Here is a 144,179-nt window from a genome sequence, read left to right as displayed (position 1 = left end):
AATATTTTCATACAATTTATTCCAACCAGGATAGCCCCATTTATTATATTTGTCTATTCTCTTTTTAACTAATAGTTCTTGGATGAATGGATGGATGGATAGATGAATGAGTAAATGAGTTCTCCCTACTTTCTCTTACCCACTTCTTCCATCATTAATTTTACAAAGACCCATCCATCAGATATTAGAACCTGTTCAAACTCGTCTCTGATACTCCAGATAACAGTAATATCTCCCTTTTTCCACAGCATTTTTCATAAATGTCTATAAGATTATATTTAATCATATAGTAAAGATTTTGTGAAGATGGCTTATCTCTCCTATAAATTTTCAAGTTACTTGAAAGTAAGTAAAATGTTTTACTCATTTGTGTGTACCTATTGGCCCCAAGCAGAAGATCTTTCTCATATAACAGAAACAAATAATTTATTTCTAAGATAAATGGAGTTGATTATTAAAACTCACATCCATAGGGGCTGGAGTTGTGGCTCAGTGGTAGAGCACTTGCCTGGCATGTGTGAGGCACTGGGTTCAATCCTCAGCCCTGCATATAAATAAATAGGTGAATAAAATTTCACAAAAAGATCCATTGACAACTAAAGAATATTAAAAAAAAAAAAAAAAAAAAAAAAAAAAAAAAAAAAAAAAACCTCAGTTCCATAGACTCCTCCGGTATGGTTGAAGAGCCTGTGTAGACATGTTTCCATTCTGATCTTAGCCTCCTGTTGGTTGTATGGCCCAGGGAAAGTTATAAACTCAGGTTGTCTTCAAATGTAAGTGTTCACATGCTCCCTAAAGTAATTTTGAAAACCTGTGTACCTTTCCCCACATATTCTAAGTTGATACCTTAACTTTTTTCATGTCATGTTCAAATAGTTACAAAAAGGAAGCTATTTTTTATAGTAAATATTGACAGTAAATGGTTGCATCACCTTTTTGAGTATGTCCAATTGACTCTAAATACAATAACCTATACCCATTATCAATCATTCAAATATACACGATTAACCCAGAAAAATGGCACACACTTATTATCCCAGCTACTCAAGAGACTGAGGCAGAAACATCTCAAGTTCCAGGCCAGCCTCAGCAACTTAGCAGGACCCTGTCTCACAATAACAATTTTAAAAGGACTGGGGATGTAAGTCAGTGGTAGAGCACCCCTGGGTTCAATCTCCAATCCGCAGAAAAAGGAAACAATTCAAAAATTTGCATTGTTCCCTTTTTCTCCTTAAACTCATATCTCTATTCATTCCTTCCACAGAATTTTGTCCTAAAGTAATATATTTTATGCATGTAAATCTGTTTTTTAAATCTGTTTTTGATCATTCTATCTATGTCTCATGAACAAATACACACACACATAAACATATATTATTTAGATTATAGAAGGAGAATTTTTAGAGATGAAAGAAATATTTTTAATCTGCTCACAAATTTTTGAATAAATATTGCTTATTGTTAAAATAATTCAGTTAAGTATCAATTTTATTTTGGTTCTTTATTTTTTTAAAAAATGCAAACACTAAGAAACTTTGTTCACCTAAATAAGTAGAAGGAAGTGAAGAGTTTTTTTCTCATAACATTGTCACACAAACCTTTGTGTTTCTTCTTGAGTTATATACCCCAAATCCCAATGTACTCTATCATCAAAAAATAATTTTAATGATTTATTATCTGACAATGCCATTAGATCCTTCAGCAATTTTGTTGAAGACAAAGAATTGGAATCCACCTGTGTTGCAAAAGGTCTTGTTATGCAGTGATTGGGGTCATTTATTTTTCCACACCAACACCCTTATTTTGGCTTTTGGCTTTGTTTGACACCAGGAGGTTTCTTATCCCGGGGCAACACATCAAAGTCAGATTAGCAGTGGAGGGATGCTTGGGAGGATTGGCTTTCTTTTGTAAAATGTGAGGAAGGTTTTTGAGAAAGAGGATGAAGGCAAGGAGAATGCACCTGCCTGAGAGAGTGTTCCCGGACAGATCAATTTTTTAAAGTTGAGTGAGTGTCTAGTAATTGATTTCTTGACAACTGAATGTGTCCACAGCGTCTTGGCACTTCTTCATGTATCCCCAAAGATATGTGTACTCTAATGTGACTCAATTTACCTTTTCCCAGTTTTGACATCTGCAGTTAAGGGCTAGCATTAACTAAATCACAAGATTATTGGGAAGATGGAATTAAATTATATATCACATGTAATGCACCTAGTAGAACATCAGACATATAGTAGATGCTCAGAAAATGTTATATTCCTTCTGCACCTTTCCATCTTGACATTCCTATTTTTATAAAAGTATGATTGATTATCTTTTTTTTTCTTTTTGTACAGCCTAAAAGGGATGTTTGAAAAAAGGTTGACATGGCCCAAATTGTACATGAAATCAATAAAAGGGGGCTGAAAATTTAATCAGGACATTTTGCCATGTATTTTTTTAACTTTCAGACATTTTTTAGAAAGAAAAATACAAAGAATAATATAATGACCACCCATACTCCCCCCTCCCAGAATTAACAACTGTTAAACAGTTTATACTGTCTTTCAGTCTCTCTTTTGAGAAATGAAAGAATGAAACACTACCGGTAAGTACTTAATAATGGCTACTATCTTTTTTTTTTTAACTTGGTTCTTCTTAGTTATGCATGACAGCAAAATTCCTTTTTGACATAATTATAAAGGCAGAGAATATGTCTTGTTCTACTTCAGTTCCCAGTCCCTCTTCTTCCCCTTCCCTTTCCCTACCCCAAGGTCCTTTCCCTCTATTGATCTTTCTACCATTTACCCATAGTTGACTTTTTAAATTAATTTCTTGTGGATGTACACAATGGTGAGATTCACTGTGATATATTCACATATGTACATAGAAAAGTTAGGTCAGATTGGTCAACAAAAACATGAAAAGATTTTCAACATCTCTAGCAATTAGAGAAATACAAATTAAAACTCCACTGAGATTTTACCTCATTTCAGTCAGAATGGCAATTATCAGGAATATAAGCAATGATAAATGTTGGTGAGAATGTGGGGAAAGAGGTACACTCATATATTGCTGGTGGGACTGCAAATTGGTGCATACACTCTGGAAAGCAGTATGGAGATTCCTAAGAAAACTTGGAATGGAACCACCATTTGACCCAGTTATCCCACTTCTCAGTTTATATCAAAAGGAGTTAAAATCAGCATACTACAGTGATACAGCCACATAAATGTTTATAGCAGCTCAATTTATAATAGCTAAACTATGGAACCAACTTAGATGCCCTTCAACAGATGAATGAATAAAGAAAATGTACATATACACAATGGAATATTACTCAGCCTTCAAGAAGAATGAAATTATGACATTTATGGGTAAATGAATGGAGCTGAAGACTATCATGCCAAGTGAAATAAGCCAATCCCCAAAATACCAAAGGTCAAATGTTTTCTCTGATATGTGGAAGCTAATCCACAATAAAGGGAGGAGAGTTTAAAGATTAAAAAAGAAGCTCAGTGGAATGAACAAGGAGGAATGATGGGAAGGGTGGGGCAATGGGAAAAGGAAAGAGTGGAATGAATGGCTACTATCTCTAATCCTAGACCCCTATCTCTCTCCTGAGTCAACCACTATTCTGAGTTGGTTTGCTTTACAACATTATGTTTAATGTACATTTGTGTTATTGTTAGTCTATATCATTCTACAACTTAACTTTTATTTGTCTATTTGACTCAATATTATGGCTTTATTCTTTATTCCTTCTTACCTCCTCACCTCCAGTCATTTTAGAACACAGTTCTCTCTTGGTGTCCAAATGGAAATGACTGGTTCTAGGTATCCCCTCAGATACCAAAATCCAAGGATGCTCAAGTCATCTTTATAAAATGGTGTTGTTTTCACATGTAATCTACAACACATCCTCCTTTTTATTTTATTTATTTTTTAAGAATATTTTAGTTGTAGATAGACACTATACCTTTATTTTGTTTATTTAGGTTTTTTTAATATGGTGCTGGGGAATAAAAAAAACCCAGTGCCTCACACATGCTAGGCAAGCATTCTACCACTGAGCCACAACCCCAACCCTCTCCCTTTTATTTGAAATGAACTCTAGATAACTTATGATACTTAGTACAATGTAAATTCCATGTAAATAGTTGATATACTGTATTGTTTAGGGAAAAAGAGCAAGGAAAAAATCTCCATACACACTCCATACTGATGTAATTCCCCCCCCCCAATATTTTTTATCTACATTAGCTGACTCCTCTGATGTGGAACATGCAGACACAGAGGGCAGACTGTGCATTCTATTTCTATTGTTTAGTCCAAATGTATTTAACACTTCCATCCTTCTCCTAAACGAGGCAACTTTCCACCCCACCTTGACTCAGTATTTCTATCCCTTGACATTTTTATTTCACTATGTTTGTTTTTGAGATAAAGTTCAAGTGCCATAATATTTACCTATTTCATGTGCACAATTCATTGGGTTTTAGTATATTCACAAAGTTGTGCAATCAGTTCTGCAATCTAATTCTAGGATATTTTCATCACCCCAAAAGAAATCTCCTTACTATTCATTCTCCCAATCTTTCCCTATTGCCCCCTCTCCCAAGCTCCTTGCAGCCACAAATCTATTCTCTATCTTTCTGTATGTGCCTATTTTGGGTATTCCACATAAATCAGATAATATGTGCCTTTTTGTATTTGTCTTCTTTCCTTTAGCAACATGTTTTCAAGATTCATCCTTTTATTGCTGAATAATATACCATTATGTGGATATTTTGCTTATCCATTAATCAATTGAATGACATTTGGGTTGTTTCCACTTTGAACTGCTACGAATAATGCTACTATGAATATTTGTGTAAGAATTTTTTAATGGGCATAGGTTTTCATTTCTCTAACATCTATACACCTAGTAGTGGAATTGCCAGATGAAGTGGTAAAGCTAAACTTTGGGGGAACTGCAAAACTTACATAAAATGAGTACACATTTTACACACTCAACAGTTTCAATTTCACTACATCCTCTCCAAAACTTGTTATTGTCTATGATTTTTTTCATTTTAGCCATGCTAACATGTATGAAATAATATTTCATTGTGATTTTGATTTGGGTTTCCCCAATGACTAATGGTATTGAACATTTTTGTATGCTTCTTGACCACTCATATATCTTACAGACATGTGTACTTAAGTCCTTTAACCATTTTTAACTGAGTTATTTATCTTTATATCATTGAGTTGTAAGAATTCTTCATATATTCCAAATTCAAATGTCCTCTTGCATATTTTATTTTGAAATGTTTTCTCACAATTGAATTGTTATCTTTTTCTTTAAAGCCTGTATTAGTCAGCTGTGGCTGATGTAACAAAATACCCCAGATTGAGTGGATTACACTACAAAAATGTATTGTCTCACAGTGGTGGAGGTTAGACATTCAGGATCAAGGTGCCATCAGGGATAAATTTCTTTTGAAGCCTCTTTTCATAGTATGTAGACAGCCACATTCTTACCATGTCTTCATGTCTTTTCTTCTTTGTGGAGGGGGGGAGTGGAAATGCACATGAATCACTGTCTGGTGTCTTGTTTTCTTCTTATAAGGATGCTAGTCCTGTTGGATTAGGGCCCCACCTTTATGATTTCATTTAACTTTAATTGCCTCCCTAAAGGCCCTATCTCCACATTATGGTCACATTGCAAGTTAGGATATTAGGGAGGGGGAGGCACCATTCAGTCCCTAATAAAGCAGAAAGTTTTAATTTTAACAAGACTTCATCAAAATTTAACTCTTTTTTCCTTTTGTTTGTATTTTTGATGACCTAGCTAAGAATGCCTTGCATAAGGCAAGGTCATCAGGATTCACTCCTATTATATTTTAAGAGTTTTGTAGTTTCAAGACTTACACTTATGTCTTCAATAAACTTTGAGTTAATTTATGTGCATGCTGAGAGAAAGGCTTCCAATTTCATTATCACTTATGTGGGTGGCCAGTTATTCTAGCACAATTTGTCGTTCCCTTATTGAATTGTCTTGGAACCCTATTGAAAATAAATTTGCCATACATGTAAGGGTTAATATCTAGAGTCTCTATTTTAATTCCACAGATGTATGTGTATCCCTATGCCTACAACACACTCTCTTGATTAATGCAGCATTATATTAAGTTTTGAAATTGGGAAATGTGAGTCCCCAAACTTTGTTCTTCATTTTTAAGACTGCTTTCATTATTTGGGGTCCCTTGAGTGCCCGTACGTATTTGAGGATGAGCTTATCAATTTCTGAAAAAAAAAAGACAGCTGGGATTTTGATAGGGTTTGTTTTGAATATATAGATCAATTTGGGAAGTATTACCATCTTCACTGTATTGTCTTCTAATTTATGAACATAGGATGTCTTCTATTTAGGTCTTCTTTAATTTCTTTGAATGATACAATTTTAAGGCTATTAATTCGACACTTTTTCAAAATTTATTCCAAAGTGTTTTATTCTTTTGATGCTATTATAAATTGAATTGTTTTCTTAATTTTATTTTTGGATTGTTCATTTGTAAAGTATAGAATTACAATCAGTCTTCACATATTGATATTATTCCATGAAACCTGCTAAACTCTTTTATTAGTTCTAATAGGTTTTGTTGTGTGTGTACTCAGTAAGAACGTCTGTATCCAAGATTGTGTCATATGAAGATAGAGATAGTTTCATTTCTTTCATTCCAACTTGATGCCTCCTATTTTTTTCTTGACTGATTACATCAACTAGAACCTATAGTACAAATGTTGAGTAGAAGTGATGAAAATAGGGGCTGGGGTTGTGGCTCAGTGGTGGAATGCTTGTCTAGCACGTGCGGGGCACTGAGTTCGATCCTCAGCACATAAAGATAAATAAATAAAAGAAAGGTATTGTGTCCAACTATTTCTAAAAAAATAAATAAATGATTAAAAAAAGAAGTGATGGGGGCTGGGGATGTGGCTCAAGTGGTAGAGTACTCGCCTGGCATGCGTGGGACGCTGGGTTCAATCCTCAGGACCACATAAAAATAAAATACAGATGTTGTGTCCACCAAAAACTAAAAAATAAATATTAAAATGTTCCCTCTCCCTCTCCCTCTCCCTCTCCCTCTCCCTCTCTAAATAAAAAAGAAGTGATGAAAATGACTTATCTTAAAGAGAAAGCTTTCAGGTTTTCTCCATGATGTATAATGTTAGCTGTGTTTTTTTAAAGTTTTTTTCCTTAGAGGAAATTCATCTCTACTGATAGTTTGATGAGTATTTTTATCATGAAGGGATGTTGGCTTTTCTCAAATGTATTTTCTGTGTGTATTGAGATGCTTAGGTGTCTTTTATTATATATCAATTTTATTTTTATTGATATGTGATTTCCACCAGACTTCTACTTTATAAGGGTTCCCACCTTATAATAAGTAATCTAGGAAGTGATATTTGGGGACTGTGTGAATATCTTATTTCTTTTTCATTATTATTTTAAAAATTTCCATGTTGCCTTTAAGAAATAAACAAAAACTTACTTATTCTCTGGAAAATGAAAAACGGCACACATTTTTCTTAGATTATATCCACATCTATAGAACTTTAGGTTAATGGCCTTAAGAGATTAAGTAAAGCCATGTGTTTTAGGAGATGAAAGTCTAATTTTAGTCTCTGGAATAAGTAACCAAGAAAATCAGGAAATTTTCACTCTAATTACTTTCTGACAATCTATTATGTCCTTTCTTTCTTTCTTTCTTTCTTTTTTTTTTTTTTGGAGCGGGAATTGAACTCAGGAGCACTCTACACTGAGCCACCTCCCCAGCCCTATTTTGTATTTTATTTAGAGACAGGGTCTCTCTGAGTTGCTTAGGGCCTTACTTTTGCTGAGACTGGCTTTCAGTTCGCAATCCTCCTGCCTCAGCCTCTCCAGCCACTGGGATTACAAGCGTGTGTCACCACACCAGCTATTACATTCTCCTTTTGATGAATACTCTATTTCTGAACATATTTTCATCTGATTGCTTTAGCACTTATTGATAGTTTTTGCTTGAATAAGTTATTACTATAGCAGTTATAAAAATGATGATTTGGGTTGGGGTTGAGGTTCAGTGGTAGAGCGCTTGCCTAGCACGTGTGAGGCACTGGGTTCGATCCTCAGGACCACATTAAAAAACATAATAAGCTAATGTGTCCAACTACAAATAAAAATATATTTTTTAAAATGATGATTTTCTATATCTGCCATTTTTTTCTACATTTATTAGTTGGAATTTCCTACAAAGAAGAGCCATGCTTTCTTTCTTTTTTGAGTTTTCATTTTTAATATCATTATGGACTTTCTTTCTTATTGTTCAATGTGGTATAATCAATTGCTGTCCTTATTTGTTTCATTGCTCAAATTGTCCTAAATTTGTCTGGGATTCCTTATAATAGGATCCCAATTTTTAAATGAATCCATTAATTTTTGACCATTTTCTTGTTTTCTCACATTATAAAATGTTCCAGGCTCACTTTCTTCTTCCCTTTCCCTGGACATAAAATCAGCCACTTGTCTGAGGAAATATAGTTCCTTTTATTGTGGAACAACATGGTAGACATGAAGAGGTGCCATCTAGGTCAATCATCAAGAACAGAGTCACTGCCTAGCTGTGGAAAGTATGGTCATTGGGCAGCCTGAAGTTACCAGCTCCTTCAGGTCTATTTTATTTGAAAAACCCCTTTAAGTGCCTTTTCCAGGGCTACCCACATCCAGTGATGGAGTTAAACATGGGTATAAAGTCCTGGCTTTTCAACCTGATATGGGGCACTATGTTGGGGAAAAATATTAGCTTCACAGCTCCTTGCTCCACACCTGGCTGAGGCTTACAATGCAGTTAATTTCTTTCTTTTCTTAATCCTACTTCCTTCCTCCATCCTTATATACTTGTTGATCTCTGGTAAACATCTTGTACTTTTTTGTTTTGATACTGGGGATCAAACCCAGGAGTGCTATACCACTGACTTATGTTGCAGTCCTTTTATTTTATTATTATTATTATTATTATTATTATTATTTTGAGATAGGTTTTTTCTAAGTTGCTGTGGTTCATCTTAAACTTGCAATCCTCCTGCCCCAGTCTCTCAAATTGCTGGAATTACAGGAATGTGCCACCATGGCCCATGATTGAGAATATTTTGTGTTTTAAACTCCATCACAGCATGTTTCAGAGAACCCAACATGAGCCATATGGTATTTAGAATATGATTCTAGGTACTGTGTGCTAATATTTCTAGAACGCCATTGCTTCTATGCTCTTTTAGTAGACAGATACACATTTTAAAATAATTTCCAATCCAATGCCACATGGTACTTCTATGCCTTCTTCGAAAAAATAATTTGTATTTCCTTCTTCCCACAGTGAGAATCCTGACTCCTGATCTATTTATGCATTTTCACTGTATTTATTCATTTTCTCAATCCAATGATGCACACAAAAAAACTTCAGTATTGCTACATAAATAGTGTTACCAATAATAAACCACTAAGAAATGTTCAAGGTTTCTTTGCCACATTTTGTGTTTGCTTTTTCAGAGACAGGAATCTCATTATGTTGCCCTGGCAGGCTTCAAACTCCTTGCTCAAGTATTCTTCTTGCCTTGGCCTCCCAAGTAACTAGGACTACAGGTATGTGCCACTGTGCTCAACATATTTTTATCTATATGATACATCCCACTGAGATTGCACAGATTATTGTGTCAAAAGTTATTAATCTAATCATCCTTATTCTGTCACATAGTTACATTTTCAGTGTGATGTGCAGTTAGTTTAATTTCTTTGTTTATATGGAATTGAATTTTTCTCATATGAATTCAATTTTATTTATTGAATATTTAAAATACTAATGTAATTAAAAGACAAAGCATACAAAATATTCTCAGAGAATTCCCATTGCCCTCCCTAGTATCCCATTCATACCCGCTCCCTTTAGATCATCAATTTCCTTAATTTCTGGTTTATCTTTCCTGCAAGATGTATTTTGCAGATATTAGCAGATATGTACATATATATTTCCCCTTCTTTCTTACACAAAGGTAGTGTACTACAGATAATATTCTGCATTTTACAAGCATGAGATTTAAATTAAAACTAAATTAAGATCATAATTTCAAATTTGGAGATTTTTAAGCATGCTTCCTTGAATGTATTTAGGTCATTCTATTATCTTCATTTCCTCAGATATTGGATGTGTTTGCCACTTTTCATAGAACCCATCTTCCCCAGGAATGGTATAGTCCTGCTGAGAACTGATTTTCTGTGGGGATTTTCTTCTTTATGCTTATGTTGCTAGTTTTTCAGTTCCCTCAGTCCTGGCCCCTCAAATTATCAAAAGTTCATACCAGGGCTTTTCCTGCAAAGTTTAGCAATTCTAATACCTACACTCACATGACACAAATGCAGGTATAGGTCTCATATTAGCTAGAGTTTTCTGCCTCAGGTAAGCAGGTGATTCTAGCCCAATTCTGGTGGGTAGGCAGGATAGGCAGGAAGGCCTGGTTTCACACAGATCCTGGATCCTGGCTCCAGTCTCCTACCACATTCTGGGAAAGGTTGGCCACAGTTTTCCATGGATTTGAAGTCCTATCCCCAACTGCTTCTGACTTAACTGCCATAGTTTCTGTTTGCTTTGGTCTGTCATGATTTTCCTATCATATTTGATAGTTATGTACTTATTTTTTGGGGTAATGGGGATTGAACCTAGGGGCACTTTACCACTGTGCAACATCCCCAGTCCTTTTTAAATTAATTTGTTATTTTAGTTTTGAGACAGGTTTTCCCTAAGTCATTGTTATTGTCTTGCCTCAGCCTGCCAAGTTGCTGGGATTATAGGCATATGCTACCGTACCTGGCTGATGGTTATGTACTTTCAAGTGTATTTTAAACAACCTTATAGATCTTTGCTGTGTTTGAAATAATGTCAGGAGAATTATGCATATGCTTACTTTACCATCTTGACATGAAACCATTTATTCAACCCTTTTTATATATACTGGGGATTGACTACATCAATCCACTGGACTACATCCCCAGTCCTTTTTTACATAAAAAAATATAGATATTGAGAGAGGATTTCACTAAGTTGCTTAAAGTCTGGCTAAGTTGCTGAGACTGGCCTTAAACTGGTGATCCTCCTATCTCAGCCTCCTGAGTTGCTGGGATTATAGAAGTGTGCCACCATAGCTCAGTCTCAACAAATTATTTTTGCAGTGCTGGGGATCAAACCCAGAGCCTTGTGATTGCTAGGCAAACATTCTACTGCTGAGCTACACTGCCAGCCCCTATTCAATAAATATTTATCGAGACCTACTGGGTGCCAAACACCAATCTAAATTTGTGGGATACTGAACTAGATTAAAGAAATTTTAAACAGCTGATCAGAGCTCAAGCTCCTTTGTCTTTATGCTTTGTTTATTAAGAAAGTGCAGTTCACTTTCATAATATAATAAAATATTTCAAATATATTAGGATGGTCAGGTTATCTTGAAGGGGTTCCCATCTTGCCTACTTCTTCCTCCCCTCCACCTATATCCATCTGGTTATACACTCTGAAAATGAAAGAACCTGAAGAAACTAAAAGCTCACCCCAAAAAGAAAACTTCTCTTTTAATCCTTCAATCCTTCCCTTCATTGCATTGATGATGCCCTTAAGTGCTAAAGTAGACCACAGGAAACCATTTCTAGAAAAAGACCTTTCCACCTACTCAGTACTCTGTATTACTCCCTAGGACCTTTTCTTTTGTGGATGGAAGTCTTGGCTTTTTTAATGTTAAATTATTTTAAAGCATTCCCTTGGATATGAACTGTAGCTTCCAGACACACCTCTTACATATGCCGCCTGCTGCCCTCCCGGCATTTTTCCTCTGACGAATGTGTACTTAGACTGTGCGTGACATTTCTCCTGATTATTGTGTTTTACATCTTTTTATTCTCCTCTGGAAATGCTAAAATTAGATGCATTTTCAGTGTCTGGCTCAATGCTGAGACAAAAGACCTCCTCTGCTCTTTGATATTTAACAGGCTGATGTGCTGACTAATTCTGCAGCAGCTTTGTCTATTAGTTCAGTTGCTAAATATAGCAGTGGACACAGTGTCTGATAAAAGTGAGTTAATCAAACATACTTTTCATCCATTAATATTTCAGTTGTTCACTGTTTAAGCACAAACAGTGTTGCTCTAGAAAAAGCAATTCAAAACAAAAGACATATACATACTTAGAATATATAAAGCAATATTCAGCCATTTTCTGTTACTTCATTTTCTGCTATAGCTGTTGTTCCAAATGAAGTCATAAGCTAACATTTCCGTTTTAGAATTATGGGAGCTGAGGGAGGCCAAAAAGACCAATTGAGGAAGAACCAGATTAAGCTTTGGAGGTTTGTTCTGGTTGGGGTTAAATCATGTTAATGTAATGTAATGTAATGTAATGTTAATGTAATTTTCTTAGTCCATATTGGCACATTCAGAACTCTACCATATATGTTCGTGGTACAAATATGCATGGCTTCTCTCAGCCTGGGATTAAATTGTACTTAGAGTCAGCCGAATATTAACAGCAGTTGTATTCTGAATCATTAGATAATTTATATTGTTCATTGATTAATGGTTTTGGCAAAATTGAACATAAATGGAGAGAAATTAATTATTGAAATTAGGCTGGAATGATTTAGGATTGAGAGCCATTTTTTGGTCAGGATTAGGCCTATATTTGGGAATCAAATGAGAGGTGCTTCTCTACAAAGCTTGTTAAGAATATAGCCATGAAGACAGAAATTACCTTCCATTTAAGTCACTTTTTCTGTTCTGTTTCCTCCCTCCAAAATCCCTCAGTTCAGATAGCACACTGTTAATTTCTGTGAATGCAATACAAAAATGCAAATTGCCTTAATTCTGTGTTTTTTCAAACAAAGCAGGAATTAACAAATAAATAACAATAGCTTCAGTAATGAGACTGGCATTATTTTATGTAATATGAATATATGATCTCCTTTACTTTTTACAGTAACCTTATAAAGGAGGTAGTCTGTAATCCCATTTTATGGATGAGGCAACTGAAGGCTTAGAGAGGTTAAGCAACTTGCCAAAGGTCATGCAGTTATTTAAAGGGGCTATTGGCAACTGACACTAGGATTTCTGTACATATACACATGGATGTATAACTAATGTGATCCTGCAATTTGTACACATGGAAAAATGAGAATTCATACCCTATTTGAATCAAATGTATGATATGTCAAGATCATTGTATTGTCTTGAGCAACTAATAAAATAAAGGGGCTATTGGAACCAGGAGTGGTGGCTCATGTCTGTAATTCCAGCTACTATAGAGGCTGAAGCAGGAGGATTGTGAATTTGAGGTCAGCCTGGGCAACTTAGCAAGACCCTATCCAAAATTAAAAATACAAAGGGATGGGGATCTAGCTTAGTGATAGAGTGCTACTGGGTTTGATCCCCAGTACCCAATAAGGGAACGGGATGCATTTACTGGCATTTAGGCCCAGGTACTCTGACTCCTCTATGACTGAACAGGCCATACACCCTCATATGGCTTCTTTCTTCAAGTTTCTCTCACCATCCTAACTAAATAGCACCCAGTCCCTAGCTATGGTCACATTAACCTGTCTTTATGTCTTCACAATGCATGTAACTGTCAGAACTATCTATTTGTCTCTTTTATCATCTATTTCCCACACTAGCATTGTAGCAGTGCAAGGAATTTCTGTCCCTTTGTCCACTATGCTAACACAGGCCCCCATGGTATCTAGTAAATGCTGAAGTTCATCTTTCTTCCTTCCTTTCCTCCCCACTTCCCCTCCTTTTCTCTTCCTCCTCCTTCATTTTCTCTTCTTCCTCCTCCTCCTCCTCCTTCTCCATCTCCAATTCCTTCCCCTTCTTCTCATTCTTCCCCTTCCTTTCTCTTTCTCCTTTCTTTTTTCTTAGTGCTGGGGATGAAATCCAGGGCCTAACACATGGTAGGCAAGTGCTATACCACTTAGTTATATTCCCAGAGCCATCAAATATGTATTTATTGAATGGATGAATGATTAATTACTAACTTGTTACCTGGACATATAAGAAAATCATAGGGGTTTAGAAGAAGAGGAGAGAAATGAAAAAGTTCTTAAAGAGGAGGTAAGACCTAAGCTGGGAGATATGGGTTAAAATAAACATGATTCTTTTTTTTTTCTAGTGTTTCTTTGGACCAATTTTTGATGAGCTGTGGCTTCCTTAGATCCTTGTCAGTTAATTATATTTAAAAAGCCAAAATACATCAATGGGGATGCCATTCAAGCAAGAAAATCCTTTGAAAATGTAGAATAATTAGCCCTTCCCTAACTTTATCCATTTTACAAATAACACTCTTGACATTAGAGTCCAAACAACTATTGAGAAATTGATAATTAATTAGCTGCTGACTAACTTTGGCAGTAATGATTTCTCCAATCCTGTCTCAAAACCTCAGGAGGGGATTAATGAATTAGCTCAGGATTCATAGTCTCAAAGGCCTCCTGGGGCCAGTAGTTAATGCTACTGAAGGGAGTGGACCAGAGGAGGACCTTGACACATGCCCCCAGTATACTCTGTGCTGCAGTGTGGGCCTGAGATAGCCACATTTGCCCACTTTTTCAAAAAAGTCAGAAATCCAAAATTTTATGTGAAACTGGCTGATTTTTAAATGTTGGCAACTAATTTAAATAGTTTTAAAATACCACAGGGGCCAAATAAAACATGTCTACAGGCAGAACTTGGCTCATAAACCCACACCCCCAGTTTCTAAGCTTCCTTCCAACTTCTTAAATGCCTCCAGTCTATGAAATTTCTTGTAAAAGATTGACACAAAATCTGGGTAAACATTTTAAAACCTCTGATTATCATAGAAGCATTTTTTAAAATCAAAAAACAATATTGTTTCAAGTAAAATAAATTAATATTCACTGCATATCTGAAGTGCTTTGTTTGTTTGTTTGGCTTGGTTGCGTTTATTTGCAATGCTGGGAATCAAACCCAGGACCTCACGCATTCTAGGCATGTAGTTGAGTTTTGACCAACAACTTTATTAAAATATGTAGTGTATTGGTCAAAACTCACAGCTAGTGTACTCCTCTCTTTTAAATTTCTGGCTGTGATGTCTTAAGGCCAGGATAAAGAAAAAACAGGGAGCAACCTTTCTAGGTGAGAGGTTGTGTGAATTTATGTCTAGCGCAAAACCCCAAATTCATCCAGAACATTAACAGAGTCCTGATCTTGGCTCTTGAGAAAATTTTAATCTCATTGTATCCAATTTCCAGTTCGTTAAAGAAAGGGAGAGATTAATACCAGCACCCAGGAATTTTCCATGTCCTTCAGAGAAAGAATTGTAATTAGAGAAATACCCACTCACCCAAGAAGCATATTAAATACTTTTAACTATTAGCAGACAAGTTTCTGGGACAACCAAAGTAAGAAGTTTCATATTAACTTTCTTCTGATAGGATGAGGTTGGTTTGGAATTTTTATGATAATGTTAAATCCATTAGTGAAGCCAATTGTTTCCACATTACCAAAACATTCTAATGAGATAATTTTTAAGCTTTATTACTGTGTAGCCCATTGTAAAAACATTGGAATCCTTGAAAACAACAACCTAAAAATAGTAACAACCTTTGATTTTAAACTTAAAGATTGGTTGTGGTGATGTGGTTTTTTAAATTCTTATTTAAAATGTTGCAGTAACAAACTGAAAATAGAAATAAGAAAACAATGCTATTTATAATAGCATCAAAAAGAATAAAATATTTATTCTTTGTATTTTTTCTAAGGAAAAAATTTAACAAAGTAGTATAAAACTTGTACTCTGAAATGTATAAAAACTCACAAACAAGTTAAAGAAGACCTAAATAAATGTAAAGGCATCTGTATTCATGGAGAAGAAGATTTAACATTGTTAAGATGGAAATAACTGCAAATTGACCTGCAATTTAATGCAATCCATATCAAAATCTCAACAAATTTTTGTGGAAAGTCAAAGTCAATCCTCAAATTCATATGGAATTGCATGATACCTTGAATAGCCAAAACTATTTTAAAAAAGCAAAATAAATTTGGAGGACTCACATGTCCTAATATAAAACTTTAATACAAAGCTAGAGCAATAAAAAGTGTCCTGAGATAAACATAGACGTGTAGACCAATGGAATAGAACTGAGAGTCAAGAAATGAACCTATCTACATATAACATCAATTGACTTTCAACATAGATGCCAAGACCATTCAATGGGGAAAGAACAGTCTCTTCAACAAATGGTGCTCAGACAATTGGGTATCTATATCCAAAATGAAGTTGGACCTCTACTTCACACCATGTACAAAAATAAACTGAAAATGGATCAAAAACATAAATTTAAGAGCAAAGTATAAAACTCAAAAGAAAACAAGAATCAATTTAAAAATTTTTTTGTTAATTGTCAATGGACAAAATTTATTGATACGTGGTGCTAAGAATCGAACCCAGTGCCTCACACATGCTAGGCAAACACTCTGCCACTGAGCCACAACCCCAGCCCAGGAATCAATCTTAATATCCTTGGATTAAACAAAGCTTTCTTAGACATGATACCATAGACACCAGTGACAAAAGAAAATGATGAATTGTACTTTATCAAAATTAATAGCCTGCCAGGCGTGGTAGCATACACCTGTAATCCCAGTAGCTCAGGAAGCGGAGGCAGGTGAATGGCGAGTTCAAATCCAGCCTCAGCAGCTTGGTGAAGCCCTAAGCAACTCAGGGAGACCCTGTCTCTATGCATAAAAAGAGCTAGGGATGTGGCTCAGTGGTTAAGTGCCCCTGGTTTTAATCTCTGGTACAAAAATAAAAAACAACAACAACAAAAAAAAAAAACTACTAACAGCCTTTTTGTGGTACTGAGAATTAAACAAAGGAGTACTCTACCACTGAGCAACATTTTCAGCTCTTATTTATTTTGAGATGGGGTCTTCCTAAGTTGCTGAGACTAGCCTTGAACTTGCCATCCTCCTGCCTCAGCCTCCCAATTGTCTACTAATGGCTATAGGGTTTCTTTGGGGGTAATGAAAATGCTTTAAAATTGTGGTGATGGTTGCATAATTTTATGAATGTATTAAAAACCACTGAATGATACACTTGAAAAGAATAAATCACCTGGGGATGTGAATATCTCAATAAAGCTGTTAAAATGTGATGGAAGCTGGGCACAGTGGCTCATGCCTTTAATCCCAGTGACTCAGGAAGCTGAGGCAGGAGGATCGCAAGTTCAAGGACAGCCTCAACAACTTATTGAGACCCTGTATCAAAATGAAAAATAAAAGGACTGGGGATGTAGCTCAGTGGGAAAGCACCCCTGGACAATGGAAGTGAGAAACATCTATTGTGTTTGGGCAATGTCAAGTATGTCATTTAGCATGGAGGTCAGAACTGAGGTGTAATGACTCCCTAAGGAAGTGAAGGTAGGTTAGGGCACTGAATACCATGACAAAGAGTTTGGATTTGCCTCATGAGGTAAAGAGGAACACAAAAGCTTTGGAGCAGGGTCATCACACAATCAAAGCTATGCTTTAAATGATAACCTTCATTCTCCCATGCTACCTCCAATACCATCCTCACTCTGAATCACACAGTGCCCACTAACACATTTCCTTAAGCAAGACATCTGAGCAAATAGGCTCAAGAAGCTCAGGACTTCAAGACACCAGGCACAGAAAATGCTGAAATGTCAGTATAATGGGGATGGCAAGAATTGAAAACTCTCCATAAAGTCAGTAACATAAGGTATAAAGAAGAATCCAGTCTCAGGCTTCTCAAGAGCAATACTACATGCTCCGAGATAATTGAGCAATGCCATAAAAATGTGAAGGAAAATAATATTTGATCCAGAATTCTATCCCCAGCTGCAGGACTAATCAAATGGGAGGTTAAAGATCTTTTCAGAAATGCAAGGGCTTAGAAACTTTCTCATGCACCTTTTTTTTAAGGTCTCACATATTTATTACTGAAACAACTTACCAGTATGGAGGATAGAAACAAAGAGAAAAACATTTTCCCAATAAGACACGCCCCACTGTCCAAATAGTGGCAACATTTTCTGCTTGATACTGTACAATGCTAATGACCTTGACACAGCATAAATATGTTTGCTCACATACAATCCTTATAGGTTATTCTCCAGTGCCTCCTCTTGGATTCATACCTGATTTTATTGTCATTTCTTGTCTAAATCCAGTGAGGATTGGGATGATTTTGCTTATTTCTTGGACAGGAATTGTTTGATCCTGAAAGTCTTATGAAAAGACATGGTGTGTTAGTTTTTCATTGTAATCAAAATGTCTGACAACAGGAACGTAGAGGAGGAACTTCATTTGGGGTTCATGGTTTCAGAGGTCCATGGTGGACTAATTGCATTGCTCTGGGCTCAAAATGAGACAGAACATCAAGGCAGAAGGGTGTGGTAGAGGAAAGCAGCTCAGGATATGGCAACCAGGAAGCAGAGAGAGACCAACAGACAGAGACAGAGAGGGAGAGCTCTGCTCACAAGGGACAAAATGTATACCCCAAAGGCACACTCCCCCAGTGACTTATTTCCTCCAGTCACACCCTACCTTCCTATAGTTACCATCTAGTACAGCAGTCCTTCCAAATTAGTAATCCATTAAATGGATTGATTCCCATTTCATCAAATCCATCAAACAGATTATGTCACTGTTCTCATAATCTAATCATTTCACTTTCAAACATTCCTGTATTATCTCACACATGAACTTTTATGGGACACCTCATATCCAAACCACCACACATGGCGAGGAATGGAGTCAACCACACACACCACAATGGCGGACAAATGGAAAGGGGACTCAAACATATTTCTTAGAGACTTCTGGAGGATATGCTGTAGAAAAAAGAGGGAATATAATAAGACTAGGGAAGAAACAGGATCTGAGAAACTGGATCCAATCTAGAAGAGTAACACAGGAAAGGCTCAGGATGACAAGCATGCAGCAGGCCTGAAGAGCAAGCAGTCTAGATTGGTGCAGGAAGGTGGTAGGCTTCAGGAGGGCCATGCCCAAAAAAGACAAAGGGGAGGACTTGATAGAATATCAACATTATAGAGAAGCTAGAAAGAATTTAGGATGTGCAGATGACAGGAGAAAAGAAAACAAAACAAATAATATTCCATGATTCCAGGAAAGATATATTACAAGAAAAGAAAAATCATCATATTATCTTGTTTGACTCCATGATGAATGAGATTAACATAGTTTCAATAGTATAAATACTTGTTTTATTTTAAAATACAATTAGAAACCATACAACCATATTATATGAGATTGGTAGATTTTTCTTCTCTTTAGTGGTCTTCAAGAAGAACAAGAAGTCAAAAGATGATGTTTGGGGCTGACAAGTCTAGAAATGCCAAATAACAAAATCAAACTACAATGGAACATGGTCATAAATATTAGAAGAAAACAGCTAGTAGCATTTAAACAACTACTTCTTTGAAGCAGAACTAGGGTGCGGTAAATAGTCAGGAGAAGAACTGTGGTTTTTTTTTTATTATATGACTTTCAATTATAATTTTCTTATAATATTAATATATCCTATTACTATGTATCTTTATTGTTCAATTTAAAAAATAAGGACTCTAATTCTGTGCATGCTGTGACCTGGAATGGATAGAAACTTAATTGGAAGTATAGTGTCATAGTCCTAACCACAAATAATAAGATTCTGAATGAGGCTAATAAGCAAACAAATATCCCAGATTTATTCAACTCAAGTTCATGAAGACCTTTGTTCTTTTAGAAGTCTCATTAGAATGTAGTCTCCTTTAGAGTAGGGACTTGCATGTTTTTTTCACTGCTGTATCTCCAGCATCTAGCAGTGTCTGGCACCTATAGAAGCTCAATCAATATTTGTCAACTGAATAAGTGAACAAATCTTAACACATTTCTGCAAGTCCAAATTGTATTCTTCCTGATGCCTAAAGTTTTTCTGTTTTTGTTAGTTTTTCAAGAAAGGAGAGTTAACATCAGCATGGTTGTTATTTTGTTGCCATCTAAGAAAGAATTTGTGTTTATTTATAATAATAGCCATTCCTCTGTTAACTCTCCTTTCTTGGAAAACAAACAAAAACAGAAAAACAGAGCAAGGTGCATTGTTATGAAATGCAGGGCAATATTTATCACTGAAGCACAGGAAATATCTGTAACAATAATGTACATATTTCCAGGTAAATGGTTAGATGGAATTGTGAGTTGGGCTTGCTTCATGGACCTTAGAGTTTAGAGTTTCCAGAGTCTGTTGTCTTTATCTTTAATAAATAGACCTGGATCAAATGCATAATTGAAAATCTCTTGTCTGAATATTTTCACACAAGGTATTTTAACAGAATTTTGTGCCCAGTTTTGGAATTTGAGAAGATAATATTTCAAGAGTTAAAGTGCCTACAAAGTAGTATATCAAGTTATACAACCATCTGTAAGCAGTGCCAAAGGAGTTCTGCAACAATATATTAGAAACTAAGAAAGAGATGTTGGTTACCCTCTAACTGAAAACCACTGAACATGTATTTTAGTCTGCAAGCCCACTTACTGAATCCTCTTAAAACACTGAAGATTGAATTTTAAGCATATGTTCTAGTGGTGAAAAGGACACAAGAAAGGCTAGGTTTTCAAATAATCCCCATCATCTCAGCAAGTGCTAGGTAGACTATAGAAAAAAATTACTTACGCATCCATGTGTGGTGGTTGCACTTCCTACACATTTAAGAATCTTATTACTTTAGTATGACATGATATTGTAGCCTTAAAATTAAAAAAAAATGTCTGCTAACTGCATGAAGGCAAATTTCCAAGGTTAGAAGTCAGCTGCACAGGAAGAAGGCAAGAATCACACCAGTGGAATTGGGGTGTGAGGTGAAGACTCGAGTGTCCCCACTCACCCACATCAATTTCACTATATCCCCAGCCATGTCTATTTCACAACTCTCAGTGTTGCCCCAACTCCAAGAATATGTCCTTCAAAATTTTCAACTCTCCATTTTGTTTTAACTTGTAGTTAAACAAGTTAACTACAAGTTAAACAAGCAGTTAACACTATTAACTCCTGTTAACTACTGGAATTTTTGAGCCAGTCAATGTAGCCTGTGTTATATGGTTTGGTTTTATTGCTCTTTTTTATAATATGAAAAAGTGTTTTTTTTTTTTAAATTAAGAGTTGGGAGAGTGCTCAGAAATGAGAGACCATTTGTATTTTCACAGAGCACACAAGGCAAAAAATATGTTTCTCAACATTGCAGCTGCTAAGTAACACAAATAGTTTTCCAATCTCCTAAACATTTGCTTATGTACTTCTGCATTCCTCTGATACCATCGAAAAGTTGTGCTTAAATTCTCTGTGATTTAGGTACACCACAGGAATAGGAAACATCATTTCTTGTTTATTCTTATTTCTTTGGAATCAGCAGCCAAATGCCATCACAATTCTAAACACTTAAAAAGCAAAAAGTGCTTGCTTAGGAAGAGGTGAGGGAGACATCTTGTCCTAAATGTCATTCACCCAGTGTTGGGGCACATGCTAGGTAGAGGAGACAAAGTGAATCAGACAGACCTATTCCCTGTCCTCATGGAGCTCATAGTCTAATAGGCAGAGTCAGATCAAAACCAAGAATACAAAAGAAGAGCATTTGAGGGTTGAGCTATGGAAATAAATAGTACGGTATGGTAAGAGTCACTGGAGGGTCCTACTATAGAAACTGAACATTTTTTCATGTAAATAAGACAGCCCTTGTCTTGAGTAATCTGTACTCTAATGAAGGACACAGACTAACTGCAAGTAGATAGATAAATAACCTAATCGTAGGTTATGATAAAAGGAACAAACAAAGGAACAAAGGGTTAGCAGAGAAGGCCTCCCCCAGGAGTTGCAATTTAAGCTGAGGTTTTCAGGGTGAGAAGGGACTGGTCAAGGCCAGAGCTGGGGAAACAGCCTTTCAAACAGTAGGAACAAAACTTCTAAAGTCCCTAAGATGGGAAAAAGCCAGTTATTTCCAGAAAGTAGGAAGATGTGGCCTATAAAATAAAAGGGAGAATGAAGGGAATGAGGTTGGAGAGACAGACAAGGTCTGGATTCTTTGGGGCCTTCCTATCCATGGTGAGACCTGGGATTCTTATCTCAAGGGCACTAAAAAATGCAAATGTTGCATTCCTCTGAAACCATTGAAAAGTTATTATATTCTATTTTTGGCCTTCTGTTCTACAGTGGCTCTTCTCTGTAAACCTGCACTGGGCAGATGGACATAGGGTGTTAGTGAGAAATAAGAAATGTCTGAAAGCATAATACACTAACTTTGGCTTTAAAAATTTCAAAGATATTCAGCTGGATATTTGAATACAGTGGTTGAATGAAGGCCTATTCTTGTAGCTTGTTATAGCCAAGCAACCAATGAAGCCAACTGGAGCCCAAGTCTATTATTCCTTCAATCTCCCTAAAATGGCTAACAGGAATGATGTTCCCATTCATTATGTTCATACTGCCTTCCTCTGTTAGTTGATAAAGTAACTAAGGTAGTAATTTGGTCCTTCCGAAGAAGGTATGTAGTGGGTCACACAACCTATGTAAGATAACAGGATAAAAAGTAATCAACAGATAAAATTCATAATCAAGGGGAAAATGGATGGGAAAATTAAATGAAACTGAGAGTAAAATTAAAACTAAGCTGAAATGCCACAACATGGCTTAGAGTTTCCTGGTGGATGAAGGAAAAAAGGAAGCAAGACCAAGTTCATATTGTCTATAAGATAACCCATAGTTTTACTGAAGATAAGTGTAGATTTTCCTGGTAAAGGATCCTGAAAGAAATTTCTCTCATCGTTCTATTAGATATGGGTCATTGTAGTCAGTGAACCTATGTCTTTTGTTAAAAAGCAGTTTGATTGAGATATGCTCACATACCATAAAATCCACCTGTTATAAATATACAATTCCCTTTGTCTTCTTAATGACATACCTAACAACACCCAAAAAGTTTTTGTAATTGGAGGACACAATTATCCCCTTTCTTTCAGATAGAGGTATTCATGGGCTGGGGCATAGCTCAGTGGCAGAGCACTTGCCTGTTATGTACAAGGTCCTAGGTTCCATCCACAGTACTGGGGGAAAAAAGCAAATAAAGTGATTCATATGGACAATCACACTTTCTCTTAGCAAAAAAGTTCTACAGTTGTTACCCTGTTCCTTCTAATTATTGATCTTAAAGATTAAAGTTTTAGTTCCATTTTATAAGATGCAGAGCCTAAGGATCAGGGAAGTTGAGCAATTTAGCTGAAGTCAGACATATAGCTAAAGCTAGACTTCAAAACTGGAATGCTACACAAGCCATATCCTGATTCCAATTGCTTAATATGGGTTGATTTTCCCTGTTTACAGATCACTTCTCTTGTAGTGTGTTCATCTCACTCAATTGAAGTCCAGAAATGTTAAAGGGATCCAAGAATTCAAACATTCTTAAGGCCCTTTTTCAGATTGTTAAACACAGATTAAGTGTAAGTAATACACTGCAATGCTATAAATGAAGAAATAAGATGTTTGCTTTGTTATTTTTAGATCAACATATGAAAAAAATTCTTTCAACCCTTAAAAAAGTAGGTAGAACATTCCAGTGCATTGGTCCAAAGATCAGTTTTTCAGAATTTGCTGATTTTTGGTTAATGGCATGTGGCCCAATAGAAATATATAGATAATAGCTCACAAGCAGAATGTGGAAATATGCGGATATTATTGCAAAAGAACTTGCTATTTTCCAGAAGTAGGCTAACAGAAGGATAGTATGAAGTCCAAAAGATTTGTAAATCCATCCTCTTTGTTTATCCAGGATGTTTGAGCTCCTTGTAAATTATTCTACAGAGCCAAGCAAGGAATTGACCATTCTGGAGCCCACAGTCCTGGAGCTGGGTTTTGTTCTGATATCACCAGACTAAAGCCAGCTTAGATTAAGAGATGAAGAGAGATAATGAGGCCAAAAGGTGCTTACTTTGATCATCTAAGAACTAGCACAGTGCTGGAAACAGTAGGTGCTAAGAATTTGGATTTTCAATCTGAGGACAATGAGATGGGAAATTAATTTTTTAAACAATTTTTCTTATTGTTTTGTACATTAAAAAACTTTTTGCTGAGTGTACCTGTAGAACTTGGTGAATTTTCACAATATCACTCTACCTGTGTTGCCAGTTAGCTAGTTACAAAAGAGGATATTTAACAAGAAAATGATCAAAAATGACTTAAACATGCCCTTGGCCCTGGAGGAAGACATAATCTGGTAGAGAAGATGAAAGATAAGACAATTACATTATAGACGATACACTAAGTGCTGTAATAGAAGTATGAACATGGTATGCAGGAAGATGGTAGAAGAAATGGTTCATTTTGCCTTGATTATTAGTGAAGTCATTACAGAGGAAGGAAATTTGAGGTAGGTCTTAAAGAATAAGAGATTTTCAAGTGGAGAAGGGTAGAGATAGAACTTTGCTCATGGAAAGGAAAGTATGAACAAGACAATTTAAGAGAGCTAAGGATAGTATGGTAGAAACACTGGAGATATGAACATTTCTCCATTGACCTCATACCCTTCTCCACCTGATACTCTTTTTCCTGTTCCCTTCTTGACCCAACTTCTCCAAATAATCATCTACTTACAGAGCATCTTCCTCCTCACCTCCCATCCACTCTTTAACCCACTTCCATCTATCTTCCAGATTCTCCACTTTACTGAAACTGTTCTTGGCTTCAGTGTTGGTAAAACCAAGGGAATTCTCTCATTTCTGCATATTATTTAGTTTCTCATAAATATATAAAAGTCAGTCATTCTTTCATTCTTAGAACAGCTTTGTTTCTTGGTTTCTGTGATATTCTACATTCTTCAAGCTTCTCCTTCAGTGTCTTTTGCTGGATCCCCTGTCCCTCTTCTTATGCAAAGAGTAAATAAAATAATAAATGAAAAAAGGTTCAAATAGTCATGATAAATAATAAACACTCAATAAATGCTATCTGTTGGTGGCATCTTTTTCATTTTTCAAGTCCTGCTATCAGTTTATTCTTATTTTAAGTTATTTTTATTTTTTTTAGTTGTAGGTGAACACAATATCTTTATTTTATTTATTTTATTTTTATGTGGTGCTGAGGATTGAACACAATGCCTCACATGTGTGAGGCAAGTGCTCTACCACTGAGCTACGACTGCAGCCCTTATTTTGAGTTATCACCTGACCTCTAATGTTGTTATTCACCAGGACTCAGGTTTTAAACACCTCCTATGTATTGTTACTTATCCACTGAACACATTTTTTCACAGATGCCAGACTATTCTTTTTGAGACTTATATGCCATTACATTTACTGGTGAAATATTGAGCACTTTTCTTCAAAGATTGATGACAAGGCAAGGATGTCCATTCTCATTACTTTTTTTCAATACTGCAATGAAGATCCTAGCCATTACAATAAGGCAAGAAAAAAGAAGTAAAAGACATACAGATTGTGAAGGAAGAAGTAAAGTGTTTCATTGAGACAACATAATGGCATGTAGAAAAATGTAGGAAATCTACAAAAAAACCCACTAGAGCTTATAAGAAGGTCTATATGCAAAGTTAATTATATTTCTATATATTGGCGATGACAATTTTGAAAATGAAACTTTGAAATACATTATTTATGGTAGCATAAAATGTTCCCTTAGAAAATTTTTGAAAGATGGTCATGGTCTCTAGATTAAGAAATAAAACAGTTCTGAAAAATATTACAGGTCTGAATAAATTGAAAGCTACATCATGTTAATGATTGGAAGAATCAGTATTGTTAGTCTTCTTGAATTTATCTATGAATTTAATACAGTCTGATTTATAATCTCAATAACATTCTTTTGTATAAATTGACCAGCATATTCTAAAATTTATATGAAAATGAAGAGGACTTAGACAAAACAGCTTATAAAAGAAAAACATTGGAAGACTCACACTACCTGAATTCAATATTGACTCTAAAAATACTATGTGATACTAGCGTGAAAACAGACAAAGAGATTTTGCAGGACAGAATAGTGGGTCCAGCGAGAACCATATACATGTATTGCAATTAAATCATCTTTGTACAAAGATGATTTAATGGTGAGAGGATAGTCTGTTCAACAAATGAAGCTAGGAACAACTCAATATTTTTATGGAAAAACATGAACCTTGGTCCTGTAACTCACTACTTACCTAAAAATTAGTTTGAGTTTCATCCTACTCCTAAGTGCAAAAGCAAAACTCTAAAGCTTCTACAAGAATTTGAGGTCAAATATCTTTATGATCTGGGGATATAAAACAGTTTGTTAGATAAGTCAGAAAAAGTACTGTTGATAAATTTTTAAAAATTATCAATGAAACAATTAAAATGTAAAACTACTCCTCATCAAATGACACCATTAAGAAAATGAACAGTTCAGCAACTTAGTGAGACCCTGTCTTAAAGTAAAAAATGAAAGGGGCTGGAAATACAGATCAATGGTATAGCACCCCTGAGTTCAATCCCCAGTACTCCCCTCCCCCTAAGAAAGAAAGAAAATGAACAGTGAAGGCACACTCTGGAATAATTTATTCACAATACATGTAACTAGCAAAGGACAAAAGACAAAAATGGACAAAAGACTCAAACCGACACTTTACAAAAGAAGATATGTGAAGGGTCAATAAACACATTAAAAAGGTTCTCAACATTATTAATCATCAGGAAACTGCAAACTAAAACTGAAATAAAATACCATTCCATATGCTCTGGAATGGCTAAAATAAAAGGACTGACAGCATAAAATATTAGCAAGGATGTGGAGTTATGGGAAACTTCACACATTGCTGGTAGAAAAGTAAAATGGTTAAAATGCTTTGGGAAACTGTTTAATAGATCCTTATATAGTTAAACACTTATCTACCTTATGATCTAACAATTCTATTCATAGACATTTATCTAAGATAAATGTAAGTATATGTCCATGAAGATAAACATATAAGAATACTCATCACAGTCTTATTCATATAGTCAAAAATAGAGATGGGGAACCAAAACATTACAAGAGAATAGGGAAAATGGTGGCAAATTAATACAGTGGAATATTATTCATCTATAAAAGGAACCAACTACTGATTCATGCAACAATGTGGATGATGTTGAATCAAAAGTTAGTCATAGAAGTGAATAATGATCCTCAATAGGACACCCATAGCACAAGAGTTAATAACTAGAATCAACAAATGGGACTTACTCAAAATAAAAAGTTTTTTCTCAGCAAAAGAAACAATAAGAGAGGTAAATAGGGAGCCTACATCCTGGGAACAAATATTTACTCCTCACACTTCAGACAGAGCCCTAATATCCAGAGTATACAAAGAACTCAAAAAATTAGACAATAAGATAACAAATAACCCAATCAACAAATGGGCCAAGGACCTGAACAGACACTTCTCAGAGGAGGACATACAATCAATCAACAAGTACATGAAAAAATGCTCACCATCTCTAGCAGTCAGAGAAATGCAAATCAAAACCACCCTAAGATACCATCTCACTCCAGTAAGATTGGCAGCCATTAGGAAGTCAAACAAAAACAGGTGCTGGCGAGGATGTGGGGAAAAGGGTACTCTTGTACATTGCTGGTGGGACTGCAAATTGGTGCGGCCAATTTGGAAAGCAGTATGGAGATTCCTGGGAAAGCTGGGAATGGAACCACCATTTGACCCAGCTATTCCCCTTCTCAGTCTATTCCCTAAAGACCTAAAAAGAGCATGCTACAGGGACACTGCTACATCGATGTTCATAGCAGCACAATTCACAATAGCAAGACTGTGGAACCAATCTAGATGCCCTTCAATAGACGAATGGATAAAAAAAATGTGGCATTTATACACAATGGAGTATTACTCTGCATTAAGAAATGACAAAATCATAGAATTTGCAGGGAAATGGATGGCATTAGAGCAGATTATGCTAAGTAAAGCTAGCCAATCCCTTAAAAATAAATGCCAAATGTCTTCTTTGATATAATGAGAGTAACTAAGAACAGAGTAGGGAGGAAGAGCATGAGAAGAAGATTAACATTAAGCAGGGATGAGAGGTGGGAGGGAAAGGGAGAGAGAAGGGAAATTGCATGGAAATGGAAGGAGACCCTCAGGGGTATACAAAATTACATGCAAGAGGAAGTGAGGGGAAAGGGTAAAAAATACAAGGGGGAGAAATGAATTGCAGTAGAGGGGGTAGAGAGAGAAGAGGGGAGGGGAGGGGGGGAGGGGGGATAGTAGAGGATAGGAAAGGCAGCAGAATACAACAGACACTAGTATGGCAATATGTAAATCAATGGATGTGCAACTGATGTGATTCTGCAATCTGTATACGGGGTAAAAATGGGAGTTCATAACCCACTTGAATCAAAGTGTGAAATATGATATATCAAAAACTATGAAACTATGTAATGTTTTGAACAACCAACAATAAAAATTTTAAAAAATTTAAAAAATAAAAAATAAATAAAAATTTCAGAACTAAAAAAAAAAAAGAAGTGTACAATGAGAGCTAGGTGTAGTGATGCACATCTAAAATCCTAGCAACTTGGGAGGTTGAGGCTGGAGGATGGCAATTTTAAGGCTAGCCTGGGCAAACAAGCAAGACCCGATTTCAAAATAAAAATAAAAAGGGCTGGGGATATAGAGCACACTTGGGTTCAATTCCTAGTACCAAAAAAAGAATGTAATATATGATTCCATTCATATGAAGTTCAAGAACAAAAAAAAAATACACCTAATCTGTATGATAGAAATCAGATCCCCTAGTAGGGGTAATTGCCTGTAAAGGTACATAAAATAACTTTATGGGGTGTTAGAAAAGCTTTATGGCTTGCTTGGGATATTGGTTACACAGGGATACATAATTGTCTAAACTCATTGAGATGAACATTTAAAATTTGTGAATTTCTTTTTTTGGTACTGGGTATTGAAAAAAGGGGTGATCTACCACTGAACTGTATCCCCAGCCCTTTTAATTTTATTTATTTATTTATTTATCTATCTATTTATTTATTTATTTTTAGAGATGGTATCACTAAGTTGCCCAGGCTGGTTTTGAACTTATGATCTCCCTGCATCAGCTTCCCAAGGTGCTGGGATGACAGGTGTGTGCCAGTGCACACAGCTAAGACATAGAATTTTATTGTGCATAAATTAAAGCTCATTTAAAATATTTTTAAAATAAGTCTCCAAAATCTGAAACAATAACAAAGGAGCACCAACTATTTAGTTGGCGCTGCTACTTGGATGATTAGTCGTCTAGAATAGAAATCAGGTGTTGAGTGGCAGTCTCAAAATCCTTTGACATGATAAGAAAAGAAAATAAGGCCATATGATAGTGACACAGAACTGATTTAGATAGGGTAATTAACAAGCCATGTAGTGAGCTGTGGGAAGACTATTCCAGACAGGAAAAGCAATGGCAAAGACTAAGATAAGAATGAGAGACTACTGGAAGTTGGTGAGCAAGGGAAAATAGTGGGAGATGATATCAAATAGGTAGGGCTAAATCATGAGGGTCATATAGGCCGTGGTGAGGCACATTGATTTTGAGTGTGATTTAGTCAGCTTTTTTACCTGTGTGACTAAATGACCTGACCAGAACAATTTTCGGGCATGAAAAGTTTATTTGGGGGCTCATGGTTTTAGAGGTCCCAGTCCATGGACAGCAGGCTCCATTCCTTGGAGCTTGAAGTGAGGCAGGGCATCATGGTGGAAGAGTGTGACAGAAGGAAGCAGCTCACATTATGATCAGAAAGCTGAGAAAGAGAGACTCCACTTGACAGATACAAAATATATACCGCAAAGGCACGTCTCCAATGGCCCACCTCCTCCAGCCACAGGATACCTGCCTACATTTACCACCCAGTTAATCCTGTCAGGGGATTAATTCACTGATTGGGTTAAGACTTTCACAATCCAATCATTTCTCCTGTAAACCTTCTTCACTGTCTCACACATGAGCTTTTGGAAGACACCTCACATCCAAACTATAACAGAGTGTGATAAGAAGCTACTAGAGGCGAACTCCTCCAAGTACATGACATGACATGATTTGCATTATGAAGGATTACTCTTAATGTTTTGTGGAGAATAGACTTGAGATTTGGAGGATGGGGAAGAATGGAAGCAAAGTGGCCAATCAGATGTTGGGATACTTCTTTCCCATAACTTTCTTTGCCCTTCTATGACCCCGAGGCTGACTCTTACACACAGCATCTCCAAAGCTGGTTTCTGGTTGAATTTAGCTAATGGAAGCACTGACAGGAGATAGAAAAGTGGGAGAAGAGAGGTCAGGATACTTATTACCATCTCTCTTACCCCATTTCCTTCCTTCCTCCACCAGATCCTGGCTTTGGCTGATGTTGCTACACTACAATCCTTATGCTTGTTCCTGGTATTGCAACATCTTTTGATTGTTTCATTAGCCCTGTCCACATCTTGGGTAATGGGCACATCATTAAACTCTCTTTAGTTAATCTCTTTCGAATGTGTCTATTTTCCTTCTGGTACTCTCAATGGCACAGGTGGCTATTACAGGTGAAAGGATGATTATGGCTTGGACTACACTGGTAGTGCTAGAGGTAGAAAAGAGGGCAAATTCAAGATGAGAGAAGATTTTCTGGAGGTGGAAACCACAGAACATCCTATGGACTGGATATAGAGGATGAGGGAAAGAGAAATAGAGGGCCATCCCTGAGATTCTGTTCAAGTGATTGATGGCACTTGCTATTCACTAAAACAGGAAGTCTGAAGGAGATGTAGACTTGTAAAGGTGGAGATGGGTAATCAAGAATTTGTTGTCAGCCATGATAAGTACAAGCTATCAGGTGTCCAAATGAAAGTGTTTCATGGGCTTGTAAAAGAGCAGTCTGAAGCTTAGGAGACAAGTTGGACTAGAGATAGAAATTTGGGGGTTATCAGTATATCCTAGAATTTAAAGTCATGGAGCAGATGAGGCAACTTAGGTAGAGAGTATGTTAGGGAATCCTCGTTGTGTTATCCTGATGGGAGGCAGGGCACACCTTCTATTGAGGAAATTGAAAAGTCCAGATACTCACTGTCCCTGACATCTAGCAGCCAAGGTAAGGGTGTGTAACCCAGTTTCAGCCAACCTAGGACTCCAATCCAGGACTTAGGACTTTGTATCTGGAACCAGTGTTGCAATGAAGCAAGGGATAATTCTGAATATATTTTGGATTCAGCAGCAATAGAATCTAGTGGCCATTGGCAGTGGTTATGGGTACGATATCCACAATCAGTGCTGCTGATGCCAGTATCAGCATTCAGTGTCCAACAGCAATGGCAGAGACATATAACTGTTGCTTCCCTGTGATATGAGGTTGCCTGAGACTGATCCCTGAATTTACCTCAGTCTCCAGACTGTTCTTTAAGCCTGGTCCACCAGAATTCCTACAATTCTGTATGCAACCTAATTTCTTGCCTTCTTTCTGCTTTTTTTTCTCTATTCTGGGTTGTTTCCTGTTGATTTCAACTAAGAACCTTGTTAGTACAATGCCTTGAACTTAGTAAGTACACAACAAATATCTGCTGGTAAGCATCTAATCCCTTTCTCCCTAACTTGAAATTACTCAGTAAGAAATCCCATGAATTTCCACCATGGCTGAAGTAGTCTAATGGCAAGTACTATTTTTGTTGTTGTTAGTTGACAGCTTTCCTTAGAATTTTGGCAGGGAAAAGAAACAAGAGGTCAGCAGCTGAAGTGACTGTCGTTCCAATATAACAAAAATGAACATATTGACTCAAGGATGAAGTCAGTTTCCTTCTAAAAATGGCATATGGGAATCATTATTCACCGGAAGGGATTCTTCTTAGATTCTCTGGTATTTAATGATGTTCTACATCAACCCACCCACCATTTCCCATTTTTTTTAAAGAGCAATTATAGAAACCCATAATCTCCTGGTTTTAAGATGAGTATCCACAATAAAATAAGGACACCTTTCGTCCTTTGCAACTAGAATAAAGAGCTTACGTTTCACTTTTCAAAACTTTGCAAGATAATTCAATTCCTCCCTACCCTCCAGTGCTTTTAAATGAAAGTCAACTGTTGTCTTTGAAGAGACTTAAAGAAATTATTGGAACAGCTGGAGTCTCAATCTACTTTGGCAAAAACAAAAACTATGTGGAATTATCCTACACTGTTTTATTTTACATTTTATTGATTTTGAACTGCTTAAGGGACCATCTGCTGGGGCTTCTGAAAAGAAATCAACTTTCTGTCTACACACAGCTCCGACCAAAAGAGAAGGTCAGATCCTTAACTGTGGTGTGAGCCCAGTCCAGGAGAGTGTGAGGTCAGTGCGAATGCTGGTTGATAAAATATGGAGAAGTCAGCAAATGGAGAAATAAAGTAATTTTAAAAGAACCAATATATCTGAGGGTAAATTGTATTAGTTCCTTTTAATGACCCTTCATATCTATACCCTCCTCTCTATCCCCATTTGGTATTGACCAATTCTCCTCAAACTTGAATATGGACATCAGTCACCATATTATAATGCAGATTCTGATTAAACAAGTGTTTGGTGGGGCCTGAGATTCTGCATGCTTAACAAGTTCCTGCTGGTTTGGACAACATTTTGAGTAGTCAGGATCTAGGTCACCATGACATCACTACCTAGATATTTACAGTAGCTTTCTAACTGATTTCTCTGATTCCAGGCTTGATCTCCTTTTCCGTTAATTATTTAGAGAGAAGATAGAAATGTTTGATTGAGAAGCTAATCCTGACTCTGTAACATCTCCCCTCACCCCCTCTACTTAAAGTTCCCAGTGGCCCCCAATGTTGTTAGAATACAATTCAGACACCCAACCCTTACCCCAAAGACCTCTATGCTAAGGAGCTTCTTGACTCTACTCTTTATGACCCCTGCAGTCCAGCCCTTCCACGCTGCTGTGCTCTCTCACAGCTTGATATCTTTGCCAATCTTATTCCTGCTTCTTCTGTTGGGCCTACTCCCCTCTGCCTGTTAAATGAATCAGGTCTGCAGTACTCTCTGGTAAGCCTTCCTTTTCCCTCCATAGCTCCTGCCCCCTTCTTTCTTGTGTGTTTCCACTTTATCCTGAAAATAGCCCCACCATCAACTTTATCAAATTAAGTTTTAATTATTTACATGACTGTTCCCTAGTACTACATTATGAGATTCTTGAGAGCATTATTTTCTTCCTCCCTTCATCTTTCTCTCCTCTCCCTCCTGCCCTCTTCTTCCTCTTTCCCTCACTTCCTTCTTCTTTAATTACTCCCTCCTTTCCTTTGTTCTTTTCTCTTTTTCATTCCTTCCTTCCCCACCTTCTTCAACTTCTTTCTTCTTCCTTCCTATGTCTTCCCTCCTTTCTCCCATCCCCCTTTCTCTCTGTCATCTTCCTCCTTCCTTCCCTCGCTCCTTTTCTTTCCTTCCCTCCTTCCCTCTTTCTTTTCCTTCTTTACCTCTTTTCTTCTTTTCTGTTACAACAAACTGTTATGGATTAGATATAAGGTGTCCCCCAAAAAGCTTATGTTGAGACAATGCAAGAGGGTTCAGAGGTGAAATAATTGGGTTGTTAGATCCTTAACCCAATCAGTGAATTAATCTCCTGATGAGATTGAGTGGTAACTGAAGGCAGGTGGGGGGGGGTGGCTGGAGAAGGTGGGACATTGGGGTCGTGGCTTTGGGGTATATATTTGTCTCTGGTAAGTGGAGTCTCTCTCTCTATCTGATTCCTGATGGTTACATGAGCTATTTCCCTCTGCCACTCTCTTTCACCATTATGTTCTGCCTCACCTCAAGCTCCAAGGAATGGAGCCCTGAGAAATGGAGCTGGTTGTCCTATGGATTCAGACCTCTAAATGGAGCTGGTTGTCTTCTCTCTGTGACTTCTCATCTGTCTTATATAAGAATGTTTGTAATTAGATTTAGAGCCCACTCAGATAATATAGAATAATTTTATCTTGAGACCTTTAATATAATCATATCTGCAAAAACTTTGCTACGGTTTGTATGTGATTTGAGTATGTCCCATAATTGTTTATGTGTTGGGAGCTTGGTCCTCAGTGTGTTGACTTTAATATCTGGAGAGACCTTTAAGAGCGGGTGCCTAGTGGGAGATCATTACTGGCCTCTCCTTAGTCTGGTTTCCCTTCTCACAATATAACCTCTTCCTCTTACATGCAGTCCTAACAGGACACCATCTTCTCTGTTATGACCAGCCAAGGAGGCTCTCCCCATAGACTGAATTAATGGGACCACTCAATATTGGACTTTCATCTGCAAAACTGTGAGCTAAGTAAACCATCTCTTTACAAAGTACTCAGCCACAGGCACTTTTTATAATAATAAAAGGGCCCTTTTCCAAATAAAATCATACTCTCATATTCTAGAGTCTAGGAGATAGACCTATTTGGAGGGTGGGACCATCCAGCTCATTAAAATTGGTGACATGAAATTTAGAGGTTCATAGGCCTCCCATGACCATTGTATCAAGGACATTTGGGTCCCAACTCTTTTCCTGAATCCTGGGCTTCTCAAATACCTCAGATCCTATAATGAAGATGTAGAAAGTCAATTTTGTATTTATAAATCCTTGCTCTGAGATATTATAAAACATATTGAGCACATTCATTTTAGACAACTGCACATTTTCTCTCACTCCAAATAGTCAGTGGCATAATAATAAAGATATTTTAACAACTGATCTGGTACAGATACCAACCCTCTAGAATGGACACTGAAACTCATCACATGACTGTGTTTCTGGATGAGATTATATTTGAGTCAGTAGATTGAATAAAGCACAGTGCATCACTCATATAGGGTAACCCAACAAGAAGGGCAGTCTGCAACTTTCAGGTGTGAGCTGAATCAGCTACCTGCAGACAGAATTCCTCCTTCTCCTTTTCCTTCACCTCTTCCTTCTCCTTCTTGTCCTCCTTTCCCTTCTCTCTCCTTCCCCCCTCCTCCTTTCCCTCCTCCTCCTCTTTCTCCTCTTCCTCCTTCTTTTTCTTTCGAGAAATTTCACTTCTGCTCCTAAGACTTTTCTTTGGATTGAATCAGGGCTACTTAGATTATTCAGTAAAGTATAATCTCCCTTGCTTAAAGTTAATTGATTATAGACTTACATCACATCTATAAAATAACATAACAATGTAGAAATTAATATTTGAACAACTGGGGACTATAGCCTAACCAAGAACACATAAAAGTGACCATCACAGAACATAAATTGCCACATTTTTAAAAACATTTGCAATAGATACTAAAACTCAATATATACATATACTCTATGATCTAACAAGTGTCTTTCCAGGTTTATATCTGTTATAAATGCATGTATCTCCAAAAGCCATATACAAGAATGTTCATTATAGCATTAATTGTATTAATTGGAAACAACCAGAATTTCTATCAACAGGAGAACAGATAAAGAAATCATGTTACATTCATTTAATAGACTATTACTTGATAATAAAAAATAATTTACTACCATAGGCAACAGTATGGATGAATCTCACAGACATAATGATGTGCTGAAAAAGTCCTTCATGGCAGAAGCTATGGCTCAGTGGTTGAGTACTTGCATAGCATGCTTGAGCCAGAGGTTTGAACACCAGCACTGCAAAATAAAGAAATAGCCACTCTCAAATGAATATATCTTGTATTATTCCATTTATGTAAAGGTCAAAAACAGAAAAGATTAATCTATGATGTTAGAAATCAGAATAGTAGTTACCTTGTGGTGGAAGTTATTAAGAGGCACATGAGAGCTTCCTGGATACTGGTAATGTTATGTTTCTTGATCTCAGTGGTGGTTACAGGTGTGTGTGTGTGTGTGTGTGTGTGTGTGTGTGTGTGTGTGAAGTCATACACTTAAAACATATGCTCTTTATATTAAATTATACTTTAATGAATTTTTAGAAATAATAAAAAAGATTCAGACAGGTAGGAAGAATAAGTCGAAACCAACAAGATGATTTTTTAAAAACTTTTTTAGTTGTAATTGAACACAATATCTTTATTTTATTTTATTTTATTTTATGTGGTGCTGAGGAACAAAACCAGCACCTACTACATGCTAGGCAAGCACTCTACTGCTGAGCCACAACCCCAGCCCAAAAAGATGATTTTTAATATCTAAAAATTTTAAAGTAGACCATGAGAAAGACTTGATTTGGCCGCATGGAGAAAGACTTGGGGGTTTTAGTTGACCACAAGTTCTATGTGACCTAGCCACGTGCCATGGCAATTTTAGAAGTGTGTGTGATTTAAGCTGCTTTAGCAGAGGCAAAGTATCTGTTATATTTCACTTAGCTGGCTCTCTTTGAATCTTAATTCTGTCATGTGGGACAGAATGGGGTTGTAGGAAGAATTCCTAACTAGGAAATTAAAGTAGAGCCTTGGAACTATCTTTATAGTGAAGACAATAATTTTTAATGCTTAACAAAAGTCCAATACATTGCTTTCATTGTAACTGGATGTAGGTCTAGAGACTAGACACAACACTCTCCAAAAATTGTTGACAAATTTAACAGGATCCTTAGGCTGAGTTATGATGGGAATGAGAAAATAACCTTGCCATATATGGAGGAAATTCAGACAAAAACTAAGGAGGAACGTGAAATATTTTTTTAAAAAAACTTTTGATTGGATGAGTTGGCATGTCCAAAATCAGAGCTAAACCCATAGTTAGGTGTGATGGGAAGCCAACTTGAGTTCTTTATTAACAAAGAGGGAAACTCCTAATGCCCCACCAACCTGCAACCTCAGGAGAAGAGTTTAAGGAGTTGCTGAACAGTGCTTGAAAGATTCCTGTCATGAGGAAGTAAAGAAGGGGAAAACAGGTGGAGTCTCAATGAGAAAGGAAACACACTAAAGTTTATGTTCCATCATTCCTATTCATTGCAATCTCTTAAATGTGCTCAATGAAGATGCTTGAAAATATCTTTTCTCCATATTGAGGACTGAACCCCGGGGCAGTCCACCACTGAGCTGGAACCCTAGCCATTTTCTTTCTTTCTTTTTTTTTTAATTTTTAATGTTTTATATTTTAGTTTTCAGCGGACACAACATCTTTGTTTGTACGTGGTGCTGAGGATTGAACCCGGGCCGCACGCATGCCAGGCGAGCGCGCTACCGCTTGAGCCACATCCCCAGCCTGCCATTTTCGTTTTTTATTTTAAAACAAGGTTTTAGGGCTGGGGTTGTGGTTCAGTGGTAGAGTGCTTGCCTAGCATGTGTGAGGTACCACATAAAAATAAATAAATAAGATAAAGGTCCATCGACATCTAAAAAACATTTTTAAAAAACCAAGGTTTTACTAAATCACTAAGAGTGGCCTTCAACTTGCAATCCTCCTGCTTCAGTCTCTGGAGTAGCCACCAACCTATCTACTTGTAAACATTTTAAACTAGAAATGGAAAGAAATAGAAGGCAAGGTTGTTACAATTTCCCTGAGGTGCCTCTGTCAAATGGAGCTCATACCCTCTTCCAAGTTTATGTTTTTAGAAGAGAGACCAGTTCCAAATGCTGTCTGGGCTCTCTAGTCCTTTTATGGGGTTGCACATTTCAAAATCTTGGTTCAGTCAAGAAGTATAAAAAAGGCACAGTATAACCCTTAAACAAACAAACATCCTTTTTGCTGGAAATGGTGGTGGTACATGTGTGCCTGTAATCCCAGAAACTTGAGAGTCTGAGTCAGGAGGATCACAAGTTCGAGGCCAGCTTCAGCAACTTAGTCAGACCCTGGGCAACTTAGCAAGACCCTGTGTCATAATAAAAAGAAAATTAAAAGGTTGTGGATGTAGCTCAGTGGTAAATACCTCTGTGTTCAATTCCCAGTACCAAACTAACAAATGAACATCCTTTCAACTGCATTCCCCCTAACCCCGGTCAAACTAAAGTCTAGGTATGTGGAAAACCCACCAAATCTTTATTCTCACAATAAAGCTTTTGCTTTAACTGTGTCAAATTTAGTAGAATTGACATCAAATATAAAAGATTATGTAAGCACACGTTGGTCAATCTGACCCTGCACAGAATGCAATGCTTATTTTATTCTGTGACTACAAAAAATATTGTCACAAATATCTATGACTATTAAGTACATAAGGTTATTAAAATACATTCTCTTACTGAAGCAGCACAAAATATTACATAAACAAATAAAACAAGCATATTTAATTTGCTTAAATAACACTGAGGAAGCCACTGAAGGTTCTGGTGGTTGGCAGGCAGCATGGAGATAATTTTGGTGATGATATGACATGATAAATTGCCTCTGCTGTACACAATTTTCACTCCAGAAAACAATTCATCTCCTACTCCCATCACGTTGTTCTTTCCTACTGATGTGTATGTTAGTTCCCTTATCGCTGCAGTCTGAGCAGGACCAAGTTTGTCCTTTGTGGCTGTTGCTCCAAAGATGTAAAACCACTAACGAAAAATAAACCAGAGAACAATGCCTGTTTTGGGATGACTGCTCAAATAGAAATGTCATTGGTTTAGTCCCATGGACATGTTTGCATGGAGAGTTCAGAGATACCAATAGTATAATAATCAAGACACCTCAAGAAGAGGCAAAGTCACTGTACTGTGACCCTATGGAAGTTTGGAGCTCTAGTACTTAGAAGATGTATGAATTTGGAAATTGACAAAAGTCTTCAGTTCTCTTATCTGTAAGATGTGGATAGGAATGTGCCTTCCTAGGGTTTTTAATGCAAACTAAGTAATATCATGAGTGCTAATTTACATCTGTTACTTGGTATTATTATACAGTCATTCAACCAGTATTTATTTAGTGAGCATTGATTTGCCAAGCACTGTTCTAGGTGCTGGGAACACAGCAGTGAATGAAGTCACTGAAATCCTGAAACTAATAGACCTTAAATCTGCCTAGTGGAAACAAAAAAATAATTAAAGCATGCAATTTGTCAGAAGATGATGATTTCTATGGAGAACAATGTAACAGGGAAAGCAAATAGGTAGTGCTAAAAATGGGGATGGGATGGCAGTTTTTGATGGGGTATCACCTAAGATGGTGACATGTGAGCAGACCTAAAGGAAGTGAGTGAGCAAGGAGCCAGGAGGCTATCTGGGGGAAATGTGTTTCAGGCAGAGAGCATAGACCCCAGAACTTTAAAGTAGAAGCATGCAGGAGCAGGGAGGGTTCAGAACAGCAGAGAGGCAGATATGGAATGGGAAAGTAACAGAATGAGGTCAGAGAAGTAATGGTGGCCAGACCATGTAAAACATATAGTTCCTGGCATGTAGCAAGTGCTGTATATGTAATAGGTATTATTGTAACATCATCATCACCACTCAAATATTTAAAGGATCACCCATTGCCAGGTTGAAAGTAAACTATAGAAGGGATAAGGGTGGTAACAGAGAAATAATTGAAGCAAGCATATGAGACATAATGAAGGCTTGGGCAAGAGCAATAGCAGTGGAAGTTACGAGATGTGTTCAGATTCTGGATATATCTTGAAGTTAGAGTCAACAAGATTTTCCAATGTATTACATGTGGCATGTGAGTGAAATAGAGGATGCAAAGATAACTCTAAAGTTTTGGTGTCTGAGCATTGGAAGGATAAGTTTCTCATAGTCCAAGATGAAGACTATAAAGGTCTAGGACACCAGCAGCTGGCTTTGAAATGTTACATTTGACATATCTATTACACATGCATGTGGACTGGTGGAGTAGGCAGTTGAATATCTAAGTTTAGAATTCAGGGAGAGATCCATGCTGATGTTGTAACTGTATGGAGTGTACATAAACCACTGAACTGGATAAGATCATTAAGCAATAAAGACAGCTAAAGAGGAAATCGAATTGGGCTCTGGTGCACTCCAATGTTAAGGATTCAGAGAGAAAAATTGGCAGTCTGTACAGATGCAAAGTAGATTTATGTTTGTGACTACTAATGGGTGAGGGGGTTACATTTTGGGGAGGTTCTGGAATTAGTGGTGGTGGTTGTACAACTGTTGAATATTCAAGAAAAACTACTAAACTGCCAGGTGCGGTGGCACACGCCTGTAATCCCAGTGGTTTGGGAGGCTGAGGTAGGAGGATCACGAGTTCAAAACCAGCCTCAGCAAAAGCGAGGCCCTAGGCAACTCAGTGAGACCCTATCTCTAAATAAAATACAAAAAAAGGGCTGGGGATGTGGTTCAGTGGTTGAGAGCCCCTGAGTTCAATCCCTGGTACCAAAAAAAAAAAAAAAAAAAAAAAACTACTCAACTGTCACAATGAAGCAGTAACTTTTATGGTATGCGAATCACCTCTCAAAAAAAAAAAGTCAGGGACAAGAGGAGGAAATAACAAAGGAGATTCAGAAGTAGTGGTCAGGGAAGTGGGAAGAAAACCATGAGTGGATTACTCTGAAAGGAAAGTTTAAAAAAAAATGTTTCAATAAGCATATACCAAATGCTGCTGAGGCTTCACCTAAGTTGATGATGGAAGTTGTATCATTGGATATAGCATCATGAAGATCACAGATATCTTGACAAGAGCCATTTAGGTAGAATGATGGGAGCAAAACCCTGACTGGAAGATTTTTAGGAAACCTCATTAGTGATTGGCCTGGTGGTACACACCTGTAATCTCAGCTTTTGGGGAGGTTGAGACAGGAGGATCCCAAGTTCAAGGCCAGCCCATGCAATTTAGCAAGACTTTGTCTCAGGATAAAATAGAAAATGCCTGGGGATGTAATCCAGTGCTAGAGCACTTGTCCAGCATATGTAAGGCCCTGAGTTCCATCCTCAGTAACACACACACACACATACACACACACACACACGAAAACTCATTGGTAACTGTTGGAGAATGTTAGGGAATCAACTCCTTATTTTGAAAACTGGTATATAAAGGGAAAGAATCAGGTGCCTCTCCTTTCTACAGAAAATAGTTCTACTATAAAACCATAAAGTCAGTGAGGGGCTATTTCTCTTTATAGAAGTATATCAACTAATAAAATAAGATGGGATAATGTGATTTAAATATCACCACGTTTCAACCCCCCATGGAGCACCAGCAGCTGCTAACATCACAAAAAGACACATTATCACAATTCCATACCTCTCAATGGAAGTATGCATAGCCATCAAAGAAATGGTCTTGCAAAACAAACAAAAACAAACAAACAAACCAAATCTGATCAGGCTTATAGTTACAGTTCACAATGTACAGGAAACAGAGAAGAAAGAAGAAGACAATTACAGTGATACACAACAAGAATACAGTCAGTAAACTCCAGCCTGTGGGAAATTTTTTGGATAAGCAAGCAGGTTTTCCAACAAATAAATTTTAAGGGAAAGAAGAGATAGAGGCAGAACTTATATAAGAAAGTTGTATCAATTGCAATGGGAGGCCTTATTTGGATCATAATTTAAACAAATTTTCCTCAAAGTTAAGACATTCTAAGACAATCATAAATGTGAATACTGAAAGGATATTAAGAATGTGTGTTTACACAATAGCAAGACTGTGGAACCAACCTAGATGCCCTTCAATAGACGAATGGATAAAAAAAATGTGGCATTTATACACAATGGAGTATTACTCTGCATTTAAAAATGACAAAATCATAGAATTTGCAGGGAAATGGATGGCATTAGAGCAGATTATGCTAAGTGAAGCCAGCCAATCCCTTAAAAAAAATGCCAAATGTCTTCTTTGATATAAGGAGAATAACTAAGAACATAGTAGGGACGAAGAGCATGAGAAGAAGATTAACATTAAACAGGGATGAGAGGTGGGAGGGAAAGGGAGAGAGAAGGGAAATTGCATGTAAATGGAAGGAGACCCTCAGGGGTATACAAAATTACATGCAAGAGGAAGTGAGGGGAAAGGGTAAAAAATACAAGGGGGAGAAATGAATTGCAGTAGAGGGGGTAGAGAGAGAAGAGGGGAGGGGAGGGGAGGGGAGGGGGATAGTAGAGGATAGGAAAGGCAGCAGAATACAACAGACACCAGTATGGCAATATGTAAATCAATGGATATGCAACTGATGTGATTCTGCAATCTGTATACAGGGTAAAAATGGGAGTTCATATCCCACTTGAATCAAAGTGTGAAATATGATATATCAAGAACTATGTAATGTTTTGAACAACCAACAATAAAAATTAATTAAAAAAAAGAATGTGTGTTTACAGATATATACTGAATGATGGTGTAGTTTAAATTATAAAATGTATGAGACTTGCTTCAAAATAATTTGGGAGTGAAATGGGTGAGGAGAAAAATGTTAGTCATAAATGGAGAATTTTTTAAGTTGGGTGATAGGTATATGGGGGTTGATTATGCTATTCTTTCTCCTTTCTATTATACTAAACATTCTACTTTTACATATGTTTGAAAATCCCCACATTAAAAATTTTAAGTATGTGATGCAAATATGCCAAAATATTAATAGTTATTAATTCTGGATAATGGGAAAATGAATATTTATTGTATTACTTTCAGTGGTTTTCTATATTTTTCCAATTTCTCACAAAACCCAAACAACTATGAATTTTAAAAATGTAACAGAACAATCTTAATGTATTGGCTTATATTTTCTATCTATATTAGAATTTTTTATATATTTTTTGTTATGGGTGGACACAATATCTTTATTTTATTTTTATGTGGTGCTGTGGATCGAACCCAGTGTCTCATGCATGCTAGGCAAGTGCTCTACCTCTGAGCCACAATCCCAACCCATATGGTAGAATTTTTGCTGTCACAACTAGAATTTTTATTGTAGTTCTTCTTCCTCCTCTTCCTCTTCCCCTTTTCCTCCTCCCCTCCTCCTCTTCCTCCTCCTCCTCTTCCTCCTCCTCCTCTTCCTCCTCCTCTTCTTCCTCCTCCTCCTTCACACTGGACTGAATCCAGGGGCCCTCTAGCACTTAAGTCCCTAGCCCTTTAAGTTTTGCTTTTAAGACAGAGTGTTGCCAAGTTGCCCAGGCTGGCCTTGAACTCTCCATCCTCCTGCCTCCACTTACCAAGTTGCTTGGATTACAGGTGTATGCCACGGCACCAAGTGGCTTTGATGTAAAAGGAAAGAGAAAGTGGGGCAGTCGTTAGAGAAGTGGCTCAAGAGACATGTCTGTTCACAATTGGAATGATCTAATAGATCAGGAAAAAGTGATGATTTAGAAGGAAAAGGGGAGAATTTTTTTTTTATAGTCATTTGCTTGAGTAGGTGAAAGGCATTGGGAATCCAGTGAACATGTGGGGGAACTACTCTTGGATAGGAGACAGACAATTCTTCCACAGAAACATACCTGGTGGGAGCTTTGGGAAGTTTTTTATCTTCTGATTGCATCTATATTTTTAATAAAATACGAAACAAGATTCCCTACTGAGCATGAAGATGTGGAGGAGTGTTGGAAGTTTGAGGACAGATGAATTGACATGACATTGTCCTCAAGGAGATTCAGAGAGTCGATATGTAGGGTAAGCTGTTGCCAGGCAGTTCTAAGGACCCACTTGTAGGTGATGGTCATAAATTTAAAGTGAGACTATCATTAGTCATCCTGGTTATGCTTTTTCCCTCAGTTGCATTTCAGCTGCAAGAAAAGAATCAAAGTTAATCAGGTTCCATGTTTTGCCAAGTGAGTCCACAGATGCAAGAAGGGCAAAGGAGGGGGAGTGTATGCAAGGGAGTGATTACAGCGATGGAGCATGGAAGGGCATCAAGGCAGTGAGGAAGAATGAAAAAGCAGTAGAGTGAATAGATTGGAAGTCCCTTACAGTCAAAAGATGGAGTCACTAATGGGAGTGAGCTGGAAAGTAGAAGATGCTAGTCACCTATCTAGCGTCCCAAGGAGACATTGAACATTTGGTAGAAAAATCTGTAATGACCACGTCTAGGGTACAATCATGAAAGTGAGTGGCTGAGGTTGGGGCTGAGGACAGAGAAGACCACTGCAAGGATCCTCCTCAAGTACAGTGAAGTGGCAGTGGTGATGGTTACAGTGGCAGAGGTTGTGGTTACAGTGGCAGATGGAGTTGTTTGTATTATAATTAATTGTAAGGAAGGAGATGAATGCATCTCTATAGAGGGGTTGAATGTCTTCCTTTCAGAGAGGTCTTCTATGACCATCATGATTAAGAGCCATTTTCACACTGTCTTTCCCTGCCCTATTACTGTGCATCAATTACCCTATTTTATTTTCTTTAATGCATGCAGTACTGTCTAAAAAAACAACACCATGCTTATTTAGTTATTGTCTTCCTTATTGTCCTTCTCTTCCACTGGAACATAGACTCCATGAATTTTTCTTCTCCAATACTTTATTCTCAGGGCCCCTACAATGCATTTAATATCAAGCAGTTTTAAAAAGATGAAAAAAAATGAATGACTTTTATCATGTGTGTGTGCTACATCCATAGTGTACAGGACTACTATGGTTTGAGTATGGTTTGTCTACTCTGAAACTCAAATTTTGACAATTGATCCCCACTAGGAAGTGGAGATAGAACCAGGTGCAAATTGTAAGAGATAATTAAGGATCTGCCCTCATGGTTGCATTAGTCATGAATTAATGAATAATAGATTATCTGAAGAGTGAGTCTGTTAGGCTGGGCACGGTGGCCCACCCCTACAATCCCAACAGTTCTGGAGGCTGACACAGGAGGATTGCAAGTTCAAAGCCAGTCTCAGCAACTTAGCAAGGCCCTAAGCAACTCAGTGAGACCCTGTCTCTAAATGAAATACAAAATAGGGCTGGGGATGTGGCTCAGTGGTTGAGTGCCCCTGAGTTCAATCCCCAGTACCAAAAGAAAAAAAAAGAGCAGGTCTGTTAGGCTTCTCACACATTTTCCCTATTTCTTGCCATTGATGCCTGCACCACCTCAGGATTCTGCCAGCAAGGAAGCCATTACCAGATATATTTCCTCAACCTTGGACAACATTCATGAGCCAAAAAAAAACCTCTTTTCCTTGTAATTTACCCCATCCATGGTGTTGTGTTATTAGTAATAGAAAGTGGACTAATGTAAGGACCCTTTATGAGAACTTTGGAAAGTTGAAAAAACAGAAGGCATTCAGGAGAGGGTGGGCCTGGGTCAAGTGAGGATGAGAGGCTCTGTAAGGAGGGTTTTATGAACTCTGGGGCATCCAGTTGTGAGTCTTCAGTTTCTGTAAGTTGTGGCATATTTTCCTTCAAAAGAGTGTTAGGTGTTCCATTTTGAATGAGTATAGAATTCACCTGGATGTCTTTCCTGTACTGCCACTGAGAATTTAATCTTAAGATTCCAGTAAAAGAAATTGTAGCAGTGGAGGTATCTTGGGCTGCACTCCAACCTAAAAAATGTCATCTTCTTCTGAGGCTCTATCTCCACCTTTTCACATCCTATTCTCTTCTCTGCTGGCTCCAATTAGGTTTCCATGTCTCACTTCTGCTGAAATTGCCTTTGTCAAGTACACTAATGGCCTCCCTGTACCCAATTCAGTAGTGATTCTATTGTCTGTCTCAATACTTAGCAGTAGCAGTAGACTTGTCCCCCTTCCTAAAGTACTTTCTTCTCTTGGCTGCTTCAAAGAAACAGCAGGATTTCCCCTTGTCTTACTGCACTCCTCCTCCTCCACTTGCCCTCCACATGCATGATCAGGGGCCTCAGAGCTCAGTCCTTGGTCCTCTCCTTTCTTTTCCTTTCTTCTCTTTTTGCCTGTTTCCCTTAGCACTGTGTCTCCACTCCCTCAGCCTCAACCACCACAGCTCAACTCTGTGCTGAGAGCTCTTCCTAGGTCGGAAATCTCCCCTGGGCTCTAAACTCCCATATTTCCATCTGCCTGCTGGATATCTCTTCCAACTCACAATGTCTACAACACAACTCTATCTTGCCTCCATGCTATCACCAAATCTCATGTTCTGTCTGCCCTCTCTTTAAATGTCACTGGCATATATCCAGTTGCTCAGGTAAAAAAACTAGAAGACTTCATTGACTTCTTCTCTCCACTTCATTCACCTCCGTATATAAAACCCTCATCAAGCCTGTCAGTTTTACCTTTTAAACATCTCGTTAACCTGTCCTCTTATCCTTATCTTTTTCTCTATCTACCACCCTGGTCCAAGATAACAATTCCTTTCCACCTGGGTAACTGGACTCATCTCCTAATTGATCTTCCTGCTTCTACTGTTGCTCCTTTACAGTCCATTGTCCCCATAGTGGCCAGAGAAATGTTTTCCTTTTTGAGATGGGGTCTCGTCTTGCCATATTGCCTAGAACAGTATTAAAATCATGGGCTCAAATAATCCTTCTGCCTAGGTCTCCCAAATACCTGGGATTAAAGGTGTGCACCACTGTGCCCAGCTGAGAACTGGACTTTTCAAAACAAAAATTGGATTATGTTTCTGCCCTCTTTAACATTATTTAGCGGTTCCTCCACTGTCAGAATTCAAACTCCAAACCCATAGGATGTCTCTGTTTACCTCTTCAGTCTTGTCTCCCATAGCCCCCGCCTCTTTCTCAATGGACCATGAACATTTCTTGGTCATTCAGATATGCTTATGCACTGTGAACAATAGCCCTTCACATTTGTTGTTGCCTTCGCTTAGAGCAGGGAGCACTCTTTTCTCCAACCCCTCACCCTGTTGACCTGGCTAATTTCTACTCAGCTTAATGCCACTTCCTCCAGGAAACCTTTGACCTCTGCCAGTAAGCCATGTTTCCATAGCTCTGTGTATGCTCTTCCTGTTTTAGTATTGATCTATTATAACTCTTATCCACTTGTGCATCTTTGTACTTAGATTCTTGGATTTAGAGGGAAGGACCTCTTTTTTTATTCCTCTTTGCATATCAAGTGTGTAGCTTATAGTAGGTTCACTGCATTAGCTCACCTTAATATCCAGAATACTCCTCACCCTGATCTTTAAGAGTCTGCCTTCAGATCTTGGGTTAAAGGTCATTCTCCTCATGGAACCCGTTCCTGACCATGCAATCTGAGCTAGCCACCCATTCACTCTATCATGTCATCTTACTGTGCTACATTTGCCACTCATGGATGTTTTCCTTATTTGTTTATTTCTTTTGTTTGTTTGTTTGCATATTGTCTACCTTCCCAGCAGAAATGTACATTCTATAGATATAGCACCCTTGTTTGGGTTTTGCCCCACACTGTAACAAAGCATCTAGATCTTGGCTCATGAATGTTGAATGAATACGTGTTGGATGAGTTGAATGAATGAACTATTGAATAATGAATCAATCAATCAGCCAAAGGTCACCCTCAGAGGAAAGAAGCAGTCTTCATGCAGAAGTGGTAAACCTATTGAGGAGCCTGTGAAGCTCAACTGGGGCCAAAGATGGGTCAAAGGGCTGTGGCCTATATTCTTCTCATATGAATCCCTTTGGGCACTCATTAAAAGAGGAAGTTTCTTTTAAAAAATGGCCAAATGGGGCAGACTCTTGATATGAAAATAGGCTCTCCCAATGGTAGCAGAGGATAACTTCTCAGAACTTTTGGCGTGTGCTGGAAACTGACTTATCAGTGACAGATAGGATATAGGACACAAATGTCACATGAACACTCAAAAATCAGCATATCATTGGCTAATGACAAGGCCTAGGGAAGAACTGAGCTATCCAGATGTCTAGGACCTTTTCAACTAGTCTCAGCTTTGCTGGAGGGCACTTAAGAGGAATATTGGCTAACAGTGCCCACATTCCTTTGCTACCTTCCCTTTAGCTGTTTTCAACCCCACCTACCTCTCTACTCCTCATGTCCCCACCCCCACACTACCAGTGGCAAGAACAGAGAGTCATCATTCCACCTCCAGAAGCTCTGCCCACAAGAACGTGTCCAACCTATTAAACAGAGCTCCTTGCTCGTATGAATACTAAGAAGCGAACCTACATGGAGTCCTTGCCAAGACAACTTCTCTCTTTCTCAGCATCAAAATTGAGGTACTGAGCTTTCCAGCAAACATTTCTGAAGCCACCCCTTTCTTTTTTAAAAACTTCAAACTAAAGAGCTGTCTAGCAAGGAGCCCCCCTTCCCACCCCTTCCTTTGGTGCCGAGCCATGCCAGTTTGGAAATCTCCCAAAGTCCAATGATGCCAGACTTTTCATGAACAAAGCCCAAGTTCCTTCACATGCTGCCTGATTGATGGAAGTCCTGTGGGATTCAACAGTTGGAGGATTCACACCCGAAAGCCACTTGATTTTTAAGTACTACCAGAATAGACAGTAAGCTCAAAATATAAAACCACACACCCCAAAGTCCTATTGCTTGCTAGTTCCCATATTGTTGTGGTGTGCTGTATAAACAATAAAAACATCATTCGTACCCTTGGAAGGATCCAATGGGACCAGGCCACCATGTGTGCAAAAAAATGTGTAGTACAGATGAATGGCGTGACCAGAGCCTCTCTGAACCTCCTCTGGGAATGGTGTGAGGCTCTCAGCTCTCCTTTGGGCACCAAGACATGATGACCTGGCTCTATAACATCAGGGTAGGTTCCACTCCTCATCCAGGGCTAGAGATAGCAGTTCTAGTTTAACTTCTGGTGCCTAAGCAAGAAAATCTCAGAAAAACAACAACAACAAAAAGAACTTTCCCACCCAAACTACCTCTTAATTGATTCAGAACTGGGAGGAGGAATTTACACTTGTGGCTCCAGCCCTAATCCTATTCACTTCTTGGTAATTCATTTGATCATTCTCAACCATGCAAGGACATTTATTTTAATGGGCAGTATATATTACAAATGTAGGTCTGAGTGACTTTTGCCTAGTCTTGTGTCTGAGACTCTGGGAGAACAGAAATCAGTGAAGCAATATGAGCACATGAAATATAGACATGTCATGTGAGGAGAAAATGGCTCTCAATGAAGAAAGGAAAGGGGAAAAAAAGGAAAGGAGAAAGAAGGAACAATTTTAAAAAGCAACTTGCTTAAGTGGTTATCTTTTTGCTTCAGGACTGGCCACACAATACCTCCTTTGCAAAATAAGATTAAGGAAAATGAGAAAGCAGAAATGTAGAGGAATAAGTAGGCATTTCATGGTTTTCTGAAACCACTAAACTCCACACTCCCTTCAACACAGCAGTCCAGCGCACACAACAGTCCCTGAGACGAGAGGGATCACCAAATGCTGACATGCCCATTGCCTCCGTTCTTTCCCAATAATGCCAGGCCCACCCACAGCATACCACATTCTGGCCTCCAAGGGACTCTTATCCATCCAAACCTGGCTGTGAGAAATGGAACTGAAGGACTAGGGTTTCCTCATCTCAGTCCATGCCATTTTTAGCCAAATGGGTACAATGCACCAAGCCTCAGCAAAATCTACTGACAGCAGCTGGAAAGAGATGGGGAAATACAGGACAGATGGTAAAGTCATTTGAAGTATGGATAGATGTCCCTAAATAGAAATGAGAGAGCCATATGCATTTTGTGAGAAATCAAATGGCTCAAAATTTAAAAACATGCACCAAAATCCCCCAAATATAATTTTCAAGGAAAACCTTAACCCTCAGTTCATTGGGGGAGGCCACCTTATCTGTGAAGATGTCATATTTTGGATGCCTCTTTAGGGGCCTACCTTTAGAACCAGGAGTCAATTCCTTGGAACACCATAAATGCTTAATCTAAGTTTTTTTCCCCTTTTTAAATAGGCTAACGCTGACCCATGGCAGTTAGGCAGATGGTCCAACAGGGCTGCATTACTTTGGGTCCAAAAAAGAAGGCAAAGTGGATTTTCTCAGGTGTCACAGATCTTGCCTCTAACGAGCAGCCTCAACAATGTCCAGCCTGCTGGAAGCAGCATTGGAATAAGTGTGCAATCTCCCAAGGGACCTTCTTGAAAGGGCAATGCTCATTTCATAAGTATGCGAGTTCTGATGTCATTTAATAAATATGAAGGCTCTGATATACTTGTTAAAATTTAATCTCTACTTTCTTTTTGTACCATGTGTTTGGGGAGGAGGGGAAGGGAATGAATGGTGGTACTCAGAGGCCTGGGATATCTGTCACTGTATTCACATGCCTCTTCCTGGAGGGTAGGAGAAGAAGGCATCAATACAGAGTGCAGCAAACTTTTTCTGTAAGGGTCAGATAGCTCATGTTTTCAGCCTTGTGGGCCACATGGGCTCTGTCTCATCTGTCTCATCAACTCTGTTGTACAGGTAGTTCAAAAGTGTCCATGGACAATCCTCAAACAAATGAGCATGGCAGTGTGCCAATAAAACTTTACTTGCAAAATCAGCCAGGACCAGATCTGCTGTGTGGGCCAGATTTGGTTCTCAGGCTCTAGTTTGCCAACCCCTACTTTTTTGCAAAGCACACATTTGTTTGCAGATTTCATCTTGTTCAGTATCTCCAGACAAGTTGCTGGAAGGTAAAGGGGCAAGCAGAGGTCCCTGGGCTCCCATAATCACTTCTCTTCAACCATTCTCAGTTTAATCCCATGATGTCATTCTGAAATGCAGTGGGTCATTGACAGGGTCACATTACTCAGAGAAAAACAGGATGTTTGACACCTAAAATATTCAGAACAAGCCCAGAACTCATCTCTGCAAAAATGCTCTTATATAATGGGAAGCAGGGAGAAAGGGAAGGCAGCAATAGGAGGCTGGGAGGGGACAACCACTCATGGAGAAGGCACACTGGACTCAGATGGTGGGCCTGCTGCCCTGGACAGAACATCTCTGCTTGCAGCTGTCACTTCAGTGGATAGATGACTTCATTTCAGCTCCCCCCAATAAATGAGAAATAATCTCTCACTTGGGAGAAATACCATATGGTAGATGCTTTGAAAAGTCATAAGAAAAGAATAAAGTACTTACAGGGGGAAGCCACTTCCAAAAGCATGAAATTCTTCTAGAAAAGGATCAAGCAGTTTCTTTGAAATACAATGGCTTCCTAGAAAATTGAGTCTAAACCAGCAGGATTAGGTAACAAGAGGGGCATTATCGAGGCAAGTTAACAGGGAGATCTCCTTTCTTGTGTTTACATACCTTCAGTGCCATTAGAATCCACCACACTTATCCCCAAAGATCCCCCGGGACCTGCCCCTGTTGAAATCTCAACGCCCACTACTCTCTATCTTGTATGTCAGGCTCAAAAATGCAGCAGGTCTTTTAATTCCCCAAAGTCCCAGAGGCATGTGGCTTCATGCCTCTGGGTCTTTGGTCAGGCTGGTTTCTCATTCTGGAAGGCCCTTCCACCCTTCAAAATCCAGTCTCCTATGACTGTTTTCTGATTCTTGCGTGTGTTCAGCATTCCTATTCTGTGACACGAGGGGAATTTGTACATATTAATTCTGTTGTATTTACCATGTGGTAATGGATTGGACTCAATGACTTATTTCCTCTACTAGACTGTGAGCTCTTTGCTGTCTGATTTGTCTCTGGCTAGACAGTGATGGGCTTGTGGAGGAGCCCCATAAACATTTGTGCAATGTTTATGCACAACTGGGACTTCATCTGCCCAGTTGCTCTCCGTTGGATCAGGGCTATGTTGTCCAGGCCTAGCCCAACTTAGGGCTCCAGTTTGAGGTCTCTGGAACAAAACCATCTTCAGCCTTGGATTCCTCAGCCTGGGCCTCTGCTCAACTGTTACTGAAACAGGTCTTTCATTCACTCCCATTTTTTAAATTGATTTTATTATTATTTTTTTAAATACATGACAACAGTGGAATGCATTATAATTCTTATTACACATATACAGCACAATTTTTCATATCTCTGTATATAATGTATGTTCACACTAATTCATGACTTTATACATGAACTTTGTTTTTTTGCATTACAATTTTAATGCACATATATACCATAATTTTTCATATCTCTCTTTGTATTATAAGGTATGTTGACACCCAATTCAAACCTTCATACATGTACTTTGTATAATGATGTCCATCACATTTTACCATCCTTGCTAATCCCCTGCCCGCTCCCTTTCCCTTCCAACCCTGTTCTTTATCTAGAATCATTCACGCTCTTAACTAAACTCTTCTATACCAAGAATTCTGGTCCAGGGGCTGGAGATGTGGCTCAAGCGGTAGCGCGCTCGCCTGGCATGCGTGCAGCCTGGGTTCGATCCTCAGCACCACATACAAACAAAGATGTTGTGTCTGCCGAAAACTAAAAAATAAATATTAAAATTCTCTCTCTCTCTCTCTCTCTCTCTCTCTCTCTCTCTCTCTTAAAAAAAAAAAAAACAAAAACAGAATTCTGTTCCATTGCTGAGAGTCCACCAGCTAGCTCCTTCTTATCTTTCAGGTCCCATCTTCAATGTCCCCTGTTCTGGAGGTCTTTCCTCATTCCTCAGTCTTGAGTAGGTCTCTCCATTAATCTGTCTTGGCACACTGATCTTTTGCATTCTACCAATAGGCACAATGGTAAAGATTTCTAATATTTCCTTTGTTGGCGGTACTGGAGATTTAGCCCAGGGGCACTACCACTGAGCTACACACCTAGGCCTTTTGTTTTTAATTTTAAGACAGGGTCTTACTGAATTACTTAGAGCCTCACTAAGTTGCTAAGTGTAGCCTTGAACATGCAATATTCCTTTCTTGGCCTCCTGAGCTGCTGAGATTAGAGATTTTTAATATTTCTTTATTTGCTTACTATCTTCCTCTCCTGCCAGAAGGTCAGCTTTCTGTGGTCAGGGGCTATCTTATAGCCCTGGCCTTGCACCAGACTTGGTATTTAGCAGATATAAAATAAATAACTGTTGAATGAGGAGCTGTGGCTGTGGCTCAGCAGGGAGAGCTTGTCTAGGATGCATACCTAACACCAAAAAAGAAATATGTTGAATGAGTGAGTGAGGACATGCTAGGAGGTTTGAGTAAGTTAACACCCATGGAATGCCTGTTCCAGACCCACTGCCTCCAGGCACACAATCACCTTCTCTTTATCAACAGCTCTTCAAACACACTAATCCCAGGAAGCACAGAGGATTATGAAGCATACTTCCCCCACTCTGGTACTTGTACAAATGCTTCCTTCCACCTACAGACAGATGTAAAGGGAGACAAATACCAAAAGAAAGGCAATTGTCATCTTTGATGTACAAATGAGATGTGTTCAGAAGTTGACAACATTCATGTTCACTTTATGTATGGCAGAAGCTAAGTCCCCCAGAGCTTGATCAATGGGAAGCAAAGAAAAGCCCACACATAACCTTAAAAGTAGCTCTGAGCATATGTGTTAATTAGATAGATTTAGCAATTCCACAATGTATGTATATTTAAAAACATCACATTGAACACAATAAATGCATGCAATTTTATCTATCAATTTAAAAAAATAATAAAATATTTAAAACGTGGATCTGACCATGCTGTAGAGTGGGGCACACCCAGTTTAGGATATTATGCCCTTATAAGGCCCCACATGCAGCTCCCAGTGGATCCTGAGATGATTTGGCACCTCTCCACAAAGACCAACAGGATGGCTTTCAGAGCTTTGTTCACAAATAATCCCAAGTCTGCTGTCTACGTTTTCATCTAAACATTTGATAGAAAACCTAATACCACTCCTAAACATCTCATGCCTCAAAGACTCTTGAAAGAAGTGTTGAAAATACAGGCAGCCATCATCCAAAACTCTCACTCAGGGCTCCCTGCAGATCTTTCCAAGTTGCTGAGAACTGAGATGGCGGGCAGAGGGGACAAGGCTCTGGAGACCACCTCAGCTCAGAGATGGAATAAGATCTGCTTCCTTTTCTGCTAGAGATCTACTAGGCCAGGGATCAGCAAACTCTGTCTGTTGACTTTTCAGGCTTTGTGGTTTCTGTCACAATGACTTAACTCTGCTATTGGAGTGGAAAAGTCTTAGATGAGACTTAAATGAATGGATATGGCTGTATTCACATGAAATCTTATTGATGGACACTGAAAAGTGAATTTCATTTCATGTAATTTTCATATGTCATGAACTATTCTTTTGATTGTTTTCAACCATTTAAAGATGTAAAAAACATTCTTAGCTCTCAAGTAGTACAAAAACAGACAGTGAGCTGCATTTGACCTGTGGGCTATAGGTGGCTAACTCCCAGAGTAGGCAGTAATGCACACCAATGCACAGTAAGGTCAAAGAACACAGCCTCGGGCATTTGGATTCACTTGGATTTTTCAAATCTACTTCTCTGGCTTTCAAGCTATATGACTGTGTTAGCCTGTTTTGTGATGTCATAACAAAATACCTGAGGCTATATAACATTAAAAAGAGATGAAGTTTATTTAGTTCCCAGTTAGGGAGACTGAAAGTCCAAAGTGGCTCTGTTCATTTGGTCTCTGGTGAGGGCCTAATGACAGAGGACATCACAAAAATGGGAGTGTATGCAGGAGGAATAGGTCACATGGTGAGATAAGAAGCCAGGACAAGGGAGGGTTCGTTCAGGCTGGCTTTTTCTCTAATAGAGTGAAGTCTCACAAGAACTACCTTAATTCCTTCCACTAGGCTCTACCTCTTGAAGGTCCCACCACTTCAAGAATACTGCACTGAGGACATAGTTTTCTTATCTTTGTGGCCCTCCCTGCCAGGACTGGGATGAGGATTCAAAGAGATGAAGAATGGCAAGGATTCAGCATGGTGCACACACACACTGCAAGCACCCAGCAAATGGTAGCTCCTGTTATCTGCAAGTCCCTTTCATTAGATCTGTGACTCTCCCTTTCAATAGCCCTAATGCATATCACATTATCTACCCATGATTTGCTGGTGAAATGAATAAATGGAGAAAGAAATGAATAAAATCTCACTGAAATGTGCAAATGATACACTCACTAGTTGTCCAGTCCATAGAGCCAGTTTCCCTCACTTCCAAAGTGTTGGCCCAGTGTTTTGATTGGGTCATCAATGAGAACAAGTGCTTAGGGCTGCATTCAGTGCAATTTTAGAGTGCATGTACTAGGGAATTAATAATTTCTTGATGAGTGAATGAATAGATGGAGAAATAGCTATTGCCCATGCCAGGCAATAGCTTTAAGTGTGGATAGTTCCTGACTCACTATGGCTCAGTTTATGTGTTTTTTTTTAACTTTTCAATGGTGCCAAGTATATTTATCATTCTGTTTATTTTTCACTTTCAGTAATGTATTATAGGAGATATTCAGCACTTCATTGCAAAATAGGCTTGATATTAGATGATTTTGCCAAACTGTAGGCTAAGATTAAGTGTTCTGAGCACATTCAAGGTAGGTTAGGCCAAGTTATGATGTTCAGTAGGCTAGGTGTATGAAATGCATCTTTGACTCACAATATTTTCAACTTATAATGGGTTTATTGAGATGTAAGCCCACCACAAGTTGCGGAGCATCTGCATTTAAAGTCCAAGAAAAGATTCCCCCTCTGCCCCCATATCAAGGGCTCAAGATTTTGGAGGAAGTATTGGGATGAGAGGAATTGTTTTAGCCAGCTTTTCTTCAGTGTGACCAAAGGACCCAACAAGCAAAACATAGAGGGACGAACAGTTCATTTGGTCTCGTGGTTGCATAGGTCCAGTCCATGGTCAGCTGACTCCATAGTTCTGGGCCAGAAGGGAGAAAGAACATCATGGAAGATGGGTGTTGAAGAAGAAAGAAGCATACAATATGGCAAGCAGGAAGCAGAGCATTCTGCTCATCAGGATGAAACTTAAACCCCAAAGTCATGCATACCCCCCACCCAGTGACTTCCTCCAGCCACACCTACCTGCCTACAGTTATCACCCACAACCATTTAATCCATATCAGTGGATTACTCCAATGATTAGGTTAAAACTCTCATAATCTAATGTCACCTTTGAACATTCTTGCATTGTCTTACATATCAAATTTGTGGGGACTCCTAACAGGTATCTCTCTGAAAGTCTATATGAAAGTCGTTTAGTACTACCTCTTTGTCTTCCTCTCCTGCATTCTTCAACTAGTCCTACAAGGGGCTGCTGGTTTGCCTATCACCTGCCTCTCTCAGGGATAAAGTTCTTGCACAAACTAATGTTTTGGACTTTTTAGAGCCAAATCTCTATCTGCACACTCATCCTCACCCAAAGGGCCATTGCTCCAGCTGCTAAGGTAAAAGAGGGGTTAGCCAGTGATTCAGACCCATGTGCTCCATGGGGGGAAACCATTCATTTTTATATAAACAGCATATGTTGTTCATCTACCCCTTACCAGGAGGCTGTGGGGATTTTTGGCACATGGGTCATTTCAAAGTTTCTCCAGAGTCCTGGAAAACAAAGCTGCAGAAAACACAGGATGGGAGATCATCTTGAGCTGGATTCAGCAGTCCCTGAATCAGAGAGAGCATCACAGGCAGAGTGAAGGCTCCAGGAAAGCTCTCCCTGGAGAAGGGCCCCTGCAAGCCTGAGCCAGGCCCATAGGGCGTTGGTTTCCCATCCTGAGAAACATCATGGCAATCAAGGAGTGCACTGTGCTCACAGCTGACCACCCGGGAGCTTCAGCCTTGGGTGATATGAGCAGGAGGCTGTGGGCTACGTGAGCACCGACAAGACCCTTAAAGGCTTCCAGCTTTCCACCAGAGGAAGGCTTGACTTGGCTCCCACTACAAATACTGTCAACCACATCAGAGCTGTTTTACAAAATGCTCAGAAAATGGAAAACTTAAGGTCATTTGTGGGAACCAAGAAGGAGCCAAACACAAGCACAGCATCCATTTTCCCCACCACCCAAGGAGCCACCTTCACAAGTCTTGAAGAAGCAGAAAGGGAAGTCAGGGTTTTCATGGCTCATTGAGCAGAAGCCTATAAGCTCCAGGAGGCCTCTGGGAGTCTGTGTTTCAGAGCCTGCTTTGGGCCTTGGAGCTCAGTGTCTGCTTTGAGCCAACTATGGCATCAGTCGTGTCTTATGACAAATAATAACAGCTACTATCGATAGGGTGCTCACTATAGCCCAGGCACAGGGCTAAGTCGCTACGTGACCTTCGGCATTCACTGAAACACTCTGAGGCTCCTTTTCCCCCCTTATGTGTAAAAAATGGAGTAATACTAGTGCTTATCTCAGAGGGTTGTTTGGGGATTTGGTGAGGCCATCCTTATGGAGGGCTTTACCCTGTGTGTGCCTGGCACAGTTTAGGGTGCTTCAACATGTAGCAGCTGCTATTACCATTATTACCTGTGAGAAATAGCTACAGGTTAGGAGCAACTGGGAAAATAAGCATGGCCTTAACTCTGTCTTATTTTATCCCTCCCCCTCAACCATCTCATCTTTTTAAAAAATATTTTTTAATTGAAGATGGACACAGTATCTTTATTTTATTTACTATTACGTGGTGCTGAGGATTGAACCCAGGGTCTCACACATGGTAGGCAAGTGCTCTACCACTGAGCCACAACCCCAGCCCTCCACCATCTCATCTTACCCAATGCTTAGACTCAGACTGTGAATTATTTCCCAACTCCCAAGAAGGGCAGGAAAGGCAAGCACTTACCAGCCTAGCTATTGAGAAATACACACTGGTCACTCATAGGTCTGTGTGCCTGTTAGCAGCCACTCTGAGCAAGATCCTTTTCCTCTCCTGGACAGGTTCATTTTCTGCACTTTACATGTCTCCTTCACAATTCAACTGTGGCCTGGCTCCACAGGGCGATGCAGGAGACATGCCATAGCAATGTGAAAAGTAGTTAGTTGGCTGTCTTACCAGGCCATGTAGCAGTGAGTTAAAAATGCAAAGGCATTTGAGAGCAAAATTCACCCCTTCTGTGGTACCCACCACAATGATGCTCAAAAAGTTTTGGTGTTTTGTTCCTTCTTATTCTGACGGTAAAGCAGAAGAGAAAAAAATGAGAAGCAGCCACCAGTTTGGTGAAAGGAATGTTTGATTTTGGAACACGTATTTTTGCATTTTTTTCATTCATTGTATTTTTAGTAAATATACTTGGCCCTCCACATCCATGGCCTCCACGTCTACAGATTCAACCAATTCAAATTAAAACTATTTAGAGGGGCTGGGGCTGTGACTCAGCAGTAGAGTGCTCACCTAACACATGAGAGGCCCTGGGTTTGCTCCTCAGCACCACATAAAAATAAATAAATAAAATAAAGGTATTGTGTCTGAGTACAAGTAAGAAAAAACATTTTTTAATTTAAAAATATTTAGAAAAAAGGGCTGGGGATGTAGCTCAGTGGTAGAGTACTTGCCTAGCATGCACAAGGCCCTGAGTTCCATCCTCAGCACCACACACATACAAAAAAAAAAAAGAAAGAAAGAAAGAAAGAAAAAGAAAAAGAAAGAAAGAAAGAAAAATAAAAAGAAATAAAATATTCAAAACAAATTGTATCTACCTTGAAAATGTTCACACTTTTCCTTTCTCAATATTCCTTACACTAAATACTATAGCAACATCAACATGGTATTTACATTGTGCTAGGTAGGTATTGTAAGTCATCTAGAGATGGTTTAAAGTATACAGGAGGAGTCTGGGGCTGTGGCTCAGTGGCAGAGCACTTGCCTAGCATGTGTGAGGTGCTGGGTTTGATTCTCAGCATGATATAAAAATAAACAAATAAAGTAAAGGCATTTTGTCCATCTACAACCACATTTTTTTTAAAGTATACAGGAGGATGTGTGTAGGTTCAACACAAATACTACACCATTTTGTATAAGGACTTGAGTGTTCTGGGATTTTGGTATCTATGGTTTCCTTGAACCTGTCCCCTGTGGATACTAAGGGACAACTGTATCTATTCCTTTTTGGAACAGATCTTAATATTGAACCCAAGGGCCCTTTACCATTAAGCTACATCTCCAACTCTTTACATTTTATTTATTTTGAGATATGGTATTGCTATGTTGTTGAGGCTGTCCTTGAGCTTGTGATCCTCCTGCCTCAGCCTCCCAAGTTTCTGAGATTATAGGCATGCACCACCACACCCAGCTTTATCTATTCTTCAGTGAACAGTATGCCAAGGATTGAGGAAAATGAGACAAATAAGATATAAGGGTGCCCGTGCTTGTGGGACTTGCTGTCTAGTGGGAGAGATAGACAAAATAAATGAACAATTCTGAAATGGTGAGAGAAGTTCTTTGTGGGAGAGGATCACAGAGTGCTGCTGGTTCTGAGAAGAACAGGCACCAAACTTAATCTGGGAGTGTATTTATTTTAGTCTAAGAAAAAGCCAGCATTAAAAAGAAAACAAAGCTTTTGATTAAAACAAGTGGAACTCTGTGGCCAGCAACACCAAATATAGAGAGTGCAGAGCCTCCTAAGGAAACTTTGAAGGTGGGTCCTCTGGACCCCTGTAGTTCTGCACCTGTTTCTTGTACATACCTGCATCCACTGACTATGCTCTTGCCTCAATCCCTCAAAAAATAGTTAAGTCTTTGAGAAAATGCTCCCAATGTTAAGTCACAAAATAGAAAATGAAAATACAAAATCCTGTATTCATAGGATTCCAAGTTTCTATATTTTCTATAAATGTGAGTGCAGGTGCTTACGGAGTAAAAAGACTGGAAGGAAATACACCAAAATGCTAACAATGGTTATCTTTGGGAAACATTTTTATTATGTTTTAATTTTCTAATTGATCAGACAACTTTACAAATTTATCTACAGAATGAAGTTCTGATACACATATGCCTTGTGTGGTTACTGAATCAGAATAATTAGTACATCCAGCATCTGAAGTATTTGTAATTTATTTGTAATGAAACATCAAAAATCTCTCTTCTAGCTACTGCTGGTGAGGAGAAAAGGGAATCCATGCACACTGTTGGTGGGCATGTAAACTGGTACAGCCATTATGGAAAATATTTTTTTTCTCAAAGAATTAAAAATAGTTGGACATGGTAGTGCATGCCTGTAATCCTAGAGACTTGGGAAGCTGAGGCACAAGGATAGCAAGTTTGAGGCCAGTCTCAGCAATTTGGCAAGATCCTCAGCCACTTAGGAAGACCCTGTCTCAAAAAATAAAATAAGAGATGGGGATGTGGTTCAGCGGTTAAGTGCCCCTCAGTTCTGTTCTGCCCCCAGTACCAAACAATTAAAAACAAAAGTACCATATGATACAACAATCCCCTTTCTGGGTATATATCCAAAGGGAATGAAATCAACATATAAAAGAAACAACTCCACTCTTGTGTTTATTGCAAGGAAGGTTTTTTAAATATATATATATATTTCCCTGTTTCTTAATTAAATATTTTGATTTTTCTACAATAAACATGTATTATCTTATTCCCTGAAAATAATATTATTGAATGTAAAAGTGAAAGAGTCTGCAAAAGACTGCAAGCTATATGATTCTATTTCTATGACATTCTGTAAAAGACAAAACTACAGGGACAGAAAACAGGTCAGTGGTTGACAGAAGCCCGGGGTCAGGGAGGGGGTTAACTTGCAAAGGGGCAGGGGAGAATCTTTTGGAGAGATAGAAATATTCCATATCTTGATTGTGGTGATAGTTACATGTCTGAATGCATTTTTCAAAACTCACAGAGCTGTACTCTAGAAAGGATAAATTTTAAAGCTTGTCAATCATACTTCAATAAAGCCAGAGTTGTGTTTTTAAAAGTTTGGCTCATTTCTCCAGTTCTGTTATCTCTGGAGAACCTGAAGGGCCTAGGAAGATAATAAAACTTTTGGAAGGTCTGATCTGGAAAGGAGGATTAAAGAAAGAGATATGGGAAATTTTCATATATCTGTCAGTCTCTTATTAAAGTTCAGCCATGGATGGCTGGGGCTTGAGTTCTGTTTTTTATTCTTTGTTCCTTTTTTTTTTGTAAAGTCACTTGAGACCAGGATTTATGTGAAAGGCACAGTTTTCTTTGGTATTTAATGAGGTGACTTTAGAATGAATTGCAGAATGATTTATAACTCGAGTGATATCTTTATGAAACATTTACATCTGTGACAACACCTAATAAAACTTTTTATTGGAAACATTGCTTGTATGGTTAGAACAGACTGTCAAAATAGTCCCCTTTGGACCAGACACATCACTAATTGATTATTTACTCTGTTGCTCTTGCCAGTGTCATATCTAAATTCAGTCTGATGGGGAATAGAGAAAAGGGCATACCAATGACATCATGTTCTTTATGAAGATTGGGGTTTTCATTTGCTACAAGGGACAATAACCTAAAGCTTATCTTATCTTAGGGTAAAAAAAAAAAAAAAAAAAAAAAAAAAAACTACATGAGCCTGAAGCTGACAATAGCTGTCCTGAATTGTCAGGGTAGATACCATTTTCCAACTTATATAATATCAGTTGAGAAATCACAGGAAAATACCAAAAATATCTAACATCTAAGCTATTGATCCTGGCAAAAGGCATAATGAAGGGGCTAGGGTTGTAGCTCAGAGGTAGAGCACTCAGCTAGTATGCATTAGGTACTGGGTTCGATCCTCAGCACCACATAAAAATAAATAAACAAAGGTATTGTGTCCATTTACAGCTAAAAATATAAATGTTTTTAAAAAGGCCTAATGAAAAGATGGTATGGAGTCCTCTACAGGAAAAAAAATGTGAGCATTTTAGTCTACTGTATTTACAAACTTGGAATTTTGAGCTCTAAAACCATATATCCAATGACATCTAATTAAGTCTGTCTCCACCATTAGACCAAATTCCCTGATGGCAAGAACCGTGACTTATTCACCTCTGAATCTCCAGTACCTATTGTGGATGTAGGCACTAGACAAAGTCTGTTAATGAAAGGAAGAAGGATAGGGGGAAGGAAAAAAGAAAGGAAGAAAGGGAGGGGTGGAGAAAGGAACAGTAATCAAGTCATTGGTCTCCTTTGAAAAGTACAGATTTGAATCCCACTTCTGACATCCCTACCAGCAGGTCAGAAAGAACAGAGCTCATTTGGACAGAGTACACTGTAATGGGAGAACGTTGTTGGCTCCATCATTGCACAGACCATCCAGCTTTGTCCTGAGCCATGACTGTAAGCCAACTGTGAACTCAGAGCAGCCATCTTGAAAATGCAGTGTTGGACAACTATAGCATTAAGTGAGAACACGGAATCAGTAACCCAGATGGTGGTAAGGGTGTAGGTAAAGGAAGAAATCTTCATTTTTCTCCTTGGTGTCTCTGCCTGAGCTCCCTTTGTAGAGTGGGATTATTTGGGGTTCCAGAAAATCCTGAGCAGAGAGGAAATTTTTCCCTCAAGGGTCCTCAGGGACTACACATCTGACCCCACCCTCTACTGGGAAAGACTAAGGCAAAGCCAATAGTTGTCTATAGATGAAAGGCATATTTTGTGAGATTCTGGGTTTAATATACATTTTTATGTCAGCAGTCAAGACTCCAATTTCTAGGTGGATGAATAAAATCCCACTGAGAAAAGAATGTAGTCATGGTTTAACATAGAAGCAATTTTTAGGGACTACCTACCAGGAACAACATTACATTTAAAATATGGCATCTCTCTATGGATCATCTTTCCCTCAAGGTAGTTCTGAAGTGACTTTTCCCAACTACTCTGGAGGCAACGAAGACTTCATTTTGGAAACATTGGCCGTGTGAGCTGATGACTCACACCTCAGATGAATTAATAAAAGTTGAGAAAACAAAAACCAGATGTTTCCTTCATCTTAATATAGGCCTCTATGCTTTCTTTTATAAGTTATCCTGTCACTTGCTGAATTCCTTCTATTGAGGCAAAAATCAATTTTTACAGGGTTCCTAGCCAGGCATATTTGATGAACTCTGTCCCACCAGTTGGTATTTGGCTCAAATTTCTGCCAAGACTGCAGCTCAGGCACTGTCAATTTCAGCAAGTGAATGACCCACAGTGTTGGAGCAGAGCATAGCAAAGGGCTTCAGATTCTTAAATGGATGTGCTAGGAACTCTTGCAATAGCCTTTGGGGAAAGGCAAAAAATGAAGCTGTTTCTGCTAGCACGTAAACCTCCACAGAACCAGAGGGGTCTGGCCAACCAGCCGTGGCTTCCTTTCCACATCGAGTATTCATTCCTTGGCCCTTGACCCTCTTGGAAAATGCTACGTACTGCACTTTAGAGAGCCCACAACATATATTTTCATTCTTCCTACCAGACTCGTGGTGGATACACTGAAATCCAGAGTGACGCACTTTTAAAAGTTTCCTAATAACACCACCCATCATTCCCTGAGAACTTATGAAGCTGACTTTTTATAAGGAGGAAAAATAATTTATTTTTTCCTCCATCCATTGTACTTTGGTTAGAGTAATTATTTTCCCCAGACACCACCCAGAGCTAAAAGCTCCAGATGTTCCTCGGTTATAATGGGAGAAGGCTTTACAAATCTTGGTGTTTTCCAACTTGGAAACTTTCCCAATCTTCTCATCTGGGGCCCTTAGTCCCCTTCTCCCACCCCTCTTCTTCCATTAAGTTTTTATCTTCCCTTGTCTAAGTAAAGCAGATTTATTTTTTAAAAATATTCATTTTTCACTTTTTAAATTTTATTTTTATTAGTTCTAACCAGTCATTTTTAATTTTAATTAACACATAATAAGAGTGCATATTTGTGGGGAATGTGATATTTCAATACATGCATACCACATATAATGATCAAATCAGGGTAATCAGCATTTTCATCACCTTATCTTTTTTCTTTTCTTTTTTTTCAAATGTTTTTTGGTAGCAGGGATTAAACCCAGGGATGCTTAACCACTGAGCCACATCCCCAGCTCTTTTTGTATTTTATTTAGAGACAGGGTCTCCCTGAGTTGCTAAGGGCCTTGCTAAGTTGCTGAGGCTGGCCTTGAACTTAGGATCCTCCTGCCTCAGCCTCCCAAGTCACTAGGATTACAGGTGTGTGCCAATGTGCCTGTCTCCTTATCATTTTTTAATGTTTGGAGCTTTATGTTTCAGAGCCTTTGAGCTCCTATATTCTAAACCTTTATAAAATATATAGTAGGTTATTATAAACTCTAGTCACCCTTTTATGCTCTAGAACACTTGAATTTATTCTTCCTGTCTACTATGATTTGGGACCCATTCTTCAACCTCTTTCTATGCCCCATCCCCCAGCCTTCCTATCCTCTACTAAATATTATTCTATTTTCTTCCACTTTGAGATCAACTTTTTAAACTTTCACATATGAGAGAGAACATGTGGTATCTGTCTTTTTGTGTCTGGCTCAGAAGCAAACTTAGAGTTGTGCTTTTACTGCTTTATCTCTTAACCTCTTGGTCCTAATATTTTCTAAAATTATAGCTCTTGCCATTCCATCCACCCATTTGCTCATTGCAGATTGCTGGGAATCATTCTAAACTCCTCCCTCTCACTCATTCACTACATTTAGTTTCCCAGGTCAGTTGAGTCTCCCCCCAAAAAATGTCTTGCATTTGTTCCTTTCCCCACTGACATTTCTCTGGTCTAATCCAGTACTCTGTGTGTGTCTCTTTCTGGCCAAGTTTTCTAATTCTCATCTCTGGGCCCACTCTTGGCCCTATCCAAATAATCCATCCTTCTTACTGTAGCCACATTGAAAGTGATCTTTCTAAAACTCAAATATGATGTGTCCCTCATACTGCCACTCTGGGAGTAATGTAGTGGGCATAGCAGACCGAGGAAATTCCTTACACCATTGAGTAATATGGAAGTGATAGTTAAAGCTAGGTTAATGTCACAGAAATGGAAGCGCTTTCTCCAGCCTCCTGATTCTTCCCCAGGCTAAGAGTATGATCACCTGGGCTTTTCTCCATCATGGGACCTAATGTGCTATATCACAGTTGTCTGTGCACTTGCCATTCTTCTTCATCAGACTGTGAACTCTGGGACTGGTTCAGTTCAGTATCTGAGGCACCATGCACAGAGAATACATTCCAGATGTGATAGTTACAGTGACAACCCTCTCTCCCTCAAAGGTGGCAAGTTAGTTTCCAATTGCTGGCTTAACAAATTGCTACAAACTTTGTGCCTTACAACATCCACTTGTCATAAGACAGCTCTGTAGGTCAGAAGTCTGACAAGGATCTTACTGAGCTAAACTCATTGTGTTTGCATGGTTGCATTCCCTCCGGAGGCTCTAAATCCATTCCTTGTCTTTTTCAGCTTCTAGAGGCCCCCTCCTTACATCTTCAAAGCCAGGAATGTGGCATCTCTCTGATTTTGCTTTTTTAAAAAATTGGTTGTTTTTAGTTATACATGACAATAGAGTGTATTTTGACATATTAGCAAATGTGGAGTACATCTTATTCTAATTAGGATCCCAGTCTTATGGTTGTACATCATGTGGAGATTCACCATGGTGTATTCATATATGAACATTGGAAAGTGATGTCAGATTCATTCTACTGTCTTTCGTATTCCCAGCCCCTATCCCTTCCCTTCATTCCCCTTTGTCTGATCCAACCAACTTCTGTTCTTCCTTTCCCTGCCTTGTTGTGGATTAGCATCCTCATATCAGTGTGGACATTTGGCCTTTGGTTTTTGGGGAATTGGCTTTGTTCACTTAGCATAATAGTCTCCAGATCCATCCATTTATTGGCCAATGTCTCTGACATCATTTCTGTTGTCCCTTGTCTTTTTCTGATTACAGCTAGGAAAGAGGTTTTCTAATTTTAAGGGACTGCATGATTAGATAGGGCCCACCTGGGTAATATATGATAATCTCCCAACTTAAAGATTATCTAATTAGCAGCCCTAATTAGGGTGTGTACAATTTTGGAGGGCCATATTCTGTCCACCATAGGCAGCAATGTGAGGGCCCTGAATTCCATGTAGTAACTCTTTTCTAATGTTTTTCGCACAATTGCCATGCTCTTACCTAGTCTGCTGAATTCTTCTTTAGATCAAAAGCATGATTTAGTCACCTCTCTGTTCCCAGTCCCTGGCCCAGGTCTCAGCCCAGGTGAGGAGCTCAGTATTTATCGACTAGAAGCTACTAGGTAAAATGTTGGTTGGCTGGAGTGTTTAAACATCAGTCTCCTGACTCCTCTTAGAAAATAGAGGTTTGCTGAGTTTTGAGAAAGTGTTAAAAAAAACAATTTTGTAGCACAATCAGGGGGTCCAATTGTCATTATCTTGCTTTCTCACACTAAGCTAGCTCAAAGATGAACAAAACAGGCAACTTCTATTATCTGACAGAAGTGTTCCAGATTTTTCAGATGAAAAAACAGCTCATAGCTTTTTTGTCTAGCCCACATGGGAACACAGCTGTATAGGAAATTCAAATGAACAACAAAATTCATGCCATAAAGTCTTATGACCCCCCAACACAACTGAGAATCAAATTCTTCTCAAGCAATTTTTGTAGGATTAGCATTTAAACACATAGTGAAGTCCTTCAGTTCCAATACATCTGGAGAAATGAAACCTTGTTTCCAAGATGTGCTCACAGAGCTTTCAATACATTTTTCCATCACTGCAAAATAAGTTCCACAACTAAACTATGTCTCTGTGGTGATACCCAGTACTCTCCATATAGCACCAACTAGAAAATGAGCAGACCTGATGTGCAATCAGGACACAGGGCAGGACTTGACAAGATGCAATTGCGATATAGATTCATGGTAAAGGAGATGGATTCTTTCACTTGGCAGAATTGTCCAAAAATTGCCAGGTCTTGTGGAATTCAAACTCCAGCCATGACAGCCCTAACTAAGCCAGTTCTCAGAGTTCTATCTTCACTATGGCAACCACTTGGGAGGCCTCCAACTTGCTGAACTGGAGATTCTGAAGGAAAATAGCCCAGAGTAGCTGCATGGTCTGCAGAGTTTTCCATACTTTATTCAAATAGCACCTCATCAGTAAAACCATACAGAATATTCAATGTTGGTTTCGAGATCCTTGTGAATTCCAGTTAAAATGTTTCTATGTATATAACTTCATTTGATCCCCCAACAGGCTTGGCAGTTAGTTGGGGCTGGAATCAGAATCTAGTACCTACCACAGTGCCTGGCACATGTTAATAGCTCACTACATGTTTATGGAATCCATGAACTGTCATCATTTTATAAAGGAAGAAGCAGGTTCAGAGAGGTTTAAGTGGTTTCCTAAAAGTGCCCAGTGGCATACAGGGCTAGAATTCTGGCCTCCTGTTAGCCTGTTGCTTCTCCTATTCTGCCATGCTGGCCTTCAAACTCCAACTGAACCAAGGTCAGGAGGACATTTCTCTCATGCTAAATAAACATTCGTTGAGCATATGGCTCATTCATCTTGTTTTCAATGGAATCTCTTAAGCAAGGCTTCCTGATTTGCCTCTTCCACCCTGCCCAACTCCTCATGCCCACTACAATCTACCCCATTTCCTATTTGGCTTATCCCGACCTTTCATTATTTTATGTTTATGTGTATGTTTATTGACTTCCCTGACTAGAATGTAAGCTTTCTGAGGACAGCGTGCTGATCCAGACTTTCTTCTAATTATAAGATAAGGGTGTGATGCAGCCATTGAAACCTAGCCAGTATGGTCTCAGGCAAGGTATGTTCAGAGAAGTGTAGAACAATGGACTTCAGGCCTAATGTTCAGAAGATAAGGGAATGGTGTTAACCTTAGAACAGAAAGACTCAGGGAAGACATCTTTTCAAACGCCTGAAGACTGCAACACAAAAAAGGAGGGTAGACTTGGCCTAAGTGATCCAGCAGAACAGGGGAATGGGTGGTACTTGCAGGGATTTTGGTTCAAGGTGCACTCATTATTCTCACCACTATTTAATTGTTGGATGCTTACCGTCTTCCTACTAATGTTTAAGTGCTGAGGTTAGTCCCACATCTCTTATTTTTCACTATATGTACACAGCAGACTACATGGTGTCTTTGCCACTCAATGTGTGATTGAAGGAATGTTATGTGAAATAGCAACTATAGGTCACTGTCACTTTGCCAAAAATACTCCTCATCCTCACTTTCCTTCACCTGACTGGCCCTTAACTTACACTTAAGGTCTGGTCTTTTTTTTTTTTTTTTTTAGTCGTAGTTGGACACGAATACTTTTGTTTATTTATTTTTATGTGGTGCTGAGGATCGAACCCAGGGCCTCGCACATGCTAGGCAAGCACTCTACCGCTGAGCCACAACCCCAGCCCCAAGGTCTGATCTTAAATATCACTTTATTTGGAAAATCATTCTTAGTTCCTGTATCACCAGATGACAATCCCCTCTCATAGTGTCCCATATTTTTCCATCACAGCATTTATGATTACTGTATTTGAGGTCATTTGTCAAGTACTGAGGGCTGAATTAAAACAAATTATACTCCATGCTTTTATAATTATGTCAAAATGAATCCTAATGTTATGTATAACAAAGAAAATAAATTAAAAATGATCCACATTGCCCTACTGGAAGGTGATCAATACTTCTTGCATGAATGATTCCTAAGAATCCCATGAGCCTCGTGTGGTGACACACACCTATAATCCCAGCAACTCAGGAGGCTGAGGTAGGAGAATCGCAAGTTCAGATCCAGCCTCGGCAACTTAGTGAGGGCCTAAGCAACTCAGTGAGACACTGTCTCTAAGTAAAATATAAAAAAGGGCTGGGGATGGGGCTGGGGTTGTGGTTCAGCGATAGAGCGCTTGCCTAGCACATGTGAGGCATTGGGTTTGATCCTCAGCACCACATAAAAATAAATAAAGGTATTGTGTCCAACTACAACTAAAAAAATATATTTTAAAAAAAGGGCTAGGGATATGGCTCAGTGGATAAGCACCCCTGGGTTCAATCCCCAGTACCAAAAAAAAAAAAAGAAAAAAACACCCCATGATATGGCTGTAACTCCTATGGAATACTCTCCAGCAGAGCTGGGATTGTTATTCAGTTGTCTGTTATTTCTACTATGAACCATATAAAGAAAGTGTTCAGATGTGTGTAACTCTAATACCTGGGCTTTTTTTCTTTTTTCTAAACCAAACTATGTGGACACAAAGCCACTTTTAGAATTGAAAGCTCTGCCATGAAAGATGGCCATTTGTTGAAAAGGTTGGGAGGCAGAATAAAGGAATGCTGCTAGTCAGGCTGCCTTGCCCATGGGCTACACAAGATACAGGAGGACCCCTGGCTAGGAGTGTAAGAACCCTCCTAACCAGGGGAACCTGCATGAGGCAGACAACAGGGCCCCAAGTGGAGAGACAGAGCTGACTTCATGCCTTACCCTGGCCTCTTAACAGGAAGGTGGTGGGCAGCAGGCTTGAAATCTACAACTCCCTTCATTATCCTTCTCGTTATACTAAAAGATGGATTAGCAGAGTCTGTCTTTGGAGCCAGTAGAGTAGCGGTGAAGATTCTGGACTTTGGAATCAGACTGGATTTAACTAGCTCTGTGACTTAATTAGCCATGTGACAACTATTCTGCACCTCAGTTTCCTCAACTGTGAAATGAGAATAGTGGAATGTACTCTCATGGAAACCACTGGTGGGCACAGTGGTGCACACCTGTAATCTCAGCTCAGGAGGCTGGGGCAGGAGGATGGCAAGTTCAAGGTCACCCTCAGCAACTTAGTAAGGCATAAGAAACTCCACAAGACCCTGTTTCTAAATAAAATACAAAAAGGGCTGGGGATGTGGCTCAGTGGTTAAGCATAACCGGGTTCAATCCCCTGTACCAAAATAATAATAATAGGGGGCGGGGGCGGGGGCTCAGTGGTAGCACACTTGCCTGGCATGTGTGAGGCACTGGGTTAGATTCTCATCACCGCGTATGAATAAATAAAATAAAGGTCTATCATCATCTAAAAAAATTTGTTTAAAAACCTAATTAAAAAAATAATAATGGGGCTGGGGATGTGGCTCAAGAGGTAGTGCACTCGCCTGGCATACGTGCGGCCTGGGTTCGATCCTCAGCACCACATACAAACAAAGATGTTGTGTCTGCCGATAACTAAAATAAAAATCAATATTAAAAAATTCTCTCTTTCTCACTCTCTCTTTAAAAAAAAAATAATAATGGGGCTGGGGTTGTGGCTCAGTGATAGAATGCTAACCTAGCATGACGAGGCACTGGGTTCAATCCTCAGCACCACATAAACGTAACATAAATATATTGTGTCCGCCTAAAAACTAAAAAATATTTTTTTAAAAATAATATTAACTACTGTTATTCTCAATTTTATTTTCAAGCCTCCGCCTGCATCATCTTAGTGTTGAACTTCCTGTCAAGAAATTTCTGATCAACTCAAAACATCTATCTTTTCACTTCTTTATGCTCCAGCACTGGCTCAGGTTAACTAATGTGCGGTGAATTAGAAAATGTGGGGCTGGGGATGTGGCTCAAGCGGTAGCGTGATTGCCTGGCATGCGTGTGGCCCGGGTTCGATCCTCAGCACCATATGCAAAACAAAGATGTTGTGTCTGCCGAGAACTAAAAAATAAATATTAAAATTCTCTCTAAAAAAAAAAAAAAAAAAGAAAATGTGAGTTTTTTCAAGGAATAAGTCTGTTGTGTGTGAGCCCCCAACCTGTGCCTTTCATTGGGCTATGAGCAAGGAAGCCATAGTGGATGCCAACAAGACACAATGGATGGTGGCTGGGGCCAGTAGCCAGATAGGTAATGATGCTGTCAGCGAAGTCTAACTTACAAAACATGTCATGTACAAAAAAAAAAAAAAAAAAAAAAAATGAGATGCCTCTTTAACTTGGGGGAAGGAACCTGAAACTGCCTTTCTACCCTAACTGGATAAAGAATCAACTCTCTCCATCTAACAGAAACAACATTTTCATGACATTCTCCATTACTGAGTTAACAGGCCACAAATCAATGTAATGGAATTTGACCACTTTGACTCATATTTCTTAAATGGCCCAACTGTGACCATAAGCAAATACACCCACCTTTACACATAAGCACCAAGAATTTGCCACCCTGTAAGCTAAGTTGTTAGGTTTGTTTTTAAAACATAAGTCTTCCCCCTTTTTCAGTCTGTGTGTGTGTGTGTAGAAAAATAAATGAAGTCAGCACTCTTTACATCTCACTAGAATAAGCTGTGACTCAAATATGGTGAGTGGTTATTTGCAAGGCTATAATTTCTTTAATGACAGATTTTCCTAAAAGAAACCACTATAACATTTGTCCAAGTACTCCAAGGGAAAACAAAACAAAAAATACATGAAGATTAAAAGTCTATTATTTTAACAGCACATTGCCAAACACAGACAACTAGGATAAATGCCAAGAGACCTTTAAAAATAACTTTAAAAGATGCAACGTTCAAGTCAATCAAACATGTAGGTTCCACAAACAACAGAAGAACAGTTCTACTTGTGCATGATGGTAACTCAGACTGTACTTCATCAAAGTTCATCCAGGCGTTTCAATTCAATGGGTGTCTGAGCAGAAATGTTTGCTCTTCTTTGTGTGGAGATGTGTACATAGATTTGAGAAGAAAAATCTTCCAGAGGCTGATGATGTAAGCACAGCAGGCTTGGTTCCCCTTTGATAAAGTACTGAAGGCAGATTTAGTGGACTCAAGCTTTATCAGTTCCCCTAATGAGAAGTCTTATGCATGCTGAAATAGACAATTTACGGAATTTATCATGCTAAGTATTTACAGCCATGTTCATAAAGTGAGCTCAGTAACCTGACAATAAAAAAGGTAGTTGTTAAATTATTGTATAACCTTTTATAACTTGAATAACTCTGTGGGAAGATGATGCTGACATACAAAGCCCCTCAAACATACATCAATAAGAAATTATTTACTAGACGAAGAGGCACACATCATATAAAACATACACTTCACAGGAGGGATTCCTGCATAGCAGGAAAGTTGCTACCACTACATAACAAATGGCTATGCCAACAGTCAAGGCTGCCACTAGAGGGTACAATATTAGAATTCCCTTAAAATCTCAAGGAGTGTTTGCAATAGCACAGAACTCTTTTGGAGAATAAGTACGTGTTTTATTTGGATGAATAGTTTTCAGTGGAAAATTTGAACATCATGTATGTATATCAATTTTCTAATTGGGTAAGATTTAAGGCAATGCTACTCAGACCTGAGGAAAAAATCCACAAAAGTTTATATTTTTCTTCAGAATTATTAATAGGTCAGAATCAACATCAAAAAGTATTCCCCTTTCAAGTATTCATTGTACCTATAAGTATTTTCAGCATTACAAAATAGAATTCACTTTCATAGTATGAATTCTATTTTGTAATTCTATATGAAATGGGAAATTGTTCTGTGCTCTTCCTTGAAAACTGTGGAAAAAAATACATGGCAGCTTAGGTATTTAATATTAAAAAGTAACATGACAATGAAGACAATTATACCCAGTGCACACAAAGGAGCCTCCTTACAATAAATGCTCCAGAGCATTGCAATTCTCTTATGACTGCCTTTGGTGTAGTATGGGATGTTCATGAATTCATAAATTAACTTTTAACATCAACTACACACTAACAAATGACAATTAGATACAGTAAGTTTAAAAATTTTACATTTTGCTCCTGTTCGGCTGCTAAAGAGCAGCGATTTAAATTGATATAAAAACTTGTGACAACAAAGCTTGCTATACAGATAAAGTACATAATCAAAAATTAAGCAGCAATTAAATTTCTTATTTAAACTTATCTGGTATAGAATATTTACATATTTGGGAAGAGAGACCTCTAACACCATTTACTCCCTTCTTGCCCTCTGTCCCCTCTTCACCTGCCCCAGCCCCTCCAAATCTAAATCAAGTGCCCTGAACTATATACACCTGTACTTTGGCTAAGCCAGCTGGATGCAACTCCACGGTCTTGGCCTAGAGGAAAAGAAATAAGGTCTTGGAGGTCATTTGCAACCTTCTTTTGAAACACCAGTGTATTGTAGTTAATGAATCTGTTCTTTCACAGCAAAGGGGCGGGGGGGGGGGGGGGGGGGACAGCCCATACTTCACTCCAACTTCACTCTGCAACCTGAGTGGGGCAAGATCAAAATGTCATCAGCTCCTTACACCACAATAGGCCACAAGAGAAAAGGGAAAGAAAAAGGTCATGACAAAGGCAGCAGCAATCAACAAAAGCGTCCCAACAAAGGAACCTCTCCTCCCTGGGTTCACTAGGAAATAACACTTCCCTCCTTCTTCTCCCCCCCCACCCAACCACACACACACACAAATTAATTCTCATCACAAGAACTTGGTACTCCTGCTAAGTGTCAGGTAAATAGAGTAAATCCATCACTTTTTATACTTTAACTGAGACATAAAGCTAACAGAACATACAACATCACTGTGAAAGTAACTTTCTAAAACAGATCCAGCCTACATAGTGCAGCCAGCAAAACTTAAAAGAATAGTTTGTTCACAATCTGCCTTGTACAGGATAGTTATATTCTTTCTATGCCATATAAATAGCATTTATATAGCTTACACATTCAGAGACATGCACTAGGACTTTTTAGGTAGTACAAATTTCTTCACAATCACATGTGCAAATTTTACAAATCACTAAGTGAATATTAATAAGCTTAGGCTGGGCTGTGTCTCGTATCCTCTAATGAATTTAATGCGGGTTCAGAATCATCCATAGGCAGAACCAGGCGTGTCCCGCGAATGACCAGCTCGTGGTCCCCAAATGCAAGCTCACGATCCAGGGCATCTTCAGAACTGTTGCCCAAGAATCTCCTAGGGGCACTAGATGTTGTCGATTCAGTGGTCACAGTGGAATCCCCGTATGTCAAACTGATATCACCATCATTGAGAATAAGATCAGAGTCATCATCCTTCAGTTGTTCTTGGTTCTAAATGCAAATAAAATAAAATTTAGAATTGTTAAGAAATTAAAGAATCATTTCCAGTAGAATTTTTAAACATTCCCTATTTAACACTCTTCAGTGGCCCAATGCCCTCAAGATAAGGTTTAAATGTCCCTACAATGCCTTAAAAGACAGTGTGACTTGGGAGTTGGAGCTGGGGCTGTGGTTCAGCAGAAGCACACTTGCCTGGCATGTGTGAGGCTCTGGGTTCGATCCTCAGCACCACATATAAATAAATTTAAAAAAGGTCCAACAACTAAAAAAAAGGACAGTGTGACTTGTCCCCTTCAGCCTTATCTTCTGACACAACCTGCATCTCATACCCCAACAGCCCCAATGTATATAGTGCTGCCAGTTGCCCAGATGTCTCCCAAGTTTCTCATACCTCCACATCATTCTACATGTTGTCCTCTCTGCCCACTTCATGTGACTAGCATTTATTTATAATTTTCTCCTGGAAGTTATCCTTGATCTTCCAGGTCTAGGTTAGGTGTCCCTCCTGTGTGCTTTTACAGCATCCCATTCCTGGACCCCTGCCCTGAAATAGCACTTGCTCTTTCACATATTGCAAGGGTCTTAGGGTCTAGGGTGAGAGGGGGAGGAGCACACTGATAAACACATGGTTATGATAAAAGAGTTGATGCTATCTAGTCCAACCACTTCACACAGAAATACGAAATCCTCACTGCATACTTGTCTCCCAGCTCCATAAGCTCTGGTTATAATGGAAAGTTTGTGGCAAAATAGCATACTTAATAAAGTTCTACAAGAGGGAAAAGAAATCAAGAATGTGTAGTCCCATTTTGGTAAATAAAAAACACGTGTACACACAGAAAAATCTGGAATGGTATTCAACATTAACTCTGTAAAAACAGAGTTACTAGTGAGTTTTATTTTCTTTATATGTTCCTATACTGTTGGATACTGGCTGTTGCCAGGAATTTCCCAAACAACTAAGATAAACAAATGTGGATTGAAAAATATTATCAATAGCCACCAACTAAACCAAATCCCTTTTTCTCTATCCCCTAATGTAGTTATAAGTAATTATAAGTTTAACTAGTTTCTGTCACTTAATACAACAATACTCAAAACAAAGGGTTTTAGCTCCTTCACAGGACAGCACAGGCTCTTTGGCACTTCCTAATGTTTTTCATTAAGTTTGAGGTCTAGGGAAATATCTACCAAATTTTAAAATGTTGACCCAGCAATTTAATCTTTAAAAGCAATTCTATATATTTTCATATCCTTGAGTAAACTGGCATGTAAAAGAATATATAAAAATATATTTGCTGTAAGTGTTATTTGTAATAGCAAAAAAAGAAGAAACTTAAATGTCTATGGGAGACTGAATTAATCAATTTAGTATAGCTACAAATGGAATACTATATATTCATAAAAAAGAGAAGGTAACAGCTCTAATGTACCTAATGAAAAGCCATCAATGATGTAGCAGCAATTGAAAAAAGCAGGTAGTGGGACAGTACACCTATTACAACCCCAAGTATATAAAACAAAGCTACACACACATGTAAGTGTGTATAGATAGAGCTGGATGTAGCTTAGCGTTAGAACAGTTGCCTAACGTGTGAGGCCCTGAGTTTAATCTCCAACACTGCAAAACACTGAATAAATTAAACATTTAGAAAAAAATATATCAGAAAGTATCTACAGTAAACCTTTAATAAAGACTGTTTCTAAGGAATTAGGTAGGAGGAAAATTAATTATTTCACTTTGTACATTCCACAGTTTAAATATTTAGCCATGAGCATATTGATTTAATAACTTACAGAAGTAATTAGCAGGTTGGGGTTGTGGCTCAGTGTCATAGCACTTGCCTAGAATGTGTGAGGCACTGGGTTAGATTCTCAGCACCACATAAAAATAAACAAATAAAATAATGGCCCATTGACAACTAAAAAAAACATTTAAAAAAGTGATTAACAACAAAAATATATTAAAACAACAAGTTTTATGGCTATAATGGGTTAAATTTTATTCCCCCCAAAAGATACTGATGACCTAACCCTTGGTACCTATGAATATGACCTTGTTTGGAAACAGGATCATATTTAGAAATAAGGTGGGCCCTGATCCAATGACGCTTATCCTTATGAAATTTGGATACAGATTGGTGCATATGGGAAGACATCATGTGGAGATGAAAGCTGGGAGTAAAGTGATGTATCTGTAAGTGATGGAATGCCACAGACAGCCCGCAAAGCAAAGCACAAGAGAGAGGCCTAGAGGGAACCAGTCCTGCCCTTACCTTGACTTTAGAATTCTAATCTCAATAACTCTTAAGGTATGTCTATCATTTAAGCCATTCAATTTGTGGTACTTTGTTACAGTGGCCCCAGAAACTCCTATGGTGATGCATCACATTTTCTTATAGTCCACAGGACACACAGTTGTTGTGGACCTTTGGATTCTTGGTGATGGCAAGAGGGTTGCTAGCCAAACCTCACTGCCTGAACCAACAGAGCAGGCTGACACTTCTGTACAGAATCAAATGGGCTACCAGGGCACAGCAGAAATGGACAATGCTTGACAGGGGAGTCCAGGCAATGTAGGAGAGAGATAAAGCAACATGGGGTGTTCTTCCCACTCTGCCAGCAGTCTGTCAAAAATATGCACTCACTCTAAACAAAGCCATAGGGTACTCCCACTCCCACCATCCAACCTGGCCCAGGTGCCACCCCCATGCTGCCTACTTCATCCCACCCATTTCCTGTAGGATTTGCTTTGTCATGCCACAAAGGAAGCTGCGAGCAACTGGAGGGTACATGTCTACACTGCTTCCCTACAGCTTCCCCTCTTTCCACTCAAGGTCCTGGGTGTTGTGTCTGAGTAGTCAAAAAAGGGTAGGCTTTGTTGATAGGAGAGCCCACTGGATGCCACAGATTATTCTGAATGGTTGGTTTAGAAATAAAGATTTAAATAACAAAAGTTAAAATGTTCACATTTCAAAAATAGTGGCTATTTAGCATATCTCTCACTTTTTTCTTAGTTGGGATATTTACCAAATCACCAATCATATGCTGGTCTGCATAAATGCAGAATCTAGATTCTGTCTAGATCTGTCCCTGCCTTCCAACAATGTGAACACAGGGCAGAAAAACCTTCTCAGATATCCAAAAGTTGGTAGGTATGAAACAAAACATCTGTTGCACTTCAGGAGCAGCATCAAAATTGTTTTAAAATTCTCTCAACATAACTGTGGCAACCCTAGCACGCAGACAAAAACATACATTTAGTGCTAAACTTGGGCCACATTGCTACCAAAAAATGAAAGCTGGCATGGGAATAGAATGACGTAGCAACATCACCTAAGTAAGATGAGATAAATTCTGTATCTGTTATCAAATGATATTTGAAAGGCCATGAATCATATTTGTAGATTTCAGTGTATTTTTTGGTTGAGCAAAGTATGCTTAAATTTCTTCTGAGGGATTTTATACTTCAAAGGCCAAAAACTAAACCAAAATAAAACAAAATCAGAAACCCACCCATAAAGCAGCTAAATTAAACTTGCTAAACAGTTCAGTTGGTGGATAAAAATCACTTACTTCATAAGCCTGGGGACTGGTTAGACACCTGGCGATGGGCCCGCAGCAGGTGGGGAGTGTGGTGGTGAGAGGAGGCCCACTATGAGTCAGCAGAGGCTTCAGGTAGCTGTGAGTGGTTAAGGAAGGGCTGGGCTTTTTCCACACATTCAAAAAACAATTCAGTTGATGACAGTTATTATCACAGTATACCAACCATCAACCACTTTGGAGGTTAACAAAGGGCTTTCATATATGCAATCTCATGTTGTCATCACATGATGACAGTGAGAAAGCAAAGGGAGACCTTTTTATCATCTCTATTTCACAGATAGGAAAACTGAGGCTCAGAGAGGTCAAGGACTTGCCTAAGTCACACAATTAAGAAAATAGAAACTGATCTACTAATCAAAATTGGCCTGATTTCCAATTATGTGCCCATTCCACTACATCGTATTGCTTTTCTGATTTTACCAAAAGTAAAAGGAACATAAGGTCACTCTAAATTTGGCACTGAAGGAAGCAAGGGAGAAAATAAAGAATGATAACTTTCAGAGAGGAGATTAAATATTTTAATAGTACACAAGTAATAAAAATGTTTTTAATAATTTACTGTGGATTCAAGTGGACTCATGAACACTCTAACTTGAACTTCAGTATCAGGTTGAATCTTTTCCTGTAAAACTGTAAGGAGGTAAGGAAAGTCAATTCCTAAGAAATTTAAATAAACTATGTATAATGAGCGCCTCTACTATAGACCCCTCATTTCAACAGATAAAAACGGATTGATAATATATGATATTCAGAAGAAAAAGAGGGAATCACAAGAAAAAGGAGGGAGAAAGAATACAGACATATATATCATATTCCCCACATGCTTTTTTTTTTTTTGTGCTACTGGGGATTCAAACCCAGGGCCTCACAATTGCTACGTAAGTGTTCTACCACTGAGCTGGATCCGCAGTCCCCCATTTTCCCCATATTCTAAAATGAGAACATGGACTGGGGATATAGCTCAGTGGTAGACTTCTTACCCAGCATGCACAAAGCCCTGAGCTTGATCCCTAGCACTCCAGGGGTTGGGGCGGGGGAAGAATATGAAGCTAAGATAGTTCTTAATTAAAAATGGGAAAGTCAGGGGCTGTGGTTGTGGCTCAGCAGTGCAGCACTTGCCTAGCACATTCAGGGCACTGGGTTCGACACTTTGCACCACATAAATAATTGAATAAAGGTATTGTGTCCAACTACAACTTAAAAAAAATATTTAAAAAAATGGGAAAGTCAGACAAAATTTAAATTCTAAGTAAAGATTAAATTTTCAACATAAATATACTTTATAAAATATCTGGCCACACAAAGCCAATGAAAAAAACTAGAATGATAAATTCTACTAGTACATTAGTTATAGAAATGACTAAGTCTGTGTCCAATGGCACTGAATAGGATACTATTAAGGCTAGCAAGTTGTGGTGTTACACACTCTATGAATAAATTCCTTAGGAGAATTTGCCAAAAGAATAAAAACAAGAAGAACTTGCCAAATAATTTTGACAAAAGAATCAAGAAAATCTGAATAGTCTTCTATTAAAAGATAAAAAAAAACATCCCATAAGAAAAGAAAGAGGCCCAAATAACCTCAATGTTAAAATCTTCCCAGCATTTAAGGAAGATACATCACCAATCTCATATTGTCTCCTTCAGAGAACAGAAAAAGAACAAATACTCCCCAACTTATTTTATAAGGTCAGCATAATATTGCTATAGAAACCTAATAAAGAACATTACAATTTTAAAAATCACAAGCCAATATCTCCAACAAAAGCAGACACAAAATACTAACAAATTAAATTCAATGACATACACAAATTAAATTCAATGACATATCATGACCAAGTGGGATTTTTACCAGCAAAGCAAGAATGATTTTATATTCAAACAATTAATCAATGCAAAGCAGCACAATGACATGTTAAAGGAGAAAAAAAATCATGTCATCAACTAAACTGATGCAGGAAAAACATAAATAATACTCAATGTCTATTCGATAAAACTCTCAGAAAACTAGAAATAAAAGGAAATATTCTTAATTTCCTAAAGGTTATTTCCAAAAACCTATACCAATATCATACTTCATGGTATAATACTGAAAAATTTCTCCTTGAGATCAGGAATAAGACAAGAATGTCATTATCACCACTCACCTTCAGCTTTGAGCTGTAGAGGTCCAGCCAATGTATTAAGACTCAAAGAAGAAATACAAGGGCATCAAGAATACAAATAACAATAAATACTGGAGAGGATTTGGAGAAAAAGAAACTTTTAAACTGTTGGTGGGGCCATAAATTAATACAAACACTATGAAAATCAGTATGGAAGTTTCTAAAAAGACTAGGCACTAGACTCACCTATACCAATTCTTGGTATTTATCTTAAAGAATTAAAAATCACCATACTATAGTGATTAGTGCATACCCATGTTTATAACAGCACAAATAACAATAGCCAAAAAAATGGAATCAGCCTAGGTTGGATACAGAAAATATGGCCTATATACACAATGGAGTTTTACTTAGTCATAAAGAAAAATGAAATTATGTCATTTGAAAGAAAATGGATGAAATTTGAGAACATTATATTAAGCAAAAAAAAGCTAAACTCAGAAGGGCAAGGGTTATATATGCTTTCTCTCATATGTGGAAGCTAGAGAGGGAAAGGGAAAAGAAAGGTGAAGGGATTACATGAAAACTAAAGAGGGATAAGTAGAATAGAGGAAAGATACAGAAGGTAGGGAGGGAAAAAAGAAATACAGGCCAAATATATTGTTATATTTTGTGCATGTACAAATGTATAACAGCATTATGTACAACTATAATGCACAATAAATATAGAAAAATAACAAAAAAAGAAATACAAGAGCTTGTAAAATAAAAAATAACACATCATTATTCATAGATCACTCAAATCGTGTATGCAGAAAACCCAAAAGAATCTACAACCCACTAGAAATTGTAAGTGAACTTTAGTAAGACAGCTGGACATAGGATCAATACATAAAATCCAATTATATGTATAACAATAACAAACAGAAAATGAAACAAACACCATTTGCAATAGCATCAAAAGCATCAAATACTAGAAAATGGGGAGATATGCTGTGTTCATGAATTGGAAGTCTCACATTGCTAAGATATCATTTCTTTCCAGTAGGTTTTTTTTTTTTTTTGCTTATTTTTAGCAAGACACAAAATGTATAAATTGACCAGATATTTCTAAAATTTAAAGGAAAATGCAAGGGACCTAAAATAGCTAAGGTAGTACTAGAGAAGAGTAAACCTACATTTACTCTACAGTAATTAAAAAGTGTGATTGATATAAAAATAGAAAGTCCAGAAATTGGCCCCTACTTATATGGCCAAGTGATTTACAACAAGGATTCCACTGCAATTTAACGGGAGTAATGATGGTATTTTTAAAAATATTTTTTAGTTGTAGATGGACACAATCTCTTTATTTTTATGTGGTGCTGAGGATCAAACCCAGGGCCTCATGCGTGCGAGGCAAGTGCTCTACCACTGAGCTACAACTCCAGTCCAGTAATCATTGGTATTTTTAATAAATGGTACTAGATCATTTGTATATCCATATTGGAAAAAAACGTAGATAGTAACCATAAGCACCTCGCACTACAGGTAAATGTTAATTTATGCTAGGCATGGTGACATATGCCTATAAATCCCAGTTACTTGGGAGGGTGAGGCAGGAGAATGGCAATTTCAAGGTCAGTCTGGGCAACTTAGAGAGACCCTGTCACAAAGTAAAATAAAAAGGCTGCCAATATAGCTGGGGATTGAATCCAAGGCTTTGTATATACTAGGCACTGCAAAAAAAAATAATTTGTGATGGATCAAAGACCTAAAGATGATGCTAAAACAGTCACACTTTTCGAAGAAAATGGGAAATATATATTCATAACCTTAGGACAAAAAACACTAGCCACAAAAGAAAATACTACTACAATGAACTTCGTTAAAATGCAGAACTTCTGTTCTTCAAAAGACAGGATCCAAAAAATGAAAAGGCATGCTACAGATTAAAAAGACATAATCCATAAAATCATCAATAAACTTAATTCAGGAATATAAAAGAACTATAAGTAAATAGGAAAAAGAAAAGACAAAGATATCTAAAAGATGTACAAAAACCATCTGAAAGGATGCTTTTTCCTGGGTATCAGAGAGAAATGCAAAGTAAACTACTGGATATATCACTATATACTCAACAAAATGGCTAAAATTCAAAAGGCTGATAAATACCAAGTTCAAGCAAAGAAGTGAAACAACCAGAACTCCCTTAACTTGTTATTAGGGGTAACGATGAATTTATCAAATTGGTTACAACCACACTGGTTAAAAACACTCCAGAAAACTGGTTGGCAGTATGGATTAAAGCTAAACATATATTTGCCCCAAATTCAACTTTTTGGTATACACCCAAAAGAAGTGAGTGCTTATATCCACCAAAAATATACATATATTCTAAAATATTAATTTTATTTGTTATGGCCAAAAGCATTTTCAAATGTTTATTAACAGTAGGATGGTTAAAAACAAAAACAAAAATCATATAATATATTCATACCTTGGAACACTACACAGCCACAAAAAGAATCACTGTTACATGCTACAACATAAATAAATTACATGGAAGATACTGAGCGAAGGAAGTAAAACACAAAAGAATACATAATATATGATCCATTTTTGTGGAGATCAAGAACAGATAAAATGTTATTCATGCTGACTGAAGTCAGAATCATGGTTACCCCTTTCTGGGGGTAGCAGGGATGGTGTTACTATTGCAAAGGAAAACAGGGAACCTTCTATGGTGCTGGAAATGCTTTTATATAGCTTTATATGGATGGTGGGCACAAGGTGAAGATATAGGTCAAAATTCATTAAGCTAAACATTTAAGATTCATGTACTTTATTGTATTCCAAGTTATACCACAATTTTAATAAATAATCCAGTTGTACCCAAGAGAACCAAAATCTAGAATGATGAATAATTAATTCTCCCAGGGCACCAGGTATTAACATGACCAGATCTTGTGTAGTACTTAATAGGGTAGTACTGAATCAAACAAGTCTTCATGTTTACTTCTATAAGAATATTTTTTAAAAAGCTGGTATTCTTTCTGTACATTAAGATCATTTAATTGTTTGTGTATAATGCAGAAAATGTACAAAAACAGTTTATGCAAAAAAAAATGCTAAAATAATTGTTAAATCAGAGGGATGAAAAGCCCCAAGAGGTATGCAAATGGCTTATATCCAAAATGCTGATAATGGAGCCAAAAGTAATGACATAATCTTTAAACTATTTTAAAGAGCCAGGATGTCTCCCTCCCTAATGGGAGTCTTAATACCACAGATATGCTTGCATTCTTGTTTCCATACAGTAATTTAATTTTGAAATACTTGTAAAGAGTGAATGCAAATATCTGGTAAATAGAATATAGTAAGTAGTAGCTTCTAATCATAAGTGTCAACTGCATTCATCTTAAGTACATGAGGCTTTGATCAGCAAATAGAATAATTTTTACATGCTTATCACAAATTTGCTTCAATGGAACCTAAACCAAGTTTTCATTCACTTGCTAATAAATCTTAGCCTGAAATAACTCCATGGTTTCTTTTTTCTGATTCAAATTTCAAATAAGAAAAACATCTGAACAGTAGCAAATGTTTTTAAAGGCATGATTTAAACAAGTAATAGAACACCAACACTATTCAAAGCATAGCTATGAAGAAGATTTACAACAGGACAAGAAAATATGATCATCAATAAAAATATTTAGCTATTTGTAGCACTTTTGTGGTGCTGGGGATTGAACTCAGGGTCTGGCACATTCTAGGTAAATGTTGTACCACTGAGCTACATCCCTAAGCTTATTTTTATTTTGAGAGGACCTAAGTTGCCCATGCTGGCCCTGAACTTCGGATCCTCCTGCCTCAGTCTCCTGAGGAGCTATGATTACTGGTGTGTGCCACACTTATGGCATTCTGAATGTACAGTTGAGTCTCCTGGTCTTTGAAAAGGTCAGGGAAGAAAAGGCATGTCCCTGCATACTGTTGTAATCTATCAGTACTGAAGCTTTATTCCATCTCCATGTTTTCCCCTAAGGCAGCCTTTCCTAGTCCACCCTAGCAAGTACCCCAACAAGAACAAACAAATACCTTTTATATGATTCACTAAGTTAGCTTAAGGACAACAAATATTAAAATTTGCTCAATAAATAAACCTATATATTGAAGAAAGTATGACATCTGGGCTCTTGATTCCCTCCATATAACCGGCCTTTACAATAACTAGTCCCTACTAGTTTCCTGGGTGTGCAGAGGCATTCAATTGTGTGAATTTCCTCCTTCACACACTGATGAAGAAAGGGAAGACTACAGGTTAGGTTTTACATTCCACTTCCAGAAAGCAACTGTCAAAACAGTTGTTCTGACGCTCGGGTTCTTCAGTAGTAGAGGGCATGCTTAGCATGTGTAAGGAAGGCCCTGGCACCATGAAACAAACGAACAAAACAATTGTTCTATGTCCATACTATATTTTTTTCTCAATAAAGGATACTTATGATCGAAGTTGTACCATATCCGGAAGAGCCAAGCACTCTCTGCTTTGGTAGTTCTCCGTTCATTTTCTGGAACACCCTGCAGAAAGATAATACAAGTCATTACATATACAAACACATTTGTATAGAGTCCTTCCTTAGTAGAATCAGAACTAGAGCCTACAGAAAAGAAACTTTCCAACATGGGTAACATTAGAAATTTAATGGCTTGTATACAGCAGTTTTGAAGAAATTTAAATATTTGTCTGAACATCTCTATTATTCAGAAGACTTGCTAATTTATGAATCTATTGTCATTTTTAAAAGTCAGTGTAGAAAAATTCACTTTTGAAATCTGAAAGACTTATACCCCCAATGCAATAGCAACTTAAGTAGAAAACATCATACCAACGTTCATTCTTTTCTTTGGGAGTTGTCTTGGGTCTCAAAAGTAACTGGCATTCAAAGTTACTATTATGTTCTTAACTCACTAGCAAAATGAAAACAAGCAGGGAAATTCCATGGTAAGCCTGATTGCTTAGGGGAGAAAATTAATACAGCAAGCAGGCTCCTTTTAAAATAGCTTCCAAAAAGATAAACTGTGTCCTTACTTGTAATATGGTATGGTCGGTAGTTGGGCAGTTAGACTATCTGGTTCCAGTCCTGGCTCACCAATGTTAACTAACTTCTTACCTCTCCAGACTTGAATTTCTTCATGTGTAAGATGTGAATGTTAGAGACTCCCCAAGGCCCTTTCTAGTGCTAGTATTCTAAGGTTCTATAATTTTCTAAGAGCGCAGAATTTAGATTCTGGGTTTTGGTTCCTTCCTGTCTTCCCTAATTCTCAGAAGAAGTTATTATTTTCCTTGACATGGATCAGTACATACACAAAAATGTCTGAGGACAATGTGTGGGCTTATAAGTACAAAGAACATTTTCTATATTTCCTTTCACATCACTAGGTATGGTTTTGCATGCCTTCACCTTATTTATTTATTTACTTACTTACTTACTGGTTTGGGGATGGAACCAGGGCTTGTGCCTGCTAAGTACGTGCTCTAACATTGTGCTGTATCTCCAGCCCACGGTATTTTGTTTTATTTTTATTTATTTATTTGTGTTTACTTCTTGAAAAGCAATTCATTTATAGATCTCACCACCTCCTTACCACATTAATACCTGCACATCCAACCCTCCCCACACTCCATACTTACTATAGTGCTCCTCTGTGTTTCCTTGCAGACATTTATTGAGTAAACAATATAACCAAAACATCCACGGAATTTTGAAGTCAGGGAAAAATCTTTTTTTTTTCTTTTCTGTATATCATCACTTATAGTCACCAACCTGGCTCTGTCCCTGCAATTCTGTTTCCATTTCCCCTCTGGTGACAGAGGTGACACAGCTGATGGAGCCTTATTCAGACAACAATCAAGAATTTGTCCTGTGAGCTGCATGATAACTGTATTCTGGTTTTGCCACAGGGGTGGAGGCATTGAGGAGCTATTACCACTTGGACACTAACCCAGCAGCTTGGCATTATGGGAATTTATCCAGCCTGGTTTGTTCAAGTATTTCAAGCCAATGGAATTCTACTTTAAGGTTCTGACCACAAAAGAGGCAAGTACTTACTATATCACATACACACACAGGCATTCATCACTCAACAGCTAACAAAATTAGCATTTAGGAAATGAATCTGATAAATGTTTTTTTTTTTAACTACACCCTAAATAAAAATATACCAGTGCTTATTTCAGACAAGAACAAGAATCTTGTCTTGAAAGAGATGCTTTCTGTTTTCAAAAACATAATTCCACTGATTTTTCATCTTATGTCTAATACAGAGTCACATATTCAGTGGTGCTCAGAAACCATTAAACAGCAGACAGAAAATACTGAAAAAGGGTGGTTAGTCTAGAAAGTGCAGCCAGTTACACTGTGCTCAATCCAATAGGCTGGAGTTCATAGGAACAACTGAGAAACTGACACACGGAAGGAAAGAAGCAAGGAGATAAGAAAGTGCATTCTCCTGAGCAGGCAGGGAAGGCTAGTTCAACATTCAAAAGCTTCTAGGCAGTTCTCGGGGGCAGCTGCTGGTCATCCAATTTGAAAGTTACACAGGAAGAGCAGCTGGAGTGAGGCTGACATCAGAGACAAGCCTTCATGCGCAAACCAAAGTGGAAAAAGGCTCCCTGTGCCAGAGCAGTCACTTGAAAACCCAGGAGTGCTTAAGAGACTACTCCCCTCTGTGGCAAAAGCCCAGGATGGACTACAGATAGGAAACCTGCCATTCTTGATAACCACAAGCTAACTAAAATGTGGTTTTGTCTCTATGGAGTAGTGAGAAAAGCCAGGAATGAAGTCAGTTAAAAGCTGAGGCAGACAACACAGGATCTAAATAGTGACATGAAGTCTACAGGAGGCCATTTTCTTTCCAAATGGCTGTACACTTGACAGAAATGCCAGGGACAACACAAATGCATATTTACCAAATGTTCTTGGTCTGAATCAACACCAACCCTAAAGGAAAAACACAAAGAGCAAGTGAGATTTTGAAGCCAAAAAAAGGCCTAGTCACATATGTACATTGTCAGGAAACTACTCTTCTCAACACAGAAGCTATGGAATGGTTAATGTTTTCTTACCCTCTACGGTTGTTGATATACATTCTTGGCTCCTGACACTTTCCTTAGCAACAGCTTGGATTCTAAGGCAAGCAGGGTGAAGAATTCTATTCCTGTAATCCCACTCACCAGTGTCAGTAAAATACCATTTCTTCTCTGAACGTAAGTCCATTCTAAGCAGAGTCAGGGAGAGCAACACTGCCCAGTTGCTGAATAAGAACTAGTGGAAAGTTCCCAAAACAAGGCTGGCACAATGTAATTCCAGGAGGGAGTTGCATGTTTGGGGACCTTGCAGCTTTCATGGCAATATTTTGTTATGATGATGGAAGAGAAGGTCCAATTTCAGTTTTTTCATAGGCTAAAGAACAGACATTAGTCTTGGTTCTTCAAAATTTGTTTTTACCTGTGCTTCCTGGAGAACAGTTTCATTAAGAAGTTCTTGTGACTCTTCTACTCACCAACTCTGTTCTTTCTTCCTCTACCCTGCCCCTCAGGTTTCCTATCCTTGCCACCCCAGCTGCTGCAGCATAGGCCCTCGTTCTGATTCACAGGGCCTGGAGTATAAGTCTTTCCATCACCAGGCTCTCCCCTAAATTAAGTGTCTAATGTACAGAATTTGTTGGTCACTCCCTTTACAGAACACTCAGAGTAGTTTACAATCCAAACGGGCAAGTCAAAAAAAGCTCTTTGAATGACATTCAAGACTCTTGACAAACTAGTGGCCACCCAACCCTCCAGCCTACCTTCCCACCCTCATTCCCCACCATTCTCTTCTAAAAAATGCCCACCACGTCCTCCCCAAATCCTTGTCCTTTCGGGACCTCCATATCTTCACTCATGCAATTCCCTCTAGTTGAGATGTGCTTTCCCTCATTTTCCTACTTGTCTGCTAAGTTACAAAGTAATTGTTCTATGACCCCTCCAAGCAGAATTTCTTTCCTCTGTGCTTCAGCAGCACTTCTTAGAGTCCTTGGTTATAATACTTAGCACAGTAGAGTATAGTTATTTACCTGTCAGTCTCCCCAAAAAGACTGTGAGCTCCTTGAGGGTAAAGGCCATGTCTCAATTCATCTCTGTATCCCCAGAGTCTAGCACAGTACCTGACACACAATAGGTGCTCAAATGTTTATCAATTAAGTTAACTACTACACACAACACACACAAAACAGCAGTATGAAAAGCTGTAGCAGCAGCACCCCCAACAACAAGTAATACTCAAGGGAGGAAAACGACGCCAAGACACCTCTGGAAGGTAAGGTTGTCATGATCAAGTAATTGAAAACAGATGGCCATAACAAGATTCAAAATTCAAATAAAGGCTCATTTTTACTTTGTTAAAAATGGGCAGATGCTGTTTAAGGTCTTCTCAGTCACATTAAAGTCTAACCACATTTATGCATCTCAAGTGACATCTAGTGGTCTTGAAGATAGTACATTTATAATGTTCAAATGGTTCCTTTCCTGAAGCCAATACAATGTAATAAACATTTATAGAGCACTTATTATTTGCCAGGCACTGTGCTAGGCACAGGGCATAGACATGAATTAAACATGGTCCCTGCCCTCAAGGAGCTCACGGACTAGTGGGGGAAACAGACACAGTTAGAGCAGAATTGCTAAGGGCTTGCTGTCAGGGAACACTAAGTTCAAATGTGCACCTGGCTGCCATCTAGCTGTGTGAATTCAGTCAAGTTATGTGGTCCTATGGACCATAATTCTATCATTTGGAAAATAGGGCTAGTATCTACCACAGAGAGTTGCTGCAAGGATTAAATGAGAAATAAGTATCAACAGCTTTTAAGAAGGGAATAAAATCTACAGAGTTATGCTATATCCATGTACAAATGTACCACAATGCATACTGCTTATATAATGATAAAACACTAATTAAAAAATAATGACAGAAGGGAGATCGGTAGAGTAAGTGGATTGAGTTAGGGAGAAGGGAAGGGAAAGGGAAGGCACTAGGGAAGAAAACTGAACAAATTATGTGCAGGTATGATTAGGTATAATGAAACCCACTATTATATATAACTATAATGCATAAACAAAAATCTAAGAAGAGTATCTGATGCATCTTTAATGCTAAGTGGTAGCTCTTATAACAAGACTGTATTATTACATAAAACAAGACTGCATTATTACATAACTAAATGAAATAAGTGCTATAATAGAGAAACCCAACATTAAGGAGTGGTTCTGAGAGAAAGAAACAGGGTGCAAAGGAAGAGACGCTTGGCTGTGTCACTGGGAGTGACACAGAATTCCAGCCAGAGGGAACAGTATGAGCAAAGGCTCAGAGACAGAGAAATGCAAAGCAAGTGCAGTAGATAGGGAGCCAAATGTGACTGTCACAAATTATGTGAAAGGACACAGGAATGGCTGGCTGACTCTAATTCACTGAGGATTCACTGGTTATGAGACAGTTGAAGTGCTCCTTTACTACTGTAAATTAGATCATGTCATTCCCCTCATTTTAATATCCTCAGAGATTTCTAATTTTATTTTAAAATCCACTCTCTTCACCACATCTTACAAGACCTTACAGCAGGGGTTTACAAACTACAGCCTACATACCCCTCTATTTATATCAATAAGGTTTTGTTGGAACACAGCCACCCAATTACATAGTTATCTATGGCTGTTTTCGCACCAGCAATGAGCGGCTAAGACAGAGACCATATGATCTGTAAAGCCAAAAACCTTTCCTCTCTGTCCCTTTACGGAAGTCTGGCGATCCCTACTCCCATGGAATCTTGCCCTCCTCATTTCTACCTACTGTTCAAATCACTATGCCCCCACTATATAAGCTTTTGTGTTTATCTAACAGGCCAAGTTTTTTTCTGCCTTGGCATCTGCACTTGCTTTTCTCTCTGCCTGGACTGCTCGTCTTCCTGATCATTGTTTGACAGTATCTTGTCACTCAGGTAGACTGAGCTCTAATGTAACCTTTCAGAGAAAACTTCCTTGACCTTTTCATATACCCCCATTCCCAGTGAGTATCAAAGTACCTTCTTTGACTGACATCACATTTAATACATCTAAATTTGTCATGTTCATTTGTTTACTAATCTACTACCTGTCTTTTCCCACTAAAGTACACACTTTACAAGATCAGGCATATTATCATTACCACTGCCCTTCTCTAGAGCAGGGCTTTTAAAAATATATATCTTTTTAGTTGTAGATGGACACAATATCTTTATTTTGTTTATTTATTTTTATGTGGTGCTGAAGATCGTACCCAGTGCCTCACATGTGCGAGCGGTCTGCCACTAAGCCACAACCCCAGCCCTAGAGCAGGGCTTTTTAACCTTAGCATTATATTTGGGCCCAAATAATTCTTTGTTGGCAGGTTGGGGGAAAACATTTCCTGTGCATGATAGGATGTTTACCAGCATCCCTGGCCCCCACTCAGCAGAAACCTGTAGAAGTCCCCTCTCCCAGTTGTGACAATCAAAAATGTATCAAAACACTGCCAAATGATTCCTGGTGGGCAAAATGGTCCCTGGCTGCAAATCACTGAATTGGAGCCTAAAACAGTGCTTGACACAAGGCTGGTGCTCAGTAAGTGATTCATCAAGTGAATGGACAAAGACATATTTGAAACGCTATGCAAAGAGCTTTGTAGACATAAGCTCACTGAATCCTAACAACCACCCTAAGAGGTAGCTACTAAGATGGACATGATACAGATGAGGAAACAGGCTTTGAAAGGTTAAAGAACTTGCCAAAGATTGCAGAATTAGTAAGAAGGGGCAAGAACTCAAAACCAAGTTTAAGTGTGCATGCAACTTCAACTTTCAGGATACCTCAGTATTTTCAAAATTATACTAGGCAAATTGGGAGGGTGGGAAGAGAAGCTTAAAACACTGCCTCTGTCACAAAGAGGCTGAAAAACTCAAAACAAAAACCAAGAACTTATCTAAGACTATAAGGCAATGTATTTAATTGCATTCCATTCATGTTACAAAATGCGCAAGATGGGGCCAGCCAGAGAGGTTTCAAAGCTAGTGACACAGATTAAACTCTATGTGAGTAGCTAGATTTTTGATTTTGCTTTTTTCTTGGCAGGGATAGTAAAGTATGGGTATTTTGTTTAGTTTTTGTGGAGGGAAAAGAACTGATTCTCCTTAAACCTGAGACTCTACCGAAAAGTATTACTTTTCCTAAATTATCTTACATTTAATTTTGTTCTCCTTAGGAGAGTCTTCATTTATAAGCCATTGAGAAAAGAAACTTAGTCCTTTTGAAATGTACTACTGTCAATTTTTTATGCATTGTGGTACAGAAGAAACTAAATAAAACCAGAGGCTCCTCTGTCCACCATTTAATTTCATATATATCACCTTGGACAACTAAGAATCTTTCTAAGTCTCTATTTCTTCATTTGTAAAACAGAGTTTCTATAATTAGATAAACACATTAAATACAGTTAGCACAATGCCTAGCACATAGTAGGTGCTCAATAAATTCCAGGTCTTCCTTGAAGCAATAATGTCTGTAAGAACATTAGGGTTATAAAAACATATGCTACAGTATATTGTCTACTACATATAATAACAACACAGAGATTATTAAAAAGGGGATTTGAATAGCAAAGAGAATAAGACAGCAATAACAACATTTAAAGTGTTATTCAAGGCTGGCTGGTCTTTACAAAATTAAAAGAAAGGCACGACAGAATGGAAAAAAAAAGAACAGATTCTATAAAATGTGAAATGTTTTCTCTAATGAACCTTCATATTCTGGAAACCTGGTAACCCTTAACATCTATGAAGTTTTAGCCAAACAGAACTAAAATCTACAAAGGCTTCAGCAACACAGGCTGCTGTATCCATGGAAACAAATGTAGAACTCTTGGGATACAAGACAGCTTTCAAATTGAATACATTAAGTAGTACACATTGAAGACTAAGGCCTCATGATCTTGGCCTTGGTTTGTTAGGCCAGAAACAGTGGTGATCATAAACATGAGAAAGAATGATAACATCTATTATGGATTAGGGCTGGGGTAAATTGGATTGTCTCACACACTACAGATGAATCCAACCTGGTAATAGGACTGAACACCTTAAATATATGCATATCCTTCTTTTTGGTATTGGGAATTGCACCCAGAGCTGTATTTACCATTGAGCTGTATTCCCAGCCCTTTTTATTTTGAGGCAGTGTCTAGCTAAATTGCTGAAGCTGGCCTCAATCTTGTGATGCTACTGCCTTGGTCTCACAAGTCACTGGGATTATAAGCACATGCCACCATGCCCAGCCATGCACATCCTTTAGGTTAAGCAATTCCATTTCTAGGATGCATCCTAAGGAAATAATCAAATAACTGCAAGGAGGTGTACATACTTAAGAAGGTTCACATTATTGACAGTAACAGCAAAATCCTCAAATGGTAATGGCAACAGCAAAATCTTAAACTCAATACAAAAATCCAACAATAGGAATTTTAAAAAAATTTTGTAGTTACAGATGGACAGCATGCCTTTATTTTATTTGTTTATTTTTATGGGGTACTAAGGATTGAACCCAGTGCCTCACACGTGCAAGGCAAGAGCTCTACCACTGAGCTATAGCCCCAGGCCTAACAATAGGAATTTGATTAAGTACTTCCAGATATATGCCGCCATTCAAATAATGATATGAATTCACGCTATATTACATTTAACAAAATCAGTCTACAAGAGTACCCTTAGTATTGCACATTTTTGTTCAAAATACATACATTACCTAGCAAAAGATCTGAAAAGATATCCTTCAAAGGGTTAACGATGGTTTTTATTTACTTTTGTTTTACATAGTTTCATTTTTCTGTACTATATCTTCTATGCTTTTTAAAAGGAAAAAAAATGACACATTACAGAGTCACCAAAGTTTAAAATCTTCTCATGACTAAAAGAAAAATATACTGAATTAAAATATCATATTAAAATGAGGCCTCCAGTTCCTACTTACCTTATATGCAAGCACGACAGCATGGCAGTGGTACCACCACCAAATACCCACACGGTAAAAAACACAATAAGAAGCGTGGTGCTGAACATCATTTGCCGAGCATAAGTGGCAGTGTCTCGAATGGCCAAAGCAAATGCCATTGCACCACGAAGGCCTACAAAGGAATGGAAGAGATATTCTTCAATAATGCATCACCAAGATGAGCTTCATAAAATCAGAGATATAAAGCATGTCCTAAAGCTTAGAAGCAGGTGAACAAATATGAAATAAATATTAATATAGTTAAATATATACAAATAGAGAATTAGAATGATACTGATATATATTGATATTTTAATTCTTTAAAATTTATATCTTAATTTATGTTAAGAATTCATCTTTTGATATACAATTCCATGAGTTTTGACAATGAGTAGAGCACTGCCACAATGAAGACACAGAACAGTTTCATCTTACCCCAATACCTCTGTGCTATCCCTTTTAGTCTAACCTCTTTGTCACCCTGCCAAACCCCTGATTGTTCTCCATCGCCATGATTCTGTCTTTTTGAGAATGTCACGTGAACAGAATCATAGAGCATCTAACCTTTGAGACCAGCTTCTTTCCCTCAGCATAGTGCCACTGAAATTCATCCACATCTTTGTGTGAATCAATAGTTATGGTTTGGATTTGAAGTGGCCTCCAAAGCTCCCGTGTTAATGCAGGAGGTGAAATGATTAGGTTACTGGAACTGTGACCTAATTGGTTAATTAATCCATCTAATGAATTAATAAGTTGAAAGGACTACTATACTGGGTAGTAACTATAGGAGGTGGGGTATAGCTGGAGGAGATATTTCACTAGGGATGTGCCCTTGGGGATTATATCTTGACCCTCTCTATACCCCCACCCTCACTTCCTGGTGGTCCTAACTGAGCAGCTATCTTTAATCAGCCCCTTTTGTGTTTTGCCTAGCCTTGGGCCCAGAGCAATAGTCAGGTGACCATGAACTGAGACCTCTGAAACCATAAGCCAAAATAAACTTTTCCTCTTCTAAGTTATTTTTGTCAGATATTTTGGTCACAGTGATGAAAAGCTAAATAACACAAATAGTTTTCTCTTTTTGCTGCTAAGTAGTATTCCATGACATAAATGTACCACAGTTTGTTTGTTCTTCCATCTACTCAAAAAAAAGACATGTGGGTTGATGCCAAATTTTTGGTAATTATAAACAGATTTGTTATAAACATTCACTTACAGGTTTTTGAGTGAAAACTGCATTCATCTTTACCTTTCTTAACTTGCATTAATATATTTTTGAACCAAAGATTTGGAAACAGAATATTAAAAAAAAACTATAGAAGGGAGTAAGATACTATAAGAATTTTCACCTTGCTTATGCAATGTCCATGTTTCAAAGAGTCCTTTATTAGGGACATGATTTTTCAGCTTCAAATCACATAAACTGGCATATAATCTGTGTTGTCAATGATTTCTTGGGGAAGACTAGAGAAGAAATTTTAACTTACCAGCAAACATCATCATATGTTGAAAATTTGATCCAATCTTACTTCTTCTACCCAAATTAAGTAAGAAAGACAAGGGGTAAATATTGGCAGCTCTTCCCAAGAAAATAGCAATCTAAAATTATTAATAGGTTAAGGATTATTTCTTCTTACTATTGACATTATTTAGACTATACATTTAAGACAGTCAAAAGCCATTTCAGGGAGCTCAGTTTTTAACAGTCAATCTTGATTCCATTGTCTAACACAGTGCTGTCCAACATATATTTCTGCAATGAGGGAAATTTTCTATCTACACTGTCCAATACAATGAGCACCTAAAATGTGACAAGTGCGACTGAGGAACTTAAATTTTAATCCTTATATCATTTATTAATTTAAATTTAAATAATCACACATGGCTAATTGCTACCAAATCGGACAGTACAGGCTTAACATACAGAAAATTCATTAGATGAAGAAAAAGATGTTTCAAAGCAGAGCTTCACTACTATATATTTAACATTATTAATATAATAGTTATAATTCATTTTCATTGTCAGTGTTGATAAAAAGAGTAATGTTGGCTAAATTTCCCCATCCTTTCTTTTTTTAATACTTTCATTTTGTTTATTTATTTTTATGTGGTGCTGAGGATCAAATCCAGGGCCTCACACATGTAAGGCAAGCACTCTGCCACTGAGCCACAACCTCAGCCCTACCCCATCCTTTCCAAGAACAAATGGCAGTTCAGCCACCTCACACCACTGAAAGTCCTGCAAGCCCTAATTCATCCCACTGAATCTATACTTCCAACCTGGTGCAAAGGACAGGCTTAAGGTGAGTTAAGATTGGTTTTAACTAGAAACCAATATTAGTATCTTTTTCTCTACTTGCTGTCTTATACAAACTCCTGCTTTATAATTACAGTTTTTATCTCAGGGGTCACAATACAGTCCCAATACCATTTCCTGAAAGGAATATAAAGGGAAATCTAATATTGAAAATAAAGTAACATGGTAGAAACAGTGCCGACCTTAGTAAACTTGGAAAAGAATGCAGCCTGTAAGATTAAAGGCAAAAGAAGCGCACATACAAATGATGTGTCTATTGGTGAAGTACTCCCATGGGAGTACTGGTTAACAATTCTGATACTGCTAAATGGTCATGCACCATATAATGTTTCAATCGATGACAAACTGCATACACCATAGGTCCCATAAGATTACAATGAAGCTGAAAAATTCCCATTGCCTAGTGATGCTGTAGCTGTCATAACATCAAAATATAGCACATTACTCAGAGGAAACAAACATACTATTCTGCTAGTCATTAAAAAGCATGGCAGGGGCTAAGGTGGTGGCTCAGTGGTAGAGTGCTCCCCTAGCATGCATAAGGCACTGGGTTCTATCCTCGGCACCACATAAAAACAAACTAATATATCCACCTAAAAACTAAAGATACATAAATAAATATTTTAAAAAAGCATGGCACACTGGGCACGCTGATGTAGCCAGGCAAGTAATGGAATATAGTTGGAGCTTAAGTATGAACTCATGTTTAGTTTAATGGAGATATAAATAGTTACAAAACGAAATATTTATAGATATATGTAACTACATCACTTAGTATATACATTGATTATTTCCTTGGTCTATCAGCTGACAGGGACTAGAATCTGGGACACTCAGTAGTGATGAGCACACCAAGTGCCCAGATCTTGGTTTCTAATATCATTCTCCAATAAAAGGAATCAGGACTCATTGAAGAAATGGTCAATTCTTAGGCTGAGGCAGAAAAGGCTCAGGGAGGCTAACAGTACTTTACTTCTGAGGTATTCATCCCAAAGAAAACATAACCCTAATCTAATCATGGGGAAAACACCAGACAAATTCCAGTTGAGGAACACTCAACCAAATACCTGGTCAATATGTCTCAAAACTGCCAAGGGTCCTTAACAACAAGGAATAGCTGAATAACTGTCACAGTTTAGCAGAACTTAAAGAGACATGACAACCAAATATAATATGGTTTTCTGGATGGGACGCTGAAACAGAAAAGGGACATCAGGAAAAATTTGTGTGAATCTGAATACAGTATGAACTTTTGTTAATAATAATGTATCGATATTGGCTCATTTGTTGTGACAAAATGTAGCTAAGATGTTAACAATAGGGGAAACTGGAGGGTATATGAGATGATTTTATCCTAAAATAAAAATTATCTAAAATAGTGATTTCCTAAAACAAAAGAAACAACAATAGCATGTGGGATCTTATAGCAGCAACTGCTAATTCTCCCCAGTATCTCATTCTTTCTAGCCTTTATAGTAGTGAACCCTCTTCCCTCCCACTCCCTATTTTTTATTTGGGTACATAGCTACCCAGATAAAGACTATGATTCTCAGCCTCCCTTGCATGTAGGTATATCAAGTGATGTGAAGTGGTACTGATGTACACATATTTCTGCCCTCAAAGGCAATTGGCAGACATAGGGATGAGACATCTTGGACCACATGGATAAGAGCAATTCCCTAAGGAGAGCAGGAATAAGGTTGCTTGGGTCCCTGATGACTTTGTAGAGCAGAGCTGACACACCAGCTCAGACTTCTACATGAAAAAGAAAAGAGAAACTTCTGTCTTGTTTAAATGTAGGTTAAATTTGAGTCGTTGTCACATGAAACCAAAGCTACATCTTACCTAATGTAGGCAGAAAGAGAACAGCTCTCTCCTGTTAAGAGTCGATTTTTACAAAATTTTTAAATTGAGGAATTTTAGTTCCCAACAGATTTAGGGACCTCTAGAGAACATTTTAACCTTATTTCCAGATTGAGTACAGTAGATCAAGCCATTTGACTGCTCAAAAATTTCTTAAATATTCACAGGACATAAAGTTACTAATCTCAGGGTGTCTTTCAGTTAAGGTTCTTCTCTTATTAATAGTGTTTTATCTTTTTATCCAGAAGACTCTGCAGAATGGTATTTCAGTAATATCTTACTTTTCAAGAGAGATTTTATATTGAGTGTTGATTTAAAAAAATATACCAATCTCTTTGGCAGAATCTTCATTCTGAGCTTTGTTAAATAACTTCTTTTGAAAATCACTTATGCAAACATTCATCTCTTTGGCCACAACCTTTCTTTCTATATTGTGCATTCCACTAGCCCACTATGATTATTCTTTTACCACACTGGAATCTCCCATCCAAAGATGGCCTTACTTTCTCCTTTGTCAGTCCTCTCCTTTATTCACTCCCCTTCTTATCCCCATGTTTGTAATAATCTTTCCAATATCCTAATATTAGCTTTGTCCCTCACTTATTATACTGCACCCACTGAACAAAAGCCCAAAGTTGGATGGACTATCTCTTTTCTTCATGCTTATGGCTAAGTCCTTCTGGACAAAGGCATAGAATAGGGCACACTGGTTCTCTTGCTGTAGAATCTGTTCCTCAAACTGAAATGGATTCCTACTTACTGCTCAATAATCCTATCACGTTTCATTGGTCAACTCACTCTCCCACTCTGCAACAATTTCATAAACTTTCTCCATCTTCCGCAAAACTCCTATCACCTGTGAAGTCAGTCTCTAAGATAGTCCCCTTGTATATTCACTACTCTCACTGTACCAGGTTTGGTCTGTGTGACCAACAGAATATTGCATAAGTGATGACAGTATGCCACTTCCAAGATTGGGTTATAATAGGCATTTCAGCCAACATCTTGATGCTCTCTCAGCTTGCTCAATCTGGGAGAAGCCATGGTTTAGGCTGCCCTATGGAGAGGTCCCTGTGGAACAGGATGGGAGACTTCTGCCAACAACCATGTGAGTAAGTTTGAAGTAGGAACCTCCAGTCCTAGGCAAGTCTTAAGTACAGTCTCTGCCAATAGCATGACTGCACTCTCCTGAGAGATCCTGGAGCCAGATTCACCCAGCTAAGCTGTTCCAGGATTCCTGACCCTCAAAAACTGTGGGAAGTAAAAAATGTTTATTGTTTTAAGATAAGTTCTGGGTAATTTGTTATAAAATGGATAACTGATACTTCTCTATTTCATTCTCAGCAGATGATCTCACCTTCTACTTCACAGTTAAAAATAGAAGCCATCAGCTAAGAGCTCCATCTTACAGGTATACCTACCTCTTCACATGCCCTATCCTCTCCTGTAATAAGGGTACATCTGTCCTTCCTCCCAGTGAAGGCCAATTCCTCCCCACATACTTGGGATTCCAACTCTGTCTTCTCATGAGTTTACACTTTTGTTGGCTCTCTTTTATATTCTCAGCTTCTTCCTTTTAATTGGTTTTTAAAGACTCAATGTGCTCATATGGAAGAGAAAGAAAAAAAAGGGAAAGAAAAGGGCCTCATTTGAGCTTTCTTCATCTTTTATCTACTGTTCTGTGACACAGGCTACTAAATGTTCTTCGGTATTCATGTTCTCCTCCTTCTATTTAGTAACAGAAGCCAAACAGGGTTACCTTTGGGGGTTGGCAGAATGGTACAAACTGTTCTGTCATTTCAACCTGTCAATTTTATTTGTGCAATAAACAGAAATAAAAATAACAGAATAAAATCAATAGAATGGAATAGATAAAGAGAGTTGAAATCCTTATTTGTTTTACTCAGAGGAAAATTTTACATATTTAAATGTATTCTTATCAGTCATATGTCCAAAAACCAAATGAAAATTTCAATTAAGATAGTTTTCAAAACAGAATATATGATAAAGGATACGAAAGCTCCTACTACGAATGTTGGGTTAAAGACATGGTTCTGGAAGGTAAAAAGTGTCAGTCCCATGTAGGAGAAGATGAAATTCTCTGCCAAGAAATTGAGAAGCTCAAACAACTGAAACGAAATTTTAAAAGATTAGTTGAGTAAATAAATTAAGTCATGCAATTTTAAAACATGAGTATTACTAAGATAATGAAATAGATGCTTCACATATGTAAACTTCATGCATAAACCCGAAATATATGACTCAGAGGGGAGTGAATGCAGAGATATTTCCAGTCCCATAAAAAAAATGAGAATTGTTGCCTCCTCACTTCTTTCAATCAGCTTCCCTACTCTGAATCCCCATCTTCAGTCTTCTCCTCCACCTCCTAACCATGTCAATTTTTCTTTTGGAATGTTCCTTGTGTCTTCCGCTGCCCTAGTTTAGTTTTCATCACTTCCCACCCATAATGCTGCAAGAGGACCCTAACTGATATCCCTGACATCCTCATTACCTACCCCCACAATGAATCTCTAAAAAAATAGCAGTTTCAAGATACTCTCTATAAGCTATAAAGATCCAACTCAATTTCTTCTTTTTTTGGTACTGGAGATTGAACCCAGGGATGCTTAACCATTGAGTCACATCCCCATCCCCAGTGCCCCCCTCCTTTTTATTTAGAGACAGGGACTCACTGAGTTGCTTAGGGCCTTGCTAAGTTGCTGAGGCTGGCTTTGAATTTGTGATCCTACTGCCTAAGCCTCTGGGATTACAGGCATGTGCCACTGCGCCTGGCTAATTCAACTTCTTTTCATCCTGACATTGAGTGCTGCAGTATCATGATGGTTTCACTGACTTGCTGCTGACTTTACTTTTTTTTTGGTGGGTCTTATCTCTCAGGGAGGAAGCCTCCTAGAGACAGGGCTTATGCACTAGAATCCTGCACTCGGTGCCCTCCCTTGCTTCCTGCCCACCCCACCCCATTCATGTCACTGCCTCCCCAAGTATCACTAACAGCAAGTATACAAGATTTGCTGAAAGGGATATCATAGGCTGGTATCCCTCTGGCCATTATAGTTATCTATCTCTGTTCTTCCTCATGAGCCCTTTGGACAATAATACCAAGTAGGAAGTTAAGAACATGGGCTCAGGAGTCATAATGCCTAGATTTGAACCTTGCCATCCCCACTTGCTAACTATGTTTCCTTGGACAAGTTAGTTAATTTTCTTCTTCTTTTTCCTTCCTTTCTTTCACTTTTTTCTTTTTTTCCTTTTTTTTTTTTTTTGGTAGTAGTAGGTAGTGAATCCAGGGGTGCTCTACCAGTGAACAACATCCCTGGTCCTTTTTACTTTTCATTTTGAGAGAGGCCTTGCTAAGTTACTGAGGCTGGCCACAAACATGCAATCCTGCATTAGACTTTCAGGTTGCTGGGATTACAAGTGTGTGCCACTGCTCCTCGCAGTTCATCTTCTTAAGACAGAGTTGGCTTATTATAAAAATGACAATAAACATTAAAATAAGTTAGGTTTAATTATACTTAACTGATTTAATATGCTATTATTCCTACTTATTTAATAATAATAGCTACATTTATTTATTTTTCAGTATATGCCTGGTACTAAAATAAGGATCTCACGTACATTGTCTTGCTTTTATCTCAAAAAAACTCTGTGACAAAATAAAATTAAAAAAGAAAAAAAAATCAACTCTGTGAGGTGAGTACTGTTATCATCTCTGTTTCATTTTATTTAGTTTAGTTTTGTTTTGATTGTGGTGCTGGATCAAACCTGGGGCCTCAGGCATGCTAGGAAAGTGCTCTACCACTGGAGCTATACACCCAGTCCTGGTGTTGTTTTGTTTTTTAGATGGGTCTCACTATGTGGTCCAGGCTGGTCTTGAACTCTAAGACTCAAACAATGCTCTCACCTCAGCCTCCAACATAGCTGGGACAATTGGCATGCACCACTATGCCTGGCATTATTTTATTTTAAAAAACTGATGCACAGAGAAGTTACATAACTTGCTCCTAATTACACAGCCAGTAAGCAGTAGAACACAATACAGTGACTGCATAGTCTCAGCTTTAAACTACAACATAGGGGTTGGCAAACTTTTCCAGAGAGTAAATATTTGAGGGTTTACAGGTTACAAGGTCTCTGTCACAACTGCTCAACTCAGCCAGTGTAGCACAAAAGAAACCCTAAGCTATACACTTAAAAAAAGAGTATGTGTGGCTGTGTGCCAATAAAACCTTTAATGGACGTTGAAATGTGATTTCCATATAACTTTCATGGGTCATAGAATCTTCTTGTGATCTTTTCTTAATCACTTAGAAATTATATAATCATTTAGAAATGTAAAGCCCATTCTTAGCTAACAGACTGGCAAGACCCAGATTTTATCTGAAGGCTATAGTTGGTGAGCCCCTGCTCTACACTTTACTGCATCCTTTTTAATTTTTACCTTTGTTTCCCTTAGGCCTTTCCAAATCCTTCCCATCCTTGTAAGTATACCACTTCCTTTTGATAGCCTTTCAGATACTGAAGCCTCAAACCATGTCCCCTCTTCTCTAATGGCCTATTATGTTACAGAATCTAAAGCACATAATCTAGTATTCCTATCAGGATTCTCATCAGTAACAAGAATGGAAACTCTTAATCTGTGGCTTATTAATGCCCTACCCTGTTACCCAGAAAAATGCTGAACATCCCCCAAGTTGGTTTTCTTCTCTATTCTTAATGCACTGAGTTAATTTGTTAAAAGGATGTGTAACCCCAGTGTATATGCTTGGGAGAGGATATACACTGGGATTACACTTCTGAAGGAGTGGGGAAGGCATAAGTCATAAATTAAATCTGCGACTCCAGGGCAAAGAAAAGAAAGAAATTGTTGCTCCTGCTCTAGTGTTGATCCTTTCCTGGCTCATCTCAAAACTATCTGGCAAAACTGAAAGCTCCTAAATCTTACTATAATAATCATAAGTATGTACCTGTTTCTATTCCTAACAGTACATTTTGGTTATTTATTTGTCCATATATTTCCTAAGACTGGAAAATTATATGTCTATTTTCTTCATAATTCCTTTCAGGTGATCATTGCAATTCCTGTGCAAGTGATCATTCAGTACCCAATTACTGATACAGTCCCCTGGGGTTCCTGGAAACAGAGGTTTTGCAGGGTCTGAGTGAAGACTGAAGGAAGTTAGTGTTCTCAGGCCCCACAGATCTAGTCAGATCAGAAATTAAACTTATCTGTATCACATAGTGGCAGTTCTAATCAAGCCAGAGTGAGTTTCTAAAACATTACTCTTAAAAAAGGCTACATTAGGTTAAGAGAAGAAGCTAAATAACTGGTTACTGGAAATACAATTATAAGCCCTGACTATTCTGCTGATCTATCTCCACCCTAAATAAGCTATCACTCTAGCTTGCCAGTCTCATCTATTTCTCAAGTCAAAAGAAGAGTAAGACAGGGCTGGGGATGTGGCCCAGGTGGTAATGCGCTCGCCTGGCATGCACAGGGTGCTGGGTTAGATCCTTAGCACCACATAAAAATAAAATAATGATGTTGTGCCCATCGAAAACTGAAAAATATTAAAAAATTCTCTCTCGGGGCTGGGGATGTGGCTCAAGTGGTAGCGCGCTCGCCTGGCATGCGTGCGGCCCGGGTTCGATCCTCTGCACCACATACAAAAACAAAGATGTTGTGTCCACCGAAAACTAAAAAATAAATATTAAAAAAATTTTTTTAAAAATCTCTCTCTCTCTCCTCTCTCTTAAAAAAAAAAAAAAGAAGAGTAAGACAACACCTTGAACAAATTAAAGACTATTTTTAAGGAAATTTTTATTTTGCTGAAAATTTATTCACAAATTTATTATAAAGTCGGTCTTACCTGTTTTGTTCTATGTTGAGACTCCGTGGACAAATTATTGTATGTGTAATGTGCTTGTGTGATGCCACAAAACAATACTGCAACGACACCTATAAAGACAACAAATTCCAAGTTCACATAAAAGGATGGCTGCCAACTTTTACACTGAGGCTTTTGTTTTACAGAAGCCAATTACAAGCATGGTACCTACATTTTCATTTACTTTGAATTACTTTGCTGAGAGGAACAGCTTCCATTGAATATTTTGTTGACATCCTAAAATGACAGCTTAAATCCCAATAAATATGTTCAAATATGAAGACGTTGATTCACTTGCAGAAGTGGCTTACTAAATCACTCTTTATAAAAGTTTACAATGAAAAGGAGAAAGTAACCCACCTGTGAAGCCCCATGCTTCAGCCAATAGAAAGGTACTCCAGGACATCAAGAAGAACAAGCCTGTCTCCAGCAACTGAAACTCCCGCAATTTGGTGAACTTTGTCACGTGAGACAGTTAAGCCTGGTAACAAGATCTTGGAATACAAATGTGTGACTAGAAAAATAAGCATCAAAGCAAGGCAACCATGAAAGCAAGAGAAGGGTTCTCTAGCCCTTCTAACACAAAAGCCACAGAATAAGGACGCACTAAGGTGAAGAAACTTACAATCAGCATCTTACTGAATAGTCAGCTGTCCCTTCAGACAAAGTGTCATGGCTTAGCCACTCTTATGTGTATGACATACCTTGCCAGAAACCACACAGTGGAGGACAGGCAGACAAGAGCAACAGATTGCACATACAACATGGCAACTTTGAAGCTGTGGTCCAAAGCAAGACAGATTCAAAAAATTTATCAATTTACATTTATAAAAACATGATCCCATGAGATTTCACATACATTTGACCCTTTAACACATCTGTAATGAAGAGGATTCATTCCATAATGAAGAAACTGAGGCACTTAACTCATTTTATACAAGTTTAGAAAAAGTATTTTGCTGGTTGACAGTAGTAGAGGGATCTATGCCAAATTGTGACAAACGTTGGGCTAGAATCTAGAGTTACTTCAGCAACTCTGTATCATGACAAAAAGATGAACAAGATATACTTCTTCTCTCAAAGGAACCCATAACAAGGAAGAGATACTATCTGTGCTGTCTCCCTCTTTGGAATTATTTTACTGTCCTTCATGCCTTAATTCACCTATAAAAAACACTAGAAGTCTCTTCCACCATGTATACCAAACAAAGAGATTCTCATAAAAAATATATATTTGTTTTATATGAAAGTATCTTAGAAGATTTATAGCTGGAAACTCCTTAGAGAGCATCAAGATCCACTTGACTTTCCTCCTGTCCCCACCTTCCACTTTCCTACACTGAGATCCAAAGAGGCAAAGTGTCAACATGTCTATCATGTTTGCATCTACCACAACACCAGATCCTCCAGGCAGGTAGAGGCCACATTTGCCTTGTTTATCTTTAATACTCAGAGCATAGCAGTTGGCATGTAGCAGACAATCAGGAAATATCTTCTGAATGAAAATAAGAACGAACTGCCAGTATTTCTCATAGCTAACTAGTGGCAGTATTGGCTCTAGAGCACAAAGTTTAAAATTGGGAGATCTGGGATGAAATCCTCTATGTCCTCACCAGGGAACCATGTTTTGTTCATGTAACATCAGGTTGTATATCTCCTGTCTGTCCTATTAAACAAAGAGCAGAAGATTGCCAGGTTGACCAGCAGCATAGAATGCCCGGAAGCTCTTTGAAGTATATGTACCTTTTGTGTGTGTATGTGTGTGTGTATTTTCATATATGTACTTGGGGTAATGGTGTCCATCTCATTCTACCCTCTTTCCTACCATCCCTTTATATCAATTTAATCCACAACTTTAAAATTTTCTATCACAGGAATCTTGTGTCTAATTAGATTATTGTACAAAAGTTTTAAGGCACTGGGCCCTATGCAAAGCAATAAAATTATTTAATTTACTTATTGTCAAAGATAACTGCTTCAGATTTTCAAACCAAGCACTTGGTTACAAAGTTAATAATTATAATACAATTCCAATCATGGAGCTAGGAGAAATCAAGGATTACATGTTTAACTACCTTGTGAGGTTAACAAGAAAAGATAAACAATGATAAAAGGATATTAAAGCTGTCACCACTCCAGTAGCAGCACCCATTGCAAAAGATCCACTGAAGATCCCCAGGAAGATTCCAATAGACTTGAACATTGCTGTGACATCAAAGGTGTGACTATTGTCTCCAGCTGGCTGGTATGCCACTATTGAACTACAAAAAAGAGAATGCTCTTACTTCTAGAAGCAACTTTGCCTTTAAAACATTACTTAATACAGAACTTGAAAGATGAAATGAGGAAAAAAAAAAAAAAACCCTTTGGGCTTGAATTGTCAAAATAAGGGCAAAAGGTTACCAAAAAAAAAAAAAAAACCTGCGTGTATCCAGCTAGCAAGAAAACTCAGCTTTTCTTAACTGGGCACGGTGGCGCGCACACCTATAATCCTAGCAGCTTGGGAGGCTGAGGTAGGAGGATGGCAAGTTCAAACCAGCCTCAGCAAAAGCAAGGCACTAAACAACTCATGAGACCCTGTCTCTATATAAAATACAAAATAGGGCTGGGAATGTGGCTCAGTGGTTGAGTGTCCCTGAGTTCAATCTCCAGTAACCCACCCTCCCAAAAAAACACTCAGCTTTTTTTTTAAATGACAATTTTAAGAGGTAGAACATTGTAAAGATCTCTACATAAAAGTTGTTCCAAACCTGTTCCTCCATCCTCAATTCTGTGCAGTAGTAAAATTTTGGGATTCTGTTGAAGAACTACACTTACTGAGTGCCCCAAAACTCCAACACACTAATGGGAACAAACTAGTGACAAATCCCACTTGTTTCCAGCAGAGGCATACGAATGTTATTCAATACTTAACCCAGTCACACTTTGTTTTTCCTATGGGAAGAAAAAAAGTGACTAAAGAGCTCTTCTAACTTTTAGAAAACCAGAATGGGCCAGATGCCTAATATCTATTCACTCACTAAAATGGACTTTTATAGGAAAAGGGCTTGAAAGGCCTTCCAAGAAATTAGAATCCATTCAACAGTACTTTGAGCATACCCAGCTGGATCCTCCACCCCAAACTTCTGAAAGAAAGTCACTCCATACCAAGCCAAGACAGGCAATTACAGGGGACACTCTCCATCTTGAACTCACAGTCCAAACCTGGTCTGAAAAAGCTTCTTTTATAATAGTCACCACAGGAAACAGAAATAGCTGAGAAAATTGCTCTTGTCAGCAGGTCTCTGCCAACAGTGCTTACTGGTTCTCAGCTCAGTTAATTGAGGTACCAGCATTATAAAAAGTCTAGACTCAAAAGCATCATACAAGTTATGTCAAAGAAACAGAGGAAAAAAGCACATTCCTAAGAATATAATGAATTCACTCTGTGGTTACTGCCATTTTTTTCTTGTGGTTCAAGGCTAAAAAATGTGTTTTACCATACCATATACAACAAGTTCTTTTCATACATGCCAGGTTAAATTTAAAAATAACTAAGACCAAACTAAAACTTTCTAAATTGTTGTCTATTTTATTGAAGTACATGACTAACATTAATTTCTGCTAGTGGCATCTACAAATTTCTGAGGCAATCTTAATTGAAAAATTTAAATATTTGTGTTTAAATATTTATTTGGGGTCCAGTAGATTTGATATTGTTTTGATAAGTATTAAATACCTTTAATATAATGCTACTTTACCTACACATAAAGGGTCCTACCATCATAAATGAAATCTAAACACATTATAGCATTAAAATATATAAGCTGGTTGGAGAAAACAAAGGCTGTTGTGACAGTAACATTCTTTCTTCCTGGCAATATTTTCCAAGATGATGGCTGGGAAGAAATATCTATGCCATGCCTCATGAGGTTGCTTTGCCTGGATTAGTTCAAGTAAATTCAAGAGACACACTAATTATTATTTTGTTCTTTTTTTAAACTTTAAGAATTCTTCTTTTTAATATTCTTTTTAGTTGTAGACTTTTATATGTGGTGCTGAGGATTGAATCCAGTGCCTTTCAGATGCAAGGCAAGTTCTACCACTGAGCTACAAGCCCAGCCCCTATTTTATTCTTTAATCACTAAAATGTACAAGGATGCATGGAAAACATGATAAGTTGAGGGGTTTCTTTTCTTCTGTTTAAGGCAAATCCTGGCTTCTGATTTGAAATCTTAACTCATCTTCTACATCAGCCAACATTTTATCTTGAGGCGTTAACATTTTTATGCATACTTTTTTTAATTCTGAAAGTCATACAATATTCAGCTGGGGAGGAAATCACCCTATCATTCTACTTTCCTGACAGATAAATATTATTTTCTTTATTTGTGTCCCCTCTTTTTGTCACATGCATAATATTTCACATTTAATTATAATCAGTGAATATGCAGTTTTGAATTCTGCTTCTTTAAACAACAGTGATCACGATTTTTAAAATTTATTTAACCATATGTCCATTGTTAGACATTTAGAAGTTGTTTTCAATATTTTTGTTTTTATAACAACAGCATGAAGGAATATCTTGGTGTTTTTTTTTTTTTTTTTTTACATATTTTGGGCTATTGCCTTGTGCTACATTTCTAGAAATAGAGCATTACCATACCTATGGCTCTTTTTACATTTTGTTCAACTGCCTTCAAAAGGTCTTCACTGCAACTTTGGAGGGAAATAAAATAATATCTCCCAACTTTTTAAAAGGATCATATCCATTATCTTAGAAATTCGACCTTTAAAAAATATCCTACTGGTAGACAGCTTATCCAGTATTATAGTTTGGATATAAGGTGTCCCCCAAAGTTCCTGTTAATGTAAGAATATTCAGAGGTAAAATGATTAGATTATGAGAGCTGTAACATGCAACATGGCTGGAGGAGGTGGGTCACTAAGGGTGTGCCCTGGAAGGATGTAACTTCCATGTGGCACCTTTCCTGCTTCCCTCTCTGTTTCCTTGCTGTCATGAAAGGCGCACCTTCCCAATGCAGTACCCTTCCCATATTGTTCTGTTTTACCTAGGGACCAGAGCAATGGAGTCAGCCATCTATGGACTGAAATCTGTGATACCTTGGGGCTAAATAAGCTTTTCTTCCTCTAAGTTGTTCTTGGAGGGTATTTTTTGGTCGCAGTGATGCAAAACCTAAATGCAAAAACTAAGACACCCAGTGTGTATGAGGCCCTAGGTTAGATCCGCAGTACACAACCCCCCCCCCAAAAGTATCCTACAAAACAACAACAAAAGTTACCCCACAGAAATACTCTCAAGGATTCAGAGATTTACACATAAATATGATCATCGCGATGGAAGTCATAGTAATGTGACATTTCAAAACACCAAACACTAGGCTGGGGTATAGCTCAGTGATAGAGTACTTGCCTAGCATGCATAAGGTCTTGGATTCTATCCTTAGCACTACAAAAACAACACACAAACCCACTAAATGTTAGCCAACAGAGAATTGGTAAGGTAAATTTGTGGTGCATCCACACAGTGGGAAATTAGACAGTAAACATAGTACCATGTCCAAGTGAAATAGGCAAGATATAGAAAAGTATGTGTAGTACTATGCTTTTGTTTAAAAAAATAATGTTTATAAGTATGTTAATATACTAATGAAGAGATGAAAATCCTGGTTTTTTTAAGCTGAAATTTCAGGAATTTTCTACTTCATAAGTCAACACTTATGAAGTGTTAGAATTCTTATCACAAATATATGTTAAATTTTATTATCATAAATGACAAAAGAGGACATCAATTTAATGTTAACAGCAATGTATGAGTGGTCTCGTTTCACTACACCAGCATTTGTTTCTTTCTTTTCTTTCTTTTTTTTGGTACTGGGGACTGAACTCAGGGGCACTTGACCACTGGGCCACATCTCCAGCCTTCTTTTGTATTTTATTTAGATAAAGGGTCTCAATGAGTTGCTTAGTGCCTCAAAGTTCCTGAGACTGGCTTTGAACTCATGATCGTCCTGCCTCAGCCTCTCGAGCCACTGGGATTACAGGTGTGCACCACTGTGTCCAGCTACAACAGCATTTCTTGACCCCAGCATTATAGGTATTTGTCCTGTACACTGAAGGTCTCTGAGATCCACTAGATGCCAGTAATAACTCTCTCATCATGGCACCCAAAATGTCCCTAGACATTATCAAATATCCCTGGAGCAGGGGATAGGACTGCCCCCAGTTTAGAATGACTAACTGCACCATTACAAATGCTAATTTTAATCATTAATAATTTTTCTTACTAATTAAACAGGTAAAAATGGCCACAAATTAACATGTATACCTCTAGGAACTAGTGACGTTAAACAGTTGGTCATGTTTATTTACTCACTGTAGTTCCTTTTTATAAAATGCAAACCACTGCCAAAAATGTTTTAAAGTAGTATGAAATTAGGTCTCCAGGATAACTGGGTTCATTCAATGAAATACTACGCATCCTATACTGTATCTTTAACTAATTAACCAACTAGATACACACACATATACACACACACACACACACACACACACACACACACACACACACACCGTACTATGTCAGTATGTACAGATTTACCTCATACAGCAATGTATGAGGGAACCAGATTAAAAGTACTAACTTAAAAAAAAAAAACTGCTGGGCTGGGGTTGTAGCTCAGTGGTAGAGCACTTGCCTAGCGTGTGTGAGGCACTGGGTTTGATCCTCAGCACCACAAAAAATAAATAAGTAAAATAAAGGTATTGTGTCCATCTACAACTAAAAAAATATTTAAAAGAGAAAACTGCTAATCTAATAAGATGCATAAAAGCAGAAACAGAAACAACCTGCAACATAAATTTCAAGTGTTGTCTTAACCTGTTAATTGCCAAACCTAACTCCTTTGGAAAGGGGTCCTCTCCCCTTTGATGCAAAACTGCTTATACAGAATATGAACAGTAGATAATCAGCAAACGAAGAAAATGCAACATATAGTATTCATATCTATCATACTTAAAAACACTTCATACTTTAAAACATACTTCAAAGGGAAATTAAAGATAGTGACCAAAATATCACTGAGTACTCCAGATAGTAACCTCCCATAGGCAGCAACACAACTGTATTCCCTTCAGCTTTTGGGGAGGAACCATTTGCTCAACTCCATTAATACACTTATACAGCTAATGATTCCCATTAATGATACACTCTAGATACAGTCCTTTTCCACAGTTCTACCAGACAATTTAATGAGTTAACTTATCTCCTATCAATCCAGAATGATACCAACTATAAACCATCCTTAGCAAAAGTAGGGAAAGAATCACACAAGGCACAGCTGCACACACCTGTAATCCCAGCTACTCAGGAGGCTGGGGCAGGAGGATCCCAAGTTCAAGGTGAGCCTCAGCAACTTAGACTCTCTCTCAAAATTTTTAAATTAAAAGGGCCAGGGATGTAGCTCAGTGGCAGAGTGCTTGACTGGGATGCTTGAGGCCCTGGGTTCAATACCCAGTATCAAAAACAAAAACAAAAGATTTGAGGGAACCGTTCAAATCTTTTTCTGTAGTACTTCATTTTCTCATAGAACCCTGTTTGAGAAAGGGGGCAACAAGATAAGTGTGGCCCTTTTTAAGAAGTGCTATGGAAAGGAGTTTTTTTTAACATATTTATTCTTCACTAATACTGACATTTATACAGCCAACCTCAAAACATTTCAATGAGGATCTTTTTCTTCCTTTTACATTAGTCAACTACTCCCAAATTGCAGAAAATAGGTCACTTTATTATTGAAAACACTAAAGCATAGTGCACATCAGTTTTAAGATAAGACCAGAACAAAACAGATTTTTTTGACCAACTCTTAATTCATTAGGACAATGAAAAGGAACACTAGTAAGATGATTCAACAGAATAAATGTTTACGACAGAGAATTGATGCTAAAAGCAACTGCCTATACCTTAGTCTCTCACATGATCTCAAATGTACGTATGTACTAGAAGCTCAATAATCTCTGTAGCTTCATTTTTTAGGACACAAATTACAACAACACTCTCATTGCTTCCTCCATTCATACATGACTTTTATTTTATAGCTACCATCATCAAAGGTATGGTGTCAATATTAGTTACAACCTTTGCATTAAAAATTAAATTCATAATAGCTGTAGATAGCTGCAAAAAATTCTGGCAATAAACGTGTAAGGGAGGAAGTAACACATATACTGTATTCACACACACAAAAAGGATTTGACCTTTTGTATTTCATCATACACAGCATTTAAGAGATGAGTGTTATAGTTCAGAAAGGGTAATTTCCCACTTTGCAGTAAGGTCACCAGTGGCAATCATGCTACGCAAACCACAGTGAGTGACTTATCACTCTTAAATATTTATAAACTAGAAATTAAGGAAAGATATAAAGAGAAAATGTGAAGGGATTGTACTTCTCTCTTATAGAAAGTTCTGGTATGAAGTAATAACAACTGTCTACATGGTTAAATATTTGCTTAGTAAGAATAGTTAGGCAGGACTGAGTTCCTTAGCAGTTCAGACCCGTTCTTCCCCCAGCAAACACCTTTTAATAACATGTATAATAATATTTTCACCTAAATGTAGAAATTACTCATTCAATAACTGTCTTGAACAAAAGGTATATTATTAATACTTTTAGAAATAAAAGGATTCTGGCCAGGTACAGTGATACATGTATGTAAATCCCAGCAACTGGGGAGGCTGAGGCAGGAGATATACTTCAGAGGTAGAGCACCCTGGGTTCCAAACTCGGTATTAAAAAAAGATAAAAGCTTTGGAAATGATCATGTTAATGAGAGAAATACAAATTAAACTACAATGAGATATTACTCAACTTTCAAGCTGCCAGAAATAAAAAATGTTTGACAAATATTCTATTGAAGAAGCTGTGAGGAAACAGTCTCATAATTCAGTGGCAAAAATGTAAAGTGGTATGATCCCTTTAACCATTTAGCAACTTTTAACAAAATTACAAATGTATTTATGTATTTACTCTTTAAACTAACCACCATCTCACTTTTGAGAATTTATCATACCATGTACCTATGCATGTACAAAACAAAGAAAGTTCAAGGTTAATCACTGAAGCATCATATGGGACAGCAAAAGAATGAAAATACTTCCAGCATCCAGCAATGAGACTGAAAAATAAATATAGTACAGTTCACACACAGAATACTACATAGCTGCTCTACCACTCCTCAGTTTATCCCCAAAGGACTTAAAATCAGTATACTACCAAGATACAGCCACATCAATGTTTATAGCAGCTCAATTCACAATAACTAAACTATGGAACTGACCCTACATGCCCTTCAACAGATGAATGGATAAACAAAATGTGGTATACATACACAATGGAATATTACCGAGCCTTAAAGAAGAATGAAATTATGGCATTTGCCAGAAAATGGATGAAACTGGAAAATATCATGCTGAGCCAAAGAAGCGAATCCCAAAAAACCAAAGGCCAACTGTTTTCTCTGATATGCAGATGTTAATACACAATAAAGTGGGGGGCTAGGGAAGAATAGAGGTACTTTGGATTGGATGGAGGGAACAGAGTATGGTGGTAGGAATGATAGTAGAATGAATTGGACATTATAACCCTATGTGCATATATGAATACACAACTGTTGTAACTCTACATCATGTACAACCAGAAGAATGAGAAGTCATACTCCATTTATGTATGATGTGTAAAATGCATTCTATTGTCATGTATAACTAATTAAAACAAAAAAGAATATTCACATTTGTGTTTATATTTGAATAAAGAAATACTACAATATGCAAGAAACTAATAAAAATGGTTCACTCTAAGGGACTGAGAAGAGAGGGGGATGAGGACAAAAGTTAAGGACATGATTTTTCTGTATAAATTGTTTTATATAGTTTTTATTTTTTAACCATGTGGATATATCTGTTAAAAATATAATTAAAAACAAAGTGTTCATGTTATAATGTTAAAAGAGATTACAAAATTACATAAATTCTACAATCACAATTATGCAAAAATATCATACATAGAAAAAGAAAAAGGAAATGTCCTAGAATATTTACAGTAATTGTTTTTAGGTGATGCGAGTACATGATTATTTTCTTCCCTGCCTTTTCAAGTTATCTATAAACTATGCATTTCTTCATAAGAGGAAAAAAAACTTTGTTCTTCCAAATATTTCTATTTATAATGAATTTTATTCAATAAGTGATTTTACTTTCCTATTACTCTCAACTGTAACATTTAAAATATAATAAGAAAACAAACACTTACGAGGAAAGCACTATGGCAACAGCATCATTGAGGACACTTTCACCAAAAAGAAGTGCATAGAGTTCAACGTCGACTTGAAGCTCATGGAATATGGCAAGAACAGTCACTAACAAGTAGAAAGAATCAGAAAAATATTTAAACATCCCAAATATAACATATTCCTCTCAAGAGTTGATTCTGAGCTATTTAGAAATTCATTTCTTCCTTTTTAGTATGCTATCATCATATCAATGATTCAGTGATTTGATCATTATTTCTCCCTAATTGTGTACATGCAACTTCTCCTTTTTGATTATCTTAAAAACAGCTGAAAATAACCTTGGAGAACTGAGTTGGCCTACATTCTTTATGCAAATGTTAATAATCTGGCTTTGTACATTTCCTTTTCACAAAGAATATATTAAGAATTTCTTACAGACCAGGTAATCATTAATTTTTAATGAAGACTAGCATGAAAAGCATCTCTTGCTGCAAATACTCTTTTTTTCTCCTTGGAGCCTTAAAACTCACTTTTATTTGACTTGCAAATTGCAAGCACACTGGTTTAGCAAAGACAGTAGGAAATGAAAACACCAAGTTCAGTTTTTAGTTGGGGTAAATTCATGACCAGGATTACAGTTGCCACATTTAATGGAAAAAGAAGCCAACTCACAGGATATTACATCCTGAGAAGGAAAAGAACCAACAAAAAAACCCTTCTTTTTGGGAAGCAATATATTATAATTCTCAAAAAATCAGATAAGGTTGAAAAGTTCCATTATAACTTTAAATGCTGAGTCACATAGAGCTTATCCACTAAATAAACTCAAGCAGACATGAAAGATTAATATAACCAGAGATGGGAGAGTCCTTTTCAAACGCCAACCATAAAAACAGGAAACTTGCATTTTAAAAGATATAACTTCTACTGCAAGGCATTGTAGCTGGAATATACTGATACCAAAGCTTATGAAGAGATAGTGAGAAGGGTGGGACAATTCAGAATTCTGAAAAGAGAACCTATAGCTCATTCTTATAGAAAATTAACTATTGCAAAATAATAGAATTGGGGCCAGTGCCTACATAATTCAGAAAAATATGTAACTGTCCAACTTTATGTAAGCAAAATATTCTTGCTTGAGCTATTCAGGCAGCACTCCCACCAAACTAAACCAAAAGGTGGAAGTAATGTAGTGAGTCCAATCAACTTAAGATTTCTTACAGGTTTTGAAAAGTCGAGGAACTTACTTCTAGAGAACACAGAACCTAGAGATCCTTGCAAAAACCATCCTACCTTCATATTGATAATGGAAGCAGCTACAAGCAATAAGGGGTCACCCATGGTTGTCTTTAAAAAAGCAATCTGATTTCCAGTTTTAAAAATGCTTACTAGTGGCTGGGGACATAGCTCAGTTGGTAGAGTGTTTGCATCACATGCATAAGGCCCTGGGTTCAATCTCCAGCACCATACATTAAAAAAAATGCTCAACTATGTAAGTGTCTAAAATGGCCCTCTAAGTAATCTTTTAAAATCATCTCTTAGTAGTACAGAACACATTTTCCTCCTTCCCATAATGTCCAGTGTAATCAGAGTTATTAACGTAGGAATTCAGAGACAAAACCTTGGACCCCTACCTTTAATTGTACTAGATGACAATTTAAGATGATTAACTTAAAGGTCAAAAGGTAGAAGAGAACAAACCTCTACTAAACTCTTAACTCACAGTGAAAGAAAACTTGATCCTTACTTCAAAAACTTCCCTCTAGGAGCTGGGAGGTATAGCTCTATGATATAATATTTGCCTAGCATGTGCAAGGCCCTCAACTGGATCCCACAAACAAACAAACAAAAAACTTCAGACTATGTTCCTTTTCATTCTACATTTCCTCCAAATTCCTAATATGAATGTAGCTGTTAAGCTTAGCAATATTATATTAGGAAAATGAAAACCTCACTTAATATAATTAAATTATTTATGGAACACAAATTTTTACTGTCCTGACAGTAAAAGTATAGGGAAGCAAGCTGTGTTAATACCAAAACAATTATATAATCACAAGGCCAATTTTATAAAAGTAATTATTTAATGTATAATGGGGTTGTGGCTCAGTGGTAGAGCACTTGTCTAGCATGTGTGAGGCACTGAGTTCGATTCTCAGCACCACATATAAATAAATGAATAAAATAAATGTCCATCAACAACTATAAAAAAATAGACCAGCAGTGACCAAAAAATCATACTATTATCAGCACATCTGCCTTAACAATAATTTTAAAACTTCTTTCTTACTGTTAAATGCAAATGGCTGAATTACACAGATTTTTAATGAACTAGTTTTCTAGAAGTTTAAAAAGAAGTGTATAATTATTACCCATTTTAACAATCTAAAAAGTAGTTCATCTTCTCCTATACCCAATCACTAATGATAGAGATCAACCTAAATTTCTGAAGAAAATATCTTACAGCTCTCATCTAGACAGCATCAATTTGTGGCCAGTAATAGGCAAATGTAATAAATGAGAAAAAAATAAAAGTGCACTTAAGCCAAAAGAAATTACGGACAGTAATTTTTCTTCCACAATTGGAAAGCTTAGTGCTAGGGAAGTACCTAATCAAAAATTCTACGCTTCAAAGAAACACCCACAGTGCTTTGACTAGAAAACACTGTACCTAAAGTACTTAAGGTCCCCTCTTGTAAAACATACCTGGGTCTGTTGCTGATACAATGGCACCAAATAGCAGACAATCTGTAAAGTAAAAATCTCCACCAAGTTGTCCAGTTACCTTCATCAGCGTTACACAGCCATACATTATTGATCTGTTCAATAAACATATTCTTACTTTAGAAAAAAAATCACTGTTAAAAAAGTTAGAATAAAATAAGAGTAAGAAGATGGATCTATTATAGTACTCTGTGGTTAACCCCAAATTTAAATCATGACTTTTAAGTATGATTAATACCTTGGTCTTGAAAATGCAAACAACTTATTACCTGTTTGAATACATCTTACTGCAAAGGTCCTTAGACATATTCAGAAATACAGTCCCAATACCCATAAATCAAAAATGAATTATTTTACAATTATAATTTGAAGGCTTAAAAGTATTTCAAGTTTCAAATGCTTACCCAATAACAAAACAAGAAATTGCTGTTCCAAGAAAAGCATATGCCAGAATAGACCCGAGGTTCCGAAAAAAATGTCTCTGAAAAGAAAAAGTTACACTGTATTAGCATAGAATACTCCCCAAATGTTTGAAAAAGAAAAGGTTTTCTATTGTAGTATGCTATGTTAATATTAAAAACATTATTCAGTAGAAGAAATCGGTAACATAATGCATTCTTGCATAAGGATAAATTTCATCATCTAAAAAAGATAGAAGGGAGGGGTACCTGGAAAAAATGGCCTATTTCTAAAATGTCAAATATTATAAAGCCCATGGAAAGTTTAAGGTTATTCAAAGTATATAAAATGTAGTACTTACCCTTTTCAGACTATAACCTGCATAAAAGATGATAGGAGGAAGTAATATGTTGAAAAATACTTCTGGATCAAAAGTAACCTGTTAAAATAAAGAATTATGTTAGATGCATTCTCTTAGAAAAACTTGTACTACATTATCAAACTATCAAAAAGGAAAAAAATTAACTGTCACACTGGTCAACAACATTACTATGGTAACTTAAAAATATTTCATATACGGAATCTAATACTTGCCTGTCTTAGGCACATATAGGATGATTTGTTGTTTTACTTTTCAATCAAATGACAAGGCTATGGTGTTGGAATAATCATTTAAATCACATGTGAGGAAAGTTTGTTAAAATACTGTATTAAAAATCTTAGAAATAGGAAAACACATGAACATAGTTTTGCTTTAAATAAAAAAGAGATCCAAAACTGGTAATATAGAATTTAAGGTATGTCACTATTGTTGGCAAGAGGAAACCAACTTGTTACATAGGTGACATCTCTAAAGCTATACAAATATTAAGGTAAAAACTTTCTGGACAGTTCCTGATAGCCCACTCATTTTAAAACCTATTTGCTTTAATAATGCAGACACCCACTTCTGTCCATAAGGCTGCAGGAGAATTTGATATGAACACAAAGCAGCTACACACATACCCGTGCTGAAACTTAGTTTACCAGAACTTTATTTTTCGGCAGTGCTAGCAATTGAATCCAGAATTGCTCTATCACTGAGCTTTTTCAGTGTTTTTTTTTTTTGCTATCTTGAGACTGGGTTTTGTTAATTTGCTAAAGATGGCCTTGAAGTTGTGATCTTCTTGCCTTAGCCTCCTGAGTCACTAGGATTACAGGTGTGTACCACTCTGCCTAGCAGTTTACTAGAACTTTTAAAGAACTAGAATATTCCATGGGTGGTGATAATTCTTTTTGAAAAGTAAACTTTAAGTTTATAGAAAATTTATTTTATTTATTTGTGGTACCAGGGATCAAACTCAGGAGTGGTCTACCAATGAGCTATAACCCAGTCTCTTAAATTTTTTTTTTTTTTATTTTGAGAAAGGGCCTCACTAAGTTGCTGAAGCTGGCCTCAAACTTGTGATCCTCCTGCCTCAGCCTCCCAAATTTTTGGGATTACAGGTATGCACCACAGATCCCAGCTAAATTTCATAGGAAATTTTAAATGGTCAGGAAAACAATCAAGTAGCTATAAAAATCAAGGACAGCCAATGGAGAACATAGGAGATGTTGAGGCAAGTGGCCAAGCATGGACAAAACCAGATACGCACAAACTGGCACTGAGAAGCTTCATAAGAGAAACTATAAGTGGGACAGAAGCAAGCAGCTCCTCAAATGTCTGGAAGCCAGTATGAATGCAACTCCACCTCTTACATAAAGCATTATGTACAGCACTGCCCAACAACCAAGGCTCATACCAAGGCCCCCGAAATTGTGCCACATTATAAATCCAAGAGAGGTTAAATTGTGCTCAGTGTATAAATCAACCAATGCAAGAAAGAATTAAAGAAATACTAATGGAATATTTTAGGCAGTATCAAATAACCTCAAAGCTCGAAAGTACTCTAAAACTGTAAAGACCATCAGTACATTGAGAGAAATGCTTATAAATTCTGCTTAAATCAATCCTAGTCACTATTTATTACAATTGTAAACAACACAGAATAAAACAAAAAAGTTTTTAGTACTTAGCCTCAATCAGGATATACAGAAATATTCACTTCCTTACATTATTATATTAACTGAGGTTTTACCGCATTTTAAAAGGCAAATCATTTTAAATATTAAAAATTCACTATTTTTCTTCAGAATCACTTTGCTGCTGGTTAAAAATCCAAATATTTGGATTAAAAAAAATCCAAAGATTCCCTTTAACTAAAAACTTACCTTTCTAAGCATTTCATTATCTTGAACATTATTGAGTTCATGTGAGCTAATCTCTCCTTTCAGCGTATACTCATAAAATTTTCCACTAACATTTACCAACAAGGTAGTTGGACTTGACTGCACTTCACAGCTCAGGGTCACATTATTTACATCACTTGGAACATGAATGCCATACCGAAGCACAAGGCCCACCAAAAGACCTGAAATAAAAGAACAATGTAAGCTCTTCTTGCAGGCAGAGACCACCTGTTTGTATTTCACACATACCTCTGGATTGATAACACAAAATCTCTGATGATATTCCCCTGTGATCCAGAACCAATTTTTAGACCAAATGCAGTTATAGCTTAAAGTATTACTAAATTCACATATTCAAATGCCTAATCTTCATGTAATCTAGGAGGACAGGTGAGAAAATCATTTCCCAGGGTAATAGCATGGATCACTGCATTTCTAGATTAATATATAAATAAGTGTTGAGGAAAGGAAAAAATGAGAAAATATCTTCAGATCATCTGTACAATGGAATATGTTTCAAGCTGTCCAAACTTGATAATGTAGTCATGTTAGAAATGCGTTCTGTTCTTTTTTTTTTTGCCTCCATCAATTTACCAGACTTAAGTGCATGCTTCCCAAAGTTCAATCCCAAAGCATATGGCTGGCCTAATATACATTTAACAAATTAGAAAGTCAATATATTATTTGTAGATTAATTGAATTCTTCTACTTAAAGGTCAGATTTAAATATTAAAATGTCTGCTTCAAATCAAAAGATGGAGTACAAGTTCTATAATCAACATACCGCTAGGATTTCACCTGGATTATTCCATTGGCATTCAAATAAGCACAGTGTACTAGGTTAGGTTCTATAAAACTACATTGATCAACTGGAAATCTGTTTAATAATAGCTTTGCTGATATAATTCACATGATATAAAGTTTATCCTTTTAAGTTACACAATTCAGTGGTCTTCAGTATATTTCCAAAGTTGTGTATCAATCACCAGTATCTGATGCCAGAATATTTTCATCTTGCCAAAAAGAATTAGAATACTCCCTATTCCCCCGACCTCTAAACCCTCCAGGCTCTTGGCAACTACTAATCTACTTTCTTTCTCTAAGGATTTACCCATTCTGAACATTTTATATAAATGGCATTCTACAATACGCCTTTTGTGTCTAGCTTCTTTTACTTAGTATAAGGTTTTCAAGGTTAATCTATGTTGTAGCATGTATCAGAACTCCATTTTTAATGATCAAGTAATATTCCATCAACTACAAGCTGAACCCATCCAAACTTCTGAAACTTTCTTAATGCCAAGATGCATCATACATCACTATTAGTTACATTTTACCTTCCTGTGACCTTTCATTCTGACCAGCCAAACATTCTTTTGAGATCTGAATGGAGTCCTACATTAGGGAGGTCCTGGGGTTCAGAGATGTAAAGAAATCCCTCCTTCAAGGAGCTCTCAGTCCAGTTAGTGAAAACAGACTGAATATTCATAATAAAAATATATACTTGTATGCATAAAATGATATCTTTTTACCAAGAGTGAGGTAAAGGACATTAAAGAAAGTCTTTCCAGAACTGTCACCTGAGCAGATAACAAAATAGAAGAAAGAATGTATTTCAGGTGGAGAAATAGTTGTATATATCTAGACAAGGAAGGAGAGAACACAACCCATTCAAGGGAATTACAAGTAGTTCAGTATGGCTAACTTTTATAGTAATAAGAGGTAAGGTTTAAAAGACCAGCAGGAGGGGCTCAGTGGTACAGCTTGCCTGGCATGTGTGAGGCCCTGGGGTTTAATCCTCAGCACTGCATGCATATAAATAAATAAAAATAAAATAAAAGATCCACTGACAACAAAAAAAATTTTAAAAGATGAGCAGGAGCTGAATCATGAAGGATGACATATATTGGGGAGAAAGTTTGGAGTTTATCCCAGAAGCAAAAGGAAATCATAGAAGGGTTCTAAGCTGGGGTTTGATATCAGATTCCTATTTTTGAAAAAAAAATTCTAGACTAGAGAGGGTCTAAAAGGCCAGCTAGATGGCAACTGCAATCATTCAGGCAATAAGAGCTTTTAGGTAGGGAATAGTATACACTGGATCCTATGCATTTCTATATATTTATATATTTTTATCACAATCTGAGAGTAGTGATAGAAGAGAGATGGAGTTTCAGAAGGTATTATATAGTTTAGAAAGATTCAGTGACTAAAAAGAAAAGGTTAGGGGGAAGGGAGATGAAAGACTTAAGTTTTACAGGAGTCATAATGGACTGGGCAACCAAGTAGATAAGCTATCTTGAGCACCTAGTTAAATTGTAGGGTCAGTCAATGGAGTATGAACACAGGCAGAATGTATTTACACAGGAAAGGCTAAACTCAGGTTTGACATGCTGAGTTTAATGTACCTATGACATATGCACAGAGGTCTGGAGCTCAAGCGGGAAGTCCTAACTGCAGATATATACTGGGCAATCATAAATTAGTAGAAGTCAGGCTCAGATGAGATCACCTAGAAGCAAACAAAATATCAAGACTACAGATATAAGCTCAGGATTTTTATCCATTAATAGACAACAATGAGAGGCTGGTAGAGGAGGAACTGAGGGATGAAATCTATGGCGGAAAAGCCACAGGAGAAGAAAGAGGAATAAGTGGTGGCTAAGAATTCAAGAAGAAAGGGAATAATTTATTTTTGTGCAGGAATAAGTGATAAAAACTATCAAATGCTACAGCAAAGTCAAGTAAGGCTGGCTTGAGAAATAACCACTGTGTCTGACAAAAAAGAGAACACAGTGACCTTGATAAGGTTCCAGTGGAATAGTGAGGGTAGAATCCAGACCAGAGTGGGAAGGAGTAAAGCAGAAACAGGGTTATAAAAGCAGTAGTTGTCCAGGAAAGAAGGAGGGAGCAAATATACTGGATCCTCTAGTCAACTTACAGTCACACATGCTTTTTTAAAGTAAGCAACAATGATGAATTATTTAACAGTACAATGACATCAACTTTAAAAACGTTTTATCCAAAGTTAAGATGTAACATAAATGAAAGATTCACTTTTTTAAAAGTTGCACCACAAAAATTAAAAATTAAAAAGTGACTGCTAGGTATTAACTATCCTTGACAAATATAATCTGGGAGAGAAAAGACTAAAGATTCAAATAGTCTATTCTGCCTATATGATATAGAAACATCTCTGTGTCTTTTATCCCAAGAATTCCTAATTAAGTGGCTTAGTAAAAGTTATTCCCTTATATTTGCATGTAAAAAATCACAGATTAGCTAGTACAAATATAATAAATTAGTGGCATAGCATAAATTCTTTCCACATCCTCAAACCCATTTAGGTAGGGAATAGTATACACTGGATCCTATGCATTTCTAGCCCTATGCTGAAACATCACTGGGTGCCCCATTATGGTTTAAATATGAGATGTCCCCCAAAAGTTCATGTGTGAAACAATGGGAGATGATTGGTTATGAGAGCCTAAACTAATCCTCTGATAGGGATTAAATGGGTGATAATTGTAGACAGATAGGGTGTGGTGTAAAAAGGTGAGGTCCTGGGGACTTGCCTTTGTTTTGTCTGTGGTGGCAGAAGTCTTATCTCTCTGCTTCCTGGTGCCATGTCTCCAGCTGCTTTCCTGTGTGATACTTTTCCATGACTACAGTCTTTCTTATCTCAGGCCCCGAGGAATGAAGTTAGCCACCTATGGACTGAGACCTCTGAAACCACACACCTCAAATAAACTTTTCCTCCTCTAAAATTGTCACAGTGGTGAAAAGGTGACTAAAACATGCCTGAAAAGGGCACAGTACTTGCACAGATTTGAAACACATACCTTGGCATATAAAACAACAGCATGGAGAATAATTATTTAGGTTGGAAAAATAGAGATCCTTCTATTATGATATCAGGCATCTGAAAAATTGTAATCCTCAGAAAAGAGTTGACAGAGAAAGTTAATATGGGTTCTTTGAAAGGTCAAATCTTAATCATGAAGTGAAAGCAATTTTCAACAAAGAAAAAGGACACAAAAAAGGGTGCTTTGTTAGGAGGATAGAGCAAAAACTTCTAGCCTCCCACGTACACAGAGGCACAGAAAACATTGATATTATAGAATTTAAAATTACCACTAACAGGCACCAAGGATTATAACCACAAAGAGATATCTTTCACAAAACGGAGACATCTACCCCTCCTACACATTCATGACCCACTTGTTCTGGAAATTCTCCCAGTGATAAGGAACTCAGCTTCACCCAAGGTACCACCATCGTATGTATCAAACTTCCACTTAGCAGAAACTGGTTTTCTAGTGAATTTCAGCCCATCCTTCCAGCCCACTACACTTGAATCCTCCAACAGTCAAAAATAAAGAAGGAACATCACTGGAACATTAGGTGTGGCCAAAACTGATAAAATTTCTATAGATTAAGATGTATTTGTGCATATGTATAAAAACATTCATTACTTACTTGAAGAATTCCATTAGAGCCTACATAAAAAGTTAATTCAAGAACTGGGGGTGTAGCTCAGTGGAAAGCACTTGCCTTGCATGTTTAATACCCTGGGTTTGAATCCCAGCAAAGAAAAAAGAAAACTAATTCAAGATGGCCAAGAAAGTCAAGGCTTTTGCTGATCTTAGTTTTACATATATGTATTCATTTCTGTCTCCTAGCACATTCACAATAGAAGCTCTTCCAAGTTTTATCCTCCTTCTCAAGTTTTCAACCCCAATGACTATTTTTCTGAGAAGCTGGGGAGGGGTGAGTTTTGACACCAGCTTCCTCAATTCCAAGCCTCTCCATCTTAATATAAGCACATTAATCTTCATCTCTCCTCTTAGGAAAGATAAACATCTTTTTCACCTAGGACCTTGAACCAATTCCTGTTTTGTTTCTACAAAAAAATAATATATTTATATTATACACACACACACATATATAATTTGAGCCTTATAATCTTGGGAGATACTATAATTCTGTCACTATTTCTTCATCTATGAGGATAAATGAATTACCTAACATTATCTGTCATCTAATGACAAAGTCAGAATTAAAATTTAGACTTTCTCACTCCAAAGCCACTATAATTTTCTCATTTTCTCCTTACTTTCACGTCAACATGAACTGCTTCTCCAGTGTTTCTTTGAAAAAGCAGATGATTTAGGTCTCCATTCACTCACAGTCTTCCCTTACAATCTACCTTCAAAGCCCTTTCAACTTTAAGTATTATTTTCTTATATATTTTATTTTATGAAATTGAGTATAGTACAGTACAGGACAAAAAGCCTACATTTAGAAGTCAGACAGATGTATAAATTGTGGCTCCATCAAGTTCTAACCTGTAACCTTAAGGTAGATAACCCCTCATTGAAACTATCTCCTCATATGCAGTGGTGATAATTCTAACTCATCTGTCTTTACAGTTAAGTTTTATCTCTTTGCCGTGAAGCAATGTGATTTAAGAGCTAAGAAAATGGGGCTTTTGAACTAGATTGAGTGGGTTTGAATCCTGGCTAAATATGTCTAAGTTATGTGACATCAGGGAGGACACTTAACTTCTCTAAGCCCCAATTTCCTCATCTGTTAAATGGGAAAGATAATAGTGCCCATCTCATAACAGCAATGTTAGGAAGTGTAAATGAAATAATTGCAGTTACACATGGTATACCTGTAATCCCAACTACTTGGGAGGCTGAGGCAGGAAGGTGGCAAATTTTAAAGCCAGCCTAGGCAACTTGGTGAGATCCTATCTCAAAATAAAATTTTAATTAAGGGATAGGGATGTAGCTCAGTGGTAGAGCACTTACCTAGCATGCCAGTTAGATCCCAAGCATTGCAAAGAAAAAGAAATACTTGCAAAGCACTTAGCACAATGTCTCACATGTTGTAATGCCCATAAATATTATCTATTAAGTCACTGGATTGTAAGTACTTTGTGGGCAGGGCTCAGACCTATATTTCCCATCATATTTCATACATTATAGACATTTAATAAATGCTTATTAATGAATCACACTAGTTAAGCCTAGACCCCATATTCCCTAAACTTAAGGCAAAACAAATATTTCTTCCATCTTTTGCTTTGTATACTATCTGGAAAACACAATGGTGAATGATCATTTTTTGGACTTAATTAACTACCTCAATAATTTTTACTAACAATGACTCACTCTTAAGCCTTTTAAGAAAGCTAGCCCAATGAACAAAAACATTGTGGGTGCTTTGACATTGTGTTTGTAATGGGAGCAATTAGTCTATATTACAAACTAGAAACTAACCACATTAGCGATCTAATTTTTTGTACCCTTGATTCTCAAAAAGATAAAGAAAAGGTTCATTTTAAATAGAATTTTCCCAGGAGTTAAGTAGCTAAACCAACATTACAGGAATAAATCACCAGTAGGCTAAATCTTGGAGGTACACCATTCTCTTTTCACCAAGTCAAGCTGAAAAATACAGGTCTTGAAATGATATAGTAACACAACAGCTATGACAGTGCAAGAGTCATAAGAAGAGACAAATGACAGTAACTAGGGTTAGAAAATTTCAATTTCCAGTATTGAAGATACTTTGGCCCAATCCCATCTATACTTGAACTGGACTTGAGAGTGAGTTAGTGGGCAGGTACTGTGGCTCAGTGATAGAGTTTGCCTAGCACCTGTGAGGCGCTGGGTTCGATTCTCAGCACCACATATACATAATTTTTTTAAAAAGCATTTTTTAAAAAGAGAATTAGTTAGAAGGCTGTTTAGTTCACAGCCCTTGCTACCCACAGTGAGAAAAGGAACAGGCTAAAGAATGCCAAATCAATCCCAGATTTGACTCTCAGATTTACACTCTTGCACTTCATATTCCACAAGCGATATCTTTGTTTTTCCTTCATAAGTACTCTATCACTTTTATTAACTTAGAAACTTCAGGAAATACCATCAGTAATCTTACTTTTTTTTTTACTTCAGCCCACAAATTAGATGAAGTTAGTGATATCAGCTACCAAAGAGCAAATATTTTCAGGGTAATTCAAAGTCCCTATTTGATTAAAAATTACTATAAGACTGAGCAATTAAATAACTATTCTCAGCCTAATCTTATAAAATGCAATTTTATAAGTCACTGGATTGCACAACTATCATTTATTAAGCATTTACTTAGGGGCCAAGTAGAAGGTTAAAAACATTTCTTCCTCACAATAAGCCTACAATCATTATCCCCAATATAGATGAGAGTTAAATAGGGGAAAGGAACTTGACTAAGATCACTCATAGTTACTGATACAAAGTGACAGGGATCCAGGTCCAACTCTAAAGTCAGGGGTTTGCAACTATAGCATTCCATCTGTTTTTGTATGGCCCAAGAGCTAAATGCAGTTTTACATTTTAAAGGATTATAAAAAGAAAAACAACTACAACAAAGAGTAAAATGCAACACAGACATGGAAATCTGTGTGGCTTATAAAGTCAACAATCTTCAGGATCTAGCCCTTTACCGAAAAGAATTTTCCAACCTCTAGTCTAAAGCCTTGTACCTTTAACTATCAAAATCACATTATTTCTGTCTATAAGAAAGAGATATCTGTGATCAATTCCTTATTTTAACATAGTACTCTCTTCATACTTACCAAATCTAAGATGTCATTATTTTCTTCTTATGACTTGTCTATAAATTCCTTGAAGGAAAGGGGCCTATATTTCTTTGTATTTTCTGTGCATAATACATAGTAGACTGAACAGCAAATGTTTTTTGAGGATAGTAAAAAAAAAAAATCACACACGGTTATACAAAGAAACACCATAAAATATAGAAATTATCTGGCCAACTCGCCTTAAGGGACACTGCAAATGAAATGTAAAAAAAAAAAAATGAAATAAAAAACTACCTAATATCTCTAAAACCCAAGAATCCTAGTGAGCAGAGATACTGTACACAAAGGCTTAGAATTTTATTACCTTGCAAATGAAAAATAAGCTTGAACTCATGAATTTTCCTGAGGCACACAACTATCTTTGCTTGCTACCATTGAGATGCATGCACATTCCAGAAGTCTGGATTTACTGGAAAGGAGTGGGGGCAGGAGGTTGCATGGAGAAATGTCTTTTCATGCCAGAGCTTCATCTACCTATCTACAAGTCTCAGAGACAAACCTCAATAAGGTTAACAGTTAAAGACTGTTCTAAATGAAGATAATCTTCACACATATACTGCACAGACATGATGGATATCTGCCCTCATCTCTTTGGTCCATACTCTCATAGTCAGATTGAGACAATCAGCAGCAATATGTACCATCTTTTCCCCTCATGAGGCCTGAGCATAGCTCAATATGCCTCTGAGTCCATGGTTTGATTTACCCTTCTCGAACTTGACACCAAAAACTAAAAATAAATAAATAATCTCAAAAAGAAAGCACACTGAAACACAAGAACTGAAGCCACTTAACAGTCAGTCAATAACTCCATGCCAAAAGCAAAGTCACCCATACTGCATATACGCGGTATTTATTAACTGCTGCTCAGCTGAACCGTCCTGATGATACTATAGTACACCACACTTCTGGTGGTACCATAACTCTTCCCTGTCCTCAGTTCTGTAGCCTGAATTTTAAGGGTCAAACATAGATATCCTTATCAGATATTACAGGCATAGTACAATAAATCAGGACATCATCTAAAATGCCCCAAACCTTCTGTAGCCTATTTTACGTTCAAGTTATTTTGCCTGGGCTCCACAGGAGTAAGGTTTTCATTTTTAACCTCAAAAGAACAAGATACAGCAAGAGCTGGGAAATGAGTAAAGGTCCACTCTACTTCCAAAAGAATGCCAGATGCTGGGCAGTAGAGATACTACTGCAGCTTCTGTGAGCCTTAAACAGTCTGACACCCTAGAGAAACAGATCGCAATGGTGTCTTCCCCTCCCCCAGGCCCCAGCCCAATTCGAGACACCGCACCCACTCTCTTCTCATGCTCAATCCCAGTCCCGGTCCTGAGCTTCGTAGGCTGAGGAGGGAGAGCCCGGTGCAGAAAAAAGGGGGTGGGGTCGGAGGTGAAAAAGGTACAGAGAGGCAGAGAAAATGGGGGGAGGGAAGGCGAGACCCAGGAGGTAGGGTGTGAGGTAGAGAATCGGGGGGCACAGCAGAAATAAAGGGGGTGATGCAAAGAAATGAGGGGGGTGAGGAGCGACAGAAAATGGAATTAGAAGGGGAGCCGAATTTAGGCCAGGACAGGAGGCGAAGCCGCCAGCGGGCAGAGAAAGGGGCAATGCCAGGGGGCGGACAGGGGTCGAGGAACTTGCCGTAAATCATAGCCAGGCCGGTTTCGTGCAGGAAGCGGGCCCGGCGGTGCTTGAACAGCCATATCGTGAGAATAGTGAGGGTGAGCAGCAGGATGAAGATGAGCAGGTTGGCGCTGTCCTGCCGGTGGCTCTCTTCGGCTTGCTTCTCGGACACTATCTCCTCGTCCATGGCTCTTGTCGCTCGGCTGGCGCCGTCCGAAGCCCCGGCCCAGCCGAAGACACCCACTGCCAGGAGCAACCAGAGGGGCCTCATGAGCGGGCGGGCCCGGGGCCCGACGCCGACGCCGCGGCGGAGGGGCGCCTGCCGCCAGCCGCGTCGAGCCATGTCTCCCCCCGCCCCCCGCCCCTCTCCTCACCAGCAGCCGCCCGCGGTCGGACCACTCCCCGAGGGCTCACGGGAAAGGGGCGGGGCCAGAGGGAAGCCGTCGGAGCGCGCCTCGCCGCCTCCTCTCTTAAAGGGGCCGCGGCAATGCCAGCTCGCTCTACTAATTCCTCTACCCCGTGCCAGCTGTGTGACACAGTTGAGCGTTGTCAGGGAATGAAAGGCCGTGGAATCTAGCCCACTGCCTTCTGCTAAGGACACATCTGCTCAGTGTATTCAAGCACAGGCAGATTGTGCTTCTGTCTACTTTGATCCTATTCTTAGAGCCCTCAAGGGAATCGATCTTTCATAACCCATCTCAATATCGTCCCCCAGTGTCTCTTAACAGGATAAGAAGTTGTCCCCTTGGGAGTGACCTCAATCTCCATCTCTGTAATTTAAAGCGGATTCCCCTCGTTTTCCTCATTTGGGAAAGAAGACAACACCTTAGTAGTTAACAAAAGAAGTGACTCAAAGGTGTGGATCCTGCTTGTATATCTGTGTATTCAGTTTGCTTTACATGTAAATGATTTATGTAGTCTGTCACATCAGGAACCTATGCAGAGAAATCCATCATTCTTCCAAGATTCAAATCGGCTTGTGCTCAGATCTACCAGGTGCTCAAAAAACACCCTCTCCCTTCCCTTACCAAAGAACAAATATTTGGCGGTGTGGTGAGTGTTTTTTTCCTCTCTTCTTGTTACTTGTTTACTTCTGTCTTAAAGCAATGTCCCCAAGTCAGCAGTCACCTTTGAACCCCATCTGTTATCTCTCTTGTATTTTCTGTGTGCCTGTCACCCTTGCACATCACAAGTTTCAGTGTTTTCACCTCCATACCTGAGCTTTGTGTTTCACAGCATTAGATTCCTATTTTTGCCATACTTCTCAGATCACTACTTAGTTTGTTAGCTCTTTGTTTTCTCAGGACTTTCATTTCCAGGTGAATGAGCTACAAATCTCAAGCCTTGGCCTGCCACCCTCCCTTCAGGCCTCCTCTACCTATTAGATGCTGAGTGTATCCTGTTGAGGCTCCTACTATCCTTCGAAACTGAAAATATTTTGAAATGGGCTTATTTCTTCCCCTTCCTAATATGTGTCCTTTCTCAAGTTTTTCATATCTGCATTGGTACTACTATTATCTAATTCCAATCATTCCGTGTGGAACTCATGATTCTCAAATGTTTTCATCTTAAGGCCTCCCTGCCAAACAACACTCAGCCTAACTCCAGGCGTCCCAAGTGTGGATTCATCCCCCTAGTCCCACTAACCAGCTCTTTTGGCTCCGTGAGGATGGTGAACTTAAAAAAAAAAAAAAAAGCTCCAGGGCTGGGGATGTGGCTCAAGCAGTAGCGCGCTCACCTGGCATGCGTGCGGCGGGGTTCGATCCTCAGCACCACATACAAACAAAGATGTTGTGTCCGCCGAAAACTAAAAAATAAATATTAAAATTCTCTCTCTCTCTCTAAAAAAAAAAAAGCTCCAATATGGTGTTCCACAAGTCTAGCCCAGTCAGGTCAGTAACTAACCAGACCAGAGACAGTGGGGAGTGGATTTGTTCTCTCCTATTGAAGCCAGAATTAGACAGGCAATTTTGAGTGAGTCTGGCAAGTTGGAGAGGGTCCCCTGAGGGATTGAAATGTTAATTCCTTCAGAGCCTTTCCTCCACCCTTATCAAGAACATCCTCCTGCACCAACCTGTTGCCAAGGTAACCTGTCCCAGGAATTACCCCTTCCCACAGGGAGCAATTAAGTTGTTGATTAATGTGTCCTGGGCTGCTCTATCCTGCCCTTCCCCCTTCAGCCCACCTGTTTCCCACCTTTTGGCCAGCCCACCTAGCTTTCCTGAACCTAGTCAATTGCCTAGTCACCTACTCTGGAATAAGAAAGATAAGGGGAAGAGGGCAGGAGAACAAAGGAAGCCTAGGACATATAAAAAGAGCAGAACTCTTTGCTTCTTGGGATACCAGGATACCAGCTATGGCCCCCTTCTCCCTCTAGGGAGAAGTCTATGTTACCCCTTTTCAAATAAGCCCTGCATTATATGCTTGCCTCTACACGCTTTGCTAATGTTCAAACTTCAACGTGTGAGGAAGCAGAACTCATCACCGATAACCAGCGGTTCCACCGAGATCTACACTGAGATAAACTCCTATCCAAGCACCTTCACATCTGTTTGAGGTGCATCTTTCTGTCTCTTTCATTTTGGAGAATTATGGGCACCTGTTGGCTACTTAAATGCAATCAGTGCAGGTGCCACTCTTCACTTTCCCAGCCTAGGCGGCTCTCAATCAACTGTTCTGTGTAGAGCAGTCATGTTGGGCCCTGCCTAAGCCATTTCTTAATTTTCTGTCCAAGCCCAGAGAGCAATTGGTGTGAATACACAGTGTCCCTAGTCCTCATCTGCCTTGGATGCATGGAGGTGGATGAAGGAGCATGGAATAACTGCAGACTTTCCCGCCTGGGCTACACTCAGGCGAAAATCCTGAGGTTCCTTCTGTTGATCCCCCTCCCGACTTCCACTTCCCTAAGGGGTATCTAGGGTGATCGGTAGATGAATGGCACTGAGGAAAAGACCCAATTACATTTGCCTCCATGTGGGCCACACAACACTCTCTACCCCCGCATCCGTTCCCTCTTGGATACTCCCCTTCCTTTGCCAGTCAGAAACACTAGCAATTCAGATTGTAGGACTGAGAGAAAAACATGGGATGATTAATAAGAAAACATCCCGGTTCCCTTTGTTTGCATAGTTAACCTTCACAAGCCAGTTTAAAATCTCCCTTTACTGTTCCTGTGCTCAGATGAACTCAATGTATTCTTTTTAAATGCTGCAAGAGGGAGGCACTTTATTTTAACCAACCCCTCCCATAAATTCCTCCAGAAAAGGGTGTTTGTTATGCACTTAAAACCAATAGATGTTCCCCTTACCCTCAGGAGATTCCTTTAGTCTACAGGACAACAATTAGGCACAAAAGTTTAAGACATATACAATTATCCTCTTTTTTCATAATCAGGAGTTATAGTGGCAGGGAGGAAATCAGTACCCCCCTTAAGTTTGAATACTCCCAGGGTCTCTGGCATAGGGCAAACTGGGACCCTAGTACTTTGTCAAAGGAGGCCAGAAATAATTTGTCTAAGCCAGGTGATGAGAGAGGGGTTTTCTGGACCATAATGACGCGCAATTTTAGGGAGACATCCCTAATACATCGGATAAACAGTTTTCTCTGACACAGTAGAAAACTTGAATTTTCTATCACTCAGGTGGGAGCTTCTCTCTGAAGTCAGTGTGTAGATTGGCCACTAGTCTACATACTGGGAAATTACAAATGATCAGGAAAAGCGCCTCATTTTCATGTGTTGTCAGGCCTAACCTCAATCTCTACCATGAAAGAAAGCCTTAAGAAATCACCTACTGAGGAAGAGCAATCAAGGGGACTCCCCCTCTAACTTAAAACAAGAACAAATTCAGGGAGATTTTTGAAGGATCTAAATAAAAATATTGGGATGTTTCAGAACTTATGCCAGGTGTTTGACCTCACCTGGAAAGATATTATATTTCCACTTAGCCAAACTTTAGCCTCCAATAGAGAGGCCACCCTAATGCAAGTAGCTAAAGAATTTGGGGATGGACCTACATCTTTCCCATGCCCCCAGCATCACAAACTAGAAACAAACCTAATTATTCATCTAGATCACAGGCAATTCCCAGAAACGACCCTAATTAGGACCCAAATGATGAACTGGATACTTGGAAGATTACACATTTCCAAATGTTGGCCCTTGAAGCCCTCAGGAGGATCATGCAAAAAGCCCATTAACTATTCTTTTCGAAAGTCTGAAATTACTCAGGGTCCTCAAGAAAACCCTGCTACTTTCATGGAGAAACTCAGGGAGACAATAAAAACTAAATCCTGAATCCATAAAGGGCCACGACTTTTAAAGGATAAATTTACCAAAAAAGTTTACTCCCCCTCTGAGTTATGAACAGGTTTTGGAAGCCTTAAAGACATTAAAACGGGGCCTTATTTTGAGCCCCTGTCCTCAATTTACCTAAGGAGCAAGATTTAACCTGTTTGTCACTGAGAGAAGAAGAACCTTAGGAATGGTCATACATAATAATGGACCTGCTCATCAGCCAATAGCTTATCTCAGTAAGGAGCTTAACATCATAGCTTTGTTCTCAAAAGTAATAGAAAGTAAGGTATCATAATTTTCCACATCCAAATCTGTCCAATTACGAACTAGGAAAAAAAGTGGTTAAAACCCCTTTGCATAAGGTTTCTGCTCAGAATAGCAGTTTTCCCCAGCTCCTTCCAGACCTCAGCCAGGACTTAATTGAAATGCAAATAGAAGAAGACTGCAAGCTTAGGAGAGTGAGTTTAGCCCAAGAAAAAAAAGTAAGTGTTTTTTACCTGAACTCAAACTAGACTAAACCAAAAATTAAATTGTATGGTACCTTACTAATTATTGGCTGGTCATTTTTTCTAGGACTCTTGCTTTTTCTTAGATTCTGTATTTTTTTTTTGAGTTCATGATTTTGGTCCTATGCACCTAGGTTAATGTTTTTCTGATCAGCCCTATTTTTTAATTAAACTATGGAGTTTTTAAACATCTGTAACATTGCAGTGCAGATTCACCTGCACAAAGCTAAAAAGCCTTTGCTATTGTGTTATGTGTGCACACTTCCGTTATGTGTTGTATGTCTATATGTGTCTATGTCCATATATCATATACATGATATCAAAATTGGCAGATATATAAGGAACATGCATAAATTTAAAAAAAATGAATCCAAATACCTTTAATTCACATGATTTAAAATGATTCAATTTAAATTGGGTAAACAGATGAAAGTAAAAATGTCTTTAAAATTAACCTTAACTCACAAGTCTCTCTAGGTGGTCAAAGAGCTAATAAAATGTTGATGTCTATAAAATGTCTAATATCCCTTGGTTCTAGAACTTTTCTCCAACAAGGAAGAAATGGTTAATACTGTTCAATACACTTGTCTGACATTTTGGTAAAATAAATAAAGTAGATTTGACATGGTATTACTCATATTTATGAGTAATTATGTTTGTTAGACATCTGGGTAATTTACAAGGTGAAAATAATAACTGTTTAATATACCATCAATACTCTTAACTCCTTGAATTCCATTGGGTAACATTATTGATGTTTTCATAAATTGGTAAATGAAGAAAAAAAGGGTTTAAAGTTGCTTTGTTATCGCTTAAGAATTTAAAGTCCCAACAGGTATAATTCTATATACTTAAACATTATGTTTTTATTAAATGGCAAACAGATATGATTCTATATACAAAGGTTTATAGAAGATTCCTAGATACAAAGACCCAAAAGTTTCAACTGTTCCAATTAAGATTTCTTTTTATTAAAATGAAATAATTTGTCTAAATTCAGAAATTTACAAGGATTGTTTCAGAATGTTAAGAGAAAACAGGGTTAACAGATGGGAAAGAGGAATTAGAAGGTCCTAGGTATGGAAACGATATTTAATAGAAGGGAAAATGTGTTTCTGGGTAAGAAAGTCTTTTTAAAAATATTTTTAATCGCCAATGAACCTTTATTTTATTTATTTATATGTGGTGCTGACAATTGAACCCAGTACCTCATGCATGCTAAGCAAACACTCTACCACTCAGCCACAACCCCAGCACCTGGATAAGAAAGTCTTTGTGTGATGAAGTAAATAAGAGGTTTTAAGTAAGTGATAAAGAATTTCTGTATAAGTTGGATATATATATATATATATATATATATATATATATATATATATATGAATGAAACAATCAGTCAAAGCTATTTAAGGTTTTTCCCTAAGGTCAAATATTAATGTACTGATGTAAACCAAAGCTTAATCTATGTGTTAAAAGGACAAAGATTTCTTAAAGCATTAATTTACCCATAACATTGTGTGTATTAAGTTTTGGAGATTTTTTTTAGAGCAAGTAATCTTCAAATTAAACAACAACTGTTATTTTATTCTTTAAATATTTTTAGTTGTCAATGGATCTTTATTTTATTTATTTATACATGGTGCTGAGAATCAAACCTAGTGCCTCACACATTCTAGGCAAGCACTGTACCACTGAGCCACAACCCCAGCCCAACCACTTTTATTTTAGAGGATTGTACTATGTTATTTCTTTAAAAGTTAAACTTGGTTAATATAAAAACATCAATGTAATTGTGGTGCTATTACTCTTCTTTGTATATTAAATGTGTTCATATCTTTCAGGTATACAAGTCTTTAAAGTAGAAGCTTTAAAAGTGCATTATATCAAGTTGGTATTCTCCAAATTAAAGTTCTATGATAATTTTAGGATTATAAGGATAATAAATTTATTGGAGATTTATTTATATCATTTAATGTTCTACAACTGGATTTGTTATCAATAAGATATAAAGTTTGTTATTTTTTTACACTGGGGTGCAACTTAAATGTATTTTTAAGTTAATGAGAGCCTAATGTATGTAAAGGTTAATTTTGTAAAACACAAAAGCATTTTGCTACTTTTCCACAAAAGGTTAAAAGCGCTCAGCCTTTATTTAATTCATGTTTTAAATAGTTAGCTAATGTTCATGTGAACTCATGCAACAATATATGTAAACTTTGTAAAATTATATTTGAGAAGCAAAGATCAGCTTCAGATCTAAAACATTTTACCTATGATTTATAAAGAGCCCCATCTTACCTGAGATAAGGGTCTACCTCCCATCTTACTACATATCAGAATGACTCCAAAGTAGGCCATAATTCAGTTCACTTAACATTATGTTCAAAAGAGATTTTTAGTTGTTAATATTACTAGGATCTCAAACAGGGGGTATAATATATAACTCAGTCAAAATTCAAGATAGTTATCACACAAACTAAATATGTTTTTAACTCTTATTAATTTTATTTTGAATTTTCCTTATAAACTGTCTAAAGGTTGCCTGTTAATGTTTTGCAGAGGTATTGCCTTAAGAACACACAACCTGGGTTAATTTAATATAAGCCATCACCTACAGGACAGATAGGATAGTGTAGACCCCAATGAATAAAAAGGGTAAATGACTATAAGGTTATAGACATTAAAGCCCAGTACACTTAATTTAAGACTGGAAAGACTTATTTGCTGGATGTTTAAGATAAAATCTTAAAAATTAAAGTTAAATTAAAAGGGCCAAGAAAACCAATATTTGGCTCTTGCCCTCTGAGTCAGTCTGAATCCAGGGAACAGGGAACTTCTCTAAAGAGTTTTGCAACTCTCCCTCCTGATCAGGGAGATTAATGAGACTCCTGGAGAACAGAATCAGTGCACTTGCTATGAAAAGGAGGGTTATTGGAGAAGTAAGACATCCCTGATGCTTTCAAGGGAAGTCACATGGTCAAGCAAGACCTGGACCAAACCTAGTGAAAATAGCACTAGCAGAACTGAGAAGCTGCTCTCAAGTTCCCCCAAGAGTGACTCCCATGGAAACTCAGCTGACTCTTAACAATAGATAGAAACAAAAATCAGTTTGACCTGCTTCATCTTAAACACCTAGCAAAAACAGTTAAAACAAAAACACAGCCATTCCTGGGCATTAAAAAAAAAAAAACAATAGTTAATTATAACTTAAGATAAACATTTGTGTTAGCCCCCCCAAAATAAGTAAGACTGGAGGCTACAAAAGAGAGATTCTTAGGAAGGAATTCTTAATAACTATCAAATGAAACTGACAAGTCAGAAGTTTTTAGTCAGTTTAAGGTCTACAGATCTTCCTAACCCCCTACACAGGTAGAATTAATGTTTGCTAACATGATTACCTAGCCCTAAGTAACAGAAATAAAGGATTCTTTACTAGACACAGAGGTCATACCAGTAGAAAGGTTTTAAAAGATCAGATGACATTAAGTAGTTTAACTATATCTTATGGGGATGGACATTGGTAACATGTTAAATGTTGTGTTTATATTCCTGATAACTCTGGAGATGTTAAAGATTTACATTTCCAAATAAAGGCCTTGTCCACTCTGATCTTATTATGGGGACAACTTTTCAGCCCTCACACTTCCTGGTGAGAGATTATTGACTGCTATCATCTTCATGGTATAAATTGGCATGTCCCAGATGCTGCAACATTTATTCAGTACTCATGTTTGTTGTTTCTCTCTCATAGAAGCACCCATTCCCAGATAACTTTACAACCTGTTCTCCCCCAACCAGACTTCAATCGAACTTCTAAAAGGGAACTCCAAATTTGATTGTCTCGCCTCACATTGCCCCCTCCCAGCTCCAAAGCAGCCAGAGTGATCATTTCCTTACAGCAGTAAGGAGTTCCTAAAATTAGAGGGGGGAATGAAGCCAGAATTAGACAGGCAGTCAGTATAGATAGATAAATCAAGTCAGGTCCACATCAAGGAGGCCAATTTTGAGTGAGTCTGGCAAGTTGGAGACTGTCCCCTGAGGGATTGAAATGTTAATTCCTTCAGAGCCTTTCCTCCACCTTTATCAAGAACATCCTCCTGCTCCAACCTGTTGCCAAGGTAACCTGTCCCAGGAATTACCCCTTCCTATAGGGAGCTATAAGGTTGTTAATTAATGTTTCCTGGGCTGCTCCATCCTGCCCTTCCCCCTTCAGCCCACCTGTTTCCCACCTTTTGGCCAACCCACTGAGCATTTCCTAAGCCTAGTCAAATGCCTAGTTACCTACTCAGGAAGAAGAAAGATAAGTGGAAGAGGACAGGAGAACAAAGGAAACCTAGGACATATAAAAAGAGCAGAACTCTTAGCTTCTTGGGATACCAAGATACCAGCTATGGCCCCCTTCTCCCTCTAGGGAGAAGTCTATGTTACCCCTTTTCAAATAAACCCTGCATTATATGCTTGCCTTGGCATGTTTCACTAATATTCAAACTTCAACGTGTGAGGAAGCAGAACTCATCACTGATAACTGGCGGTATCACTATTATCTGGATCTGTCTATGTCTTCTCAAGAAAACTTCTGGCCACCTGTTCCCTATACCTTAACTCCAGCCTAATCTCACTACTCTACTAACTCAGGGTTGGGGTTGGTGGAGGCATGAAACCCAGGTATGGAGCTTTCCTAGGCTTCCCACTGCCCTCTCCCCAGACATATCCTGAAGGCCCAGAAGACCCACTGAAATAGCTTGTCTGCTTATTCAGACCTAACCACTTATTCCAAGGCTGTTTTGCCTCAGCACAAAACTACTTTCCACTCTCCAAGTATTTGGAATTTGACAAAAACGTCACACATTTCCTTCCCTGATCACAGTTAGCAAATATTTTTTTTAACTGGGAATTTAACTCAGAGATGCTTAACCATTGAGCCACGTCCCCAGCCCTTTTACTTTTTTATTTAGAGGCAGGGTCTCGCTAAGTTGCTTAGGGCCTGGCTAATTTTCTGAGGCTGGTTTTGAACTTCTGATGCCCCTGCCTCAGCCTCCCAAGGCACTGGGATCATAAGCATGTGTCATGGTGGCCAGCTAGCAAATGTCTTCAAGTCCCAGATTTTACATCTGTTTATGTGACCCCAGCTACCTAGAATGCTTCCTCAGCAACCTCATCATATCAGAGTTCCAGGAGTATTTTTTTTCCAGTATTGGGGAATCAAACCCGGGGCCTCCATATACTAGGCAAAGCACTCTACCACTGAGCTACATCCCAGCCCAGGGACTCACTCTGTGACCAGGCCAGCCTCCAACTTGTGATCCCAGGAAGAACATTGAGAGGACAATAACTCTACCAGGCAACTAAACCCCATGAGCCTTTGGCTTCCTTCTGAAAGTGATTCTCTCTCAAACCAACACTGTTCCACACTTCTCACTCTCATCACTCCTCTAGGAGTAAAGTGCTTAGCAGTTGATTTGGTGCATGGCTTGGAAGTGCTGGGGAAAAAGAATCAAAAGATGACTCCAAGGTTTTGAACCTAGATAGCCAGAAAACACATAGGGTCATTAGTAGCATTAATATGAAGTCAGAATGTAGAGCTCTGCTGACAGGTTGGATTTATATCTAAGTGCAAATATCAAAATAGGCAGAAACTGTCCTGGAGTGAAGTCAGGCTCAGCAGTACATTGGGGAGCTACATGCACAATATTGAAGCTGTGGAAGCTTCTGCATTCTCCCAAGAAGAGAGGATGGAAAGAGACTTAGTCATTGGGTAGTTACTATACTGAATACCCATATTTAGACAGAACCAAAATTAGGTACATTGGTGCAGGCCTGCAATCTCAGTGACTAGGGAGGCTGAGGCAGGAGGATCCCAAGTTTGAGTGCAGTATCAGCAACTTACCAAGACCCCATTTCAAAAAACTTTTAGAAGGCTGGGGGTGTAGCTCAGTGGTAGGGCACTCCTGAGTTCAATCCCCGGTGCTGGCAGAAAAAAAAAAAAAACAGAACCAAGATTAGGTCACAGCTACCATTTAGAACTCAGCATAACAATGCTGGAGTTTTCAACAGTTTATTTCCTGAACAGAACAAACCAATGTGCTAAAAAAGCAAATACATTCATCAGTGTCATTAGGAAGTCTCTTTGAAATGAATAATCATATTAACCTCATACAAATAACCTAGGATACTTTCTGCATATATGGTAATGAAATGCTAAGAGAGATACTAGTACATCTGGAAAGTGTCCAGAGAAGAACAATTAAAATAATAAAAGAGAAGAAGCAATTGATGTTTTAGAAAAGACTAAAGGGATAAGAAACCTGTTCAGTTTGAAAAAATAGTTAGCGGAGTCCATAACAATAGGTAACGTTTACTGAGTGCTTTGTGTGTGTGTGAGAGGGTTCTAAAACACTTTACGTCCTGACAAGAACTGTATCAAATAAACACTATTATTGACTTCATTTTCCAGATCAATATACTGAGGTACAGCAAAGTTAAGTAACTTCTCCAATCTCCCAGAGGTAGAAAAGGAAGAGCCAGGATTCAAACCCAATCCAATGTCAGAGCAAATGCTTTTAACTACTATAATATAAACCATCCATCAAACAAACCTTAAAGATATGGATCTTGTAACCACAGTCTTGTTTACTAAGATTCAAAACTCAAAATACCATGGCACCACTTTAATGCTTTAAGAGGAATACATTTTTGTTGTTGTTGTTTGAATTTCTTAAAATGAACACACATTACTTTGGTAAAGAAAAAAATAAGCAGGGGCTGGGACTATAGCTCAGCGGTAGAGTGCTTGCTTCACTCATGAGAGGCCCCGGGTTCAATCCTCAGCACCACATAAAAATAAACTACAACCAAAAAATAAAATTAAAAAAGAAAAAAAGCAAAGGATGCAATTTCACCTTGAAAATACTAGTTTGCCCAGAAGGTGGCAGGCTTCTAGAATTTGTTACCCAGAGATATTTGTACTAAATATACTGTTTTATTTGTACTAAATACAAATAGCTTGAAGAAAGGTTTAATCTCTACAATAGATACTTACCTTTTATAGATACCTATAATCAGAACATATTCCTAGGGAAAGTGGATTTGTGAACTAAGTAGGAAAGGACAGTGTGGTAGAGAGGGAGAATTTGCATAGGAAATGTAGACATGAATCTGTGGTGTGCGAACATATTCATCTGGTTCAGTGTCATGGAACAGAGTAAATGAACTTTAAAGATAGTTCTTGGTTAGCTGTGCTTTCTCTATTCAACAGATTGCCCTGAGAAATGTGATGAGTCTTCATATCTCAGTAGGAAGGGCTTTAGAGATCATTATCTCCACCTTCAATAATATCCACATCATTTCTGGGGTACACATGAATAGTTGCTTAGGAAAACTAAAGGCATTTCTGGGGTCACTTAGGAATTTAAGTACTTTTTCTCCTGGGGTTTGACTTTTGTTCTAAGAGGTCTTGAAAACAGTGCTGTCATTAGCTGTACTTTGCATCTTTAGGATTAATTCCAACCTTTAGAATCGTGTATGAGAGAACCCAAGGTACTTATTTGAATGATCTTTGATAACTGTGATTATGAATACTTTGGCTTCTCTTCAGGTTGGAATCTACAGATAAAGACAATTTAAATCTCATGTCACGATCATGATTTAAATACTATTAGAAAATGTGAAATTAGGCTAGTTTCTCTTGTACTCAGTACATAGGTAAGAGGCTGACCATAAGAGTGGGGAAGGCATCTTAAGAGAGTAGTAGAGAAAATGCAACTCAATGTCTAGACATGAGTCATCTCACTGAAGACTAAAATAATGCTTTAATGGCATGTACAAGTACCACATACCTTACTGGATCTATTTTTCCATAACCTTATATTTTTAAAAGAAAGGAACCACATCTCAGCTACTTTAAGAAAATGTATAATCCTTTTCTGCTTTTGATAAATGGATATTACAAAAGGCAGTTTACCAGAACCCTTCAACTTGACCATCATCCAACTAAAAATGAGGTTTTAAGATTTTTTTGTTAACTATCATTTCTATCTTGCTAACTCCCAAGAGTGGAGAAGGAAGCACTTTCCTGCTAACTCTACGTATTACCTGCTGGTTCTTCCTGATTATGAGGCTTATAAATAGGACTACATTTGTAAGGAATACATTATACCACATTTGACACTGATCAAGTACTGTGTAAAATTTTGGCTTTCAGGTGAAGAAATTGGAAACAGTTCAGGGAAAAATAATGATTATGAGTAAAGATTTGGACAGTGATATATATATATATATATATATATATATATATATATATATATATATATGGCAATAATTATATAGGTAAAGTTAAGTAAGTATTTTGAACTTTGGGTGTCTTCCTTATTTTCTAGTTCTTTTCAGCTTTGAGGAAACTCAAGTATATCAGAAGTCCACAGGGATTTTGGAACCTAATTCAAAATAATGGAGACAATGTGTGTAGATATCCTTTCAAACAGTAATATTTCTTTTCTACAATTCACTCATTCTTCATCCAACAAACATTTAGTGAATGCCCACCAAGTGATAGTCAAGGTTCTAGGCGATGAAAAATCTGTCCTCTTGGAACTTACATTACAGTGGAGGAAGAGAAATAGTAAACAATAACACAGCAAACAGCATTAACATATCATAAATAGATCAATTATTTAGTAGGTTAGAAGGTGATATAAAACAGCAGGCTAAGGGGATCATAAATGAGAATGTTGCAAACTTAAAAGGAGCAGCAAGGTTAGGCATCTTTGAGGAAGTGAGAGTAGGTAAATTGATGAAGCTAAACATAAAATTCTGATAGGGTTCAAGGGAAAGAATGGTAGTCTATTGTTTGCATTTACATTGTGATATGTAGTTAACAAAGTTGTGCCACTCAGCCAGGGAGCAGTGTATGAATGGGTGCAGTTTGGGGAAATAAAAGATGAATTCCCTTTTGGGTATATAAGTTTGAAGTGCCATAGGACCACTCATATGAAAATAAATGTTCAGAAAGTAGTTGGAAATAAAGATCTGGAGCTAAGAAAGGAGATATTTGAGAGAAGAGCTATTGATTTGGAATCACTGTAATATCTATGCTGGTTGAAGTAAGAAATGAGTGGATGAGCTCACCAGGGTAGAGAAGAGCAGAAAGTGGTAAAGGGGAGAACGTTACTATTGAATGTCTGGATTTTAGGGGGTCAAGACAAATAAAAATGGAGGAAAACAAATATATATATATATATATATATATATATATATATATATATTTTTTTTTTTTTTTTTTTTTCCCCAAGACCCTTTGAACACTAAGAGAAAAAAAAACTAACTTTGCTGAGCGCCGCCCGTGTGCCAAGTGTTTGGGGCTCCAAATCCAGGTTAGTGTCCTGGAAGCTCCACCTGCCTCCTCAATTTAATACTCTTGTCTCCTTACACTTGCCAGTTCCAAGAGGGCAAAAGCGGGAAAGACCTATCAAAGAAAAGCACACAGCTTGAAGGAAAACCAAAATCAAAACCCAAAACCAACGAAGCAATAAAAACCAAAAACAAACAACATCAACAACAACAAAACACTGTTGGGGGACGCGGTCAGAACCCAGCACCGAACACTGCCTTTAGCAACCTACTGCTTACTGCCGCCTCCCCCCGACCCCCGGCTCCGCCCTGGCCTCTCCGCAGGCCCCGCCCCTTCTCCCGCGGCTCGTGTTCATTGGCTGGAGCCCTTCTTCGCTTCCCCATTGGTCTCACTTTCTCCTCTTCTTTTACACCCTCCGCCCCTCGCAGAGAGGTCACACTGCGCAGGCTCGGAGACTCTGACCGACCTTTTTCCGTGTCGCTCTCTCCTTCTTCCCGGCATTCCTGGTTCCTCTTTCTCACGGTTCTCTAGTTATTGCACCACTAAGGCACTTCGCGCCCAGGGCTTCAGTGACGTCATCTTCCCGCGCCGAGCGGACACCCGCCGGTGAAAGAAGGAACAACTCAGCCGCCCTTCGCGTTTTTTTTTTTTGGGGGGGGGCTATTGCTTTTTCAGAATCATGGCGCCATCGCTATGGAAGGGGCTAGTAGGCATCGGCCTCTTTGCCCTAGCCCACGCCGCCTTTTCTGCTGCGCAGCGTAAGTACCTGGAGGAGGAGACCTCTGTGGTGTGGACCCTGGGGGCGTTATGTGGGTGCACCCCTAAGGGACTGTCGGACTGAAAGTCCGAGGAACGGTTATTTACATTACAGACTCAGAAATACAATTCAGGATCTGCGGCGTAAGGTTTGGGGTTTGAAGGGTGTGGACACCCGAGATTGAAGAAAGATTGGTGTCAGGGTTAGGGTTCAGAGCGGCAGTCTGTCGGGGAATCCAGGCCAGGGATGTCAGATCCGGCATAGGGCAGATCAGGCAGAGTGTGGGATTGAGGACTTTGAATGCTTGTGGCCTCGTGACAACTAGGTGGACAATATCCTGGGAACTTCTAGGCTGTCCAGGCATAGACTAAGAAGTTAAGTGACCCATTGCCTCAGGGAGGCACTGTGATACCGGTAAAGAATACCGAATTGGGAGTCTGAAGGGACGGTTGTTAAAAACTTGTTTGACCGCTGAATCAGTGTGACCTTGGGCAAAAGAGATGTGTGCTGCACTGTATTATAAAATTCAGTCTCTGGTCATTGGTTGAAATTACTCCGTGCTTAGCTGCTACAAGTACAGCGACCGCGATGCCATAGGGAGTTCATAGGCTACTGGGGGTAAAAAAAGTGGATCAAGATATAATCACGATGAAGAGATATATATTATGCTAAAAGTTTATAAGGATGCATGGGAGTTGGGGCATTAATTATTCCAGGAACTGGTGGTTCAGGAATTTGTCCCAGATCCTTGCTACTCTGAGTGTGGTCAACAGACCAACCTCCTGGTCGTCACCTGGGAGCTTGTTAGAATACACTCAGGCCTCTCTTCAGATCTATTGAGTCAGAATCTTCATTTTAATAAGATCCCCAGGTGATTTGTATGCACATTAGTTTGAGAAGCATGGTCCTGGAGGAGATTAGGATACATTGGAGTACAATGTTAATTTCTATAATAAGTTTCAGCTTTAAAATTATACAATCATAGAGCAAGGAGAGCCCTTGGAGATCACTGAAGTCCAACCCCTTCATTTTACAGATGAAGAAATGCCTGGCTAAAGAAAGTGTTAGAGTCAGGTTAAGCTGCATGGAAACAAGAAAGTTAGCTAGAAATGGAACAGACAGTAGAAGATTAGTCCAAATCTATTGTTGGTTTTGGTTTGATTTTTTTTCTTTATACACCTGTCCTTAACAATTCTGTAAGTGAAAACTTAAGAATATGTCTCTAAACTCATTCTCTTTTAAGAAAGAATTCATACACATTTACTCAAAACAGTTTCGATATTTGAAGTCCAATGTACATGATTAAATAGAAATCGCCCTAGGTCTATCTAGAATGAGGATTCTGTATTTTTATGTTTCAAGTGATGAGAATGCCTTGTGGATTTGTCACTGCAGTGAGTCCTCTTTGTAATACTCATGTTGGCAAGACACTAATACCTTTGAAACTAATTATGTCATGTGGGATTGCTGCAGCAGATAGCATGATCATCTTTGCTGTAATGACCTTTGTTATAGTGGAGCAGCTATGTTATAGTGAATCTCCCTAATCCTCACATTATTCCCATTTTGCTGCTTCAGAAACTCAAGAAATGAAAAGATACTGTATTTCTTTGATTCTAAGACACACTCCCCTCTCACTCCCACATTTTAACACTCTAAAAATTGAACTACATGTTACAGTCACTGAGGATGTCTTAACTTGAGTGAGATGTTGTAAATTACCAGTACCATTATCCAAGTTTACCAGCTTTCAAATCCTGATCCTTTTCCTTCATCCCTTGCTGCCTCCTGAATTTAAGG

General features: G+C 38.0%; 2 protein-coding genes across 3 annotated transcripts in view; one reads left to right on the top strand and one right to left on the bottom strand.

Moving 5' to 3' along the window:
* Positions 1–70,923: 70,923 nt before the first annotated feature.
* On the bottom strand, positions 70,924–127,822 carry Slc9a6 (solute carrier family 9 member A6). Of its 2 annotated transcripts, XM_077106945.1 has the most exons (17): positions 127,498–127,822; positions 118,185–118,384; positions 116,296–116,373; positions 115,940–116,016; positions 115,518–115,630; positions 112,832–112,937; positions 104,641–104,782; positions 102,882–102,987; positions 102,504–102,592; positions 98,628–98,741; positions 93,920–94,031; positions 92,412–92,565; positions 87,461–87,550; positions 86,316–86,346; positions 83,844–83,923; positions 77,232–77,337; positions 70,924–73,646 (listed from the first exon to the last, which is right to left on the bottom strand). In XM_077106945.1, the coding sequence occupies exons 1-17, from the start codon at positions 127,820–127,822 to the stop codon at positions 73,374–73,376; spliced, it is 2,196 nt and encodes a 731-aa protein (XP_076963060.1). In that variant the 3' UTR covers positions 70,924–73,373. The 2 variants fall into 2 exon arrangements, with proteins under 2 accessions (XP_076963060.1, XP_076963061.1); XM_077106946.1 differs by lacking the exon at positions 87,461–87,550.
* A 14,317-nt stretch (positions 127,823–142,139) lies between these two features.
* Positions 142,140–144,179, top strand: part of Mmgt1 (membrane magnesium transporter 1) — a 9,926-nt gene continuing 7,886 nt past the window's right edge. Inside the window, exon 1 of the mRNA XM_077106417.1 lies at positions 142,140–142,380. Within this exon, the coding sequence (XP_076962532.1) occupies positions 142,302–142,380 (79 nt within the window). The 5' untranslated portion in view covers positions 142,140–142,301. The remainder of the gene's footprint in view (positions 142,381–144,179) is intronic.

Source organism: Callospermophilus lateralis, chromosome X (assembly GCF_048772815.1).
Source record: "Callospermophilus lateralis isolate mCalLat2 chromosome X, mCalLat2.hap1, whole genome shotgun sequence".
In the NCBI taxonomy this organism is placed as follows: Eukaryota; Metazoa; Chordata; class Mammalia; order Rodentia; family Sciuridae; genus Callospermophilus; species Callospermophilus lateralis.
Note: the sequence above shows the minus strand (reverse complement) of the source record. Positions and strands in the feature narration are given on the sequence as shown.

Coding starts and splice junctions, on each gene's coding strand:
- Slc9a6 (XM_077106945.1), bottom strand. CDS start 127,822: ATGGCTCGACGCGGCTGGCGGCAGGCGCCCCTCCGCCGCGGCGTCGGC. Junction 116,374..118,184: donor ATAATGAAATGCTTAGAAAG/GTAAGTTTTTAG, acceptor TTATTTTAACAG/GTTACTTTTGATCCAGAAGT. Junction 92,566..93,919: donor ACATATGATGATGTTTGCTG/GTAAGTTAAAAT, acceptor ATTCCTTTGTAG/GCCTTCGTGGTGCAATGGCA.